The 142,396-nt window shown below is 39.5% G+C and overlaps 2 long non-coding RNA genes across 2 annotated transcripts; both read right to left on the bottom strand.

Annotated features, from left to right (window-relative positions):
* Window positions 1-51,377: 51,377 nt before the first annotated feature.
* LOC109276704 (uncharacterized) lies at window positions 51,378-60,611 on the bottom strand. Its single transcript, XR_002084804.2, has 3 exons — window positions 60,043-60,611; window positions 58,657-58,933; window positions 51,378-52,140 (listed from the first exon to the last, which is right to left on the bottom strand). It is a non-coding gene; the product is annotated as an uncharacterized LOC109276704 (long non-coding RNA).
* A 9,695-nt stretch (window positions 60,612-70,306) lies between these two features.
* Window positions 70,307-123,512, bottom strand: LOC109276588 (uncharacterized). Its single transcript, XR_002084743.2, has 4 exons — window positions 123,394-123,512; window positions 89,406-89,550; window positions 74,856-75,000; window positions 70,307-72,481 (listed from the first exon to the last, which is right to left on the bottom strand). It is a non-coding gene; the product is annotated as an uncharacterized LOC109276588 (long non-coding RNA).
* Between the last annotated feature and the right edge of the window lie 18,884 nt (window positions 123,513-142,396).

Genomic DNA, 142,396 nt, shown 5'->3' with positions numbered 1-142,396 from the left:
AACAAAAAAGGCATCAGCCCTATACATGTCAAGTGTATACATCCCAAATATAGTATAAGGGAAGGAATCCAGATTTTTTTTTTTAAGAATACCTGTCCTGTCACTTAATAATCATGTATTCTGGCATAAGCCTCAGCCTCTGCTATAGTATACTCTTCTGTGAAATTGTTGTCTGAGGATCAAGCATAGAGCATATGTAAAAGTCCTTAATAAAATGTAAAGGTAAACAAATTTAAAGTATTACTAGTATTGGTTAGTATGGTTATACATCCATCTCCACAAATAGATCTATGCGTGGAAATTATATCTAAAATTTTATGTGGATAAGCTCCAGTCTAATTCTGGTCCCCTACCCATTGGGCTGATAGGATATCCATTGTGTTATCATGAGCATATGTTCCCAGGAAGGCCCTCCAGTCTCACTGACCTTGAGATACCTATTGTCCATGTGTGGGTGGTCTCTTAAATCCCGATTTTTGAGCCTGAAAAAATATACTAAGGCTGGAAACACCAGGGTTTAAGGTTTTATCCTCCTAAAGAAACCACTCGGTCATTCCTTCCACATCCCATCCCAAACCCTTCTGTTGCTTTACCCACATAACCATTTCTGAAAGCAAGGGAGAAAAAAAAAAAATGGCAACAAGAACAAAACGTAAATCAGTATCACAATAAATTCTATATGTTCATGTTGGGGAGACTGGAATTTTGCAAGGGAAGAGAGAGAAAGCTAGGATATGAGTGAAGGGAGACTTGTACTTTTTACTCTATTTCTTCTGTTTGAATTTTTATAATGTACTTTATTACTTTTATGATCTTAAATTAAATGTTTATTGATTGTATTTTTTCTCAACTGAAATCTGAATAAGAAAAATCATCATCAACAGTAAGGAACTTAAATGTATTCTTTATAAGAAGCTGAGTATTCCAATTGAAGTGTAACAAAATGAACTGAGAACAAAATATAAAGCAGACTGACAATTCACGGTACTTTGACACATAGGGGAAAAAAAAAAACCGGTCCAGATACCATTTAGCCAGAATATATTTAAGTAAAGTCTTCATCATATAAAATGTATTTCTTGGGGCGCGTGGGTGGCTCAGTTGGGTAAGCATCCAACTCTTGATTTCGGCTCAAGTCATGATCGCACGGTTCTTGAGTTCCATCCCTGCATCCGGCTTTGTACTGGTAGCAGCACAGAGCCTGCTTGGGATTCTGTCTCTCTCCCTCTCACTCTGCACCCTCACTCATTCACATTCTCTCTCTTCCTCTCTCAGAATAAATACTTTCTTTTTTAAAACAGGCATTTTTTGGTATGAGAGGACAGAATTACCGCAGCCATGCAAACATTTCAATACCCAAAGCATGCAAATATCTCAAGAAAATTCAGATTATAAGATACATAAAGACAGTTGGTTCACAAGACTTTGAGTAATCTTAACACACAAAGAGTTGGAATTGTATTTAGAGGGAAGACGTGCTGTTGCTGTTACGTAGATTATAATTTTACTTTCCAGTTTGCCCTTTGGGGGCGCCTGGGTGGCTCAGTTGGTTAAGCTTCCGACTTCGTCTCAGAACATGATCTCATGGTTCATGAGTTCGAGCCCCATGTCAGGCTCTGTGCTGACAGCTCAGAACCTGGAGCCTTCTTTGGATTTTATGTCTTTCTCTCTCTGTCTCTGCTCCTCCCCCACTTGTACTCTCTCTCTCTCTCTCTCTCTCTCTCTCTCTCTCTCTCTCTCAGAAATGAATAAACATTAAAAAAATGTTTTTAATTAAAAAAATTAAAATACGTTTCTGTGGATGTGCACATGCAAACTCCTCTCAAGTAGCCTTAGCATATTCCTACACTGAAGGTAAGGTGCAAACCCATGCATGTGTTATCTCTGTCATATTTGTTAACTTCTGCCATTTAGCTGCAACCAAATCAGTTCAATTTGTTCCATACAACACTGAATTAAGACAACTATGAACAGGATTATAAGCACCAGAATGAGGCCACCCAGTAGCACTGAACTCAAGTGTGCACCCCAAGTTTCTGGTCCCATCTACCTGAACAAATCCCATGGGCCATTAAGGGTTTACCTTAAGAGGCCAGCTGACCGGGGCGCCTGGGTGGCTCAGTCGGTTAAGCGGCCGACTTCAGCTCAGGTCACGATCTCACGGTCTGTGAGTCCATGAGTTCGAGCCCCGCGTCGGGCTCTGGGCTGATGGCTCAGAGCCTGGAGCCTGCTTCCGATTCTGTGTCTCCCTCTCTCTCTGCCCCTCCCCCATTCGTGCTCTGTCTCTCTCTGTCTCAAAAATAAATAAACGTTAAAAAAAAAAAATTAAAAAAAAAAAGAGGCCAGCTGACCTCCTTAAGTTTCTGCATTGACCTTCCCACTTGGTCATTAACATTAATCCAGGCGTCACAGGATGTATGAGCAATTACATTGACTCCGCCTTGGCCTACAAGGACACCACCTAGGACAATGTGTCCTCCACAACCCCATGGCCATGATTTGAGTTGGTACTGTATGTTTCCAGGAAAAGGAGGAATATCATTGATCATTTTCGCTAAAGACAGGCAAAACATTTTACCAGCTTTTCTAATTGGATGATTCCCATTGTAGAGATGATAGCCCTTAGGCTATACATAAATAACAATCAGTTATCCTCTGTAGAAAGCTTTCCCCACCCCCCCCACCCGGAACAAGAATAGCTTGGGGCGTGTGGGTGGCTCAGTCAGTTAAGCTTCCGACTTTGGCTCAGGTCATGATCTCTGGTCCTTTGGGCTCTGTGCTGACAGCTCAGAGCCTGGAGCCTGCTTTGGATTTTGTGTCTCCCTCTCTCTGCTCCCCCCACTCTCAGAAATAAATAAACATTAAAAAAAAATTTTTTTTTTAAAGAATAGTTTAATTTTGGAGAGATCTCTATAGTCATGTGAAATCTATGTGAGCCATTTGTGGTATTTCCTAAAACACTTGAAAATCTTACAAAAGTTTAAGAGTCACCATTTTTTCCAGATAGACAAGTTAACACCTACTTTATAATCATCCGGCCTCCTAAAATGGTACCAATGTTAGTCAAAGGCACAGATGACAGGGTCTCCAGCGTGAACTCCTTGCTCAGCTGGGTAAGCCTTACAGTTTCGAGTGCAGTTCAGTAATTGAGTCTAGTCCTTGTTTTTGCAGAGAAGCCCAGAGGTGGTCACCCTGTGCTATTTGTGCACATCGCCAGCTGGGTGGCATTTGCCCATACCATAGAATGACTAAGTGATAGCTATGGGAATGTGTGTGGGGAATATATCTGAAAAGTGTGTTGATAGGTGGTTTTTGTTTTGTTAAGGGAAGGGTTTGGAACTGGGGCCATCCTCTACTGTTTGCTTAGACTTCTTAGTAATGTTAACAAGAATGGCAACCAAATTTAATCTTCTGTTGAGAGATGGCTGACCCAGCAGTCAATTAAATTTAAGGTGCTTATAACACTTTGGGAAAACGACACCAGGGTATTTTCCATCTTGAGGAAAGCTCCACAGGTGGTTCTGAAAGACAGTGATCATTTCTGTCCTTTTTTTCCCCCAGAAGTTTCTGGGGTCTGAGGAATTCTCAATTTCCAGAATTGCTGCTTTCCCTCCTCTTAACATGTAACTATGTCCTAACCCAGTAACTGTCACTCTACCATTTGCCAGATGTTGCCTCCTCCTACCCATATCTTTTGTCCCAGAAGAGTTGGGTACAAGAGGAACAAGGGTATTTTATAAAACTTACAGAGACCCATTGTGCCCCACAACTTGGGCCCACATAGACCGCAGTAAGGAGACTTGGCAAGCACTTGTACTCAAAGAGTTAGTGATTATCTTTTTGATCTAAGACCATATCAACACAGCAAATAAATCCATATCTGTGAACCAAAAATAAGTTTGAATCCCCTGCCTCCTTTTGGCTGAGCGGTCTCCTAGAATGTGTACCAACAAAGCCCACCTGGGGTTGTCATTAGGAAAAAGAAAAAGAATCATACTCAAGAATGATCGGGGCGTCTGGGTGGCTTGGTCGGTTAAGCGTCCGACTTCGGCTCAGGTCATGATCTCACGGTCCGTGAGTTCGAGCCCCGCGTCGGGCTCTGTGCCGACAGCTCGGAGCCTGGAGCCTGTTTCTGATTCTGTGTCTCCCTCTCTCTCTGACCCTCCCCCGTTCATGCTCTGTCTCTCTCTGTCTCAAAAATAAATGTTAAAAAATTAAAAATTAAAAAAAAATGATCAGGAAGAATCCTTGAATATTCAAAAGAGCTCTATATAATCACCCAACACTTTCTTTCTGACTCTAATCGAGAAAACCTCTGAGAAGAGATGATCCCTTTCTGCGGACAGTTGCATTCATTAACCAAACTGCCTTACTAAGGTGTGTGGATCAGAATAAAGTGAAAGGAGTAGAGCCAGACATTTCTGTGTCCATTTTTGAGGAGAATCCCTCAATGCTCAACAGCACCAGATCCCAGCGAATTGCAGGGAATGTGAAAAGCCCGTTGAATACCTAACTATCAGCCCATTGTTAAATTGTTTTGTGATAAAAGGCACACCATTGTCAGACTGGATGTGGTCCAGAAATATAAGCCAAAAATATAACACAGATTAGTTTCACAAGTCACAATAGTGTGGCCAGTATAAACTTATCAGACTGGAACAACAACACATAACCTGAAAAAGTGTTAATAGCAATGGGCCACCACTTATAAACCCCAAGAAGAGGTCAAAGATCAGGTGTAATTAATGTGTTAGAAACAAGTATGGGCAATGCTCCATGCTGTGTGGTTACCTTCACTGAGAGACAACCGGGTCACATTTTGTTGGGACTCAAAATTTGGCAATGGTCTCCTATGCTTCTCAAACAGGATCTTTTACTGTGTACCCAATATAATGGTTGATGTGTTACCATGTCTGGTATGATGATGGTTCCACTAAGCAACAGTTGCTGTCTGGGTAGTGCAGACTTGATCAGCAGCTTAATTCCAGTCAGTTTCAACAGAAAATGGGTCCATCTACATGAGTGACCCAGAGGGTTCAATTAGCAGTCACTATTTGTTTCCTTAATTAGCAGTGCCAAAGAGGGTGTCTTTAATCTTCCAATCTCTAGTTGTTGTTGTTGGGTTTTTTTTCAAATTTTTTCTTAACGTTTATTTTTGAGAGACAGAGAGAGACAGAGCATGAGTGGGAAAGGGGCAGAGAAAGAGGGAGACACAGAATCCAAAGTAGGCTCCAGGCTTTAAGCAGTCAGAACAGAGCCCAACACGGGGCTCAAACCCACGAACTGTGAGATCAGGACCTGAGCCAAAGTCAGATACTTACCGACGGAGCTATCCAGGCACCCCAGTCTGTAGTTTTCTAAGTAACAATCCAATAATCAGGCCATGGCAATGACCCAAGAATCAGTAAAAATATAATGAGTTTTACCAAGGGTAGTATTTGTCAGAGCTATTAGAACAGCCTTGAGTTCTGCCTACTGAATGAAATGACCATGTCCATTTTCAGTTCTGAACAGTTGGCCCTGAGGCTCAACAGTTGCAGCTTCCCAGTGGACACCATTGGATTTCAGCTTAGCCAAACCATCAGTGAAACAACCCCAAGCATTATAGACAAATTCTGTGAACCAAGGGCCCCACTGAGCCAGCGACTTTGCTGCAGGTGGTGGAATGGAATAGCCGCCATTTTTTTTTTTTTTTTTTTAAATGTAGAGCCAAGATGCCTCTGAGGCCAGACCAGCTGCATTCTTGAATGTACCATTCCCATTACTGGATGCTTTTCACTTTGTTAGTCATTGAGTCTGAGTCGACCCACCCCAAAATAGAAATATCAAGTTATGGTCACAGTTCCCCCAGAGGTCAAGCATTCAGTTTCAACAAGAGCCCCAGTAAACTAATAGCTGCTTTTCAAAAGAGGTAAAACTAGTAGCTATGATGAAGAGGCAATGAGTCCAAACCCCAAGGGGCATCTCCAAGTGGAGGCTACCTCCCTCTGCCAGAGGCTCCAACTGGCAACAAAGTCAGTCATGGAAACGTGTAGCTCAAAGGGACTGTTGACGATGGAGGGCCCCAGAAGTATTAGCACTTGTCTACATCCAGATCTTCCCAGTCAGGCGAAGCCCTTTTTGTTCTTATGAGTATTTGCATACAAGCATGTAAAACGCTAATACCAATTCTATATTCAGCAGTGGAACCCAGAACATCAATACATTAAATAACACGAAGGGTTCCACCCCAGAGTTCGTGTTAACTTCCCTTTCTCACTGTGAACTCTGCCCCAACCCCATTAGTTGAATGTGGGCATACCCTCATCACATGTGCCTGTATCCACAAGAACCACAAAAATTTGAATCCCTTACTTTCCCCATATTCCCCAACACAGTGGATAGATTGTGGCCTTTTATCCTCTTTCAGAACAGGGAGATATCACCCTTGCTCTAATCTCCTTTCTCCTTAAACCAGCTGAGGTCAATGAAAGAAGGGATGGGTCACAGGGGAGCAAAGAGGGAGAGGGCTCCACGTGGTAAGCAAATCACGCCCCAGTTTGGAGAGGGATGGCAGCTGCTGGCAAAACTTTATTTCGATTTTAGTTTCTCACTCTTCATGGAATCAGTCTGCTTGGCATTGTAAACCAAATCAAGAATGAGAAGAGCTTTCATACCAGTCAGTCAATGCCCTCTCTGTGGTTTTCCATGGGAAATTGTTTCAGGAAAATTTTCTGAGGGGCCCAAAGCTTCCATAAAGCAAGTAGATCACTGCCCACTGCAAAACAAAACAAAACAAACAAACAAAAAGCTCTGAGGCCTTTTACCACCATCTTCAAACGGATCTAGGTTGACATGACAGACCACAGGACAGGCTGAGTCATAAGGTGGCCCCAAGATTCTACTTCTCTTTAACAAGCGTCCTGCACAATTCCCCCCAATCTTCCGGGCAAACCAGCAAAGGTTCTAATGATTTGCCTAGGTTCTTCTTGTAGGGAGTGTGATTTTCCCTGCCTTCACACTCAATGTAGGTATGTGCTTCTGTAACTGTGGTCAGAAAGAGGGCAGAACCTTCTGCCTGTTCAGACCGAATGTTAGCACTAGTTCTTCTGAAGGGGTGGGCCTGAGGCTGTCCTCCCACTTGGAGAGTTAGCAACAACCAGGGCACCATTTGGCTAGTTGTTTGGACCCCTTTCCTCAGCCTATAATTGCTTCTCTAAATTCCCATTAAGAAGAAATAAGATAGCAGGCCATTTATTGCCCGGTTGACCATACAATTTGATCAACATGTTTGCAATCATTTCCCATGAACTTCCTGAAAATTCTGTTAACCACCCTGCAAAGCCTTCCTTCCTTTCTAGTACTCCAGTATTCCAGAAAGTGAGTAAAATTTCATTTGAAATATTGAGTGCCCTTTTACAAAAATGTAAAACATTATTTTAAAGTACATTTCCTTTACCCTGCCCTCACATTATGTGCATTACCTTTCTTATTTTATTTAGGCCTTTGTTTTTTGGATTGGTTGTGAAAGCCATATATGATTTTTATACTGAGAATAGAATTAATAATTAATTCTGTAATGAATAGTGCACATCCTGTTTTGAAGAAATAATATTTTGGGCAAAATTTCCATAAGAGATTTTTGGTTTTGCCCATAAGTTAGTTCAGAGCATCTGAGATCTTCCTACCTTCCTTCCTTCCTTCCTTCCTTCCTTCCTTCCTTCCTTCCTTCCATTCTTCCTTCCTTTCTTGTGAAGTGACAGGCAAATTTGATGCCTCGGCATTTTATTTTAAATTCATTTTAGGGGTGACTTCAACATAGCTTGTTACCTCATTTTTGTTACTGTACCTAATAATTGGGGATTTTTGTTTGTTTGTTTGTTTTTTGTTTTTGTTTGGTGTTTCACTACCTAATCTTATAGGCACAGTCTTACTTTAGTCCAAAATCACTCTTTTCATTTTCTATTTCCCTCTTTCTTCCCATCCCAATTTTTTCTAGTCAGTTGTTGGCTTGTCCGATTGTAACTAGAGATACACTTGACATATTAGTTACTTGACATATTAATTTTGGCCACTTCTGGTATGCTTTCTTTTGCCAATGAAATTATTGAAATTGAAAAATTGGGTGGGGGTGTCTATGAGAGACGGAAGTCTTTCCCCTGGGCATTAAGTATTAAGCCAGTTTCTCTATCACATAACAAGAGAGAAGTGTTAAAACCAAAGTTCACGGCATGCAACTGGCAGAAGCAAATAAATGGCTCTCTTTAAAAATTTCACTTCAACAGCAATAAATCTCTAGTTAAATCTAAAAACAGGATTTTAAAATGGCAAATGAAAAATATATCGATTTCAAATAGTAGCTCAAATGCATTTTTTTTTTTTTTTTTTTGGTTTCTTAATTATCCTGTGAAATGTCAAGTGTGTTTCAGGGCAGCTGGTTAACATTGTCTGAGTTCAGCCATGGAATCAAAGAGTTTTTATTGCTGGAGGGGAATTCAGAGATTATCATTTTACACATATGGAAACCGAGATCCAGAGAAATGATGTATGTATAGTCCTGAATAAGCAGAGCTAAAACATAACTCCTCTTTCTTATACTCTTTCCACAATGATGCAATGCTATCGTGGTGATGTTCAGAAAGTAGAGCTGCAAATTCACATAAATTTCAAATATTTTAATTTTTTTGATATTTATTTATTTTTGAGACAGAGAGAGAGAGAGAGAGAGAGAGAGAGACAGAGCATGGGGGGGGGGAGGGGCAGAGAGACAGGGAGACACAGAATCTGAAGCAGGCTCTGAGCTGTCAGCACAGAGCCCCACGCAGGGCTCCAACTCACAAACCATGAGATCATGACCTGAGCCGAAGTCAGATGCTCAACCAACTGAGCCACCCAGGTGCCCCTTCATCCCTTTGCAGAGTGCAAAGGGATGGGGGAGGGGGGAGGGGCAGAGAGTGGGGGAGGGGCAGAGAGAGAGGGAGACAGAGGATCCAAACCAAGCTCTGTGCTAACAGCAGAGAGCCTGATGTGGGCCTCGAACTCACCAACCTGTGAGATCATAACCTGAGCTGAAGTTGGCTGTTTAACCGACTGAGACACCCAGGAGTGCCTCTCTGTCTCTTTCAGTGGCTCCTTTACTGTTAGTCCCTCAGTGTGGAGGCTTCCTGTGGTTCTGTTTTTCTTTTTTTCTCTGAGTAAACTTGATCTTGCATAGCGTCAGACTGCTAGCTTTATCCCTAGCCCTCGATATACTTAGCTCTCATGCTAGCTCCCCACCAATGTTCTGGACATCCTGCTGGAGCCCTCCAGCTCCTCCGTGGTTGTCTAGCAGCCGCTATATCTTTAATATATTCAAAACAACGCAAAATGTTCACATTTACCAAATGCGTGATTTGCGTTAAAAAAGAAAACTAAACTCTCCAAGTTTCTGTTCTCTCTCACCTGCAAAATGGGTTTCTTATGAAACTAAATGCGGAGAACCCAGCAGCTGAGAAGTATTGCTTTGTTGTCCGTTCTCAAACTGCTTCTCCTATTGTGATCGGTTTTAAAGGTTTTTCCTCTACATAATGATATCTTTGGGTTATAGTCGGCTCTTCCCCACTCTCATCTTTGCACCATGTCAATTAACAAATCCTATGATGTTCTATCAAAGAAGCTTCTTTCCATTTTGGCCTTTAAACCATCCTCAAGGTCTCTGTCTTAGTTCTGGTCTCATCATGCCTTTGGATGGATCTCCTTGGCTCTGTTTTCTTCTGTCTCTTCATTCTCCAGCATGGTATCAGAGTTATTGGCCTGCTCCACTACCTAAAAACACCATGCTGGCTTCCCAGTGTCTTCAGAATAAAAGTATAATGTTTACAATTTTCTAGCTAAGCAGTAAATTCCTTCGCAATCTGGGCCCTACCTACTACTTCAGCATTATTTTTTGTCCCTCTTTGCTCTCTTGTCACAGTGCACCAGAATGGACGCACACACACACATACACACATGCACACACAAACTCCCAATGTTTCTACCACACCCAAATCCCCTCGACATACCAAACGTTGTCAAGACTTTGTCTTTAGTATACTATTCCCTCCATCTGGAATGCTGTCTCTCAACTGACAAACTCCTAACATTTAAGACACCAGTTTTAAGCAACCCAGTGCCTCCCTCAATTATCTTGGGCAGAAGTTGCTCTGTTTACATGTTTCTGTATTGATCCTTTACACGACAGTCTTCTACCCACTCCAAATTTTGAGCACAAAGGCAAGGGCTATACATTTGTTTTCCCCTTTAGTACCTAGTACTGTGATTGTCACACAATAGACATGTAATAAACAGGTCACATAATTATCATGTCCTGCTGGCATCTCAACTAAGATTTCTTTGGATGTTCTTTTGAATTTATTTTATAACAATCTAAGGATTTGGTCCTGTCCTCCATGATAGCTTCCCCTGAGGTTAGATTTAATTTTTAGGGAAATAATGTTTTACAGTCAAAATGTGGGGACAAAAATAAAAAAACAACAAAACCCACTCGTATGCATTCTGCCCCCCATCCGACCCACAGCAGATATGGATCACCAAACAAGGCATTCTTCCCCGAGAAGCCAGGTAGATCCTTCCTTCTCAACACAGTGCTCCAAGAACCACTATCAATGAAGGAAGTTGGCAGCTGATGTTTGGGATAACAAGTCATTAGAAAACTCAGGGTGGATATCACATGACCTGAAATTCTGGTCCCACTGTGTGGCTGACAATTCTGAGATGCAGGTGGTGGCACTTTATGTGGTGTCTTGCATGACATAAATATTTAGCAATTAATTGTCTATTAGTGAATGATGATTACTGAACTATTTTTGCCTCATTTTCTCTGCCCAAACAATAGGGCAGGTAATTTCCAAGCTACTTTTGATGGTTGGTGTAAGAATAAATATAACGAGCAATGTGAATTACCTGGGAAAAAGTTTAAAATCATTATAAAAAATAGTTTCATTACATAAAATATTATGTACAATGAAGTATTCAACTTATAAAACTAATTTAGTGTCCTACAGTTGAGTTATAACAACTGGAAACATAGGATATACTAGCATATTTTTTTAAACTTCAAATGTATATAATAAACAGCTGTAAGTAGAGTACAAAGAACTTTTTTTTTCTGAACTGTTTGCAAAGAAATTTGCCAATAGAATGCCTCATCATGCCAGAATACTTTGGTGTATATTTCGTACAAACAGGAACATTCTGTAGTTCCATGGCACAACCATAACCATCAAGAAATTCAAAATAATGCATTACTGCTATTCCTCATGACATTAGATCCCCATTGACACTTGAAGCTTTTAGGCCAGTTATTTTGGTAAATCGGATTTTTCTGATGTTTCATTATGATTATATCTGACTTAATTACTCTCATGCAGAAATACAGAAGTGACAGAATATACTTTCCATCATATCCTATCAAGCAATTCATGGTTTCAATTTATCTCATTACTAAGAATATTCACTTTGATAATTTTATCAATATGGTGACTTCAGGATTGTTCACTATAAAGTTATCCTTTTCCTTTTTGCAATTAATTAATAAGTATTTTGTGATGAGGTACTTTGAGACTATGGCAGTATGTATTTCTTCATGAAAGTTTTAATTTGTTTATTTACTTATGTCGGAATCAACTCCTGGTTTCCTATGTGTTCAATTGGTTGTAGTATGCTGCTGTAATATGTTTTATTTTGTTTTTTTGACACTGGCATTGTCCCAGAATTGGCCATTTGGAGCCTCTCTGAGTTGGCTTTGGTGTCATTTTTACATTTCATTCTTTGAAAACTGTATTATTTTACAGCTAAAATAAATGTATCAGGCTTATCTTGTACTTCTGTTGCCCAACCCCTGAATCAATAATTTCTCCAAGGAATCATGTCTGGTTCCAATTAATGAAGCACTAAGTAGATTTCTTCTATTGGGGAATTGTCATTCCCAGGCCTTCAGTGGAAAAAACTGGGGATGAATGTATGAATACTCATGTACACGTATTTACAAATCTTATATATTATGTACATATTTATATATATTCTATATTATGTAAATATATTTATATTGCATGAAACCATATGTACCATATGTGGAACCATAAAATGTGGAATATATATAGGCTATATATACATAGAGAGAGAATATACACATACACATATATATGTAATAAGTTTATATATGTACCTCCAATTGTAATAATAGTGATTATTCTATTCCTGAGTTGTTTTGGAAACAGCTTTTACAGACCCCCCAATTGCAACATTTTCAGAATTTTTTCAAATTGGTTGTTAAACCACTTGTAGCTTGAAAATGGCCATGATGGGAATCTTTACACCATGGAAATTGTCAAACACTCCTGTCTATGTGTTTGATTTGCATATTTACAACGGATATATCCAATCTTATTTTTGAAGAGACCAAATTTTCCAGTGACTTGCTATATATCTTCTCATTGATGTCATTGATATCATCCCATGATCACCGACACCAGAATAGATAACCTGATCATCATCTCCCATAATTCTGCTTCTATCCCTAATGTTCATCTTATCATAGCTAAGAAGGCAGCTTTCCTCTCAGTTCCACAGACAAGGAATAATAGAATCATTTTTGATTTCCCCTTCATCTTAATCTTCCTAAATCTAACCCCCAGGTTGTGTTGAGTCCATCTCTAACCTGTTTCTTATGACTCTTTTCTTTTATAATCCCAGTTATTCATTGGCTTATTTTAGGCTTTTGCTTTTTTCTTGCCCGGTCAATTGAATGTTTCTCTTTCATAAATTTCTTACCTTGAATGAGAGATAGGTACAATAATCAAATACCTTCTCACTTGTCTGAAATATATTCCAAATGAAATTTATCAGTACAGAACAATATGGCTACACAAAACCTGATCGAGTATGACTTAAACAGTAAAAACAGTTGCTAACCTCACATAAGAAAGTTGGAGAAGTGTTCTCAACTTGGTATAGCTGTCCAATGCTATCATTAAAAACCCAGACTTTTTTTTATCTGTTCCCTCTGCTATTCCCAACTATTGACCTTTTCCCTGACACTTGGCATTCTGTGGTCACAAAATGGCTGCCAGAGCACTAAACAATCCATCCTCACGCCACAGAAAAGGCATGGCATAGAAAGTAGCCTCACTTGTCTGTCTTTCTTCAGGCAACATAGTCTGTCTCAGAAACTCCCCAGCTATCTTTTCCCTACCTCCTACTTTTCATAACTATGTTACATGGCCCCAGATCCCTTAAAAAGAAGTCATAGTCAGCCAAAGTTCTTTGGCTTTCCTAACACTTTTTTTTTTTCAAGTTTGAAGCTTATACCAACTCTACTGTGTTTCTACTGGGTAATGATATGTGGAGAAAAACCACATCTGTTCTTTCTAAACTTGTTCATACCTCTTCACAAGGACCCAATTCCACCAAGATTATAAAATACGCGTTTATTAATTCAATGAGCATTCAATGAGAATTATTTTAAATACTAGGGTAGGGTAGTTAACAAAACCGGCAGAAATTCCTGCCCTAAAAGAGCTTACATTCTAGTGACATATCTGTTCTCCATTAGAGGAAATCTAAATCTAAATCAGCAGTTCAGAAGACTTTCCAGAATTACCTTAACTTACTTCCTGCCACTATGCTTTACTCTTTCAAAAACAGGAGCTGGGTGTTGATTCTGGTGTGTTTTGATTCCGACCTAAATTCTATTTTTCCTGGCTAATATTTCTTAGTTTGTGAAATGAACTTGGGCTTTTTCCTATTTTTAAGTACTAACATTCGCAATGCTATTTTTGCATTTTTGGGTTCATTTTGGTCAATTATAGTGTTGAGACTTTTGTAGTCTTGCACTTTGAACAGCCACTCTTCCTTAAATTTAGTGTGTCCCACTTGAGAAGAAACTTGTACTTTAAATGGAAACTTTTGCCGCACAACATGGATTTGGAAAAGTGCCACAGGAATGTTTTTAGATTGTATAGGACTTGGCAATGAAAATAACTGGTTCAAGAATGACATTAAAAAATAATCTTTGGATTTGGACACCTTATGGAAGAAAAGAGAAAATGTTATTCTATCGCTCTTTCTCCATGATATGGTTTTCTTAAAAAGGAGAACTGTATATGTTTAACTAAACAATAACTTACCCCTTAATGTCTACTTTAAAAGGACATTTTATCAGCTTGGATGCTTTGGAACAGCATGTAATAGAAAACACAGACTCTGTCTTAGTCCACTAGGACTGTAATAACAAAATACCACAGACTGGGTGGCTAATAAACAACAGAAATTTAGTTCTCACAGTTCTGGAGACTGGAAGTCCAAGATCAATGTGCCAGCATGGTCAGGTTCTGGTGAAGAGTCTCTTCTGGGTTGCAGACTGATGACTTCTCTCTGTGTCCTCACACGGTGAGAAGGACGAAGGAATCTCTGTAGAGCTTCTTTTAGAAGAGCACTAATCCCATTCATGAAGGCTCCTCCCTCATGGTTTAATCACCTCCCATGGGGCCCATCTCCTAATATTACCACATGGGGTCTTAGGTTTTCCACGTGTGCATTTGATGGGGGGCTGGGGAGATACAAACACTTAGCCTATAGCAGACTCAAACTGAGTTAAGAAATAAACATGTTACTTCACGTAACAAGAAGTCCACAGTTTGGGCAGGCTGTATGCAAAGTGTCGTCCACCATGCAGCCAGCCTGTTGGGGACCCAGGGGTAGGACCACCTTCCTGTGATGCAGGTGGCTTTGTGGCAAGCCGATACCTCAATAAAACTGTATTCTTCCAGGAAGGAAGAAGTTGGAAAGAAAGAAAATGGTTGCCTATAAGTCAACAAAAAGTCCCAGCACACCTGCAACAGTAGAAAACTTTCTTCTCAATAAGTACCACTACACTTTATCAACTAAGATACATATGATTGCTTTCCCCACATGATGTAATTCAATTTATTATTTCATTTTCTACAGTTACATGAATGTTCCCCAAGCTTCAAGAATAGGACTCATGCCTCATTGGATGTCTGTGATAAGTAGTTATCTGGCAGTATTTTTTTTCTTTTTTTTTTTTTTTTTGGTTTTTTTTTTTCAAGTGCATTTCTAAGCACTTTTTAACTCTTAATCTTGGCAACAACTCTTTGAGATAAGTAGTATTATTATCCCCAGTTTATGTGTAAGTAAACTGAATGAGTAAAATGAATGAGTAATTTGTCCAAGGTCACCCAACTAGAAAATGTATCTTTAACTGTTTGGAATAAAGGAAAACCAGAGGTATCTAAATATTAGTCAGATCATTTGCCCTGAAACAAGTATTGTCAACACACAGCGAGATTTTTGGAGAGCGTAAAATTTCCCTTCGAAAGTTGGAAGAATCTTTTTGAAAAGTGAAATTTAAATTTATCTTTAGGACAAACTGATGCTATTAAGACTTCAATCCCAAAGGCTGTTTAGCTATGTAAATAAAAGATGGAAGATCTTTCTCTGAAACAGAGGCTGTTAAGGTAATTTAGCTTTGAGGAGTGGCAGTATTACGCAGGCATTACATTCCATACCATAAATATTGACTGAGTGAGTCCTCTGGGCCAGAGGCCACACCAGGCACTGGGCTTACAGAGCTGAACAACCAAGATGTGGTTCTTGTCCTCATGGAGCTTACAACCTAGTGGGAGACACAAAAAATAAACTCGTCAATAAATGTTAATATGTTAGATGAGACATTCCTACTATCTAGATATTTTGCCAGAAGTTCCAAGCCTGAGATATTACACACTCTAAAGGTGCTACTTTCTTGTTCAGAGAAGAAAGACAAGGTTTGAATTAGTGGTGAGTACATATAATACAAAACAAACAAATAAGGTAATTGTTAATTCCAAGGATACAAGTTATGTAAGGAAAGAAATGTAGTCGTGGAATATTACATATCTTGGCTCTAAACAGAGTTTACATAATTAAAATATTATAAGCAGCAATCACTGAGAAAATACAAATGTTACTCAAAAATACATAAATACAGTAAGGAAGAGAGACAAAGACACAGAGAGGAGAGATAGAAAGACAAAGAGAACAAAACAGATGAGGGGAAGATGGGAAGGAAATAGATAAATAGACAAGATGGATGATAGGCAGGCAGACAGACAGATGGAAACTGGGGGGTGGAAAGAGGAGAAGTATACTGGGGGGTGGAAAGAGGGTGGGGACAGATAATAAAAAAAAAGCTCAGGTAAAAGAAAAGGATAAATCCACTTTAGATAAAAAGATAAAAAGATAAAAAATCAAAATAACCAAAAGAACTAAGCAGGGACTAATATTTGTGTAATGAGCTTTATAAACTACATTTGAAATGTTAATAAAAATAAAATGAACTATGGGGCACCTGGGTGGCTCAGTTAGTTAAGCATACAACTTTGACTCAGGTCATGATCTCATGGTTTATGGGTTCGAGCCCCGTGTTGGGCTTGTGCTGACAGCTCAGACCCTGGAGCCTGCTTCAGATTGTGTCTCCCTCTCCCTCTGCCGCTCCCCCATTGCGCTCTGTCTCTCTTTCTCAAAAATAAATAAACAGTAAAAAAATTTTTTAAAGTAGCAGGTGCTTTCTTAGCACAGCAGGCAGTGCGTCAGTCCCATAAAAAATTAAAATAAATAAAATAAAAATGAACTAAAGGCAAATAATATATGAAAGTATTTTATAGCTGCTAAGACATTGAATCACATCAGTATTTTAAGTCATTAGAATTTTATGGAGAAGTCATGTTTCATTGTCCAAGAGAATCTTTGTTTTTCCTTTTGGCTAATATCTGAATCTGTGTAACACCTAATTTTCCAAATTTGCTCTTATGAATTGTCATGAACCATCACTTACTAACTGCCAAGTAGGTCCCTTTGGCCATGTGATTGGTTTAGCAATGTCAATCCATGATCAAAGGAAAACTAGGTTAGCTAGAATTGTATTGTCTTAACCATAAATTTTCAATAGTGTCCAAAAACAAAGGGAGTGCTGGGTATATGGGTGGCTCAGTCAGTTGGGCATCTGACTCTTGATTTTGGCTCAGGTCATGATCCCAGGGTTGTGGGATTGAGCCCTGCGTTGGGCTCTGCACTGAGCATGGAGCCTGCTTGGGATTCACTCTCTCCCCCTCTGGCCCTCTCCCCAGCTCATGCTCTCTCTTTCTCTCAAAATAAATAAATAAACTTTAAAAAATAAATAAAAATAAAAGCAAAACTTAAGTAAACTATGTATTAATTTCATATAATTAAAAATCTTGTGTAATTGTAATTAAAGTTTAGTAGGTGGCCTCCAATCCTCAAATGCAGTATCTCTCTGTCTCCTTTAACTTCATTCAGTTACCTCAATTGCCTTTTGATGCCTGAAGTATTATCTAAGTGCTCAGCAGGGATCCACACTGGTTCAGTTTAAATTCCTGTGAACTGGTGCAAAGAAACTTTTTAGGGTGCTAGTGGGAAGTTGCTCTCACTAAGGGCAGTTCTAGGTGGAGAGATGAATTCTGCAGGAGAACAATGCCCAGGCATATTTCAACCCAACATTTATGCCATACTCACAGAATCCCACTTGGCCACCCACCCAGGTGGACAGTATTTTGATTCAGAAGTCATTTTAGAGGTCTTTTTAAGAAATAACTTGTCAAAATTTAGTTATATAAATCCTTGAAAATAGCTAATAAAACTACTAACAATGACAGCTAACTTGTATAGGACATTTCTAAATAAATATAATTCTGTTTTTAAATTAGTCCCTCTTGCCAGTATATTGAAATGCTTGGAATTTTAAGTAAATCATCCTTAGGATCCCTTAACAATTTTGTACAGATGGAGGGCCACGTGGGTGAATATCTTGCATGCATGGGGATAAGATCCAGATGGCGAGAACGTAGAAGGGGTTGTTAGAAACATGTTGGAGGAGAGCATTGAAAACATCAAACACTGTGATTGTAAGCTATGGAAATAACTGTCCTAAACTCTAAAACAATGCAAAAATATGAAGATGTCAAAAACTCATGGCATTTTCATTTAGGCTCTCTGGACTGAAAATATTTGTATTTTCTGTCAAGAAGAGACTTGCTTGAATATATAAATATATTCATACAAACATGCATATTAGTAAACATACATATGTATGTAATCTATATTACATATACAGTATATATTACATATATTACATACATTGTGTATACATATGCATACATATGTTTGTGTGTGTATTTGTAGGTATATAGGCTTTTTAGAGGAAAATGTCATTAGTAAATGATAGAAAATATTCATTATTAAAATTTTATTTACTAATTTTCTTAATACCATCACCAAAGCTAGAAAATATAAAAATAAAAAAGATCATCATTTTTTAAACAGATGGGAAAACACTCTCTGGGGACATCCAACCAGACTGATGTTTTGTCTGCACCAATTTTTTTGCAAACTATTTGGCATTCCTTGACAAGCTTGGCTTGCTTCCCTTACATGTTCAACATCAATATCTATGGGCAACTACATATATGTTCACACAAGGGTAAAGGCTATGTCAAACATCTACCAATATATATCTGTAATTATTTCTATGTGGCATATGCTAGCTGCCTTATTTTCACTAAATACTAAGTTCTTTCAGAAATAGATATTTTTCTTATGTTCCCCATGATACACACATAGAAAATAGCACAGAATTTTTGTGACACTGTAGAATCAAATCTGTGTATATTTGAAATTATTTGTGTTTCCAACCACAGTTATTTCCATAAAACTGGCCATTAGGTTTCAGGAGATAAGTTTTCTCTTGAAATTTTAATTTCTTAGCTGTCATAATGTGTTTATTTCAGAAACATCTTTCCTTTTAAATAAACAAGTATTAGGATATCATCTAAAGTCTGTGAGGTTTCAGGAGGATATTTATTACACAGATTTGGAATAAGGTGGTATTCTTTACATCAGATGACTTCACTCTTCGGTAACCCAACAGTAATGCCCGAGGTCAAATAGCCTCACTGTAGTTCATTTGAATACACACTTTTTCAAAAATATTGTGACATGAGGTTGGACCCTGATATTACATCATATAGAAAATTAACTCAAAATGGGTCAAAGACCTAAACATAAAAGCTAAGCTATAAAATTCTATAAGAAAACATAGGGGAAAGCTTCATGACATTTCATTTGGCAATGAATTCTTGCAAATAACACCAACAAAGCCAAATATAGATAAATTAGACTATATCAAAATTAAAAAAAAAAACTTCTGTATATTAAAGAACACAATCAACAGAGTGATTTCCAAAGGCAACCTATGGAATAGAGAAAATATTTGCAGAGTTATTATCTCCTAAGCAGTTAATATCCAGAATATATAAAGAGCTACAACTCAACAACAACAAAGAATAAAAAAAATGGACAAAGGATTTAAAGTAGACATTTCCCCGAGAAGATTCACAAATGATCAACAAACATATGAAAAGATACATAACATCACTAGTCATTCAGGAAATGCAAGTCAAAACAGTGAGTAATCACCTTACACCCATTAGGACGGCTACTATCAAAAAAGAAAGCGAGTGTTGGCAAGGATGTGAAGAAATTGGACCCTTGCTGCATTGTTGGTTTAAATGTAAAATGGTGCAGCTGCTGTGGAAAACAGCATAACGGGTCTGCAGAAAATTAAAAATAGAATTACTTTATGATCCAGCAATTCTCCTTCTGAGCATATATCCAGAAGAATTGAAGGCAGAGTCTCAGATATTTTTGTACATCTGTGTTCATAGTAACGTTATTCACAGTAGCCAAAAGGTGAAGCAACTCAAATATCTGCTGGTGGATGAATAGGTAAATACGATATGGGATATATTTACAATGGAATTTTAAAAGGAAGAAAATTCTAGCATATGCTACAACATGGATGAACTTTGAGGACATTATACTAAGTAAAATAAGTCAGTCTTAGGGGCACCTGGGTGGCTCAGTGGGTTAACTATCCAACCTCAGCTCAGGTCATGATCTCATGGCTCATGGGTTCAAGCCGACAGCTCAGAGCCTGGAGCCTGCTTTGGATTCTGTGTCTCCCTCTCTCTCTGTTCCTCCCCTGCTCTCACCCTCTCTCTCTCTCTTTCTCTCAAAAATGAATATTTAAAAAAAATTTAAGTAAATTAAGTCAGTCATAAGACAATAAATACTGTAAAATTCCTCTTAAGTGAGGGATCTAGGATAACTAAACTCACAGAAACAGAAAATCGAGTGGAAGAGAAGGTATTGGAGAGTTGTCTAATGGATATATAATTTCATTTTGCAAGGTGAAAAAGTTCTGGAGATGGGTCGCACAACAACATACTTAACACTACTGAACACTACAAATGGTAAATGTTATTTGGCTACATTTTTTTTTTAAAAAAAGATACAATGAACAAGTGCTTTCCAAGGGAGTGATAATTCTTGCCTGTACTGTACTCCCATATACAGGGGGACAGAGGCTGTGATAGGCATTCTGAAGAAGAGACATGACATGGTTTGGGGGAAAGCAAAAAGGAATACAGTGAAAAACTGTCACCTCTGGGATCAGTTAAACTAGGGTTTAACCATATTAAGCATTGTTATGTGGAGCCAAGGTCGCTGAATAGAACATTCTGGTTCCTGGCTATTCTGTGTTAAAGAGAGGCAAAAAGGTAAACGTTATAAGACTGTTTTGAAGATGAATTTATATGAGTTTGCTAATACAGAGCCTAGAATACAGTTCCCAATACAGAGCCTAGAACAAAGAAAGTACTAATATATCGTTGCTGCTATTGCTATAATTATTACCGTTCTTCAAAGTGATCTGCTTCGAATCAAAATTGTTTTGAACTTTGGAAAATAAAGTAATAATATACCAGAGTTTATATTTAATAGATGGAAAAGTATATAAGTTATTGAATCAATAAATTAGTGGTGAGTCTAAAAAAGTATAAATCCATCTCTGTTAGATAACTTTCTTAAATAACAGTTTCTTTCCCTAATCAAATAAACAGTACTCATCGAAGACTAAGTCCCACATTTACTTATGCACAAAGGATAAACTGAAGATAGTCAGAAATGTTATAAATTTTGGGGCGCCTGGGTGGCTCAGTTGGTTAAGTGTCTGACTTTGGCTCAGGTCATGATGTCACGGTGTGTGAATTCAAGCCCCGCGTCGGGCTCTGTGCTAACAGCTCAGAGCCTGGAGCCTGCTTTGGATTCTGTGTCTCCCTCTCTCTCTGCCCTGGCCCCCCTCGTGTTCTGTTTCTCTCTCTCTTTAAAAAATAAAATAAAATAAAATAAAATAAAACAAAACAAAATAATTTCAAAAAAAGAAATGTTACACATTTTAAGTTAGTGAACATTGAAAGTTATTTTAAAAAAATGATCATGAAAACCTGCACATTAAACTAGAAAAAAATGATTTCTCCTCTGTTAGTAACTGTTAATAGCTCAGCTCCGTGGTCTTTCCTACCTGCTGCCATGGAAAAACTGGAGACCTCAGTCATCCTTTTCCCGTAGAATTCTTACTAATTATTGAAATATCTTTTATTAGGTTCCTTTGTAGAACATAACATTTGATTACTGAGCTGGTATTTATATCACTCAGGGACCTGGGTTGGGTGCATATTTGGAGTCTCTGAGAGAAGTTATATTTGCAAGCAGATAATGGATGATGTCATATCCAGCCTCTAGTTGGGAGGTAAAATGACAGTTACATCTTTTCTGTATGGGTTTAAGATTACTCATTTCTTCATCCTTGCACTTGATAAAAATAAGAATGTGATAAAGATCAAAGTCACCCAAAAGGATTTTTTTTTAAGTATTAAGTTTTCACACTAGCTTTCTATAAAGTTCTTATATAATGTAATACAAGATCTCTCATTTGTATACATCACAATTCACTTTTGTTAAGATGTCCTGAGGAAAAGATTAATTTAATTAAAATATTACTGGGGCATGACTGCTAAACATATGGCTTTAGATGGCTGACAAGATACTTTGCAGAAATTGAAACAACTACACCATTAAATCATACATTAACTGATGTATTTGCTCATGGCTACCTCTGTAAGCAAAAATGTAAACATCTGAAAACATAAAGGTGACATTCTTGAAGCACAAAACTTCTTTCACTGAGAATGTACACTTTCTAAAGTTAATACTGAGGCATCTTTGATTACTACCAGACCACACTGAATGAGAAAGTCAAGTTGTCAGGCCAAGCCTTTGTTTACAGAGCATAATCTAATTACCCAAGGATCAGTGTGGGAAAATAGGCCAGGATCTGACTTGACATCAGGGCACTTTTAATATTTCAGACAATCTATTTTACATTCAGCCTCAGAGTGTGAGACTCGACCAAAAATGTTTTTGCAGAGTAACACAGAAATCAAGTTTGCCATCACTCCTGTGTATGTGTACCCACAGGGCCTTCACAAATAAAATTACTTACTTCCTACATGGTTTTCTAAGACATATTCATTATGCGTGTGAGCCTCTGAATTCAAGTAGAGTCTTGGCATCAGGAAGACTTCTCTAAGCCAATATGGAGATTAAGTACACCATGCTTGTTTTATATATGAATTGCCAGCATTTAATAAAGTTCCTGCTTACCTTCTGGACATTTATGTAGGGAGCCAAGAGAATAGGTTGACACTGTGAAGTCCCATCATCAGGGAAAGGACTGAAGGTACGGCTCTAGGGTTCAACATTCGTTTGGAGTTCCACCAATACTGTTTTCATTATAGTGAGCTTAAATAAGCATTAGCGGCCTTTCTATCAAAGAAATTAGTTCTTATGTGAATGGCCTATAAATAAGATTGTTATACAGTGGAATAATAGGAGCATATAATGAAACTTGATTTCCAGCCAAACAAACATATGGACATTAAAAATTAAAAAAAGGAAAATGTGCACTATATGGGTCCCATGTGGGATGATTGAAGTCATCCACTAACGTGTGTCTGGATTCTATCCATTTAGGAGCACAAGATTCTTTCAGGCAGGGGACTGCTCTTACTGTCTAGGGGTGTTGGATGTGAGAAGATGTGGTTTCCTGTGGGGAGAAAGAAGGGTGAGGCAAAGTTTTCAACAGTTACCACGGTTTTGTTCAACACATTTTTTTGGATAATGGGATACTAAGAATCAAGGCAGTATTAACAATTACAGCATTCAATGCTATGTCCAAGCAAGTAATGATGCCTCTATTTTGTATGAAGGGTTATCTAACAAATACCTCCATAGTTTTAGTTATCTACTTCAGGCCTCCTATTAATTTCATATATTCGCTTATAGACATTTATTCATTCAGTCAAAACCTGTATTGAGTATCTACCTAAGACAATTTCTTAATAAATAAAAAAGATCACTTTATGTATCTCTACCAAAATAGTCCATTCATTCATATAATGCTACTAACAATACCTAGAGACATATACCTAATCTTCTGTGATAGCATAAAGGACCAAAGTAACAAACTGAATTATAGTTGAATAATCCACTTGAACTTTTTATGAACTTTAAAATCCGTGAAATGCCAGTTGAATATAAGAGAAAACACTTTATAGGTTGTTTATTTTTTTTCATTTAACACCTAAAACTATATGGGTTCAGAGAAAACGCTATATAGAAAGTGATGCTGCTAATTGAGTATTTTGAGAACAGAGGAAATTAGTGTCTAAAACAAAATAAAGTCAGGTCAGCGCAAATGAATATGCACACCCGCTGGAAATTTTCTACTACAATTGAGGTTGAGAAAATTTTGAGTGAGCTATTATGCTAAATAAATCATCAGTGGAATAAAACACAGATTTTATAAGCCTTCAATTTCACTATTTTATATTTTCTTTCCAGTACAACGGAAAATTCTTTTTATTTTTTTCAGGTAATGTTATTTTGGGGATTATATTGACCAAGCCGTAGCTCTTAACAAAGACTCAGACCTTTGTGTGGGAGAAAAAAGTGGTAGCGAGAAACTGACTACACTTACCAAAGATTTTGTCAACACATTTTATTGGATAATGGAATACCATACATCATGACATTGGCCGTATTAGTAATTACAACCAATGGCGTTATCTCAGAGCTGTAATGATGGCTCCATTTTATACACAGTCATATTAGTTGTCTTACTGATGGGTCCAGTTTGACCATAAACTTTCTACTACTCTTTTCTCCATCTCCCCTCTTCCCTTTGGTCTTTTTATTCTCTAGATTTTTTTCAGCTTAGACTTTCCTTCCTCCAGGAATTTTGGGAGCACCAAGATTGAGTTGGGCTTCCCTGGATTTTCTCAGAGTACCTTGTACTTCCTCCTTCATTTCACCTGTGTTCTAATTTCTTGTTTAATATTTGTTCACCTGTCTAGCCACACACTCCCCGGTGTATGCTGTATGAGGGCAGAACTATCTCATTTACCACTCTCTCCTCAGCATCTATCACAATTCCTGGCACATAAACACTGCTCAGCATATGTTTGCTGAATGGATGAAATAATGAGTGAATGAAAAATGAATGAATCGATGTATGAATGAGAATCTGCTATTAACCATTTGTCTGGCTTTTGGCAGATCACTCACATCTCTCTGCCTTTGTTTCCTCGAGTTCAAAATGAGAGCAGTAGGCAAAATGACTTCTAAAAACTTTACAGACCTCAGTGTATTTGGTCCTGTGATGAACACTCCCTTCAGAATACCGCTTCGCTTGCCTGATGAATGTTTTTCTGGACTTCATATGCCACATCGAGGGAGAATTGCTTCCATAAGCGAATGTGTAGTTAATAGCCCAAGTGCACACCATTTGCTTAGCTTTTGAAGCAAAGTCTTGAACTACCACAGACTCTGTACATAGCATCTGCTGTGCAATGTTGAGATTATCACAGAAAATCAAATCGTAGTTAATAAAATACAGTGGGGTCCTATTTTACCTATCCCAGAACAGATAAATTACAATGTAAACTTCATCTCATGTATATTTTTCATTAGCCATTCAAAAAATAAGTCTACTATAAAACAAGACAATTGGAGTACGAAGATGAACATATAATCTCATTGTCATCATCAGATAAATATGTTTTGGCCACTGTCTCTATGAATTCAAACAGAAAAAAGAATAGAAAGAAAAGAATAATATGGTGGATATTGAGTATAGAGAGAATGACCTTGAGAAGGTGTTCAAATATGCATGGATTATGTACTAATGAGGGTCTGTCCCAGGAAATTAGTACATCAGGAGAATGACTTTATCTTTTGATTTGTGTCTTAACTGGTCTGTTCCTGACTCAGCCAGAAAGACTGTCAGATAATAATAGCTAATCATTCATTCAGAGTTTACTATGTGTCAGGCACCATGACAAGAAATGTATTATTATTTCCAGTTTGCACATTAAGAAATGATAAAATATATGGGAGTACAGTACAGAGAATTGAGAAGAAGTTATCTGAATAAAGCCCAAGCATGTAGTTACTGTGTGTAGTGTCTCTGCTAACTGCTTGCTATGGTTATATTTCCAGCATTCAACATAGTTCCTGGCATATATATATATATATGTATATATATACACATATATACATATATATATATATGATTAATAAGTTAGTAAATAGATGAATATATGGGATTCCGAAGTAGACAGAGAGGCCAGAGAAGGCTTTTATCAGAGAAATCAGAGAAGCACTCTTTTACAGCATAGAGAAAGGATTTTGCGACAGATGTACATTTGTGACTTACAATGTAGAGTGTGTGTGCATGTGTGTGTGTGTGTGTGTGTGTGCGTGTGTGTGTTCTCTTGTGCTAGCACATGTAATAATCTTAAAATGATAAAGTCTAAACTTAAAAGTGAGATTTCGGTATTATATTCCAATTTATAGCCAAACTAAATGTGACAGGATATAAACTCCTGACAAGTTAGGATTGTAATGGAAATCTTGGCAGTTCTTCAAGTATGTTTCTAGAGTATACTGTAATATTTTAACTCTTCATATTTATGCCTGGAATACAGTTAAATTACAGCATTTTCTCCACAGGCATTTAATCCAATAATTATAATTGAATCTATTCAGTTGCTCATTTTGATGTGATCCCTGGGCTTTTCCCTACTCACCAGACAGTATCAATGGATTTGCAAAAGATTCATTAATATAAAATATTTTTAACTAGGGCAAGAAAAGGGTCACAATTTTTCCACTATCATTAAGCACTTGTCAAACAATGACTCCGAATGGGAAAAGACAATTCGATGTACTATGAAATTCAGAGGTCCTAGTTTTAAAACATATGAACAAATATAAACTGGATTCTGTGGCATACCACACTATAGTATAGTTTGTATGGCTTCATAATGCAGTCGTGGAAGAATCACTGACGGTAAACTCTGATATTACTAGCTCCTTTGTATATCTTTCTGGGACTAAGAATTGGCAATGTTAGTAAATTAGTGAAATGTACCATGGAAATAGCCTAGAGGAAGTAGAATTTATAAATGTGTGCATACTGAAATTACATGTTTTTAAAGAAGCATAGAAAAACCCTTAGAATTATCAAGGCATTACTTTAAAATGAAACTACCCATGACATAATGATAGACCTAGGGGTTTACACTATTTTAAAAGATTTTCTATGAAATGGATCAGAGTAAAAATTCCTTGTAAAGTGGCACAACTATGGCCCAAATGCTTAAGCTGGGACATATTCAGATTCTTAAGTGTATTTGCATATAAATAAATTCTCATTTTTATTTAGAGTTTTTGAAAATATTGTTAAAATATAAACAGAACTATACTATCAAGATGGAAATCAAGTGGAAATAACTTTTCCTCTCTATGATTTTTTTATGTTTTTTAATTGTTTTTTAATGACTTTTTAATGTTTATTTATTTATTTTGACAGAGAGAGAGTGCGTGAGCAGGGAAGCGGCAAAAAGAGAAGGAGAGAGAATCCCAAGCAGGTTCCATGCCCATCACGGAAACTGACATGAGGTTTGATCCCACAAACGTGAGACTGTGACCTGAGCCAAAATCAAGGGTTAATGCTTAACTGACTGAGCCACCCAGGTGCCCTTACTCTATGTTTTTAAATTACAAATCCCAAGTTCCCCAAAATGAATATTTCAGAGGTAAGTTCTTATATTGAATTGTATTCAATAGTTCAAATAATATTTATTAGAGAGAGAAAAATGAGTTGACCTCTGAGAACTTAGAAAAATGGGTAGTGTTTTGTGGTAAGACTGCCCAGATGTTTCCAATTCTGTTCTCTCTTCCTGTTCATTAAAGAAGATCACATAACCCTCCTCCAATGGAATGTGGGCACTAACGATGTTTCAACACTTCTAGACCTGACCTTAGAATGTTCCTTAAGATCTTTCATGATGTTTCCCCTGTTGACATGACATGGAGTGCTGATACCCCTGATGGTAAAGCCTCAAATATAGGAGAATCCTGGATTTCTGAGTGTCCACTTGGAAGAAAATCACCATGGAGAACTTATCCAACCTACATAAGACTATGGCACAAGCGATAAGTATGATTTTATTGTATCATCCATTGATATTTGGAACTGACTTATTATAATAGCTAGTTTTAATTATCCTAACATACACAGAAAGGCTTCTATCCAGTGGGGTGGATAGTGAGACAAAGACCTAAATTACAGGGCATTGGTTTAGCACTTGGGCATGAGCTCTGCAGAAACAAAGCAGACTGGATGGCTAGAAATTTTTAGCCTCCTTGAGCTGTAAAATCCAATTACATTTAGAAGCTAAAGAATAAGAGATGGGACCTCTGAGCCACACTGGCTCAGTAAAACTTTCAATTTCATAAGGTGACGAATAGCTGGCAGTGGAAGAGACCACCACTCACTACCTGAAACAAACAAACAAACAAACAAAGCCTTGAATTTATTGCTTACTAAGAAGAGGAGAGCAGTATATAATCCATGAGCAGAGACTTGTCTCATATACACAGAGTTTAGGGCAGCACTGAGTTCAGGAACTGGCAGGCCTTCAGAAACAGAAGTTGGAGATTGATCCCTAGTGGTAAAATGAGTAATACTGTTGTTGACTGGCTATCTTTTAGAAGGGTGTGCATTGGAGTGAGGGTGTTGTAGATTGGCTTTCCAAGTGCGATTACAGAGGCAAAGTTGTCATTTCATTGATTTAAAACCAGTACAAGTTGTTACTCCTTGCTATGGCCATAAAACAATCTTTTCCTAGGGGATTAGGAACTTTTTATTTTCAGTCTAAGATGAAATTTTTAAAATATGTTTTTCTCACTCATGGATTTCCATAGTCCTAAAATAATCACTATTCAGTTGAGAGACAAGGGCATCAGATAGAGGAAGCAAAATAAAGCAATCTAAGGACTATATCTGGAAAAGAACATTAGGTATGCTTATTGACAAGTTTCACTGAAACAGGACCAACTGGATGTAAGTCAAATAGGTTAAAAGCCTACTAAGTTTTTGAAGGAATTGTATTGTGAGAGAAACCATGAGCATGGACTTTCATCAACCCTAGTCCTCCAACTTTCCATGACCACAAGGTTGGCATATACCTCAATGTCCACCTCCAATAAGTCCAAGGAGAGATACAGACCACAAAGAACATACAGGAGAGCAGAGCCAGGGTCCACGGAGAATAATAGACAAAGCACCCCCTTCCAGAGAACAGCCCCTGCTCCATCACTATATATTGGTTGAGGGCATGGGATCCCCACAAAATTGATCCCAAGTGAGTCTCTTCATAAAAACTATTAGAGAATAATACTGTAGAAAAAATATGTATATATCCATGAGGAAGAAGAAGGGTAAAAAAATATGTTAAGGAAGTAAATCAGTAAGAACTTATTGTTACAACTAAGTATTGCTTGGGCATCCTTGGGTGGCTCAGTCAGTTAAGCGTCCAACTCTTGATTTCCGCTCAGGTCATGATCTCACAGTAAATGAAATTGAACCCACTTCCAGCTCTGCACTGATAGCCTGAGCCTGGCTGGGATTCTCTCTCTCCCCTCCCCTGCTCACGCTTATGCACACACTCTCTAACTCTCAAAAAATAAATAAATAGACATAAAAAAAAACTAAGCATTGTTGTAAAAAAAAGTTCTAAAACTAAAATCTCATGATATTCACAAGTTATTTAGAGATGGACAAGTAGCAGTGGAAGTTAAAAGGAAGTTTGTGTAACAATTTGTTGTTGCATTTAGTCTTTCTCCATCAGGTATGCAATTTGGGGCTTTGTACTGTAAAGGCACCCTAGTCCCATGTGAAGTAAGGAGCACCAATGTGTGTCAGACCAGGCATCTGCAGGTTGTGCTAGACCAGCTGTCCCATATTGTAGACCTCTTTACAAAAGCAACGAGGGACAGAGAAGAGAATTGGTGGGAGGGAATGCTGACCTCTTGGATCCACGTGGTTTGACCATCGGTTTTGTGCTCCCTAAACATGTGGTCCCGAGATGGCTCTACATTTATTAATTACATGTGTTCTGATCACGGCTTTAAATTTTCGAGAGGTAAAGATTGGCTTCATCCACTGCTATGAACTGAATGTTTATAATCCACTCCTCAAATTCATATATTGGGGTCCTAATCCCCACTGTGATGGTATTTGGAAGTGAGGCCTTTGGGAGGTAATTAGGTTTAGATGAGGTTATGAGCATGGAGACCCATGATGGGATTAGTGTCTTCATAAGAAGAGAAAGAGACCAGACCTCTCTCTCTTTCTCTGTCCGTCTCTTTGTTTCTCTGTTCCTCTGTCTGTTTCTGTTTGCTTCTCTGTCTCTCTGTTTCCTCCATGTGAGGATAAAGGAAGAAGACAGCCAGCCATCTATAAGTCAGGAAGAGGGTTCTTACCAGAACCTAATGATGCTGGCATCCTGATCTTGAACTTCTAGAAACGTGAGAAATCCACTTTTGTTGCTTAAGCCACCTATGGCTTAAACTATGGGACTTGTTACAACAGATCAAGCTAACTGAACACTCACAAAAAGATAATGAACTTTATTTACAAACAAATTAAAATTAATGGAAATGTTTGTTTTTTAGGATTGAAGCAAAGAAACAACACAGTAAAATTTTTGCAAACCCAAAAGCAACGGAGAAAACTGAAAAGCCTGATGTCTGGAACACCTGTCTCTAGGAATCAATTTTGATCATAAAACTAAATGAAGCGTAGAGTGTTTTAAGACTTATATTTCCATCTTACTATCAGAAAGGAGCAATGGAGCAGTGGAATGAAAGCATAATAAAGGAAGACCAGCTTCATTAAGCTAGAAGAAGAAAGGGATTTCCTTAGGAAGAATGTTGAGATTTTAGGCAGATGAGGCAAATACAACGAAGAAAATGAGATCTGATAGCATGGGCTAGAATTATGGAAAGGGAAAACATACCCAGGTGTAGCTACTTAAAATAATAATAAAAATGTGGGGAGGGAGAAGAAGGATTTTAGTTACTTACATATCAGAAAGAGTGATTAAGGCTCAAAGAAATCTACCAGAGGAAGGGAGGCAAGATCTCATAGATCAGACTAAAAAGAATTCCCTGGAGGAACCATAATCAGGAAACTATTGATATGGATCCTCTTAAAGTTATTGATAGAGCCAATAAGTCCAATTGGAAGACCAGCCCTTGAAGATTAAGCATTATTAAGGGACATTTGGATGACATGGTTATAGTAAGGGGGAAGCAGTTATTGCCTATGCCTCCAAGAACCATGCCCAATAAGAAGGACAAAGGAAGGCGCAGGGAAGTTAAAACACTCAAAGGAAAGCCAGGCAGTGTCATGACTAACAGAGTGGGTCTGTGTTAGAAGTGGGTTTGAGGGAGGGTACCTCCTGAGTAGAATTACTCAACCTCTGCCATTAATGTAGCATAAATTATTTTTAAGCCCTGGAACATTCCAAAGTGGAGGGGGGTTTCTGCCTTGTGGAGGACATGGTGGAGGGATAGGTCCTGATAGGCAAAACCTCAGAAGCATCAAGAGCTCTTTCGGTGAGGAATGTGCAGAAGGGGATTCTCCTGTTGATACACATGGAGAAAATGTCCCTGAGAGTCATGTTTTCCTGTTCCCACAATTTCATACAGAGGCCACTGAAGCATCCATGATTCAGGCCTTAAAAGGTTTATTTGCCATAAATTTATTATTCATTCATTCATTTAGGTATAGACCTTGAGAGAGCTCTTCAGTATTGCATTACAATTTCAGAATTACAGGGCAAAAAGGGGAAATCAAGTTACAACTTAGAAGCATTTGAATGCACTGGGCAGAGAGGATTTAGCATTCCAGGATGGCCCAGACAACTCAACTTCTGGAGTCCTAAAGGCACTTCATCAATGCTCTGCTGTAGTTGCACATGGAATCCCAGTTCCACTCAGGTGCTGGAGTGAGAGGGGTCAACTGGGGGGAGTGGTTTTCAGATTTAATGATTGTGAACTTAACCTTTCCTGCATTTTCACTTAGAGCAAGGAAATTTTTGCTTTATCAATTTTATCAAACCTGCAGGTTTGATAACAAAAGAAATTTCATCATCAAATTTGAAGCATCTCTACATTGACTTACTATGGATGATCAGAGAATCCATTATTGTATCATTTTGTTTTATGCATTTGCTCTGGTAAGCTATATGGACCTACGTGTCTCCACATAATTTGGAATAGGGAATAGAGTAATGGTAGAGTGATCAGATCACTATCTTCGGATAGAACCGGGCTTGCCGTTAGTTCGATTAGTACAAACTCCGGCCCATGTCAGCAACAAAATCTAAACTGCACACTGTAGAATGAGGTAGATACACAAGAGAGGTTAGGGGTCCATGAGGACAGGAGCTGGACTATCATGAGGGAGTGTGTGTGTGTGTGTGTGTGTGTGTGTGTGTGTGAGTGCACATGTGTGTGGCGAGGTGGTGGCTAGTCATACCTCTGGTTTATTTTAAGCTTAATGGTTAAGAAATGAAAGTACCAGAGAATGTTCAAAAGGAACTGCTTTTCCCTTTGCCTTCTGGTTCTCTAAACCCTTTGGCTAGCACACAGTTCTGGCAGCTTGCCAATCTCTTACCTGCTCCTGAAGGAGGACTGAGTTATCTGATTGATGGATGGCATCCATGGTCCGGGTTTGTCAACTGAAGGGAACTGATCCACCGGCGGGGAGCCCCAGATCAATTTGAGACAGGAATTCTGCTCTAATTCTGGATGTTTCCGCAGGCACGCTAGCCCAAGTTCTCAACTTGAAACGGAGGAGCGAGTTCTTTTCATCAAGAGATGTGAAGTCGTGTTACCCAACTGATCTTATTGGGAATAAAGCTGATATTTTCATCTCCATCTGGGTCTGATTTCTCAAGTGCATCTGAATGTGAGAGGGGAAGAAAACAATATTATTAACTGCTTCCCTAAACATCAACCCCCCTCCCTATGCATCCTACGTTATTGCCTCAGCTTGGGGTGACTGACACCAAAACTCTCTCCCTTTAGGACAAATGCCTAACTGACAAGTAGACTTAACCCTAATTTACATTTTCCATAAAAAAGGAAGAACATGCAGTGGAAATGCAGAAACTTACGGTGAGTCACAACTACTTCGGAACGCTGGGTCCATCGCGATGTGAGCATGTGCACAGCAAACCATCTTCTCTGAGCTTTTCTCTAAAAAGCAGCTCGTATTGGGCCCAGTTCAACAATTGATTATTCTTTTTAGTATTAGGAATAACTTCTTAAGCAAAAGCAAATTTTTGAGATAATGTTCCCCAGTTTCTAGGTCATCATATTAATTTCTTTTAGTCCAGCCTTTGCCCCTGAAGAACGAGTAATCGAATCCAAACTAAAGAAGTTTTGCTTTATTTGCTAAATAAAAAAGTGCAATGTAAAAAATCTTATAAAGGAACATCTGTCAAGGGAAAGTCATACGTTCTTTACTTGGTAAAGTTCTAGTTTGTGCTCCGTTATTTATGGGACAGGTTTAAGATCATGTTGGGTGGCCCAGCTGTTCCTCCCGTGCATTAGGAATGTTGGGCCCTGCATACTTCTTAAATCCAAAAGCAATAGCTCTTTCCCTTATGATCCAGCTCAAGATGGAGTTAGAGTTGGTTGGACCAAAAGTTGAGCAGGGCCATAAACCAAAGCTGGGCTTTGCTTCTTCTGGTTTGCATGCTTTCTGTGGTTTATAGCGTGATCGGTAACCAGGAGAGCTCCATACAAGCAGCTCATTGCATCTGGGTAAAAATGTATGCAAAATTATAAACACTGGCAACAGCCTCAGCTGAGAGGAGGCACCATGTTTATTCAAGAATATGGCATGATAGTAATCCAACTTCTGGCATATGATTTATTTTTTAAGGCCAAAAGTCAAATGACCCACGTTAGAAGGCTTTTATTGAAGCCTCAGGCATGTAGTGCTCATTTGATTTTTAGAAGAAATCAACAAGACGCATAGGTGAGTAAAGGGGGAAAGGGTAGAGAGGGTTAAAAAAAAAAAACCTCTTGCTAACATGAAATCCATTTTAGAGATTTTTTTTTTTTAATCTTTGAAAGAGTGATATTACTGGACCAAAGGATAGCCTCTCCATAAAGAAAACACTATACCACTTCTCAAAGTCATTCTTAATATGCATCTAAAGTTTCATTGTTAAAGAGTCAAATTTTCCAAATCAGAGAAAAGTATTACTTCATGGTTCCCAAGTTTCCAATCACTTAACGTATGAAACATTGAAGTTTAAGAGTCAAACGCTCCAAGTGAAAAGCATCTGTTTGATGTCGGCGAGGTCTCTGACAAATTCAGTGTTAAAAGACTCTTTGTGCTGTTCTTTGAAAATATATCACTTTGTAATAAATCTCTGGGCTCTGACACACTCAGTGATGAGGTTTGCTTTATAGACTTATGCAAGAGGATCTGTTCACCGCACCTGGCTCTCCATGAGATGAGAGTGGCAGATTTTAAAATCTAAATTAACATACAGCTTCACATTTAGGTGCTGACCTAAGGATCTGTATTTTCTTTTCATTCAGAACATACATTCCCACAAGAGTCAAAGCTCCTGGCCTTTCCAACTTTATATTTCTTTTCCATTTCTGGAAAAGAAGATACCAAATTGTAAAAGAGGCAAGAGATTAAAGCTGCTGAAATATTACCTATGGAAGGGGCTGACTCCATGTCATCATGGTGCATGGATTGCGAGATTGTTTGTACAATTATTTCAGCCACTGCGGGGGCTGGTGGATTTGCACGGAGAACGAATTCAATGTGAGATATTCTGTTTTGTGGTTGTTTCAAGGCATGGAGGCCATGGTAAAAATGGGTATCTTACTCAACATTGAGGAGTATTGTGATGGTCAATTAGTAACACATTTCATTAGGAAAATTGTATTATATGTTCACTATAGAATCTTCAGATAACACAGATAAGCACAAAGGAAATGAATCCCTCTGCTAGAAATAGTCGCTTTGGCATACACTGATTTCTGTTACACACACACACACACACACACACACACACACATGCTCATGAGCTGGTTCAACATGTGCCTTATTTTTTCCAGTATCTGGCCTTTATAAAAATGGGATCATCTTATTTGTAGTCTTTCTTTTATCACCTAACATCACTAATGTTTTTAAGATTCATCCATATTATTGAGTGTAATTCATTCCTGTGTAATATATTTCATAGTGTTAAAATACTACTATTTATATGCATTCTGCTGATAGCTATACATTTGAGTTGTTAAGAGATGTGTGTGTGTGTGTGTGTGTGTGTGTTTTATGAACACTACTGACATGAACATTCTTGTGTATGTCTCCTGATAAGTGTACAAGAGTCCCTATTGTGATCCATAAAATACTGGATCATAAATTATGCCAACGTTTGGCTATGCAATAAAATATCAATTTATTTCTCGAAGTGGATTATACCCAAGACTCCCACCCAAAGTATATAAAAGAGCATTAAAGTTGTGATTGTTTCATATGGTTACCCATACTGGATTTTTTTCTTTTTTCTTTTTTCTTTTCGTTTTAGCCATTCTTACTTGTGGGGGTGTCATGGTATGGCATTGGGCTTCAATTAGCATTTCTCTCATGACCAGTGAAGCTAAGCACCTATTCATGTGTTTAGTAGACATTTGGATTTTTTTTTTTTTTTTTTTTGCGAAATGTCTGTACATATCTTTTACCCACTTTCTACTGGCTTTGTATTCTACTTAATGAACTGTGGGAATTTAATAACACATTTTGAGCTTGTTGTTGAATAAATTGGTGGCAAATATTTTCTCCCGTCCTCTGATTTTACCATCCCACTCTTTTTATGGTATCTTTTGATGAACAGAAACTCTTACTTTTAATTTAACCAGTTTATTAAATGTTCCTGTTTTAGCTGGCACATTTTGTGTCTCACCAATTGTGTTTAAAAATATATTTGCCTTCTCCAAAGTCACAAAGATATTTTCCTGTGTTCAAGTCTGAAAGTTTAGCTGTATTACCCTTTATAGTTAGATCTACATTTTCTCTGAAGTTGATTTTTGTGTGTGGTGCAGTAGGATTCAAGATTCGCTTTTTTTCCATATAAATATTCAATTTACATAGCATCATCTACTGAAACGACTATGCTTTCCTACCACTCCCCTGTTACTTTTGTCAGAATCTGGTGCCCATACATATGTGAGTCTGTTTCACTCGGCTCCGTTGGCCTATTACATCAGTGGCTCAAAATATTCATATTATTTTATAATAGGTCTCATGCTGGTAGCATAAATCTTCCAACCTTTTAATTATTCTTGTAGTTAGACTTGCCTGTTGCAAGCCCTTTGAATTTCCTTTTAAGTTTTAGAATCAGCACGTCACTATCCACAAAAAAAGTTGACATTTCTGCTGGAATGTATTGAAGTTATAGTTCAATTTGGGGAAAATAAACATCATTACAATAATGACTTTTGCTTTTAATGAACATGGTATATATTCCAATTATTTAGGATTACTTTAGTTTCTCTTGATAATGTTTTGAATTTGTTTAATTATTTTTGGTATTTAATGTAGAGGTATTATATTTACTCACAGATGTATGCTGATTTTTTATTTAAACGTAGTTTTTAAATTTAATTTTGTCTTTGTCTTTGTTGCTAGTATGTAGAAATACAATTTGTTTTATTGATCTGGTATAAGGCAAACTTGCAAATTTCACTCATTAATTGTAAGAGTTTGGTTGTACATCATTTGGGTTTTCTATGTTTAAAATCATTTTGTCTCCAAAATTGCAATTTTATTTCTTCTTCTCCAATTCAGAAGGCCTTTTATTTCTTTTCTTGCCTGTTGCACTAAGTAGGATCTCTAGTTCAATGTTTGAGCTAGAGTAGACAACACTGTCCCATTGCCAATATCAAGGGAGGAATCTTCCAATAAATAACAAATAAAATGATGTAGGGATTTTATAGATACACTTCATCAGATTAAGGAAGTTTTCTTCTATTCCTAGATTCTAAGAGTTTTTAATCATGAATGGATGTTAAATATTATTTTTCTATTAGAAAGATGATAAACATGAAAGAAAATCCACACGATCTTTCTCCCTTTTCTCTGAATGTGACACATAACATCGATTGAATTTTGAATTTTAAAACCCACTTGGTCATGATGTACTATTCCGTTTATGTATTGATAGAATTGGTTTGCTAATATTTTATTTAGGATTTTTTCATCTCTTTTAATCAGATAAATTTGCCTGTAATTTTCCTTTTTATAATGTTCTTATCAGGGTTTTCTATCAAAGTTTAATTGCATCATAAAATGAGTTAGGAAGTGTTCTTTTTTTCCTATTCTCTAGAAAAGTTTTTATAATATTGGTTTTATTACTTCCTTAAATATTTGGGAGAATTCACAAGTGAAACCATCTGGGCTTAGAGTTTTCTTTGTGGGGAGGTTACTTAATAATGAATCCAATTCCTTAATAGGTAAAGAACTATTTTGATATTCTATTAATTTTTGTGTTAGTGTTGGTAGGTGTATTTTTCAGGAAATGTGTACTTTTATCTAAATTTTCAGATTTATTGGTATATAATTGTCTATAATTTTCTCTAATAATATTTTTAATATCTATACAAAGCCTAGTAATGGCCATTTTTATCAGAAGGCTAATTTGAAGCCCCCTGCTTTAATAATCAGTCTTTTTAGTCTTGCTAATTTTCCTTTTGAAAGAACCATCTTTGGCTTTGTTGATCCTTCTGATTGGATGTTTGTTTTCATCCTCTTCTCTATTTGGTTTATTTGTTGTGATTTGTCTATTTGTTTAAGATAGATATTCAACTGTTCCTTTAAGCTTTTTTCTTTTTTCCCAATAAATATATATTTAAGACTACATGCTTCCTTCTCTGTATGGCTTTAACCACATCTACAAGTTGTCATATTTTAACTACCATTTAATTTAAATTGTCTTTCAACTTTCGCTGTGGTTGTTCTTTTTAAACCCCATTTGATCATGATGTACTATTCCTTTTTATGTATTGCTAGATTTGGTTTGCTAATATTTTATGTAGAATGTTTTCATCTATTCCATAAGATAAATTTGCGTGTAATTTTCCTATTTGTCATGTTCTTGTTGGGTTTTTCTATCCAAGTTTAACTGCATCATGAAATGAGTTAGGAAGTGTTTGAGTTAGTCAATGGGTGACAGTTTCTTAACATTTATTAAATTCTTAAATTTGGTTCTTATATTTTCACTTTTGGGGTTTAAATTTGCTTCTTTTATGTATAGATTCCAATTTTCTGCTGATATCCTTGACCTTGTAATTACAACTATTTTGATATCCACATTTGAAAAATCTCATTTTCCAATCTCTTGTGCATCTGTCCCTATTGTCTATTCGTTTTTCTCTTGATTTTCATTTGATCTTGTCCCCTGGAATGCCTGACATTTCATAGGAAAACATGAGAAATCATCTGATGCTTTGGATGCTGTTATCTTTCTCCAGAAGGTTAACTCTATTTTATTAGGCAGCTGGCCTAGGGAAAGATTATCATAATCCAATCATATATTAAGCAGACTTCATTAGTTTTCAGTCTTTGCGAGATTTGGTTTATATACATTTGATTGCTAACACTGGCGTGAATCCCTTCAAGGATCTGAGTGAACATTTTATATGTGTGACAAAGCCTGCCCCTTGGTAGTTTCCGAAGATCATTATTCCCCAACCTAGTAAGATTGAAAGAAACTTTGCTCACCTTAGTGGCTTCTTCATTTCTGGCTTGCAGGTTACCAAACATCATAGGAAGAAAACTGGAGATGGGTGTTGCACTCACCTTTCTGTTCTTCCCTTCAGCATTGTAGCTTGTTCCCACCTGTTCATGCTGCCTTGCCAGTTCTCTAGTGTTTTAGATCTGCTTTTTAAAGGTGTCCAGGGTTTCAGTCATTCTCACTTGGATGGTTGTGCTAGTCTGAAGCTATTGCTAAATTTTAAAATATGAAGGAATGAATAAATACTTCAAAGCAAAGAGCAAAAATATAAAAAAAAAATGATACTATCAGATAAAATGTGCAAGATCTGGAGAGTAGATCAAGGAAACTAGCATGAGAATACATTCCAGCATAAGAAATAAAACCCATGAAAGAGGGAAAATAATTTAACACGGGAAATTTATCAAGGATAAAAATGAGTTTCTTCCATATTGAAGAAAGACCTGAACCTAAAGCTTAGACAGGCTCAATGTGTTCCAATGTGGCACAAGACACATCTTGTCATATTCTGAACTAACTTGCTGAACTCATAGGCTAATAAAGAAAAATCTTCCAGGCTTCCAAGCGACTTACCAGGCATGCAAATTAAAACCACAAAGAGCTATCACTCGCTAGGATGGCTATCATAAAAAACACATAACAGCAAGTGTTGGAGGAGATGTAAAAAAATTAGAAACCTTCAAAGACCGTTGGTGGGAATGTAAAATAGTGCGGCTGCTTTGGAGAAGTTTGGCAGATCCTCAAGAATGAAACATAGAGTTAACTGCTAGCCCAGCATCCACTCCTAGATGTATCCTAAAGAGAAGGAAAAGTTTTGTCCACATAACGACTTACATATGAAAGTTCACATATTTCAATTTGTAAGTGAAAATGATCATTTATGCATATCAGCTACCCATGTTTTTCTTTTCTTTTAAATACTGCTATCCATATCCTCAGGACCAGTGTCTTTCAAGAGCCAGCCCATATCCAAGCCTGCATCACACATTATTGGTAAACGGGTCAATAACAGCTGAATATTAATTACTAGTGATGGTGTCAGAGAAAGAAAGAGAAATTGGTTTTTCACACTGATGGTTGTACACCTATCACTCCCGCTGATCCCTTTATCTCGGAGTCTGTCTCCACGTGACACGTAGACATGAACGTTTGGGCTGGGTGGTGGGCAGTCTGGAGTAGTGTGGGTGGGATTCTGGGCTAACCTGGCCTTTTAGATATTCATTTCTCCTATTTGGTGTTTAAAAGGTCAGTGTGTGAACCACTTCAATGTCTCCCACTGTTTTCCTTTGCATTTTACAATGCCTGTGTGAGCTCCAGGAGGGAGCACATTTATTGTGCATGCCGTTCAGTTTAGATTCCACCGGAGCAAATGATTATAACAACTCAGAGGAAAAAACTGGAAAATAAGTCCCTGATGTCAAACTGGTCACAGGGCCAAAACAGTAGTGCCAATTATGAGTTCAGTGCCTTATGCACACTGCAATGCCAACAACCTTTTAAAATATATATAATTTATTGTTGGTTTGGGCAGGCATATTAATATTTGTTCTCAAGCAGCCAATTGTCCTTGTATTAAAAGTTAATATTGAAAATCTCAATTCACTTCTGCTAATTTTACTTTCTTTTGTTCTTAAATAAAGGGTGTTAATGGCAATAAATTGGCCAAAAGAAAAGGTATGCCCAGAGGGCTGACTCAGCATGCGTGTGAACCTGGGGCACACATAGCACTTTCTATAATTTTCTCGCTGGCGTTCGTTTCCTTGATTACATGTATTAAAACCGGTAAGCCAATCACTCAAACAAAAAAGCTTATTACATTCTTCTTTTGTTGAAGTCAGGGATCCAGGTCTCATGAAAGTCTTAAAAGAAAGAATATGATACCTGCTTCTACATCAAAGAGTTTCCAAAGACATGGATATAAGCAAGGGAACGTTAAGTCACAATACACTACATATTCAACAGTCCACTATAGAATGACCAAAACAATTGCAAAGAAGTACCTCATTGTAAAGCAGATTGCGTGTGCAAGTGTGCAAATAAAACTGAAAGGATGCGAAAGATAAATAATTCTCTAAAAATGGTCCCTGTTATTGGCTATGTCAGAGAAAGATCAAAGGGAACTTAGGGATACATTAGTTAAGCTGGAAAAGACCACTACAATTATTCTTTGAAAACAAACTTCAAAGTTGCAGGAAAACTAGTTTTTGTGTAAGCATTCATAAACCCCTGGCATTTCTTCTTAAGCAGGGCATGAATTCTCTTTTTGTGTTTCCCAAACCCTAAGAGGAATCCTCTGGAGTGACACAATCAGAGTCAAGAGAACACAGGATCATTTCAAACACAATCATTCGTTAATACCCCTGGCAATATACCACTTACTTCTTTATATCAAAATGTACCCATCACATAAACTTAGGACATTTTCCAAAGAGCCAATGACATGGAAGTACTGGCCAAAGTCAATAACAACAACAAAATAATCTGCCAGCTTTAGCCAACCCTTATCTACTTCAAGTACAGAGATTAAATAGTTCGAGTCTGGATGAAGCCCCAGTAAGCTCAGCTTTTGCCAAACCAAGAAAACTGAAATGTGGAAAGAATATGCCTCTGCTTATCTGTGAGATGCAGCTATGCCTAGGGGCGACTCGGACATTAATATCCCTTCAGTGCCTCTTACGGTTCAGCCTTTTGCTACTTCCTTTGCTGATGATATGTCCTCTGAGGACCTCTGATTATTTCATTTGTTTGGTCACTGAATCACTAAATATTTGTTCCTATTTTGCAGATGAAGAAAGCCTTCTAGAGAATAAATGTCAACAGGTAATTTACTCAAGATCACCCAGTCAGCTAGTAAACTGCAGAGAAGAGATTGAAGCCAGATAGATATGACGCCAAAGTCATGTTCTTTCCTTCTCCATTCAGGGGCTCTCAAACAGGGGCTCCATCAGAATCATCTGGGGCTCTCAAATGTATTTCTGAACCTGATTCAAAGTTATTTAAGTTAAGTTTTCTGTGGTGGGGCCCAGGGAATCTATTTCATCAAGGGTTTCATGTGATTTTGATATGTAGCCAGGTTTAGGAACAACTAAAACACAGCATTCTAGTTTTCGAACTCCTAATATAGTTACTGATCCAATAACCAACAATTTATTTGACTACTACTTATTGAACACCCACTGTGTCCCTGGCATTGTTACAGGCATAGCAGTGAGCAAAAATCCTGCCCTCTGTCTAGCTTGGGGGTACAGGTGGGGCACAGGAGACAGACAAAAACGCGATAAACAGGAAAGTTATACATTGTATTAGGAGATGGTTTAAATGCTAAGGAAATTAAAAAACAGAGAAGTGTAACAGGATCCATGAGGGTAGGTATTAGCCAGGTGGTCAGTGTTGTCTTGCCTGTAAAGGTGACATTTAAAGGAGGTAAGGAATGAGCCATGTGCATATCTGGGAAGAATCACCAAGCAGATGGGACAGTAGGCACAGAGGCCCAAAGACAAGTATGTGCCTGATGAATCCAAGAAATATTGAAAGGGCCAACGTGGGTGGAGGAAGGGAGCAAGAGAGAGCAGTGAAAGTTGACACTGGAAAGGCAAGGAAGGGAAGAACCAGGTGGGTTCATGTTGGGTCTTACAGGCTATTGTTAAGTACTTATACTTTTGCTCCAAATGAAAGGAGAAACAACTGTCAGGCTTTGGTTTAAAAACTTATGATGAACTGATACATGAAAAACAAAGAATTCCATTTACAAAGTCCAGAAGAAGATTTTGAAAGAGGTCTGGTCCAGACTCCTAAGAAAAGGCAGGTGTTTTACTATATTATTCCAGGGAAATAGTTACAATTTCACATGAAAGGAGGTTTCATTATTCTTTAGTCACCCATCTACTTTATTCAACTATTCATTAACCAAATATTTATTAAATCCACAACCTACCCTGTGTTAGGTGCTGTACTAAGTGCAGAAGGCTTTATAGGATTTATGACTTGGCCCCCAACGTGCTCCTGGGCCTCAGCAGCAGTGTATGTGGTCCGGGTTGCCTGTGAAGTAATTGTTTATTCCCAACCTAATTACTTCCATTGTAATTAAGCCCCCTTTCCTTTGGCTGATTGCCGATAGGTGATGCGGTCAGTCAACACGGTCACCAGGTTTACGTCTGTGACAAGATATGGCTGGCAGGATCTTCTAAGGGCTTATTGGGAAGGAAAGGCGGCGTATGCACAGGTTTACCTGCATGGGAATGCTGGAGATTATTGACAGAGAAGAAGGAGTATCAGAATGGAGGGCATGAGCAGGAGAAAGGGAAAAATGTCTCGTTTCCTGGGGTTGAGGGCAGGGAAGAGGGGGAGAGTGTTGCTTGCCACTTTTGGGGAGTAGAAGAGAAGCATGAATCAAACTAGCTGCTTTTACTTATACAGCATATATTTTGAACTTATTTTATTACCATCGAATAAGGAAATGCTTTAGAGCAGTAGCAAAACATGGCATGGAGACGGGCCAAAGAAAAAAATCTCAACATAGTGACTAATTCTTTTAAGGTGATTCAGTTTGCAGACTTCACAGGTAGTGGAAACAGTGTAGTAATGCACAACCTGACAGAATAATAGTCACCTCAGTTTTCTTACTCAGAGGGATAAACAACCAGGGACCAAAAATGTGATTAATATCTTAATTATGCTTTAATACAAGGATATTTTAGTGGCCACTTTTAAAAGATCTTTCTTTGTGTTTTACCTTTAGGCCAATAAATCTATACTGACTTTATGACATAATGATTTTGTTTTATAAACATGTCAGCTTAAGGAATGATTCGAGCACATCCTACCTTGCCCATCCAATTTTTTATTCCTAGCGATTTAAACTGATAATCTGAGTTTTTTACTTTGTGTGGGGCATCTTGATTATAAATATATCCTAAATCATAATTATAAACATATCATACCATGAAGAAACAGAAAATCTCTCTGATACAGAGACATCATTTTCTAAATATGCTCTTGCCATTTTATCATTTTAAGAATAAAGGGAAATAGAAACACAATGAAAAAATCATAAAGGCACCTAACCATCCTTGATTTTTAAAAAATCACTTAGATGAGATAGAATGCTTGGCTGATGGTTCAGGTCTGATAGAGTATAAATCTCCAACTTAGATATGGCTGATGAAAAATGGAACATAAAGTCTAAATTCAGACCTCCCCACATCACTAGCAGAGTCCAGATTAAAGCGCAGCAGAGTAAAACCAAAGCCCATACTTCACTCTGCTGGAGAAGTTGAGTGGGACCATGCTAAGGGAAAACGAAAAAGAAAAGAAAGTCTTACCCTGTCTTGTACGTACTTGCAACTGCTCTTTATTCCCTTATTCAGTACTATTATAAAGATTCTGTTTCCCTTTCAAAAACCAGTGGGACGGGAGTAGCTTTTTCTTGGGGCGTAGCCTGTGCTAATCTCCACAGCATGAACGGGGCTGAATGCATGTCCGCTCGTTCATGTTTGCTAAAGTGTTTCTCTTCTGAAGACATTTTTCTTTAGGCATTTTCCATCTTCCTGACCAGGAGGCCAGCTCCACGAGGTTAAAAGCATATCATTTTTTGTTTTGTTTTGTTTGGACTTTTCTGGTTGTGCCCTGAAAAGAATTAGAAAACTATGGTCAGTTAAAAGACCATACAGGTAATTCAGGCATATGGTGAGCTAATGTTTGTGTTTAATATTTTATGAAACTAACTTGCTAGTCCCTTTCTTTCCTTGCTAGACTCTTGTTAGGATCTTACTGCCTTGATATCTGACGACTTTTTCCAGGGCAGTATAAGCGACCTCCCACCAAGGAATGACATCCAGTACCACAGGTAAACCTTTAACATCTCTTGCAAAGAATAGGATTCTAGTATCAGGAATGATGTAGCAGTTCAGGTATAGAGGAATGAAGAGATCAACAAATCCGGATTCTCTAAAACAACTTTAATGCTGGACAAATTTGACAAAAATAATCAATCCAGTGAACTGGAAATACATAGCAAAGCAGTCTGTGAAAACCAGCAGGTTTGCTGTTGAAGGAAGCTACCTTTATTTGGAGTGGAAGGGGGGAAAACCCAGGCCCAGAAGCAACTGAGAAAAGACAAGACTGTAGCTCTAGTAGCCTGAGGTTTTGGTTTCTGTTGGGATGTAGTGGAATACCAGAGGGCTAGACAGGAAGATTCTGGAAATAAGATAGCCATTGAGGGCCTTGATAAGCATTCCATGCATCCTTGGCTGTCTGGAAGCCTGTACTCATGAGGAGGAGACCTCAGAGGGCCCAGCAAAAAGTAAGAATGGAGGCAGATATGAAAAGGGCCCAGACTTGGAATGGATTCCCCAAACCAACACAGATCCACTAACAGAGAGTGGGAGCAGTGTAGCCATGAGGTGTTTGAGCACAATGTGTGCCAATCTCATTGACTGACCACTAAACTGTACAGACACAGGGGTTACTTTAGGAAGGCAGACTCAAAAAGGACAATAATATATATATATTTTTTAAACTCTGAGAAGAGACATCAGTAGCCATACACTGCAGGGATGATAGTTTCTGCAGATTAAGCCTAGATTAGTTGATTTTTAAAAATAAAATAAAAGGGAAAGTAAGCAAAAAACCCCAGCAACAACAGAAAAACCCAGGATAAAAATAAAATTAGAACAAGGGTTGTTATATTATCTAAACTGTCCAAGGGACACCTGGGTGGCTCAGTCAGTTGAGTGCCGACTTCAGCTCAGGTCATGATCTCACAGTTCGTGAGCTTGAGTCCCACGTCAGGCTCTGTGCTGACAGCTCAGAGCCTGGAGCCTCCTTCATATCCTGTGTCTCCCTCTCTCTCTGTCTCTCCTTCGCTCATGCTCTGTCTCTCTGTCTCTCTCTCTCTCTCAAAAATAAAATAAACATAAAAAAATTAAGATGTCCAATTTTCAATAAGAAATAATGAAACATGCAAAAAGCAGAAAAATAAGACTAATACTCAGGGAGAAGAAGAAGCAGTCAATGAAAATGGACTCTGTGAAGCCCTATAAGTTGGATTTAGTAGATAAAGACTTCAAAGCATGTATTATATAATGTTCAAAAAAAATTTAAAGAACAGAAGATATGCTAATAATGATTCAGTATAGAGGGAACACTGATAAGGAAGTCAAATCTATCAAAAAGTACCAGACGAAACTTCTAGAGTTGAAAAATACAACCACCAAAACAAAATATTCACGAGATCGATTCCACAGCAGATTTGCCATGAATGAAGAAAGAGTTAGTGAACTTGGAAATGGATCAAAAAAATTTATCCAAGCTGAAAAACAGAAAGAAAAACAATTGAAGACACATTAAACAAATCCTGAGACCCGTGTGTCACTACCAATCATAATAATCCTGTGTGTAATGGGGAATCCCAGTGGGAGAGAGAAAGAAAAGGACATGACAAATATTTGAAGAAACAACTGGCTGAAAATATTCCAAACTTGATGAAAAACATTTATCAATGGATCTGAGAAACTAAACAAATGCCAAAGAGATTTTTACTTAGACACACCATAGCTGAACTATTGAAAGTCAAAGAAAAAGAGATTATCTTGAAAGATTCCAGAGAAAACTCTAGTATCAGGAACCTAAATGCCTAGTAGGTGCATCAGTGATCCAGGAGGCTGGAATAGATCTCAATCCATGAACCCAGATTCCTAGATCTTACAGTAAATACAAATGAAATCGTGGAGCCCTCTTTCATCCTGATGTTCTGAGGCGTATCTTTGAATAAGGGGTTCTATATGTTTTTGGAAAAGAGATTAGTAAAAAAGATCCATAAATGACTCTATATCCAACTTGACCTTGATCAAGTAATATGGTCAACAAGCCAGTACTGATTATGTTCGCAATGTTCTAAAGAATGAAAATTCTACCAAGAGCAATGATGGAATCCTAGGGAGAATGCCTTGGTGACCACAGGCAACCCATTCTCCCAGGAATGAAAACGAACAGACAAAAATCAATTCTGGATAGTTTAAGCATGTGAAAATAGTATAGCTATGTCTTTTCCCAGGTTGCTAGAGTTTAATGACTGTGGCAGTTGAAAACCTGCTTTTAAATGGGTGGATGGATTATGAGAGCAGAGTGTACAGCTCGTAGCAAATAAAAGAAGAAGCTTTGTAATTAAAAAAATGCTTAAGGTCAAGTCTGTACCTCCTTATTCAATATTAACAAGCAAACAAACAAAGAACAAAAGTTCTCTGAGTTTTAATACCATGTGTTCAGATCATTTAGTGTGTTTTGCTGTCCACATGAGCTCACTTTCTGGATAATTGGAAAGTTAAGTAATTGCCTAGAAAAGGTAAACATTTGTTAAAGTCCTTAAGAGGAGACTTAACTTATTTGCTACAACTGCAATAAAATAGTAGTTTGTGTCAACATAAGATCCTTCTTGTATCTATCCTATGATGTCATGGGGAACTGCCAACACACAGTTTTTGATGTAAGACTTTTTCAATATACTTCATTCATAATCAGAACTTACATTGTGATATCATTTTCCCCCTAAACTCTGAATAAATAAATAAAAGTGTGTTGACTTTGATTTATTTGTGTTTTCCTTAGGCACCTGATGATGATGACAGCTAAGGAAGATTCAATTGGCTGGTGTGATTGATAGATTTAAACGGCTAATGACCAAGGAGGTGGGACATTTTCAGTTCCAAATGAATAAGCTAATTCCTTCAGTATTTATGCTTTTCCTTGGGGCTCATGTTGTGCTGCTTGACACGTGTTCCAAAGTAGTCTTCCCTTTATAAGTTTTTTCACTTCGAACAGAATTGTTTCTCTGTAAGCGAGAGCTATATATTCCCCTCCTCCCTTTCTGTACTTCTTACAGGGCTTTTTGGATGTGTTTTAGAAGTGTTGCTGACTAGCTGGCTGAAAAGGGACGGGGAAGAACTTGGATATCGAATTTGAACGAGATCTCGAAGGATTCTGAATGAAAATGCAATACAGTGCGACAGCAGAGTCAATAACTCCAGGCACGGAAACCAGCAACGCTGTATACATACAGAGGGGAACGGTCACTGCTTATGCAGAGGAACAACAGCCTGACTAATTCATGCAGGAGGTGAGACTGGGGCCCAGGAGGAGACCCCGAAATTACAAATAGAAAATGTGGCCATTTACCTCACCGTTTACCTGAAGAAAACTTGAAGCGTGAAAGACCTACTTTTGCATCTTTTAGGATCTAAGTGGAATTGGCATGTTTTAGGAAGTGAGTTCTATTTCCTATATTTCATTTCAAGGATTCATAGTCTTCAAGAGCCAGCAAAGGGATGTATTTTCCTTAACATTTTCATGTAAGATGATCCATAAAGACTCTTTAAAAGTTCATATGCTCACCTCTTGTTTCAGGCTGACAAATGATTTTATTATTATGAATTTTATATACTATTCTTCAAAGAGTAACTCTTTTCTTCAGTGTTGTTTCATCAATAAAAGTCACTTCTTCTAAATAATTCTCATTGCCCCTTCAATCTCATGAGAACCTGTGCATAAATCTAAAGGAAGATATTGGGATTTTCAGAGATGGTGTTCAGCATATATTCTCAATTTTCCTCTCCTTTCCTACCTCCACCCACTTTTCTCTTCCTTACTTTGGGAAATTTCTTAGGGAATAAATCAAGACTTTCCTGACTGTTCTTAGCCCACAGCAAGTTTTCCTCATTTCACATGTCCTTGACTTCAATGTCTGTAGCTACTACACTGGCCCTGCTCTTCTGTGTGCTGCCTGATAATTATTTTCCACGTGCTTCGGGGACACCCCTCTAGTCTCTCCACCAGGTCCCAAGTTCCTCAAGGACAAGGGCTGTCCTTCACCTCTTAAACATCTCCAGTGTAATCTCATATAATTTAGAAATGATTATCAACTAAATGCACAAACAAGGGAAATGTATCCATAATTTTCTATGTATTTGGAAACATGGACTGCATTGTGCTCACTCTAATCTACATTATTCTCATCAAATTTTAAGTACATTTTCCATTATCCATTTTCCATTATTTCACTAAGTGAAAATAGCAAAGTCAATTTCAGAGAACATTTTCTTCTAACAGCAAATTATAAATCTACATAAATCTTAAGGGTATTTCTATAGAGTAGGTCAAGAATGTACTATCTATTAAGGGAAGCTACAGGTAAACAAAATGTATGTTCCATCTCAAGTTATTAACCATCATAAACATTAAGTTATTCACAGAAAATTGGATATAATATGAAATATAAAATAAAACACAAATTAAAAGTATTAAGCTCATCTTAAAGTTCAAGTTTCCAGACTCTAGCTTTACTCTTTGTCCCCCAAACACCACTCCAACTAAAACAGTCTTGAACCCTTGAACTTCACCTTTCTGCTGTTGTTTTTTCAAAAGAGACATTGAAGTTTTTTCTTCCAGAAAATTGGAGCAAGCAAAATCAAAGATATCATCTGTGATTTTTCATCTTGACTAGTAGAAAAGGGTAATCCTTCTGTAATTTTTTGAAACATTTGTGATGTGGTATATGTAACATTAAATAACGTTTACTGCAACCCCCCCCTCCCCCCCCCCCCCTTTGGAACTGAGAGTAATTTCCTCTCCAATTTTCCTCTCACTCAGTCAATTCATTTTTAGGCCGGGTCCTCTTGAAGAAACAAAACATTAATTGGATTTGCCATTGTGTCTTGGACTGTTTTGGTGACAATTTTCCGTGACAGGGAAAAAGAGTTGCTAATTCATTGCTTCAGGAAATGAAGGGCTAATAGCCTCACATCTGGTAAATTATGGTCTTCCTGCTCATTGAGGTGGCAACAGTACACACAGCATTATTTGGAATTAAGAAAAAGCAGCGAAGGAAATCAATTTTTACCTTTGCAGTGGATTCAAAAAACGAAAAATCCAGTAACATGTTCTTTATAAAAGCATCCATTGTTGAAGACACAGAACTGAGTCAGCCACAGGGCAGTTTGAGCAAAAACCCTTCCAGCATCCTAATGGAAACTTTGACTGGTTGGTGGACTTAGATCACGTGGTTTAGCTTCTTTCTTGCCCCTGAGGGCGGAGCTCTGTCTTGCCACTGGGGGTGGGGCCATGTGCAAATCACCATATTTGCACACACATAATAATACAGTCTTAAAGGCCTCTGGGGAGAATGACAAATAAAGATTGATTTTGCTTTGAGTGGGGATCATGCTGTACATTGGATGGGAAAGTCGGTCAGTCTCACTTCTACATGACACAAGGACTTTGATTTGCAAAAAGGAAGTAAAGAAAGGGTGGGTGAAAGTGGAAATTCCCCAAAGGACGTATACAGGACGTGGCAGCCTTCACTATGAATTACAAGAGTTCAGGAATAGAATTTGAAGTGTCTCACCCTTGTCATTGTCCCAATGGTGGTGTTGGGGGTGAATGGCTTTTATCACATCAATACCACATTGCACCACAAACTTGTGAAATCACCCCGATGACTCTCATATTCGTTCCTGTCCAGGTCCAAGAGAAAATGAACTACGATGACCAAAAAAGTAAACTGGAGGGTTTCAACTGTAGGTATAAGGAGGTGAAAACAAACCTAACATCTGAGAAAGGCACCGGTGCTTGAAAACAGGGCTCTTTCTGTCCTGACAGAGCAGTGACAGCATAGCACAGCGTAGATTTACTCCCTCCTAATCCTCTGTAATCCCCAGTTTGGACAATTAATTTCACAAGGGGTCATGCACTCTTCCTATGTATTTCTACTGAGAGCTTTACAAGGTGGACATGTGTCCATCGTGATGCATTTTGACGGCTCCTTTCCCCTAGAGCTGAGACTATTCCTTGATTATGGTAGGTAATTTTTTGTGTTGTAAATGGAGTGTAGCTAAAGTGTTCCCTTGATCACAGATCACAGAAAACAGCATGTGCTTAGGAGGGAGAGAGAGAGGGAGAACAAGGCTGTGGATTTAGAAATCATTTTGTTTGTCTAAACCTGAGCCTGGTTCCACACAGAGGACACAAACAGGAAGTGAGAGGAGAAGCCGAGTGGGTTCAAGTCAGGATGTTACACTAAGATCCGCCAGCTGCAGTCAGAACTAAGAGATGTAGGGGGAGCACCATATTTTAGGCTCAGAAACTGGAAAACAAAACAACAGAGTCTGCCTAAGGCTTCAAACACCTGCTGTGTCTGATGCTATTTACTCGGTTTGACTGTCACTCACGAAATGCCTCATGTTCAGATGATTGTTCACCTGAAGGTATTTAACTAATTGGCTTAAATAATTGATATGTTATATCTAACCTCATCTCTTAAAATCAGAGAATCATCGCTGCGATTTTTGAAAATATCCTAGCAAAGCTTAGAAAATTATTTCAGTTGATTGGCTTCTGTCCAGAAACAAATTTGGGGACCTCAAATAAGTTAAACTTTTCCAGTTTGATTGTTTTCAAGGAGAGGGATAATTCTTTTTTTTTTTTTTTTAAGTTTTAGAAGAGATGTGGGAATGCAAGAAGATGTAAAATATATAACAATAAACATTATTCTTCAAGTTCAAATCTGGGATAATACATTTTTAAATAGTTTTCACATTTATTATCTCATTTTATCCTTCTGGCAAGCTTGTGATTTTGCAGGTGCTGACATCCCCATTCTGCCATAAGGAAATAGAGGCCAGGACTATGTAAGTCATTTTGCCAAGGCTCTCGACAAGGTCAGAACTAGAACATAACATAACCCTATGATCTTCTCCATTAACCCCATTGCTGCTGAGCTTCATCCCTTTGTAGGGGAACCGGAACTCTTTGTATTTCAGAGACTCCTAATGTGTTCCAGGCACCTTAAGTGGTAGGAAGGCTATGTGTGGGGTGGGGGAGCTTACTATATGGCAGGCCTTTTCAAAGCACTTCTATATATATTATAATTCATTTAAACATTACCACAAGCTTGTAATATCCAAAATATTGTTCAGAGGTATTTAACAGATAAGAAAAATGATGCTCAAAGAGAAATTTGCCAAATTCCACACAATTCATAAGTGATAGAGTCGGAGTTTGAACCCAGGGAGTCTGGTGCCTAAGTCAGGGCTCTTGCCCCACCATTCTTTATTTCTTCTCTAACTTGTGAACTTCCTTTTTGTCTCCTTTGATATTGAGCACAATCTTTGCCACATAAAAAGCACTTAATAAACGATTTGTGGATTGGGACAGAAGATATGACACCTGACATTTTGTCTACTTGCCTCTGAGCCTAGGATTAGGTTTTTAACCTCTGCACTATTGATGTTTGGGGCAAAACAATTCTTTGTTTTTTTTTAATTTTTTTAATATTTATTTATTTTTGAGAGAGAGAGAGACAGAGTGTGAGCAGGGGAGAAGAGAGGGAGACACAGAATCCAAAGCAGGCTCCAGGCCCTGAGCTGTGGGCACAGAGCCCGACGCGGGGCTCAAACTCACGAACCGGGAGATCATGACCTGAGTCAAAGTCAGACGCTCAACCAACTGAGCCACCCAGGCGCCCCCAAAACAATTCTTTGTTATGGAAACTGTTCTGAGTGTCATAGGGTGTTGAACAACATCCCTAGCCTCTACCCACTAGATACCAGTAGTGCCTCTCCTCACGCCTATCCCAGTTATGATTATCGAATGTGTCTCCAGACATTGCCAAATATCTGTGGAAGTGGAGGGGATTGGAAGTCTTCAGGTTAAGTCAAGAGCGCGAGAAGGAGGTACAGTCCTGAAAGGGGGTATGGCTGGTAGGGCCTTTCCAGGAATCCCATGTCAAGAGTATTCTCACTTGACTGCCTTTTCTCAATACAGCCTTGGGAAGGCAATGAAGAGCTCATGTGTCTTTACCTCCCCTCATGGCAGCTGGGAGATACTGCTTGTTGAGATGACATCCTTGAATCTGGGCAATATTCCAACTGTAGTCAGGAGAGGATGGTGAAGGGGGGTGATGGGGGGTGGATCCCTGAAAGGGACAGGATTGCATAGTGTTACTGATGCTCCTATATGACTACGTGCCAGTACATATAGCATATTTCCGAAAAGAAAAGAGAGGAAGGAGGCTTTCTGTGAAGTTAGGGGTCTGATGCCCAGATGAACTGAGAAGTACACGCTGGGGAGTCAGGACCTGACTTGGAGATGATGTTGCTTTGATGTATAGCTGTAAGGGACGCTAGATGGAGAAAATCCAGAACTTGCTTATCTTTCAGCATGGGAGACATTTGTGTGTTTTCTGAGTCATCTGACACACAGAGTGTAGGACTTTCCTGATGGATAAGGAAACCTGATGTACTCATTTGTTATAACAATGAGGTCATTGGAAGACCCATAAAACTGAAGTTTGCTATCCAAGTTCGGATCTAGTTTCTTATTCAGATAGCAGTTCCAAGGTTATTTAACAAGTCAGTTTTGACAAGTTGAATTTCTTTATAGGATGTTGGTTGAATTGCAGCATAGCCATCCTGTCATGAATGGTATTTTCAAATGTGTGGAGAAAACCAAAGTTGAGAGGATTTTTCGCAGTGAGATTTATACTTTTTCAAATGGAGACTTTTCAAATCAGATTTTCATCAGAGATGTATGAAATAACTCCAAAATCTCCCTAGCCATGTCTAAAAATCACACCAGACCCCCCCAAAAAAAATGAGAAAGAAGAAATTGCAGATAAGCTTGCACCTTAAAGAGAGCTCAAGATATTTGAAAATCTGGTTACAAATACACCAAATATCTTAACTTCGTTCCCTGAGGTTAAGTGGCAGAAGAGAATGAATGCTATGGAGACAGATGATTCCTAAGGGAAATCACCAACAATTTTTCAAAAGTTGACGAATGAATGTCCTTTTCATCACTCCCTACTGCAACATGGAGTACGTAGGATTTAGGGAAGTTCAGGCTGTCATCCAAATCCCTTCTGGACCTTCACTGAGCCTCATAACTTTTCTGAGCCTCATTTCCACATGTAAACATGTAGATAATACCTATTACATAAGGCTTTTTGATGCCTAAAAAAGATATTTTTGAAATTTAGCAAAATACTTGAACTGGTCACTCCATAAATAAAAGCTATTATCATAATATTATTACCCCTAATATCTTTATGACAGCATGTTTAGACAAGTGGACATCTTCTTTTCCAAGATTTGAAGCTGCATTTTATTCTTCCTGTGAAACTACGATTTTTCCTATTTTCCTGAGATGTATACAGAAAGAAGATGAAGGGAAAATGACTAATTTTTTACAGTTATTGGAATCATGTTAAGAAGTTGCTAATTACTACATTATACATTCTGAACAATGGATATGTTTAATCTCAGAAGAGCACACATGTTGGTTTCCATAGCATCAAATCACAAATAGTGACTGAACACAATCTACTCTCATATCCATCAATTTCTTGCCAACTTAACAAAATCTCAATTCACCATTTTGAGGACCCTCTGCAAAGGGATTCCAACATTTTAAAAAGTCAAATACTTACAAGGTAAATGAGATTTTATTACTTAATTTTTCAGGAACTACCTAGGGTGGTTGAAGTGATATTCCACTAAAATCCCCTGATCAGGATGGACCTGACCGTTTGACTCATAGGACAAAAAACACACCTAGCATCTTTTCTTTTTGTCATGCAGCCAGATAACTAGTGGATAGACACATGCATTTAACACCATCCTTCTTCCCCCCACCTTGGTCCCCAATGTCAGAAGAAGAAGAAGAAGAAGAAGAAGAAGAAGAAGAAGAAGAAGAAGAAGAAGAAGAAGGAGAAATGGAAGAAGAAGAAGAGGAGGAGGAGGAGGAGGAGGAGGAGGAGCAGAGGAAATTATTAGTTCATAAAGATAAGGAGAACCAGTGGAAAAAGACAGTAATGGATAAAAGATTTTGATACATTTTTGAAAACTGGAAAAGGGTAGATGTAAATGGAAAAACAGAATGGAAAATCTAACCACCTGTCATCCAGAGAAATAAGAAGTGAGCTAATTCACTCTGCAAAACCCCAGAAAGGCTCAGAATTTGAATGATTTAGGTTCAGCAGAGGATGGAATTTAGGGGAAGATATGGATCCCAGTCTCTGCCTGCACCCCATACAAACACGTAGCTACTATTAAACCACTCTCCCAACAACAACAACAACAACAACACACACACACACACACACACACCAGATGGATGAAAGGATGGATGGATGGATGGGACCAGAGGATTATACTCTGGAGAAACCAAACAAGGGAGTTTCTTAATGGGGGGAATCAAGAAAAACAACGCTGGGAATGGCCTTCCCTCAGCTACTCTTTCTCTACCCACTTCTAGGGTTTATAGTTTTCTCAGTAACCCATGCTGCTCCCTCTACACCTACCCTCTTGCTCCATTTCTGGCAGAAGTTGATTTTTTTCCTGGATAACCACAGAAAAAAAGTTTCTAGGTAAGCATTCTGTGCACCTCAATGGAAAGGGTAGGTCATCTACCCACCAAGGACCTACAGTGGTCCCTGTCAATTACCACCCCCCTTATGCATTCAGTACCAGCATTGTTTGAGCAGCTCATTCTTACACATAAATGAACAGACAAGAACCAGAGACATAAAGACCAAAACAAACAAAATACGCAAATAAAGCTCAGATAGGCAAAGAGGACCTAGATGGATCAGAGTCAATACAGAAATCAAAAGTAAACTTAAAAAAAATTATATTAAAGATGTGAAAATAAAATTCAGTCCATAATATAGATACAGGTCACTTTTCAAAAGGATCAGAGAACAAGAAATAATTCTTATTTATTAAATACAAAAACTGAAACTAAAAATTAAATAGAAGTTTGTAAGGGTTAAGGAACTCTCAAAAGTAGAACAAAATTAAAAGAAAAAAAGGAAAAGGGAGGGAAAAGATAAGAAAAAATAAGGAATCTGTCTCCAGAGTTTAACAGCTAATAATTAAGAGCTCTATAAAGAGAAGGGGAAAAAATGAAGGGAAGATATTATCAAAGAAGCAATTTTTTAAATTTCCAGAACTGAAACTTGTGTGTCTCCTTATTGAAAAGGCACAGGGATGTAGTTAGTGCAATGAGTGAAAAAAGACAAAACCTCAGGTAGGTCATGAAAAAATTGAGGACACTTGAAATTGGAAAGAGATTCTAGAAGCTTCCAAAAGCGAGGAGGGAAACAGTCAAATATGCAAGAATGGTCTTTGGTTTCTTAATAGCAACTGAATCTTAGAAGACTGGAACAAAGCCTGAAAAGTTCTGAGTGATAATGTGTTTCAACCTAGAATTCTATTTCCTTCCAAACTATCAATTATAAGGATAAAACATTTGCTTTTTAAAATAATTTTGTCATGCAGGAAATGGTAAAAACACAAAACAAACATCCCACCTTCCTTTGTATTCTTTCTCAGGAAGCTATCAGTGAAAAGGTTTCAGCAAAACCACAGGGTAAACCAAGAAAGAAGATGCCACAATTACTCCTTAGCAGAGGAGAGAGGTGGAGAGGAGCAGCAGGGTGACTGCGGACAGGTCTGGCAAATGACCCACCTGCAAGGGAAGGAAGGAAGTGGGGCTCCAAGAAAGAGGGGAGCAGCGGGGAGATGGGACTGATCTGTTTCAGTAAATGGATTATCAACAGTCTTGTGGCGGAGATATTGGGATGACTAGAAAATTAATATGAGGGGTGTCTGGGTGGCTCTGTCTGTTGGGCGGCTGACTTCAGCTCAAGTCATGATCTCACAGCTTGTGAGTTCCAGCCCCACGTCCGGCTCTGTGCTGACAGCTTGGAGCCTGGAGCCTGCTTTGGATTCTGTCTCCCTCTCTCTCTGCCCCTCCCCCACTCACACTCTGTCTCTCTCTCAAAAATAAACATTAAAAAAATTAATATGTGGTAGCACAAGGTGAGTAATTTGCCCAATGTTACCTGTCTGCCAAATGACAGAGCTGGGATTATAACTGAGCAGTCTAGTTCCAGAGCCTGGTTCCAGGACCTGGTACAACACCACAAGGAAATGGCCATAGTACGTGCTTGTTTGCATGTCATTTGTGAGGGTAACTCTACTGTTGATACGATCATAAATTCTGGCCTAACTTGGTTGGGAGATAGTGTTAAGGAAAGCTAAGAGAGAGAGATCTAAATCCTTGTAATCCATACCTAAAATTATCAATGGAAAAACAGCAGGTCATGCATTATTTTAGAACATGGAATTAAAGGCAAAGAAGAAACAGAGAAATTGAAGATTTGCCTCTAGGAGTAGGACTCAGGTGTAGAAAAGGATGGAAAGTGAAAACATGCATTTTTCATTGTTAGCTGTTTTGTGCTATTTGAATTTTAAATTCTACACTGATTACTCCGGTAAAAATAAAATTAATGATACAATAGTTCAAAATCAAAACAAAGCTTTTTAAGAAGAGGTTTTGTAGTGATTGACAATTGCCTTTTATAAGCCTTTGGGCAGAAGAGAGGCAAAAATATTTGTTGGGAATGGTAGTGTAGTTCAATCTTCAAATTACCTTGTACATCCCAGTATATATTTTTAAAGCGTTTTTTTTAACATTTATTTATTATTGAGAGACAGATTACCTTGTACATCCCAGTATATATTTTTTAAAGCGGTTTTTTTTTTTAACATTTATTTATTATTGAGAGACAGAGTGTGAGCAGGGGAGGGGCAGAGAGAGAGGGAGACACAGAATCCGAAGCAGGCTCTAGGCTCCCGCTGTCAGCACAGAGCCTGACGCGGGGCTTGAACTCACAAACTGCGAGATCGTGACCTGATAGGATGCTCAACCGACTGAGCCACCCAGGCACCCCCATCCCAGTATATTTTTAAGTAAAAGTTTATATTGCTTCATCTGTGATCTGTGGGTAATGATTTACTCATTGAGTACCAGGAGTCAAGATCAAGATCAATTTTATCTCATTATCTCAATCATAATATCAGAAAACATCTTGTCAGAAGGTAATATCTCATTCATAATATCAGAAGAGTAACAATACAGTGGGGAACATACATGCTCTGTGTCTGGGCACTAGTCAGATAATGGAGACTGAGAATAAAATTGCTCTCATGGCTGAATGAGCAGGAGGCCTAGTTATCAGAACCACTAGAGAGCAGATAACCCCAACGAACATGCTGCCATTTTCATCGGGTTCACAAAAATGAATAAGAACAATTATACATGTACTAAATACCTATTCAGCACTGTTCTTAATTTTTTTTTTATATATTTTAACTGATTTAATACCACCACATCCCCGTACATCAGGGGCTACTCTTATCTCCTTTTTACAGATGGGGAAAATTGTTATCAAGGAGACATCAAAGACCTTGCATTGGCCCACAGTTAGTACATAAGTGAGTAGATGTTGGAACCCAGGCAGCTTGGTCTGGATTGGAAACCAGACAGCTTGGTTGCTCAACTTATTCAGCAACAAAAAGGAATGAGGTACTAATACCAGTTGTAACATGGATGAGCCTTGAATGCATGCTAAGCAAAAGAAATCAGACCAAAAAAAAAAAAAAATGCTGTAGATTGTATAATTCCATTTATATGAAATGTCTAGAATACACAAGTCCATATGGACAGAAAGTAGTTTGGTAGTTCCTAGGTGATGGGGAGAGAGTAAAATGGGCAGTGACTACCTATTGGGTCGAGGTTTTCTTTGGGGTGAAAAATTGTTTTGGAGCTAGATAGATCTGGTACTTGCACAACACTGTGAGTGCGTGTACTAAATATCACTGAATTATAAACTTTAAAATGATCCAAAAAATAAAAAAGTAAAAAGTAAAAAATAAAATGGTCAATTTCATGGTATGTGAATATCATCTCTTTAGATAGATAGATAGATAGATGATAGATGATAGATAATAGATAGAGAAGAGAGATAGACAGATAGGCAGATACAGATATACACACACACATACAAACCAACCAGCAGAGTGCATTTGGAAGATTACGGTTCCCACAAATAGCCAGATAGCTGAAGTTCAGGGGCCACGTGTCCACCGGGGGTTTGCCCACTGGGGTGTCTGTACAACTCCCAGAGGTGCTGTCTCCTGCCCCAGGGAACAGGGAAGGGGGCCTGGTGTATGAGACCTGTAGCTAATGGCCTCACCTGAAGTGACAAACTGGGGAATCCTAAGCCCTGGAAATCATTTGAGGAGCTAGAAGCAGGAGCTGTATACCAACAGGCAAGGACATATTCTAATATCTTCACAAGCTAATGCCAGCTGAATCTCAACTCTGATCAGAGCCGAACTCTGGGTAAACTTTCAAAACAAGCGACATACTCTCTTTGTTCATATGACATGTAAACAATCAGTTCCATATCCGTGGCTTATGCTAGGGTCCCTCACGGTGGCTAAGAGAAAACACCAAAGGTGTTTTTGCTTAAAACGCCTTCTGTCTGGACTTTGCAGCTTCCTTCTGCACAATGCTCTGAACCTGAGGAGTTTCTCTCTTCCCTGAGTGAAAACAAAGCCCCCAGACGTCATACTACACAGACCTGGGACACTGGCACCTCAGCTCATTGGTCAGAATCCACCAAGAAGTGAAGCTCCATCATGAATGCAGAAAAGCATCCACTCCTTTGCCTGCTCAGGCACATGCAGCTCCAGGAAAACACCTCCTGTCTTTTGCTCCACAAAGCTTTGCCTGTCCTATGTGTGGTAGTTCTGGCTCTCCATCCACATTTCCACGGCCCTCCTCCCCCTGCTTTGGGATACTTCTCTGTAGGGGGTTCCTTCCGCCTTTCCCACATTCACCTGCTTTGCTGAATGAACCTGCAAAAGAATGGAAGTTAGGAGTTGGTGAGGAGGGACACAAAATGAGAGAAAAACACACTGTATCCACTTGTTCATTTTGCTCTCTGGTGTGTAAGGCTCAGATGTCTGACTTCGGAACTTCTGGAGACGGGCTATTGGCCTCAGTTTTGTACCCGAGAACACCAGTAATCCTCTCTTCTCCTGGACGCAGGGATAAAGATGAGGAGGAATAATAAGCACCCGCTTCTCACGCCTTCCAGTCTCCCCTGTCTGTAAATAATGTAACTGGTTGTGCAGAGAGCTAACTGGTCTACAGAATCGTTTTTCAGAATTATTTACGTTGCTACCCCATGCTAAGCAGATGCCAGTGCAGATGGCAGCCAGATAAAAATTTTAAAATCACATTCACTTTGATTTGTGAGAATTTTAGTAAAATTAAGCTTTGAAATCAACGTACGCTTTTAAAATACTGCATTCGTTATAAAATGCCATTACGCACACCCTCATTTAAATCATTTTGCTTGCGTTGGTGAGAAAATGTTAATGCCTTAAAGAGTCTGGCTGATAAACGTAGGCCGTTTTCCTTGGAGGGAGAGAGGGCGCGAGACCATTGGCACACGCTACTCTTTGTTTTCTTTGGCTGTTTGAACCCTCTTGGGGAGGTACAGGGCCCGGGGGTGTGAAAGTGAGATCCATTTCGGAGGGCACAAAGCTAGAGACAAGAAGGCGGTGACCGAGAAAAATCGATAAGTATCAGAGTCCATGCTTAATGCTGAAACCCGATCATAACTGAATCTGTGCACCGCCCAGTCACCGTGATTTGAGAAGCAAGAAAGGCCACGAGAGGTGTGGCGAGATTAAATAAGGCGATACGCGTGAAATTAATCTGTAAATTGTAAAGCGCAGGGTGTAGTGCTGAGAATTACCAAGTGCCACGTATTTGTATTCTTATCACAGAAGGCAGGCTCTGTGGGGAGAGTTTTTATTAGGTACGTTGGGAAGAGAAAATAAAAGAAGTAGAATGCACAGTCCTTGTGCTTAAGGATTTTGCAGATTAATGGAGAAAACGGGGCAAAGAAGCTAGCTCCAGAAAATAATGCATCAGGTGCAGAAAAAAAAGTCTATACCTATAAGCCAATAGGCCACAGAATGTAGGAGTGGTCAGAGAGAAGGCTTGTGTTGAGTGAAGAGTCTTTAGTTCGAGGAGGAAGCACTCAGTCCTCATTCACATTCTGTTTTAGCTGTTTTTCTTTCTCTCAAGTTCTTGGTGTTGTCAAGATCTTTCAAGGGCATTGTTTTCCTTAATTCCCACAATAGCTCATGTCCCATTCATTTTACAAATGAAGAATCTGTGGTTCAGAAGAGTTAAATAAACTTTCCCAAGATGACACGATTAAGTGACCAAACTTGGGTTTAAAGCCAAGTGAATCTCTCTGATACTGAAATCACTTGGCCACCCGGTTTCACTTTGGAGGAATATGTGTATTCATCAACTCTTCTTTAATGGAATGAGAAATAGCATCTTGGGGCCAACGCTGCTGATCCCAAATCCTCCATGCCCACGGACTCTGAGGTTCAGGGGGAGCTGCTGGTGAGCTTGGCTCTGCTCACTGATGCCAGATGCTTGAGAGACATCTACAAAGGAGAAGTCACAGGTCACTTTGTTTTCTTGCTAGAACTTGTCAAAATACTCAGGTGTGGTGCCTTGGTTCTCATGCCAGAAGAAGAAGAAGAAGAAGAAGAAGAAGAAGAAGAAGAAGAAGAAGAAGGGGAAGAAGAAGGAGGAGGAGGAGGAGGAAGAGAAGAAGGGGAAGAAGAAGGAGGAGGAGGAGGAAGAGGAGAGGAGGAGGAGGAGAAGAAGAAGAAGGAGGAGGAGGAGGAGGGGAGGAGAAGAAGAAGGAGAAGAAGAAGAGGAAGAAGGAGAAGAAGGGGAAGAAGGGGAAGAATAAGGAGGAGGGGGAGGAGGAAGAGGAGAGGAGGAGGAGGAGAAGGAGAAGGAGAAGGAGAAGGAGAAGAAGAAGAAGAAGAAGAAGAAGAAGAAGGAGATGGAGGAGGAGGAGGAGAAGGAGGAGGGGAAGGAGGGGAAGGGGGAAGGAGGGAAAGAAGGGGAAGGAGGGGAAGAAGAAGAAGAAGGAGAAGAAGAGGAAGAAGGGGAAGAAGGAGAAGGAGAAGAAAGAGGAGGAGGAGACGAAGTGGGGAGAGGGAGAGGAGGAGGAGGAGGAAGAAAGGGGAGGAGAAGAATTGAACATTCTGTGGCTCTCTTGTACCATGTGATTTGTACATACATTTTGTTTCTCCTTCTAGAGTGTTTGCTTCTAGAGTTTGCATCTTACCTCTAACCATAGCTGTGTGAGTTGTTTTTGTATTCTTCAAGGCACCTTGCACGTGGTAGGTACTGACAAAGTTTTGTTGGATTGCTCTAGCCACGGGGCAATATGGTACAGGAGTTAAGCACACAGTCTATAGTAGAAAACATGACATCAAATTCCACATCCATTACTTACTGGCTATAAAGTCAAGCTGCTTGATATCCTTTTTTTTTTTTTTTGTTATCTTATCTATAATCTGGGGAATTAATAGCACCTACTTCATGCAGCTGTTGACCAACTAAGTAAACTTGTATAAAATGCCCAAAACAGTACTGGCATATAGTAAGTGTCAGATAATTGTATTTAATATATTATTTAATACAATGATATATGGTATCAAAAAAAGAGAAAGGAAAATACTTAAATAATCTTTACATATTGGATAGATTCTCAGTCCCTTATGTAATACAAGACCAAATGATCTCTAATCCAGATATTGCCATTTAGGATTTGAGTCTTCTGGGTACTCATTTTGGTTTATTTGTTTGTATTATCTGGAGATGAAAGAAGCAAAAAAGCATACAAACATGTGGAGGTAAGTGCCAACTCTCAATATTCTCCACATTGTACTGTGGGGAACATTTAACATCTGACTTCCCTAATGATTCTCCTATCGGAATAGTAAGAATGTTTATTATGTTTTATGGGTTACGCATTAACCCACTCCTTCCCTAATATTCAGGCTTCACCAGGTCTCCTGATCCTTGGTGAGACTGGAGGTAAAGATGATGACGCGATCACTGTACCCCCACTCAAAGATAAGAGTTCTCCCTTAGCCTCTTAGCGCTCCAGTTAGGTTCCAACTGAAGCCAAGTCTTTTTCTTTTATATACTTAGATTATAAATTAAACATACCTGTTGCAGGGTTACAAATCTCCTCCCATTCCATTTATATGTGCCGGGGAAATGCAGCTTCCTGATTTTGTGACAAAATGCTCTCATTGTCATTAAAAATCTCCACCCACTGGTACGGCGTTGGAGAATAAAGCTTTCCCCCAAAACAAGTTTGCTTGATTTTGTTTTCTCAAGACTGGTTGTAGTTAATACGATCACTGAAATAGTTTACACATCCCAGATTCTTATGAACACCTTTCTTGCCACTGTCCTTGCTCCATGTAAGAAGGTGCCTGGGTGTGCGCTGAAGGCCTGCGTGAGCTCCGGAACTGGCCTCTTGCTCCTGTGGTACCATAGCAATGCCCTTGTCTCTCCTGACACCATCTTCTGCTGCTGGTTCCTGATCCCCACATTTGAGCTAATTAGGGTCCAGTTTCCTCCTCGCTGACTTCTTCACCTCTCCTGGCAGTGTTGGCCTCCTGAGGTCTTGGTGTGACTTTATTTTGGTTCCCCCATCCAGGTAGTCTGTCCTAGCCTTCCACCATGGAAGACTTCTCCACTAACCATGGTTTTCCCTTATGGTGGTCCCAGATTCTCAACAGTGACACATGCCCCATTGGGAGCAAGTAGGAATTGCTGAGTCCTCCCCCACACTACTTGAAAACCAGTAAAATGGTTTAGGAAGAGCTGAACTTGAGCATTCTGTCTGTCTGTCTGAGCAACGGGCACTTTGGGCACTGTCTCTACCCTCCCCTGCTGGTGCTCCGGGAGCCTGTAGGGCACTGTTTTCTCATAGTCCCAAGACAGAAATTCAAACCAGGCCCCTCTACACTCTTCAATTCCCCAGCATGCCATTTCTTTCGCACCTTCTCTCTTCTAGCTGTATCCAGATCAATTTAAAAACTACATCTTTAGGAAATTCAGTGAGCCCTTGAAGTGTGCTATATACGGCCAGACACGGTGACTACAATGCTGAATGAGGCACATCCTCTCTCTTCATCTACTGGGGGGTTGGGATTACATAAGGAAGGTATTATAAAAATACTTATTTTATAGTTGCATGCTGACAGAAAAGCTTCCTGGGCACCCGACGTTTGACCTAGACTGGCAGATGGGGTTTCAGAGGAGGCTTCTTGGGGTAAGAGTCATCTGGTTTTCTCTGACTTCACCCAAAAGGCCTGAATTGTTAATGTCTTGTTAATATCCCAGAGGCCCCGGGCATGGAGACTTCTTGAGAGTTCTGCCACTTTGGAGCTCTGGGCCCAAATAATTTTTATGTTATAAATTCACTGATGAGGGTATGTAGGCCCATTGCCTCTGACCATCACTTTGTCAGACTAAAAAAAAAATATCAGTCATCTAGTTTGCATCTAGGGTGGAACAGCCCATAGGAGATGAGCTTTTTTAGGAGATTCTGAGCATTCCCTCAGCAGAAGAGCCAGAAATGAGAACAGCTGTTCTCCACAGAGTTTTGACATTTCTGGTCAAAAGTTGAAAAGGAAAAAAAAAAAAAAAAAAAAAACAAAAAACAGAGGAGGTGGAGGAGAACAAAAATAGGAAGGTATAGGGTCCACCAACAATGGCTTGATTCTGATATTACATAAAAGAGGTTGGAATAAAACAATTCTGTTATCCAAACTCAACAATTTTAATCATTACACTCTGGTTCACAGTTGAAAATATAGTCTCTCCCCACCGCCCCCATCTTTCTCCCTTCCCCAAGTTCTGCAATTTAGTGCGATCATATCATTGGAGTCATTGTTTTCCCCATCAGTCACATGTTTTGTTATTTTATTTAAATATGGAATCAGGAATTCACATTGAAGTGAAACATCTTGTTTCCTATGGCTGAAAGCCAGAAAGAGCTTGTTTTTGGAAGGCTGATCACAAAACACAAAACAGCGTTTTTGTATAAAGTCTGTCCTACTTGATTTCAGCACGTGATTAGTAACTGATCATGACTGAGCCACTAGACTCGTGCATACAGAGAAACTAACAGCTTAGGCACCTTAATACTCTGTATATCAGAATTAGTACCTATTGAAGAAGATTGCATTGCAAATATGGCATCTGCAGTTAAGAAAAACCTAAGGTTAAAGCAGAGATTTCGCCCTCGGACAAAAGGATAAAAACTTGTCTTGCACTATGGAGGTCCAACTTTTCTGTCGTGTCTTCCGAGCTCGTTCAGTCTTCATATATCCCTTGCCCATCACAGAGCAGCGTGCTCTGTGGCACTGATTCTTGGGAAAATATCCAAGCTGCAGATTAACCCCTAAGCAGCTCAACTATTTTCTCAATGTCTTCTTTTTTTCAACCACCATCAAAATGGAGAGTTTGCTGGAGAAGGTTAATGAAGTAACATTTCATGAAAGAGAAGAATTTTGATGAAGTTTGATAAGAGGAAGACATCCTCCAACTCAGCCAGTCACATCCATATTAACTCCACCGTGAAGATGTCCTAAAGAGGGCAAACGTGCAACATTTCTCTAGAAGGAAATCTGCTTTTCTCCCTTTCACCCAGACTCCAAATCTCCATGACTTCTACTCTTTCCTGACTCCCCGTATCCAGTTAGCCAAGAGCCCTTATGGATTTTTAACATAAAATGTCACTCATGTCTGGTTCTCGTTCTGTTGCATCTGTCCACAGATGCCTGGTTCATTTTCTTAAAATAGCATTGCCATCATATCAGTCCCCTGCTCTTCATCAAGAAGAGAACAAGAAAGAAGCTCCTGACTACAGTGTCCGAGAAGCAGCTTGAGCATAGCCCTCCATTACTTACCTCTAATAACAACAGGGACCCCTATTCTTGTCAGACTGATGTAGTCATTGTTTTTCAGGTATGCTTTCTTTTTTCCCATTATTCCTTGTGCCTGAAGCACCTAATTCTTGTCTTTCAAAATCTACCCTTCCTTCACATCTGGTGGAGATTCTTTGTGATAACTCCTCTACTCCGTGGCTTGGTACTTAAGCACACAGGCATTGGAGTCAAGCTTTCTTGCAGTGCAGGTTCTCACAACACAAGGAGGTTTACTGAACTGTTCTTAGGATCAGTACCTTTGAGGGAGGAGAGAAAGTAATACTGTACAGAGGGAGAAGTTGAACTGCAATGCAGTTGCTACAGAGGCTTCAGCCAATCCTTCTGGAAGCTCTGAGTCTGGGATGACTTTTTCAGAGTTTTCCAATTGAGGCAATCGTATACCCCACCCCCACCCCAGCCCAGCTACACCTTAGGTGAGGCAGCTCCTTTCAGCCAAGGACAAGGCCCGGAGATCCCTGCTTTAGGGGAAATGAGTGCCTTCTTTGATCCTGAAAGAAACTCTGGCCAGCACGCCACAGTGTCTGTCACAAAACTGTGTTCACACTGGCCCTTTCATTTACAGCTGTGTGGTTGCAGGTGAGTTGCTTTCTTTTCTTCTTCTTCTTCTTCTTCTTCTTCTTCTTCTTCTTCTTCTTCTTCTCCTTCTTTTTTTTAATTTAGAGAGAGAGAGAGAGAGGGCAGGGGAGACAGGCAGAGGGTGAGGGAGAGAGAGAATCCTAAGCAGGCTCCATGTACAGCACGGGTTCGATCCCACAACCCTGGGATCCTGACCTGAGCTGTAATCACGATTCCAATACTCAGCTGATTGAGCCACCCAGGTGCCCCTGCAAGTAAGTTTCTTAACTTACCCATGCCCTTAGCTTATTTCACAAGAGTGAAGAAAATAGTACATTTTCTTTTTTCCTAAAGATTATATGAGATAATCCATGAAATGAGTGAATCAAAGAAAGAGCTCAAAAAATGTTAATTATCATTATAACATTTATCACCACGACTACTAGACATTTACATATGCTGCCTTACATTGCCCTTTAAAAGTTTTTAATTATGGCTCACTTCACAATTATTCACAGCACGTAACCACTCAGAATCATTGAACTAGTTTATGAAATCTCTGAGGGCAGAGATGGTGTCTTTCTATTTTTACACTCCCTCCTACATCTCCCACACGACAACATCGTTGTGAATTTGTTTGATTTGATACGATCTGGATTTAGCTTTGAGGTCATGCATTAGCAAAGAGAGATACAGTTATAAATTCAGTATTTAAAGGAGAGTTACAACCTCCCAGCTCTGAGATCCTCTGTTTTAATCAACATTCATTATCAGAAAATATGTCTGTCCCCAAAGAGATGTGTCATGTGGTCATTTTAAGTTCCATTCTCTTCACCTTGTCTTCACTGCCTTAACTCAGGGCCTCCCCACTCCCTGCTTCTTTGTCCTAGGTCTATCCCTTAGTTATTTCCCAAACTGCACTATCATTTCACGTTACAAATCTCATCAGGTGATTCTTTTCGTTCTCTTCTGGCTTTCAGAATCAAGTCCAAAACCCATGGTATTTGGAAGATCATTGCAATGGGTCTTCTGAGGACTGCCCCCACAATTCCCCAGCTTTCTAGTCCCCAGTGATACCCTTTTTCTCCAGTGAATGGATGCTGAACTCCAGCCTCACTGACCTATTCATTTTCTGCACCATATCAGGTAGCCTTTCTTGCCTTTAAAATTGCTTTTGCCTCTTTTTTAGTGTGCCCTTGCCCTCATTTCTCCAACTGGCATATAGTTGGTGAAATCAATATAGGATAAATAATGCATACATGCATTTAGAATTTGCCAAATTCTAAAGTAGTTCTGTGTCTTTGAGATACAAGGAGAGTGGCATCTGGCATTCTGAAAATACATGAATAAGTAATCATAAAGAAATAATAATTTTTAAGAACTCAGTCTACTGAGTCTACTGAGCTGTTTGCAGATCAGCTGAGCTTCAGTAGCTTGGGCCAGGAAGATGCCTTTTGTGGCCAGGGAACATGTAGGTTTCTGGCTCACGTCCCAGTCATGATTCTGTGAAGAGCTCCTGGGAGACTACACACCGGTAAAGTCTTCAGTCTTAGCATGACTGGGCACCCAGTTGGCAGTCATAACCCAAGTAAAGGGTAATAAAAGTGACTGCCTTGGTGCACGGTTGGTTACTTAACCAAAGGGTTAAGCACTCAGGATTCTAGAGGCACCTGCAGAGGGAATTATCCATCAACCAGGCACATAAGTGAAAGGGACAAGCTCATGAAAAAAAAAAAAACATCACTCTGAAGATGGGTAGCTTGGAGGAGGTGAGGGACACAAACCAAACACCCTTCCTTTATGAGTCACTTTCGAAGGTTATTTAATTTTTTTTTTTTTGCTTTGTTTTAAAAAATTATGAGTTAAAAGGCTCAAACAGCCTAGGGAAGTAAATCCATGCATACTTCTAACATTAGTTAATATTTACTAAGAAATCATAGGTTACAACAAATTAAACTTTTTGGCATTCTTACTGAGCTTTTCTGGCCAACCATGTTAGTGACTGTTCCTACAGATAGTTTATAACCTTATTTTTTACCCTTCTAGAGCAACCAAAGTGCACAGAGTTAGAAGAACTCTGGGTTCACGTGGTTCTTAAGCCAGGGTCTTAAGAAAATGGATTGGAGGTTAGAGAATGGATCAGGGTGAACAGGCAGACACTAGACATGCCCACTAATAACTGGGAAAAGTGAGTTAAATTTCTCCTTGTTTGAGGTGGAATTCCTTCATATAAACCTGGGCACCCTCAGAGAGAAATGCTTTACAGTCCAAACTGATGTTTATTTTGGACTCTGTTTCTCTTTCAGCTTTCAGTTGTGACCTTAGGAATGAGCTCACAATTGGAAGCAAATCTGTCTTCTGTTTCTACTGTTAAAGAATTACCTACCCACTGAAAAACCACATAGGATTAACAATGGCCTTGTCCCAAATATATGCTTTTTGGAATTGTACAAACTGTATTTACGATGCTAGCAAGTTTCAGTTCAACTGCTGAAATATTTCAATAAGAGTGATTGAATTCTTAGTAAATGGAATGCTTCCTCTGTTCAATTTTGGCCTGTTGAATGCTGGAAGGTGGGTAGGTCTGACCCATTCATTACACATATCTGGGTGATAGGAAAGGCAGGCCTTTGGAGTTTGATGCCATGTATGTTTTTGGAAGTACCTCAGACTGAAATACTATGAATAAAAAAATGGCCTTTAAAAGTTCTTTTCAGCCTCCTAGGCTTGAGACATGGTTAGGGCTTCTGAATGCTTACTCTAGTCATATAATTCATGATTTGGTAGGGGCGCCTGGGTAGCTCAGTCGGTGAATTCATGATTTGGCATATCTCTTTTGTGGATTTTAGTTGGTATTGATTCAAAAATATCTGATGACTTCAATTTCCAGAATCACCAAAGCGAGTGGTAGTGTTTTTGTACTTCATTGATCAGATTGTTGAATAGACTCCAGGTTATCCACATTGGGTTAACATCCCAAACTCTGTGGATGGGGTGGAGAAGGTAGAAGGAACTAATATTCATTTGCTCATTTGTTCTTCCGACAAATTTTTCTTTGGTACTGACCAAATGCCAAGCTGAGTGATTTACATATGACATCTAGTCAATTCCTAAATATTCTATGAATTTTATAGGTATGGAGACTTAGGCTCAGAAAGTTTAAATAACTTGTAAGCGGAGGAGGTAGTAAGTGAAGGACCTGAGGTTTGGATTTAGGTCTGCCATTAAAAAGAGTGAAGGCTTTTCCATTAAGCACGCTCCCTCATGAAACGTGTCATATGTATGAAAACACCAACACAGCTAAAAGAAGGAAGAAGAGTCTGATTGGGAAAAACCAATCCCTCTAGCTACTAAGGGAATGAGAATATACCGCCATGTAAAAAGCACCTCCCTCCTCTTGGTCATGTTGCTGAACGTCTGTCTCCCCCATCTTCCTTCTGTCCTCCCTTTCCCCACCACCCAAGACGTGTCATGAACTCCCACAGCAGGCACATTAGGGAACATCATTTCGAGAGTGCTCCTCGAGCATACCTCTGACAGACTCTTGCTTTGAATCGCCTCAACACATTTCAGAGGAGAGGATTCAAAAGGGAGTTTTAAAAAGAAGCAGACCTGGAGTTGCACAGAGGCAGCAAAGACACCCTTGAGGTCATTCTTCTCTTTTTTCTACACTGATGTATTCTCTCCAGAGTGATAATAATCTTTTTTGAAATGCAGGTCTAAGACGGAAGGAATTTTTATCTGGAAGAGTAATATAAATTAGCTTTGACTGCCAGTTTCCACTGATTATTACTTTCCAGGCGGAATTCCTACAAATTCTTGAGGCATGACCTCCAATGAAAAAATAAAACCCCTTTAAAAACTTGTTGAGAAATTCCAGATAACTTTCACAAGAGATTTAATTTTAGAGCATTAACACAATCTTGGTTGGAAAGATAAAACTACAATGCAGTTATTTGGTAAAAGTCATTACTTCACAATGAAGTCATTGGAGATTATTTTACTGTGCTTATCTGTCCCCTCTCTTTTTTTTTTTTTTCTTTTAAACTTGGTTCCTTTCTCCCCAAACTAATTTTATTATGCATTACTCAGTGCACTCTGGATTCACCCTTATAAAAGCATAAAGTGTTTCAACAGATAGCCAGCTGGAGGCAGCCAACTTGAGATTCAACCTACCGGTATGAGCAAACGTTGTGATTGGTTCTTACATTTAGTAGTATGTTCTAGGCATTATTGCCTACGTATGGTTTGGGCAACTATAAGGGAAGGTTCTGGGGTTTGGTTTTTTCAACATGATATGAAGCAATGGATTCAAAGGGATTTCTGTATATCGTTGAAAGAGATTTAGGGGTGAGGAAGTGAGAGCCTGCATACTAGGATTTACTGCGGGCTTGATAGGCGACACGTGTGAAGATGTGGGCGGGGTCTCATCCGCATCGGACACGTGGCGAGCACGAGAATCGGAAAGGTGAAGTGATTTGTCCAAGGACTCTCGCCCTCTCAGCGGTGGAGCCGGGGCAATTCAAGCCCAGGAACATCTGACTGCAAGGTTGGCTCCCTTCCCACGGCAGGGTGTTGCTCCTTCTTGAGCTGGACTAAACGCGGATGGGAAAACATGAAGACTGGGGCTACATGTGCAAAACGTATCAGTGGTCCCAAGTGGCCAAACGGAAAAAGATGTCATTATTTACCATTTTCCCCAAATTTTTCATTTACTTCAATTCAAAGTGTCATTTAAATTATATAATGTTATTGTATACATAATCAAGATAAATCAGTATCTGGTTAAAAAAAAAAATACATACATATGAAACTATATGTAGATATATGATACCAGATAGACGGATAGACGATATAGTTTTATATACATCTATACCTTTATCCTCTAGTATATATATGAATATAATCACATGTGAATTATCTTTTATCTTTCAGAGTACCTAACATGAAGAAGTATGAATTCACAGTTATCCTGTGAATATAATGATTATTATTAACATAAAATTTCCCTTTCCTGTTTTAACATTTTAAAAACAAAACAGTCACCTGATGCCCATGAGTAGGTGGAAAAGAGATTTCTAAAATAAGAAAGAAAAGGGATATTGTGAACATTTGATACTCTTTATCCTAAAATGTTCTAATTTCCCTGAGAATGAGCCAGCGGTGGAAATTATCTTTTAGATATTTAAATGGTTTTTAATTCCTTTCAAGAACATTCACATTTTACCAGTTGTTATACAAGAAGTCAAAATGAGTGGCCTTTCCAAGAGTAATTCAACATTATTAATTCTCAAGTGATGAAATCTCTCAGCATAATTTATGTTACATAAATCTATTCGCTCATTAACCTCATTGATGGAGCATCTTACTTATTCAAGGCATTAGAGACACAAAAATAAACACACACATTCTCTTCTCTAATCTTTGCAGTATTCTAGGGAAACAGGCATAAAAACACACGATTATGGTACAGAATGGTGAGGATTATGTCCAATGTATAAACAGACGAGTGAGTATAGCTGGCCTTTCTAACCTCCCAGATGTCCAGAAATCAGAACTATATGGAATGAAAATGATGCCAGAATATGTAGGAAAGTTGTGAGGAAAAAACGCAAGCTTGTTTTTATTCCATTTAGACCAGGTTCCTTTCTTTTCAAAGGCGCTTCAATAAATATTTCTACAAAAAGAATCTAAAGCAGTTTTACATGCATTATGTCTCTCAATCTTAAGAGTATTTCAGAGATGTGGGAGAAAGCAGGTGCTTGTATCAGTTCTAATTCCTACATGAATGTCTATCATAACTTCAGTTACTTCCTAGGCAAGATAACAGAACCCTGTTCAGTAGAATTCCTTAAAGTTTTATAACTCTCCAAAAAGTTCTCTGAACCCTTCCTTTTTTATCTGATAGAACTCTCTCTCTTTCTCAGATATACAGTTTAACTCTCTTTCATTTTCTATTCTTAATATCTTGTAAATGCCTCTTCACTTTTTATTACTTGCGAAAAGTGGCCAGTAACTAATTCTCCCTCTTAAATTTTCTTTTTTTGTTATTGAAAAAAACTTTAAGTTTGTTTATTTATTTTGAGAGAGAGAAAGCATGAATTGGGGAGGGGCAGAAGAGGAAAGAGAGAGAATCTCGAGCAGGTTCCGTACTGCCAGAGCAGAGCCTGATGTGGGGCATGAACCCACGAAGCCGTGAGATTATGACCTGAGCCAAAACCAAGAGTCAGACACTTAACTGGTTGAGCCACCCAGGCGCCCTTAAATTTCCTTTTTTATTTCACAATAATTCATATTTGTTTTGGAGAAAAAAAACTACAAAATACAGATTATCAAAAGCAAAGAGAGGACCGTGTGTGTGTGTGTGTGTGTGTGTGTGTGTGTGTGTGTGATGTGAATGTGTGTGTTGAGAATAGGGACTCTAATCAGAAACAGGCACCACAGACACAACAAAAAAGGACATGGGCACACCAGGGGACAATGGACAGCAGTATTAAGGCTGCATCTTCCTCCTGACTTTGCCCTACAATAATCCAATGATTCTCCCATTTTTAAACTACCATTATTCCTGTTCCTTCTTCTTTCATTTCCATTTATCTCAGCTCAGAAATGTTACGATAATTGTTACATGATCTCCTTCTTTCTCTTTTTTCAATCTATTCAGATTCAGTTTCCTAAATGAATACTTTCAAAGAATCACTCCCCTGGGTAAGAATTTTTAATATCTTCACTTGTCTTATGGTACAGAGTACCATCCGAGGTCCTTAACATATTCTAACAACAGATTAACTTCATCTTCATTTTTTACCATTCTCCTACAGATACCTCCCCTTTCCACAGATCAGAGACTTTTCCCCATCAGTGGAGAAGCAGGGTCCTGGAAATCAGACTGATCTGGGCACAAATCCTGGCTCCATCACCAAGGTTTGGGAATCCGGGCAAGCTGATTCATCCATAGAATAGAGATAATAGTCTCCTTTCAGGATTTTGCTGGAAGATAAATGAGAAAGATATCTGAACATATTATTTGATGCCCCTTCTATGCAATCAGATTGTCCCTTGCTCTTTCCCCTCAGGCATCTTTGCCTGGGATACCCCCTGATTCACATCCTTGTATTCTCACTTGTTGTTTTTCTCCTCTTCGAAGATCTTCTAGGTCACTTCAGCTCACAGGAATTTCTGCCCTTCCTCTGAATGCCTAACACATTATGTGGTTTCCTGCTTCACAATCCACCATTTGCTGGTGAGATCTCTGAGATCTTACTCGACATACTATCTTGTTTTGTTATTTTTCTCCTATATGTAGTGTTCCATGCAGTCCTGCTTTGTTTCCCTAAATAGACTGTGAGCTCACCAAAGATAGGTCCTTCCACTCTGTATTCTCAGTGCCTCCCAAATGCCAAAGCATAGATGGTACTCAGCTATACCTTTACTGAATTCACATTATGTTATCTTCCTGAGGCCTGCCCCCTAAATCCTTATCCACAAAAGAGAATTCACTGATCAATTGATTCATTCACTCATTCACTCATTGGTTTTCCACGAAGATGTATCAGATGTTTGCTATGTACCTGACAGTGATTTAGTCACCCCAGATAGGGCCATAAACAAGAGAGTCAAGTTCTTTGTTTTCATGGATCATCTTTCATTCTAGTGGGAAAAGCACACAACTCAAAGGTAAGCAAATAAATAATTTAAGAGTCATAAATACTCTGAGGGAAATAAAATAGGGTGATAGGCGAGATGGTGACAGAGAAGCAGGGCTCTGCCAGGGGTTATGCAGGTTAGCCAGGACTTTTTGGACATGGGACAGATGATTCGCATCTGGCAACTGACTGTCTTCTGTCACCCAATGGCATTGATGGCTTCTCCTCATCTATGTGCAGAGCACAGAATGTGTGAGCTCGAAGGGTACTCAGCAGTTATAAAGTCCAGGAATTCTCAACTATTATTCCATTGCCATGTGTTCATTCAAAGTGAAATCTCACAGGAAGGTCCATAACCTCTGCGTATTTTCATAGTTGCATTGGAAACCTTGGATCTGGTCTATGCTATTTATGGAAATGGAGGTACAGTTGGGGCATAGAGCTGAATGGTCAAGAGTTAGATGCCAGGCAAAAAAACATCTTTTGATAATTGTTTGGCTCATTTGGCCATCATTTTCTTCTGAAGAAAGTGGCCTTTAAGACCATTTCTTATGGGTATGATTTATTGCTCTACTTCCATTTTAGAAGATGGTATTATCCCATGTATTCACTTAGTTTATTCCCCGCGCTTAATCCCAAGTAGCTTTTGGTTGCTTCCTAAGGCCGAACCAGTGATAGAATAAGGGTATACAGCTTTTGGGGAGCCTCAGCTCTAAATGACCTGGTCTTGTCTTTTTGGTCCTCAGTGATCCTTTGTGCCTCATTTATAGGACATGACCCGTTTTGCCTTGCATCATCACCATCTACAGCCTTCTACAGAAGACTTCGTATCTTCTACAGAAGACTGCAAACTGTGAGCAGAAACTGTGTTTTAATCTTCGCGGTGCCCACCGAAAACAGTATCTTGCATTAGAGTAGGTGCTGAATGTCTGACATTAAATGTCGCATTCTGACACACATGCAAACAGAGAGAGGTATTGAAATATTATTTTGAGAATTGATAACATCATCGGCATATGTGGGTAGCCTCCCCAGGTGGCCGACTTGCCAAGGAAAGCACTCATTTGAATGTGTAAGACCTGGTATGTCATCAGAAGCAATTAGTATGACTTCATCATCATGGCACCTATTCAGTGAGTGACTGCTAAGTTATTCAGACAGGATAGTAGGTGCTTTGAGTGAGACTCAAAAGAAGCACAAAACAGAGCCCACATCTTTAGCAAATTAGCAGTTTAGATTGGGAAGCAAGAGTCCAAAAATGTAAAGTCTATGTAATTAAATTCTAAATTATGTAGTGAAAGTAAGTGAGGCAGAAATCCAAGAAGCCATCACTAAGTGACAGCTGCGGAGCGTAGGGAAGGGACCAGACCCTGGATTGCCATGAAGGCACCAGGCACTGCTCTGAGGTGCCAGACCATCTACACAGACCTCTAGGGGAAGTAAAGGCTAGTCCATAGGAGCTCACGACACAATGAACCAGTTAGAAGAAGGAGGAGCCAAACTGACTTTCACTTTTCCCTATCCGGTGCCTGGGTGGCTCAGTCGGTTAAGCATTTTTCCTATCGGGAAGAGCCTTGGCTTGCCACAGTACCTCAGGTTTCAGAAATCCTAGTGTCAGATGTTGTTCCTAAAGGAGAAACGTTCTGAGCACTTGGGAGAATGCAAAATTGTCCTTGAACAGGAGGAAGTCAGCCAAAGAGTTCCCAGACATTACTCACTGGTTCGGCATATCCCACAACCTACAAGGCTGTCTTGTGCCGTGTCACTGAGGGGACCGCAGTTTGTTCTTACATGGACTCTGGCTCAGTAAATTCAGAACGGAGAAGGAGCGGGATTTCTGACATGAAGATGTGAGACACATGCCTTGTAGGGAGAGATTACAAAAGAAAAAATGTTAGAGGACAGGCAATGCCAGGTGATAGATAGACTTTGCCATGTATCACAGGTAAGGAGACAAACCATCCAGAGCTCTAGATACAAATATGCTCCCTCTCTCCTGAGGTATACGATGATCCTTAAAAATTTTTTTTTAACATTTATTTATTTTTGAGAGAGAGAGACAGCCTGAGTGGGGGAAGGGCAAAGGGGGAGGGAGACACATAATCTGAAGCAGGCTCCAGGCTCTGAGCTGTCAGCACAGAGCCCGACGTGGGGCCGGAACCCACGAGCAGTGAGATCATGACCTGAGCCAATGTTGGACGCCCAACCGACTGAGCCACCCAGGAGCCCCGAAGAACAGGCCTCTATACAGTGATTCTTAATTGGGATCAAAAAATTTATAAAGTGCTGTTCTCATAGGCCATTAGCCTGAGGCAAGAAGTTATGCAGAGGTTAGAAAAGGGGCACCTGGGTGGCTCAGTCAGTTAAACGTCCGACTTCAGCTCAGGTCATGATCTCGTGTTTCATGAGTTCAAGCCCCGCATCAGGGTCTGTGCTGACAGCTCAAAGCCTGGAGCCTGTTTCGGATTCTGTATCTCCCTCTCTTTCTCTGCCCCTCCCCTGCTCACTCGCTGTCTCTCACAAAAATAAATAAACGTTAAAAAAAAAAAAAAAGAAAGAAAGAAAAGAGATACCCTGATGAAATAGGATAGTTAAAGATGCCTCTTTCCCAAGCCTCTCCATTTATCTCAAAAAGATGTTTGGCTATGAAAGTGGGTGGTACCTGCAGAGACTTCCCAAAATTATTGTCGAGGCCACAATTGCTGATGCGAAACACTACAGTAACTGTGCTTGTCTTAACCAGCGCACACGGCTCGGTTATGCAGAATAACGGCACAGTGAAGAGTGCGCTCTTCAGTGCATTAGAGATTTGTTGGAAAACCCAAAGTTTAGACATAGAAGTTTATTGACTGTATGTTGGGCTTTGCAACAGATGCCGTCAGGATAGAAAAGAAATACAGGGCTGATTCCTCAGTTGAGAAGAACCCATAGTTGCGGTGACCATATATTCTTGGTAATAATAAGCTCTTACCTTCAACATCACCACCACCACGAAACTACCCTGATTCCACTTTGTTTATACAGTGTTTTTTTTTTACTTAACCCAAGACTGTTGGTGGTATCTTCCTCCCATTTCCAGATTAGGTCCGATGATCTTCATACATGAAGAGTAACTTAATCTTTGGGCACTCTGAGAGTCCCCACTATTACTGGTACTTTCTAGAAGACAATGAGCTCTACACATGGAACTGAATTCACAGAAGTCATACACACATATAGACGCAGACACATGAACATTGCCATCTTCAGCTTAGACCTTGAGAGTACAGGGTTGGAAAACTTGGAAAATCTCTTTGCAAATTGATTTCAGCAAGTGCATTGCATTCTTTGGATTCTTTAGCTCTGGCAAATATTTATCTTGTAAAAAAATAAACTTTGTAAGTAGATAAAAGTTTTGGGACGCTGTAATAGGTAATTCTATGTGTCAACTTGAATAGGCCCCAAGGTACCTGATGGTCAAATATTATTTTGGGTGTGTTTGCCGGGGTGTATCCAGATGAGATTAACATTTGAGTATGTAGACTGAGCAAACCAGATCGAGCAGATTGACTTCTCTAATGTGAATGGGCCTCATCCAATCAGTTGGAAGCCTGCACAGAATAAAGAGTCTGAGTAAAAGAGAATTCCTTTTGCCTGACTGCCTTCAGGCTGGGGCTTGTTTTTGTTTTTTGCTTGTTTGTTTGCTTGTTTGTTTTTCTTTCTTTGGACTTGAATAGAAACGTCAGTTCTTCCTGGATCTTGACTCTGTTGCACTGGGACTAGAACAACATTGACTTTCTTAGTGGTTAAGCCTCTGGACTGGGGCTGAGACCATAGCAGCAATGCCGCTAGGCCTTCAGCTGCCAGCTGCAGATCTTAGGACTGTCAGCTCCTTAATGACATCAGCCAATTCCTTGTAATATATCCCTCTCTCTCTGTGTGTGTGTCTCTCTCTCTCATTTTCTTTGTCTCTACATGTATACACACACACACATATATACACATATACACATTCAAAATCACATATATATATATGATATATATATATATATGATATATATATATTATAAATATCTCTCCATATATATGGAATATAGGAGACAGAGCCTATTGGTTCTGTTTGTCTAGAGAACCCGATGAATATAGAGCCGGAGGAACACATGAGCTGACAAGCTGGAAATGAAATTTTGTTCACATACACCCCAAAAGATGTATATATAATAAAGACCCCTTCTTTTTCTCATAGGCTCAATAACTGGTTTTGAAAATAATTTTAAAGTAGGAATTCCAAATAGGTCTTGAACAATGGGAGTATTTAGCAGACTCCACTGCCTGACCACCAAATCTGTTTCTTCCTCTTTCTGAGAATATAGCTTGACTGCTTTTTCGTGTGACTGAGTTCTGATGTATACTACTTTTAGTTATGGCCCATAAACACCCCCCCCGGCCCCCGCCAAAGCGCACACAAGATTCCTCATGCTCCTTCCTTCCTTCCTTCCTTCCTTCCTTCCTTCCTTCCTTTCCTTTTTTCTTTTTTTATATTTATGTATTTATTTTTGAGAGAGAGAGAGAGCACAAGCAGGGGAGGGGCAGAGACACAGAGAGAGATAGAGAGAGAGAGAGAGGCAGAATCTAAAGTAGGCTCCAGGCTCCAAGCTGTCAGCATGGAGCCCAGCGCAGGGCTTGAACTCACAAACTGTGGGATCATGACCTGAGCGGAAGTCAGGCACCTAACCAACTGAGCCACCAAGGCATCCCCCTCATGCTCTTTTCTGCTCAGTGGTGACTTTAGTCATGTATTGAAGGTGGTAGAACATGAGATGGAAGGAGCCTGAGTCCCTCCTTCCAACTGGAGGACACTTGATCAGGAATATCCATTTTTGATTTTATATGAATGAAAAGTAAATTTCTATTTTGTTAAGCCACTGAGATTTCTGGAGTGCGGTTGTTCTTTCTCTTTTGCCAGTTTTTCATTTTAATTCCAGTACAATTAACATACAGTGTTATATTAGTTTCAGGTTTACCATATGTTGATTCACCTGGAATATGGCGGTTCTATAACGGTAGCTGGTAGCTGGTATAACCTAAGCAATACACAGAACCACTAGGATAAGAGTAGAGGTGATAATGTTGACAGGCAAGATCCCGTGAACTTACAACTTCCGGTATGTCTGTTTAAAATTTTCATCTCAGGAGCGCCTGGGTGGCTCAGTCAGTTAAGCGTCCAACTTCAGCTCAGGTCGAGATCTTGTAGTTTGTGGGTTCAAGCCCCATGTCGGGCTCTCTGTCTCAGTGTGGAGCTCGCTTCTGATCTTCTCTCCCCCACTCTCTCTGCCCCTACCCGGCTCATGTTGTCTCTCCCTCAAAAATACGTAAACTTTAAAAAAAAAATAAAAAATTAAAAAAAAATAAAATAAATTATCCATCTCAAAATACAGGAATTCTACCTTAGCTTGTTAGAATCCAGTTAGTCCCATTCGTTGTGTGCCATGTAGACAAGTAATCAGAAGCCAAACAACAATAACAGCAACAACAACAAATCATCATCATCATAAATGATTTGGTTTGGAAACCTAACCTTAGATTTGATCTGCTTGAGTTGCTCTGCTAACACTAAGCCAATTACATTGCCAGTTTGACTCAAACAAAATTGATTTTTTAAACAGTAGTTACAGTGGGCTCATTGGGGAAAAAATACTATTTGGGGTTAGAACACCAGAATTTGAGCCCCAGCTTTACCGTTTGCTGGTGGGGTAAACTCTGCAAGTCTCTTACCTCATCTCAGAATGGGATAAAAATTGTCCCCCAGTGCACTGTTGAGAAGATCAAAGTGCTACACTTTGGAGGGAGTAATTATTTTTGTCCGTTTTCAAGGCAACTCCTTTGGGGGGGCGGGGGGGGAGGGGCATGCTGAACGGTAAACCCAGCAGTTTTCATTCACTCATTTCCTGCTCGCTACCTGGGGTCTTGACGCGTCCAGGAGGCTGTGAATCTTAACTTAAAAGGGCCCCAATCCATGCTTGAGGGTCCGATAGCTGATTTGAGTTGGAAGACGTGTCACAAGCAAGCACTCATGTGTTTTGGAAGCAGGAGCAAAGAGACCAAAAGACCAAGCCCTCTGAAGAAAGTAAACACAACAGGAATGCTTTGAGGGTGACGGAGTCTGCTCTTATCTCACTTCACACAAGCTTAGACTTCAAAGCACATTTTGTGACTCACATCCACTAATGACTAAAAGCAAAGGCCAAGTTATGAATTATGGAGTGGGGGGTGGGGGGTGGGGGAAGGAAATGATGGCAAAATCTTGAGAAAAAAGTGAAGTTAAAATGAAACTCATCTTCATGATTTTCATATTTCCGTGAGTGGGCATTCCTTGACCCCGCCGGGGAACATAACGACAACACAGGAAAGTGGTTAAGAGAACGGATTTTGGTGTTAGAAAATGCTGAGTCAGACTCCCAGTTCAGCCACCTGTTCTGTATGTTCCCTTGGGAAACTTACCTCTCAGTACTTCATCTCCTCCTTAACGAAAAATAATCGTTCTTATGTCTAAAGATTGCTGAAAAATGAGAAATGCATTGATGCACGTAGAGAATTTAGCACAGTCCCTGGCACACAGTGAGACAGATTCAACATTAGCTCTAATTGTTTTTGGCTTATCCTTTAATATCACTGTGGCTTATACACTATATGTCATTCACACTGCAGGCTTATTCATCAGATCAAATTATTGCAAAGAATATGCCTTCTTAGTTTTCCGATCTAAGAGTTGTCTCTTCCTCCCTGGTCCCGGACGTGGAGTTGCTGCCAAGGCTTTTGTGCTTAACCCCCATCTTTCTCTGTCAGTCAGAGAATGGAAGAGAAGGAGTGGAAACAGCAATATATATTTTTTTAATTGCAAAAATCATGGGAGGCAGCATTGCCTTCATGTGAACACACATGAACTGTGTTTGGTGCTATAATCTGCAGGTCCCCGATGGACCATCAATCTACTCTTCTGGAATCACATGTATCAGTAACTCCAAAGTTCTGGTTTGAAACCAGGAGTCTGGCATATCCCAAATTCAGCTCAGTGTGAACATTCCTGCTCTCCTAGCACACCAGTCTTGATCTTTGGTTCTGTTGAGCCATTTGACTTCCCTGCCCTGTCAGAAGGCCCTTTGACTGTGGGCACCATGCTTCTTTCATCTTTCCATCCATTTCCTTCACTCAGAATCTAGCACAGTTTTTTGGACATGGGAGACACTTAATACAAATTTTAAATAGGATAAAAGGCTTAAATAAATTTGATCTGACTCCCAGTTAAGGAGCTGCATCATCACTATTATACCACCAGATGATTAGATGTTAAAGGTGAGAGTCTGAATAAACACATGACCCAGTAAATGTTTCTTGAGTGTCTGTTTTGTGCCTGGTATTGTGCATTTTTCCTTTCTGATATTTCGTCTAACCTTCAACTAAAAATAGAATTGGTGAGGGGTGCCTGGGTGGCTCCGTTGGTTAAGCATCCAACTCTAGATTTTGGCTCAGGTCATGATTTCACACTTCATGAGATCAAGCCCTGTACTGGGCTCTGTGCTAATAGCTCAGAGCCTGCTTGGGACTCTCTCTCCCTCTCTCTCTGCCCCTCCCCTGCTCTTGTGTGTGTGCTGTCTTTCTCGCTAAATAAATAAATAAATAAATAAACAAACTGAAAAAAATAGAATTGGCTAAATAAATATTTAATACTAGGCAATTTTGCCGTTCAAAAAAATATGCACACAAAGTCCTCCAACAATGTTTTAAACCCCATACAATAAAAATATGTATTTTGTGAACCAGGAAAACTTGGAAGGTTATCATGGACTCATCAGTTGTTCTTACTTTAGTGCAAATTAGTCTTATCATCTTGTTTTCTGAACACTTGTCAAGCTGCTGTAAATAAAGATGGAGGCTTGTGAGGAGAGAGGGGAGGGGAAGAATTGATATTGGTGCTTTGGAAAGTTTGGGACCACACCTGCCCATGTTTGGTGACTTGGGTAGATGAGGAAAAAGACAGTGAAAGAGCCTAGGCTTTGGATCCCTGAAAAGGAATTCCTTTTCTACCTCCTAACTAAGTTGCAAGTCTCCAAGGACAAACTGCTAACATCATTGTGTTAGTTCGGATTGTGTTGGACTTTGTCTTAAACAATGAAGGGGGTTTATTCTTCTCCCCTGACAAAAGCCATCCTTAAAGTAGGCCTCCCATCCTCATGTTGGTTGCCATGTAATCCCAAGATGACAGCTCCACTTCCAAACTCAATCAAGAAGAGGATCAGCTAAGTGAAAGAGGCTAAGACTAAAGAGAAATGATTCCTCTTAATCTGCTTTTCCCGAAGTCTCATCCAGGGTCACCTTGCAGCCACCATCAAGTTGGCAAGAACCCTGTAACAGAGCCATGCTGACCAATGAGGAAGGCTAAGAAATGTCACCATTGTAGAGGGGGTACATGACCACTGCAGAGAAAACTCACGTTCTGTTCATTAAGAAAAGAGAATGGATACCAAGTAGGCCACTGATTCTCTTTGCCACACTTTCCCCATTTGCATAATTGAAAAAATAATACCTACCCTATAATGATTTGGAAATTTAAGTGAGATAATGCATTTGTATAATCCCTGGCTTATAGCAAGCATTTAGTAATGTGCATTTCCTCTACTTTCTCGTTCAAGTTTCCCCTGATATCCAAAAATAGAGTGTTCCTGTGAAACCTTTCCTGCCAAACTGGCATAAAGCAAAAAAGCAATTACCATTTATTTATAAGGAAAGGTTTTTGAGTGTGCCCAGACCTAAAGAACAACCTCTCGTAGGCTGTTCTGATACCTTAGGACACGTCTTGCTAACAGATGCAAAAGTAACTACAGAAAAGACACAGATGCTCACAGACACGATAGAAGCTCTGGAGGCTTGATGCTGAGATGCTGCCTGTGGATCCAGGGAAAGAGCTGGGGAGGGAACCAGGGAAGGAGCAGGGGAAGGAGCCAGGGAAGGAGCAGGGGAAAGAGTGGGTCGGCACCATTCCTGCTGCCCAGAACACGCTGCTTCTGTAACGCTCACTGCAAAACCCATGCTGACGGCTATTTTCTCATCTCTTACCTTTTCTTCAGATATCTTTTGGTTAGCAAAAACAGGTACTAATGTAGGTCTTTTGTAATAGCAAAGTGGTATAATGCAAACTTTTGAAGAGTGGGAGATAACCTGTATGTAGTAGACAATAAATGTTAGGTAACAGGATGAACTTTGTTTTAAGTTTATTTATTTATTTTGAGAGAGACAGAGGCAGCACGAGTGGGGGAGGGACAGAGAGAGAAGGAGAGAGAGAGAGAATCCCAAGCAGGCTCTGTGCTGTCAGTGCAGAGCCCTCCACGGGGCTCAAACTCTCGAAACCATAAGGTCATGACCTGAGCTGAAGCCAAGAGTCAGTCGCTTAACTGACCGAGCTACCCAGGTGCCCCAGGATGAACTTCTAGAGCATCTTATGGTTTTCATATGCTGCATTGTAAACCTTGGCCGAGTATATCTTTATTAATTCATTAAAGCAGAGATCTGAACTCAGTAGACTATGAAAGAAGTCTTGGACTCTTCATTTGTAATAAATACTGTGGGTCATTCTGATGCAGGTGACTCCCTGAAAATTGTTTAAAGCTCAGTGCTTTAAGAGAAGTATCTAAATAGTAGAAAGAATAGTTACTACATTTTTGATCGTGTGTGTGTGTGTGTGTGCGTGTGTGTGTTTTGAGGATGATGGATCCTTTGGACTATATTGGTGGTAACACAAGCAAACCTTAGCATAATGAGAAACATAGAAATGTCGAATATTATTGGGAATCTAAACTCAAGAATGATTTTTCTCTGTTTAAAGAGTGTGGCAATATTATTATAGAAATTAGTACCTTGCGAGTAGTAAAGATGATGCACAAAAACAAACAAAAAAATATTAATGTACCATCACCAGGATTCACAGAAATTTTGACAAGTCAAAATTTTGTATAAAGGTCAGGTCTTTTAGCTGATTAGGCAATCTACAGTTGGCAAAAGGTGCACTGGAGTCAATCTTCACCTGGCAAATTTGACTTCCTGTTTCTAAGAAAAAAAAAAATTTCTCCCTAAAAAAAAAAAAAAAAAACTCATAAAATAACTCCCAAGGCTTTTTGCACATCAAATAGCTCTTACAGAATCAAATTTTGATGAGGTAAGTGTAAGGAATTTAGTAACATATGGATTAAATTTCCCCTAAAATAGACATCATTTTAAAATGAGGAGGAAACAAAGTTCTTGGTAAAATATGAAAATATATTTTGGTTTGCCTTGAACCCCAAACACAATTTGAAAAATAGTTCAAGATGTTCACCAAGCCCCCAATACAGCTGGTTTCACCCATCTCTAGTTCCAAGATATAAACTGTTGGGAGTTCTGGTAATTACAAATATTACAAAAGCATTAGAAAATATTGGAAAATAGTCAGAAATGAAGAAAGAACAAAAATTTAGAAATAAACAAATCCAAACTCAGGGATTCTGTCTCCAAAAGCTTAAGGGTGGGCAATCCTGATCCCAGATAGCTGATGAAATTAATTTCAATTTCTTCTTATGTTTCAGAAGAAAATAATTAATGACAAATATGGATGGATAAATATTTCAAGAACACTTCTGATAATAATAAAATGACAAAGAAAACGTGTTCCATTGCAGAAGACAATTTGTTAACAGGCTACATCCAAAGTACCTACGAGGACAAGACTATCTCAAAGAGCTAATGAGATCATTCTTTAGGGGCAGAGGCTCTTACAAATTTTGATCAAAACCAGTTAGCTCCATTGATGAAGCCTTGTAAGAACAAAATTAAGGTCATGATTTAATTGATTCTTAAATTTTTACAAGCTTGTTCTCTAAAATCAGTCTCACTATAGTAGGGCAACCTTTCTCGAATTCAAATACATCATGTCACCTTTTAAAATTCTTCCTGGGTTCTCCACTGCCCTCAGAAGTAAGTCCAAACTCATGACATCAAGGACCTTCCTGTGTACCTATTATGACTCATTTTTCACTAGCTCGTGTTTTACTATTATCTCCTAGATAACTCTATATTCTAATTATACGAACTATTTATAGCCCTTACAATGTTTCTGTAGAGAAACATCCTGCTGATGATGTAACTTGGATTTTTTTTTCCTTTTTTCTTGCTGAAAGAGGTACTGTTACATCACTTTTATCATCTTTAGAAGAGTAAAGGATCTTGAGGAACTGAATGCAGTGTTCCCAATCCAAAGAGGATTGCTCTGTAGAAGATAGGGTGGCCGTGAACAAGTATGCACCTGTCCTGATTATTCAGGAAAGGACAGATAAAAAGAATCTAGTTCCAGGACTCAAAAAGAAAAGCTGCCTGACCCCTGGTGGTACAAGTCCTTGGGAAGGAAAAGACATCAGAAATTCTACGTCTGCAGGACATGAATGTTTAGTCCAGTCCTGCCATCTTTCTCCTGCAGTAGCTATCATCTCTGAGAATGACTCTGTATGGGACCCAGAGACCCAAGGACTAAGGACTTGGGGACTGGGCACTCTCATTCCGCTGAGCCTGGTTCTGAGGGTGGATCTTCCAGCCTCTAAGATCCAGTCTCTGGTCCATCGCCATCTTTTGTGGACTGTGTAGGTCCAGTTGTGAACAGTGTCACCAAGTGGCAGCAAGAGGCACAAACAACAATGAACTGAGTAAAGCCCAGGCTCTTTACTCTTGGGTGTTAAAAGCAGAGTGATGACCTTCTCTTGGGCTATATAAACCTTTGGAGTTTTAGCAGACTCAGAAAACTGAGGAACTGAGAGGTGGAGAGCTGAAAGTTTGACTGATCCTATGTGTATGGACTGAGCTAGTTTCCTTTCAAGTGTAAAAGAAAAAGTAAATCCCCCCTGCCTTTGCCCAGTTCTGTGGAGTAATCACTATCTGATGTACTTCTCTGACTCCCCATCATCTGGAGGGCTCCTCGTCCCCCTTGTCTTTCTGTCATCTCAAGTGCCCCTTCATTCAAAAGTCCTGCTTGCCTCACTAAGCCTGAAGTGCCCCCCTTAGCACCCCATACAGACATTCATGTTACCTTTCCCCTCCCCCAAACTGTGATACTTCCTTCACGTTGCAACCAGAACTCCCTAAGTCAAAATGCCCAATTTGCTCATTTTTCCTCCATCCTACCCCCTCTCCATTCAGCTGTGAGATTTAATGGAAGAACTGCATGTTATTCACTGATTCATTTTCACCACCCAGCATATCCTAACTGGTAATAAGACATCCAAGTCTTCAGTTAGGAAAGAGAAATGCCCATGCCAAATACAAGGCTCAAAAGCCATGACCAACAATAGCTCTAGTTTTGTTTACTAGCCCTTGAATTGACTGAATAAAATAGATCGAAACTGGACCAAGGTCATCAGGGAATTGTGTGTTTAGAGAAACACAAAGCTAATGAAGAAAGTCCTGGGATTGTTCATTCCCTAATGAAATCATCATGTCCTCAAACACTCACCAAGAGGAAGTGGAGAACTCCCAAAGTATCCCTGGGACACTGGGCAGGGAAATATTCTCGGAGGGCAGATTTGAAGGCTGACAGGTGGACTGGCCAAGGAACTCACTCCACTGCCAGTGTAGGAAGGAAGCCCTGTTTTCCTACAAGGGAAATGACATGTATTTTGGGCCAGTGACCCCTCAAGATTGCTTCCCATAGCGTCCTTTCACAAACGGAACACTTTAAAATAGATCATTTTTTTCAGGCAAGTTCCAATCAGAAAACAGAATCAGCAGAGATAATATAACACAGGGAACTGGCGAAACTGATGTTGGAGAATAAGGGAAAACTGAGGTAACACAGACAGTAACAGGAAAGTGGGGTCTGTGGAAATGAAGGACACAGTTAGTAGTTAACCTCTAGCAGTGCAGAGGAGTTCCCTGTGGGGCTGGGCTCAGACCTCTGAGGAGGGTCTAGACTCTTCAGGAAGCAGACTTTCTTCTACTTTCTTTCTACCTCTGGAAGCTGAGATATAGACCCCTGAAAAGGGAACGCTATGCATCTGCCCTGGGGGAGAACCTCCATGGAACTGGAATCCAGACCTGTGAGATGGAGGGGAGGGGTCTCTTCTCCCTGGTCCTGTCTTCCTGTCTCCTTCTGACATCCCCTACTGGCAGAAGCCAGAGGACAGAAGAGAAATGTGTTTTGCAGAGTCTTAGCCCCAGTATCACGGAGAAGAGCACAGAATGGTGGACCGGAGGGAGAGGCAGGAGCTTAGTAAGCATCATGTTCCAAGCCTTTGTTCACTCACCCTGACATATGCCCTTCTGAATAGGCCTGAACTTTCAGAAAGGAAGAACATCTTTATACCTTTCTCAGTAAGATTCAACTATCTGTTATACAAGTGAAAACTCTGTTGCCATCTCCCCAGAAAGAAGAGACACAAAGTCCCAAGAGTCAATGGTTTCCATCCCTGGGCAAAGAACATGGTACCCATCTCTGAGCAATGTTAACTATTCTTATAATCCAGTCACTGTCACACCAGAATATCTTGCAACACAAACACTAAACTTGAAAATGATCCGACAATATAACGATCCTTGCATGAAATAACAGGAAGGGAAAATAACACATAAGCCGTATAACACAGTAAGGAAGGCAGAAAAATAGACATGACGGCTACAGTCTTTGTTTCTGCAAGTGTCATGAAGCCATTTATAATTTATTCCCTCCACCCCCCCTAGTCTGTGTTTTCTTTTCCCTTAGTTCCTCAGCTAATTTAGTTCTTTACCTGCTATGGTGACACAAAGCTTTTGCCCTCACGGGCTCTGCCTCCTTTTGGTTGTTGCCATTTTCCATTAACTTTTGTTATTGGGTGTGAAAACATGAGAAGGTGCCCAGAGAATCTCCTAAAATTTAGACAGAATCCTTCCTGTCCCCTCGGCACAGAAGTAATCCAATTTCCCCCTGGGTCATCAGAATCAGTCACCCAAGCAAATAGCAAGCTCGTTTTCTGCAGGTGGTTCAGTAGCACGAGGACCCCGACATGACCGGTGGGTACTTTCAAATTGTTGGGGTGATGAGAGCACAAACCAGACTCATTCAAGAAATTTTGGAGATTGGTAATTGGGCTACTCCTTGGAGGAGTAGTTTACCAGGGGTAAAAGTTAGGATCCGTGTAAAGAGGTGTGGAAGAGTGAAAGAGAAATGCATAATGTGAAGTGAGAATGAGAGAATAGCATCACTGGCACCGTTCGTGTACCCCAGACCAAAGCAATGGTTCTCAAAATATTTGAAATGTTGAAAGCGAGAAGCGCCATTTCTTGCCAAGTAGAGTCCCAATGCCTTGGATAAAATTGGACAGATGATATGGCCCCAAGATGACAGAATCTGCCTATAATATATTCATCATTAAAGCACACCTTGCCTGAAACTCGACCTCTTAGCTTCCTCATTAGCTCAGTTGATAAATTTAGCCAGGCTGATTTAAAAACGGCAAGGGGCTGTGGCTGTGATGAATATACTGGGCAGGATAGATACACAGGTGTTTTTAGCAGCAGAAAGCAACTTCATTCTTGAAGACAGTGAGAAAACAATGAAGTGAATCTTAGGTGTCAAAAATCTTAGGCTGTGATTTAAGAATCAGATAACATTAGAATATCAATAATGGGATGTATTTTTCCTTTCTTGGGAATTATTTTTGTCTTTCACACTTTCAAGCATGCTTCCAAAAGTCAAGCAAAACAAGGAAACTGTTTACTTGAATCTTCCAAGAAGTAAAGAAGGTGAGAGCTTACAGAGGACTTCTCCAGGCTTAGATTTTATTGTTCTGAGAGAAAACAAATCAGAAGCCTTTAGGGATCCTATCTGTGAATATCCTCTTCCTCACTTAGCCTGTTTTCTGTCCCAATTAGAGCTCTGTTGTTTCTGATCTTTTTATGAGCATGGATGTGTGCTGAAATTAAAAATCAAATGCATGAATATTGCAGTAAAGGAAAAATAGAAAATCTGAAGTTAGTCTCGGTTTTAGATTTAAGGCTGTGTTCTAAATGCTACTTGTCTAAGTAATCCTTTTCCTTTTGATCCTAGGTGTTAAAACAGGAAAGTTCTGCATGAAATTGGCTTCCTGGTGTGAATAGCAAGACTTGAAGTTCAAAGATACTTGTGAAATCCAGACCTTGTTTTATTCATTAATTCCTATAGGCAAGTGCAGCTATTTAGCTAGACAATCAGAGACCTAGCTTGACTGTTTAATGTATAAGCAGAAGCCCGATTGTCCTATCCTGCAGCAAGATTCAGGGAGAAAGTCACAAACTGTAGGGTCAAAAGTTGCAGGTGAGGGGGTGCCTGGGTGGCTCAGTCACTTAAGCCTCCACTTTGGCTCAGGTCATGATCTCACCGTTTGTGAGTTCGGGCCCCAGGTCGGGCTCTGTGCCGACAGCTCAGAGCCTGGAGCCCGCTTCAGATTCTGTGTCTCCCTCTCTCTCTGCCTCTCCCCCACTTGCACACTCTCTCTCAAGAATAAATAAGGACTAAAAAAAAAGTGCATGTGAAAACACAGGGATTAATGGTAGGTCAGTCATGGAATTGGAGGGGCACTGAAAAAAAAAAACCTAGGGTAGGAGACCTTGTGGAAAGGCAAAAAAAAAAAAAAAAAAAAAAAAAAAAAAAATAGGAGAGGGATGATTGAGATTCAGACCCTTGTACTGATTGCCTGACAATAGTCCTGCTCTGGAGACGCCCTATTCACCTCTACCAATTAGGTGGTTTGGGAGAAGCGGGGAAGGAAGGGACTGAGCCAAACAGGCAAGCAGTGAAGTATCCTCTTGGCATCTGTCCATGTGCCATGAGGCCAGTGATAGTCAAAATGGGCAGAGCCCCACCGTTGACAGGTGCTGTGAAGTCCCTGCTACCTCTCTCGGTAGTGCCCCACCCTTACTCTGGACTTGGTTATACTGCTCCAGACAAAACAGGTACCAGAGCGACCTGCGGACAGGACTGTGGTTGCCACAGGGCTGGCATTCATTCAACAACGTGTAACGTAAGCCTCAATAATAACGGAGGCATTGTAGAAAAATTGAGAGCAAAGACAAAAACACTAATAAGAGCCCCAGAAAAAAGTACTGTAGATTCATTCCTGCAGTTGCACTTGCCTCTCCTCTGTAATAATATTTATGGAAATATGTTTCCTCTTGTGGGAAGAAATATACACACGCATGTGCACACACAAACACACATCCACATACATTCACACAATCGTTTTTCAAAGGCTGTGACTTACGCCTCGTCAGCTTTCTGAACATCAGTCGTGTTTTGACAAATCAGCAGAATTCCCGAGAACACAGTAACTGGCCAGTGAGACCGTGATCTCTTTACCACCAAGTCTAAGTGCATGTTTCTCCGGGAAAACGTGTTCATTCCTTACCCTGCAAGAGAACAGAATGTGGCCATATGGTTGCTACTAGGAAATAATTATCCTGTAAGGGAAATGGGTGCCAGTTTCTGATACTTAATCCTCTCTCTGTAACGTGGGTCAAGGGCCCTGGATTCTAAACTTCTTTCTCTGGGGGGCTGGGGGGGGAGGGGATGAGGTGACACCGCGGTTTCTTCTTCTTCCCTAAGACAAACGTACAATTCTTTGCTGGAATGTTTCGAGATGCCTGTTGAACTGGGTCAGCGCACCAAACAAAATCTTCTACTGTTTTATTCCACAGAAAACTTGCCTTACCTAACGATTCCACATCTACTCAAATAAAAAGAACAAAAGGGTAAACTCAGAGCCCTGTCATCCCCCCACACACCCCTGTTTTCTGCATTTAATAAAGGCAGCAGCTAAAATTTAATAGCATTTGGAAAGCCATGAAGCCATGTCCTGGAGTTACATGGCATATTTTATATTATAGTGGTAGAGTTAGGAAAGGAGTGAGGCTCCAATGTGTCTCTTGATGCAAAACTTGGTGTCTCCACATCAGACTGATATAGATGGTGACTGATATACAGGATGAAGCCAAAAAGAAGTGTGTGTGTGTGTGTGTGTGTGTGTGTGTGTGTGTGTGTACAGGGACACAGGTTGGGGAGTTGCAAAGCAAAGTGTCAGTAAATATAATTTTTTATCATGGCAAAATTATTGGTTTAACTGATATTTCACTGAGGTATCTAAAGGCACATATGGTAACCTTCCTAAACATAAGAGGGTTCATTCCTGCAAAAGTGCTTATAGCCAAGCTCTTTCTTGCGTTTCTCAAATGAAGTATTTTTCGAGCTAAGTTGCTTCGTGTACACAGCAGATCTGTTCCCAAATACACCAACCTTATTAACCAACGCCGGACTCAGGCTATTTCCTATGGGAAACACAATTTTTTTTTTTTTTTGGTTTTCAATAAAAATTTGGGCCAAATTAGAAAGTAAATAAATGAATACTTCTCAAGAATCCATGATAACACTTGCTGAGCAGTGGGTCAGGCCAGATTTAATCTAAAATCGTTCTGCTGCGTGTAAAATGATTATGTCATAGCATTTGTCTTTAATTACTCACCTCTTTCCAAAGGCTTGACTCATAATGTGTTTCTCGGTTAACCACAAACACTTGCACTACAAGACTTGTCATATAGATTCACTCACCCCCCTTCCCCACCCCCTCTGTTTTTGCACTTTGCAACATTGTTAAGTCACAGCTCCTGAAAAAGAAATTTTGAGACATTGTCTAAACCATCTCCCCCTTGATACTTTGAAGACTCCCATGCTAAGAAAAATAACCCTGGCTTCTCTTGACTCATGAAGACCAGTAGAGCGGGCTTAATAGTAATGGAAAGAGCAATACCGTATTATCACGATTTTGTACTATAGGGTGCTGTTCCTGTGAGAATGTCTATGAGTTCAAGAACATATGAAAAGAATTAAAACAAAGGATTGTAGCTCGTAATTGAGTACAAGTCAATTAAGCAACCACATACATATTTTTCCCTCATCGCTTCACTTCTCACCTCACCTTCCCCTATGAGAAACAGAGTGAATTATAATTTAATTCAGAATAAATTAAATCAGCCCACTTAGCACATATTGTTAATCCTCGAAGTTTTAGCAGAGGTGTTGGATCCCAGGAGTGCTTTTTGCCATCTCTCCAGACTAATCCCGTGTGAAGTTTGGGATTATAGAATTTGGGGGAAATGTGGGAAGTGATGCAATCCTAAAGATATGTTCATCCAGGCCTGGGTTGTGTGTGTGTGTGTGTGTGTGTGTGTGTGCGCGCACAGCGCGCGCGCGCGTGTGTGTCTTTTCCCCTTGGGTAAAGTAGGAAGCACCTGAATGATGTAATTTGGGCTCTTCAGGCGTTCTGACTCCCAAATCTCCACCCCACTGACCTGAAATCCCTCCTATGCTAGTTTCGTTTGTTTTGTTTTGTTTTGTTTTGTGTTGGGGAGGAGGGTGGGGTGGAAGTTAGTTAAAATAAAAAAGACTTTGTTAACAACAGAAATAGGCACATGAATTTTTCTTTAGGTAGTGAAAATTCCCCAGTTAAAATGCCAATACTGGCAAGGATTGGCAACACATTAATCTATGCTCCAGGAAGAAGCTAGAGAGATGGCTGGGACCATTTTGGGGGCTGCCTGTTGTCATCCCAGTAGCAGTTACTACTGTAGGGTGTGGTCCCCAACTCCCTTCTGTGACTCTTTTTTTCTTTATCCGTATTCATAGATATAAGTATAGGTATACAGGTATATATAGAGAGAGAGAGACAGAGAGACAGAGACAGAGAGAGAGAGAGAGAGAGAGAGAGAGAGAGAGAGATGTGTATAGATATTGTCAAGACTTTGTAGCTAATCTACCTCTGGTGAAAGATTTTCTATGTAGCTGATGGGCCATCCTTCCACCTGGACCCAGGCCTCCTACACTCTGATTCCAAACTTCGCTAGCCTTCTTTTCTCTTATGCCTGCCATTGTCCTTACCCCCTTGACTCCATGCTACAAGAATGATTATTTTCTCCTCATCAACACTTTGGCTTCCTTTCTCTCTTGCTTGGTAGTCACCATTTAGAACCCAACTGACATCTCAAAAAATCCTCTTTTATATTTGATAAGGAAATAAATGGTGATATAACAAACACACCCTCATAAAATAGAATGAGCTTTAACTTGGGGGTACGATTCCTACACAAACAAGCACATTAAGAAACCTCATTCAGGGGTACCTGGGTAGCTGAGTCAGGTTGAGTGTCGAACTCTTGATTTCAGCTCAGGTCATGATCCCAGAGTACTGGGATCAAGGCCTGCATCAGGTTCCATACTGAGTATGGAGCCTGCTTAAGATTCTCTCTCTCCCTCTGCCCCTCTCCCCTGCTGGAGCAGTCTATAAACAAACAAACAAACAAATAAATAAATAAAAGAGACCTCCATCAAAATTGTACCTGACATGGGCCCCAGTCATTGACGTCATCATTTACCAACCCCGGATGTGTTCTGTTGCTTGTAATTGCTTTCTTCCCACCATCCCACGTTTGAGCACCTGTGACTGGCTGGAATTGCGGAAACATTTCTGTGTCCTATGTTTTTATTCAGCAATAAGCATCTACTCTTCTATCCTTATTTGTAATTGATTTTTTTTCTTTTTTCTAATACATTTATACTATATGCATTTTCCAGTTACCTTAGGTCCTTTTTGGAACAAGGCAGAAGTTAGTTGGTAAACTTACTAATGTAATTTGTTTAATCTTCCTGGTTTTGCTCCTTATCTCTTTCTATGGCTCAACATTACCTTAGCCTTGATTTCTTGATCTGACCATCACGATAACCTATAATTGAAGTAAAAAAAAAAAAAAAAAATCTAGGTACTGGTTCTAATTATACACTTAGCAGCTATAGCACCAGAAAGTTCCTTAACTGAGCTTGCTTTAAAGGAAGACTATCCTTACAACAGGGACAATGTGACAGATAGACAAAAGAGCAAATACGAAAGATCCCCAACATAATGCTTGATAGATACAATATGCTCCATAAATGCTCCTTGATTTATAAATTATAAAATAAAATTGTCACCATCCTGACTTGATTTTGTCAAGCATATAGCAATGACAATGGGTGTCTTACATAGTAGGGTTTCTGAGAAACCTCTTCTCTCTGGTTTAAACATTTTCCCTCGGTCCCACGTGTGATGTCACTAATCAAATAGGTATATAACAAATTTTATTTATTTATTTTTTTAAAGAACTTCTTTTTTTTTAATGTTTATTTATTTTTGAGACAGAGAGAGACAGAGCATGAACAGGGGAGGGTCAGAGAGAGAGGGAGACACAGGATCTGAAACAGGCTCCAGGCTCTGAGCTGTCAGCACAGAGCCCGACAGAGGGCTTGAACTCACAGACCGTGAGACGGTGACCTGGGCTGAAGTCGGACGCTTAACCGACTGAGCCACCCAGGCGCCTCAATATATAACAAATTTTAGATGAGGACAAATGGTGACTTACTTAAAATCCCTTTCTTCTTGACTTAATGAAGCATTCAAAGCAGCCACCTCTATTTTGGCTTTTTGTTACATATTTTCCCAAGGGCATGACTTGGTTTTCTCTGGAATGTTCAGTCAGCTTTCACTGGTGAAGGCAGCATGCCATCCATTTCCCCCCAGCCAACTCTGATACTGCTTAATAGGAGTGGGAGGAAGACATTGGTGTCCCAGGGAAATTCAGTGTCCAGTTTTCTCCCTCTCAGTCAGCTACGATAGCATAAAACAAGCACTTGAGCTTCAACGGTTTTGACTGCCTCAGAAAATCATGGATCCTGTGGCGTTCACGCGGGTTAACTGCCTCCCCCAAAGCATTCCAGTAATCTCCTCTTCACCTCCTCTAATTTATTATCATATCTTTTGACCTTCTTTCTTTCCTTATAAAATTCATTCAGTTGCCTATTTGTAGAGCGGGGACTAGTAGATAACTGTTAAAACTTACTGGAGGCCTTTGCTTGGGAATAGACTTACAGATCTCTCGGGCACAAAATGCCATGAAAGCATGTGGGTTTTGATATCTTTTGGTTGTGTGAGGAGGAATAATAAAAGGACAAAATCCTAAGAGGAAAATTAAACTTTCCAAAGACAGAACATAGCTGCATTTTAAGTAACCACTTTAAAGACAGGACTGCTGTTTTGGCAAAAGCCAGTAAGCCACACAAAATTAATTTCATGTTTCATTGACATTACTTTCAGGAATTTCATGTTGACATAACCTATAGAGTAAGGGTGAGATAGTGCAGACAATATATCTAATGCTGCTACACCAACACAAAATATTTTAAATCTGAACAGAGACCCAAGGTTGTACAATAGTCATGTTCTGTGTAAAAAAAAAAAAAGAACAAAACTGTGATTTTCACATCAGCTGTCCAAATGCTAATTGCTTCTAGTGCAAAAGTTTAAATCAAACTGTGAACTCTCTGTGGCTCCTGTGTGGAATCTGAGAGACATTTCAACCTATTTATGATTTTGCCTTTCGTGTAGATAGTGACCCTTTTGTATGATTGCCATGTTAAAAAATGTCAATGAATGTGTGACTCCAGGTTGTATGTCAAGTTAATGATAAGGTACCTATGAACACTTACTTCTAAATACATTAAATACAAGAGTTGCCTTTCTACAAAACAAAATATTTTGTAGGTCGTTGATTTGGCCACTGAGATGTTTGTATGTCCCGTGACAGCTGTCTGACCTGTTCTTTACATTAGTAAATGTCACCATGAATCCCTGATCCAAGTGCTGAGAAAACCATTGAATGACCAAGGCTCTTTCTGTCTCTGAGGCAATAGGCATTGTTTTCATAATGCAGAGTTTCTAATTCTACCTCTTGACTCCCAAAGTCACATATTAATAATTGGCAGCAGTCAGGCCAGAATTGGGGCTATTGTAAAGGCTTCTCAGCTAGTTTCTATCTTCTAAAGGTATGTATTAGCACATTCATTAAAAGAGTTATTTTAGTGAATGGTTGGCCTGTAATTTGTACCCTTTCAAGTATACCATAAAGGTGGGATTTCATTTAGTCTGGCAGAATCTGGAGACCACTTGGTAATACCAGAATCTCAGTGTCGGCTAGGTGTTTGGATTCCTTGAACTTGATGATTTCCAAATTTCAGAATGACAACCATTGCTTGAAGTCATGGGAAATTTTTTCTCTTGTGATTTAATCTTACCACGTGTGATAGCTAGTTGTTGCCAAAATAATGCTGCATAATATCCCACCCCAAACAGCATGATTACTCTCACTCACACATCTGTTGATCAGCTGGGGATCAGCTGATCTAAGTAGGCCTCCACTAAGCACTACTCAAATTTCCAGGTTGGATATGGGTCTGCTCCACATGTTTCTCTTCATCTTTGGACTGTGGACTAGCTGGGACATGTTTATCTCATGGGAACGGCAGAGGCATAAAGAGGGATAAGTGGAGACATACAACGTCTCTAAAGACCCGTTCCCAGAACTGGCAACTCTCACTTCTGCCCATATTCCAGTGGTTAAATCAAGGCAGTTGGATAAAGCCAAAGTCAAAGACTGGGAAAGTACATACTACCTCTAGTGAGAAGAACTACAAAGTCATATGCCAAAAGGGCAGGACACAGCGAGAGGTTATGCACTGGGGACAACCATTCCTTCTTCCACATTGTCAAATGTCGAGGAAGGCATACAAGTCAGTTGTAGCCATAATTCAAGGAATTGATGATGGAACAGTTGAGAGGTAGAAATCACTCAGCAAGGAGGAAGGTCATGCAACATCTTTCACTTGAATTATACCGTTAGCTTGTTGTCATGCTAAAGTCTCGTAGCCTCTAAGGGTATTTCACAGTTGAATTCTAATTATGCAAGTTACATAGAATGTTGATGGTTACAGTCAATACTATCTCTAGCCCAAGGTTGACTAATACAAAAAGGAAAGAGTTTTATAGAGATTTGTAAATATAGAGATTTGTAGATTTTTTAGGGGTAAGATTTTAAGGCAGAAGTGATGTGTCAGTAAGAAAACTGGCAGCTTCTGCTTTCTCTTTCTCAGAGCCCAGCTGCTCATTAAATAGTCAGGGTACTCTCTGCTGCTCTAGACACCACCTGGAAAGACCATATTGGCCAGGGTGGGGGGTGGAGGTGGGAGATGGGATGAGGGAGAAGCTATATGGAGGATAGTGGAGGAACCTAGCCAACAGCAAGAGCTTAGATCCTAGACCTGTGAACCCAGCTGAGTTGTCTCAGCCAGGTCCCAGGTGTTCAAACTACCTTAGCTAGGTATGAGTATATACATACTCATAGGTATGAGTATATACATATATATATATATATGAGTGTGTGTGTATATATATATATATATATATATGAGTAAAGAGGCCATCTTGGGTAGTACAGCCCCCACAGACATCACATGAAACAGAGAAGAGCCATTCTTGCTGTGCCTCATCTGAATTCCTGATCCGTAGAGTTGCGATAAACAATAAACTTGTTATTGTTTTAATCCACTATGTTTGGGGGCAGTTTTTTAGCCAGGATAAGATCATTGTAACAGTGACTTTTGTGAGAATTTCTCCAAAAGGTGGAATTCTTGTGGTCTGTATCATTTTGCCATTTTTGGCATTTTTTCCAGAGGACATGACATTTTTTATCATGGGGAATGTCAGTGATGATATGCGATATTCTTGTTATTTGATGAGTTTGGAGAGAGAAGAAGTAGTTTATTCTTTTCAACTAAGTATTATTTAATTTTGAGTTCTACAATTTACAACCGGATTATCTAAAGGAGAGGGTCAATAAATTAATATATTAGCTGGTTTTCTGTCAGAAGATTAAGCCAGGTCAAAGGATCACTATCTATTGGAAGCTCTAGGGGAGAATCCATTTGGACTGTTGGGCAGAATTCCATGTTTTGTTGTTGTAAAATCAAGATCCAGATTTTCATGTTGGCTGTAAGCTAAAGGCTATTCTTAGCTTCTAGAGGCCATTTAAATTCCTGGTTCCTGTCCTCTCTCTTGCAGCAATGGCAGGTCATGTCCTTCTTGTAATTCCTGTCTCCCCTTCCACTTCCTGTCTCCCTCTGCTTTTAAGACCTCATGTGATTAGATTGCACCCAACTGGATAATCCAGAAAATTATCCTTTCCTCAACTGCAAAAAGTTCCTTTTACATCATGGTATATACTAATACCACACTCAGGAGTTATGCAAGATGCGTCTTATGCAGCTATATGTGACAGCTCTTCGAAGCATTTTAGAGCAGAGGGGAGGCAGTTTACATGTCCAAGGCTCCATTTGCGTGTCACCAACCCTCCCAACCAAACTGGCAAGTTACCAATTCACTCACGTTTCAGCGCAGGACTTCTCTTTCCATCCTCTCTCTCTATGAACCCAAGAGAAAGATTTTTCCCTCAGACACAAACAAACAAAAGAAATTTTTAAAGGAAATATTTATAATGGTAATATTATTCTTAATTACAGAAAGAAAAATTTTAGGATGGATTATTTTTTTAAGAAAAGGACCTCCGGACATCTGCACAGATCCTTTAGCTCATTCTCAAGCCTAGTTATTCCTCTTTCAGTATCCTAAATGCTTTCTAGTTCCACTCACTAAATTATCCCTCGGTGTCCAGCTGAGTCAGCCTTTCTCATGTGTCACCAGCCACTACCTAGCCAGGACACGGCTACCATTTTGTCCTCCAGTTTATGTTAATATCACTCATGACTAGTAATTACCTCACAATCTAATTACGAAGCAATGAGTTTGACCATGGGACGATTGATAGGGTGCCATGCTTCTCAACTTTATTGATGTAGTGGCGGAACAGTGTTCCAAGATATCTAATGTAAAAAGCCCATTGTTTTAAAAGCTCAAATGAAGCCTTCCTGTTTGTTAAGTGAGATTCCCCTTCCCCTGCCTTTGTAATTTCTGAATCTCTGTGATGTCCTGAGGCTTCTTTGGGCACAGTTTTGAAAACATTAGTATGGTGGAAAGAACTGTAGAGTGGGAGGGAGAATATGCTTCCCAATTTTTTTCTGTCTGTGACTTTGGACAACCCTCTGAGATTCTCTTCTCATCTAAGTGAGAATAATACCTTTTCCTACCAACCCACAGGACTGTGTGGGCACCAGTCTCATATCCCATGATAATTCTCCCCTTTTCCGCCCCAATTTTCTAATGACTCAGGATTGTTTGTGTCTTCCTAATACCCCCCACCATGTTTATGATCTTGAGCCATTGATCAACTTTTCTTCCATATCTACAATAAATTGTCCTTTCTTCTTTTAGCGAACTTTCTACTCTTCTGGCATAAATGACAGCTCCTCTCTGAAGTATTCAAGCCCAGTCATAATGAAGGGATTGTATGTGTGTGTGTTCTTTCTGATCTGTGTTTGCATAGTAATTTGTATAAAAACCTATTATACCATGTCTGAATTTCTATTAAGCTCAAAGGAATATGGAATTTTATTTTTTATGTCTGATATCTAATATAGTCCTTAGCACAAAATAGGTTCCCAGTAACTGTTTTCTGAATGAATGAATGAAAAACTAAACATATGGAGTATTTGTTATTATTATGCTGGCTGTCTCTATATGAAAACTGTATTTTCTCCCCCTAAATACCTTGCCTTCGGCTCCCAAACCTTTTGTCACATTAACCTACCAATACTCCACTATACCCAAAGCATTGGTGGTAATGTAGAAGGCACAGAAAAGTTAATAAGAGAAAAGGAGAAATTGTACATTTCATGGTAAACTTTTTAGAATTTCCACTACACTTGTCTGTTCTTCCAAATCCCCTCTTTTTCCTACTCTTGTAAGTGGTTCTGCTCCTGTATCCAAGTCCACATATCATAATATTTCTTTTGTAAATAGAAAACTCTCTTAAGTCAAGTCCAATTTTCTCTGTCAAATTACATTTTTACATTTATAAAAAACTAATTCACAATAATATTTTTATTAGGTTAGTTCACGCATTTTGTTTCTTTTTCAACTCTGTTGTCAGTTACCACCTATGCCTCTATTTGTGAATCTATACCCTAGAATATTCTGAGTTAGTTCCATTGAAACCATTCCTTTCTGTTCACACTCTTTGGTTCAAGTTACCAGTCCTGTGCCCTTGATAACTCCTCAGGGCTATAAGTACCGAATTACTTCTAAGGTAAATATAAAAGTGAAAGATACAGGGGACATTTCACAAGGACAGCATATCCCACATCTTAGAACATGACTTTTCCCACTTACATATAAGTAACTTTTCTGGGGTATAGCTTTCCTTTTAAAAACCACCAGGATTTAGGGGCGCCTGAGTGGCTCAGTTGATTGAGCATCCCACTTCGGCTCAGGTCATGATCTTGAGGTTCCTGAGGTCGAGCCCAACGTAAGCCTGGAGCCTGCTTTGGATTCTGTATCTCTTTCTATCTCTGCCCCTCCCCCGCTCATGTTCGCTCTCTCTCTCTCTCTCTCTCTCTCTCTCCTGAAAAAAAAATTTAAAAAAACTTTTAAAAACCCCACCAGGATTTATAAGAAATACAAAGTGTGATATTTAATTGGAAGCAGTAATTTGGGGAATAGAAGAAAAGTTATTTGTATAATAGTTCAGTTGAATTTTTTTTTTTGGTATCAAATTACAAATTGATTGTTTCCTTGTTATGCTTTGAAGTGAACTAAGGCATTTAGATATTTGTTCTGCAGTGTAGAATTTTAGAATAAACTACACTAAGAACTGAAAACTTCACTTTTCTCTGGACTGAGAACCCCCCCCTCCACCATGCCAAAATCATTCATTCATTTGTCAGTTACATATTTACTCATCCACTTCTCCTTTTATCACTAAATATCCATTGAACATTTCGATGTGCCCAGAGATGTGCTACCACTGGATATACAATTGCCAATGAACAGGTTTCTTTTTTTATTATTATTAATTTTACTTTTTTAATTTACATCCAAATGAGTTAGCATATAGTACAACAATGATTTCAGGGGTAGATTCCTTAATGCCTCTTACCCATTTAGCCCATCGCCCCTCCCACAACCCCTCCAGTAACCCTCAGTTTGTTCTCCATATTTATGAGTCTCTTATGTTTTGTCCCTCTCCCTGTTTTTATATGATTTTTGTTTCCCTTCCCTTATGTTCATCTGTTCTGTGTCTTAAAGTCCTCATATGAGTGAAGTCGTATGATATCTGTCTTTCTGACTAATTTCGCTCAGCATAATACCCTCTAGTTCCATCCATCCTCTAGTTACATCCTTGACTTAACCACATCTGCAAAGCTCCCTTTATCATATAGGGTAACATAGTCAGAGGTTCTGGGGGTTAGGACGTGAACCTCTTTGGGAGTCCGTTACTCTGTCTACCACAAAGATGGCCAGAAATGATGTTACATTATTCAGGGAGTAAAAATACCTGAAGAAAGCTTGTGGTAAGATGGTGATATAGAAACTATCAACATGATGTAGAATATTCTCTGACTCATAAAATATTCCTCCTGAATGCTTTTGTTTCTTGTATTTATTTGATTAGTGTAGGGACCTATGAGGGATTTTCCATGGAGTGGGTCATAAGCACTTGTGGCTCTCACACTGACCAGCTGTGTGACTGGTGCACCTTCATCTAGGCAATATTTTCACCTACGCACACTGCAGAGGCTGTTCCAGTTCTGTTCTATATGTGTGGACTGCGGCCAATCAAAATCATGAAAAGTGACAAGGCACCTGGGTGACTCAGTTGATTAAGCATTTGACTTCAGCTCAGGTTATGACCTCATGGTTTATGGGTTCAAGCCCTGCACTGGGCTCTGCACTGACAGTGTGGAGCCTGCTTGGGATTCTCTCTCTGCCTCTCCTCAACTCGCACATTCTCTCTCTCTCTCAAAAATAAATAAACTTAAAAAAAAAGATCATGGAAAGTGAGGTGCAGAGATCAGCAAACTATAACATACAGACAAAATCTTCCCCTTCATCTTTTTTTGGAGTATTATGAACATAGCTGTGCCCATTTGTGTCTATGCTGTTTCTGATTGCATTTGCACAACAATGGCCAAGTTGAGTAGTCGCAGCCAACACTGTCCAGCCTGCAAGACCTAAAATATTTATTAGCTCGCTGTTTGCAGAAGGTCACTAAGAGAATGGACTTTGGAATGAAGGAGACACGCATGTGAGTTCAGCTCAGCCACACTCTAGCTCTTTGACCTTAGGAGGCCACTAGCAGTGAGATTCATAGGTATCTGGCCTCCTAGTGTCTTTTTGCGCTTTCTGATATTTTGGTTAGTAGCCCATCCACATTTTCCTGAGAAACCCCTCATTCCTCACACTCATTTGATGTGGTTTGTTTGGAACTTGCACTATCCCCAGTCAAGGATAAGCATGAAACTCAGGCCTAAGCCAGAGGGATCTTTTAGGAATTTGTTCAAGCACAAACACATGATTTGACATGGACCAATATCAGCCAGCGACAAGTATATACTATGGAGGGAAGAAAGGATCTCTCGCTGTTGGTTACCATCTTACCCCCACGTGGGACTTGGGAATAAGACTAACAATAGAGAAAAAAAGAAATAAGAAATAGAGAAAATTACAAGGTTATATGATATTATTTGCAACCCAGAATGAAGCCACACATGAAGCCCACGGAGTTTTCAGTGATATGAACCAAAACATTCTGTCTCTCCTAAGGTCAGTTTAGGTTTGGTTATCTGTTGCTGGTTGCAAACAGACCCCTAACTAATGCAATCCCTAACTTTGTCAAGACCATTTCTTCATCTTTAAACACTAAAAATGTCTACCTCAATATTTTCTGTGACAAATAATTGAGATTGTGTAGCTGGCACATGGCAAAAACCCAGTCAGTGGTAATTACCACCATCATTATTTTTGTCAACATCATCACTGATATTGAAAATTGACCTAAAGTTGCTTCACTCAGTAAATTATGGAAAATGCTACACATGCTGTACTCAGCTCTTAATATGGAAACTTTAGTAACTCTGTATCTTAGATTTTTTACTTGTAAGGTAAGGACAAATAACTTTTGGTCTTTCTTTTAGACAGTGTTTTGAGAACCAAATGATATGTTGGATGCAATCATTTTTAATAGTATGACATGTCATATTTACCTTTGTAATAAATCTTTACAATAATCTTCAGGAATATGTAAATAAATCAATGAGAGCAAATTAGATCCAAATAAGATCAGATCAAATTTCCAGGTGTGTGTAAATGCCTATATATTAAATTCACCCAGCAGTCAGTAAGGTTGACTGACCCCACATGAAGGCTGGAGATATCCCGGAAAAAGAGACAGGGGCACTGTCTGGTCCCGTCACTGGCAGGTCCCTTAGTCAGGCTCATATTGAGTTCTATACACTGGGTTACCCATGCTGCCTTGAATCAAGATATTGTCTGTGTGAACTATGGAGAGATGTAGACACCACTATTTGTCCAAAGAGAATCAGGAGTTTAGAACCAGGAGGATTGGGTTCCAGATTCTCTTGTGCCATAAAATCCTGTGTGCTATAGGGAAGGTTACTTGATTTCTCTGGGCCTCAGTTCCCTCAAGTGTAAAATGAGGATGGAAATAACTACCTTGTTTATCTCATAAGATTTTGTTGAGAAGCAAAGTTGATGATAACTATGACCAAGTTTTAGGAAAAAGCAAAGCACAATGTTGTTCTATTTGCTATCAATAAGAATTTACTCCTTTTCCACAAATTTTTAGAAAACAATGTTTTTGCATCTAAAACTTGCACAAATAACAGCTAATTGTTGTTTCACTCTGAGTCAGCAGCTGAATGGTGTCTCTGGTTTGCCAGGTTTAAAAATAGATGCTAGTCTTCTACTTAACACTGGGTTCAAGAGAATTTAGGTTTGGCAATGGGTACCCTTTGCATCTAATCCCATTTCTGTTTAGGGGCCTTCTTAAGACTGTTTAGAAAAACTTTGGGCAGAGAACACTCTTACAAAACAACATTTGATGAGTTGGAGTAAATGAATTAGAAACATATGGATCAAATTTTCCTGAAAATACATCAGGGCTGAAAAATTAAGGAGAAAAAAAGCACTTAGCTTTATCCAAATATGTAAAGGCTAGCTTGGGAAACTTGACCAACCCAAAACCCCACTGCATTTTTTGCACTGTGTATTGGCAGAGTCTTGGGGTTCCTTTCCTTTGACTTTCTGTTTTACTAACCAGTTTCTCCCTTTCCAGTGCAGGAATTTACAATTATAACATCTCTTTCTCCTGGATTCTCAAAAGCGTACACATGAGAAACCTAACCCACTGATCATGAATATTACGTGTGTTGATGAAAAATATGTAGTGTGTAACCATCATGCAATTAAATTAATATAATTCAGTGAACAAAATGCACAGCTTACAATAATTTATACAGAATATTCTGTAACTAATATCTATAGTTTTGGGTATTAACAAAGTGTTGGAAATAGTTACATGTATAGTGCTCAGGTCTGCCAAGTCTCTCTGTGGCAGCTTGAGTAGGCTTTATTATTTGTTTGAAAGACCCAGAAGTGGATCAATTCAATATTCTCATGCCAGAATGTCTTCTGGATTTAACCTGAGCCTCAAACCACATAAGCTGCCTAAATCTTTCCTCTGTCTTTATTCAGGAATCAATACCAATTTCCCCCCATTGTTTATACCCAATGAGAGTAGTGAACGCAAGCTGCCAATTAAGAGGGTGGGAGATGAGGGGCGTCTGAATGACTCAGTCAGTTGAGCATCTGACTCTATATTTTGACTCAGGTCATGATCTCATGGTTGTAGGATCAAGCCCTGCATCAGGTTCCACACTTGGCAGGGAGCCTGCTTAAGATACTCTCTCTCTCTCTCTCTCTCTCTCTCTCTCTCTCTCTCTCTCTCTCTCTCTGCCTCTTCCCCCACCCCCACTCTTTTTCTAAAAAATAAAAAAATAAAATTGTAAGTACCATTGGGGTGGCTAAGCTGAGATAAGGGAAAAAGGATCGCCATTGATCACTGGTCTGAAAATCATCACTGAAACTGCAACTAAAACTTAGATCTTTCTACTTGCACCTTTATATATATAAATGGGAAACTCTATTGTGTAACAGGATGAGGTAATGAATTCATCTAACATACTACCTGGTAAAGCATTCTCTATCCCCTCCAGCTCCCAAGGCTTCCTCTGAACTGCAGTAGCTCTTGGGTGAACTCATTTAGCATTTATCTTAACCTGCAGGGCACTACTCACTAATGTTCCATATGTAAGTATCTGCCCAATCTGGCCATCCAGTTGGAGAGTCCAAGGACAGAAACTGTATATGAATCACAAAACCCACAAACAATGCACATGGAGTGCATTTGGGATTCAGCTTTTTAAATTATCATTATTCCATTGGTTTTTGGATAGCCAGCTTGTCTGATATATTTTCCACCAAATAGATTTGATACTTCATACAGAGTTTAAAGTTAGTAATTTGAATATATATTCCTAGATTCCACAACTTTTTAAATAATATATGATTGCTTTATACAATTTGTTAATTTTATTACATTATGTTATGTTATATTTTCATCTTTGGATGTTTGAAGAACCTAAGAAGTGCAATTTCCCTCGAATCACTTTGCTATAATTTTTATTCATTTATATAGTCCTTTGTGTTTTTTTTTCTTTTTTATATTTTCTCTTCCTTATGATTTTTTAAAATTTATTTTTAATTGAAGTATAGTTGACATATAGTATTATATTAGCTTCAGGTATACAGCATAGTGATTTGATAATTATATTCTTGCTAAAATGCTCACTACAATAAGTGTGGTGTACATCTGCCTCCATCTGTCGTCATACAAATTTATTACAATATTATTGACTCTAGTCCCTATGTGATCCAGATTCTACTTCTTTTAGCAACATATTATATATGCTAATTCTATAGTGCACATGCCTGAGGTTTGTCCTCAATCAGAAATTCCTTCAACTATGAATTTTTACAAATTTTCTTCTTCCTTAGATTATATTGATGTGGCATGCCCCACAAGTGACATGGCTTTCTTTTCAGAAAGGGTCCAATTTTATTTCATTTTTTTTTTCTGAAAGTAAGGTTTATTATTTTGGGTCAACTTGATAAATTGTCAGATTCAGTATTAGACAGTTGGGTAATGTATGTTTTATTTTGTTTTAATGTGCTGCATTTATTACACCCTTCTCTCCTGAACCAAGTGGCCTTTATATTATTAAAAATCTAATGAAAACAAAGTTCACAAAGAGCCATTGTTAGAGAATACACTTATCATTTCATTTTTTTTCCTATTAGATGGACTTCCAAGAGCCTGTTTTTATAGGTCTGAGCATGAATGACAAGCTGTTGGTTTAGATTTATGCAGAATTTATAATAAAAATGAATAAAATTTATTTTACAGCAAAATCTAAATTAAGTGGATTCATAAACCATTGCAATAAAAAGTTGATTGAATCTGAACCTTGACAATTTCTCTATGAGGTACATTTGACATCTTTCTAGTAGATTTGATTTACTGAAACAAAGTTTTAAATTAAGGTCAGGCAGGGGAAAAATAACAGTGCCATTTCTGATACTTTTTGTTAAAAAATTCTTTATGTCTACATTGTATTTGTTCCCACTTATTCAATGCATTTCTTCTTTTTTTTTTATCAGCACAGGCAACAGTCACAAGCCATCCATACTCTCTTCTACTTCAACGAATTTGGCGATATTTATTAGCTCCCACTCTTCCCTTTGAGTCTGGAAATCAGTAATGAATCATCTTAAACATCACCTCGCTCCTGTTAGAGAGCCTGCTCATTTTCCTTCTGGCTGGCCTTTGCCTCAATATACCTACCCGTTTAGCCATTCTCTCTTCCATCGAGAACAGGAAAAGAACCAATCTCTCTTCTTTTCTAACACTGATAATGCCGCAAGTAATTTTGTTTACAGTCACGTTTGCCTTTCTATGCTTTTTCATTACCAGTGACTCCCTCTCCGAATTCTGCAGTATCTTACATTCTCTCTTTCTGCAGAAAGCTGACCCTCTACTCAAGACTTGTTCCGGTCAGTCTGGAACAAAAGCAGTTTTTTGAGATCTGCTACCCCCTCAAAAATCACACCCATCCATTCCCTTCTCCTAATCACATTTCTAACAGGATGGACTCTCTCTGGCCACTGTACTTCCTTACTTGTGAGTGAAGCCGTTAGTTAGTCTTCTGTTATACTTGCCTGAATCTATTCACTCAAAGGGAACCAGTGGACCCCTATTTTTTTCTCAACCCACATCCAGTTTTACTTTTTTAATAGTATTTGGAACTGTAAGCAGATCTCCCTTTCTAGAAATGTCTCCTCTTTGCCCTCTGTGTAAGAATACTGTTCTGGTCCCTCATGAGTTCTTCCCATTCAGCCTCTCCTTGCCTGGCTGTGTGTCCTCTTCCATTCACTAACTGGGAGTCTAACCCTAGGTTTCGCCTTTTTGTACGTTACATCTCTTTTAATTTTTTTTTTAATTTTTTTAATTAATTAATTAATTTATTTATTTATTATTTTTGAGACAGAGAGAGACAGAACGTGAGCAGGGGAGAGGCAGACAGAGAGGGAGACACAGAATCTGAAGCAGACCCCAGGCTCTGAGCTGTCACCACAGAGCCCAATGCAGGGCTCGAACTTGTCAGCTGTAAGATCATGACCTAAGCCGAAGTCGGATCAACTGACTGAGCCACCCAGGTGCCCCACGTTACATCTCTTTTAAATGCACTTTATTGGAATTCTTTCTCTTAGGGGCTTTAAATAGGCCCATTGCACAGGTGGCTGTCTGCTGAATACGGGCAGCATTAACAGCTTGGTATTAGTCCCAAATTCCATTGTCTTCTGAATATTACTGCCTCAATTCCCCATCCTAATCTTCACCTCTCTGTGAGTAGGACCAAATTTATCATGTTAATCCCCTACACGAGCCAGACTTCCCAATGGTAACATAGCTTCCAGAATAAAATCCTTGGGGTCCTCCTTGACTTCTATTTCACCTCTTCTGATGAATCAATTAATGAACCCAATCAGTCCTTCCTTTGACATGTTTCTGTCTTTTCTTTCCAGACCCCCTGTATCCTTTACAGTGAAATCATTCCCTGTCAGTGTCTTTTATTGCTGGACTCTTTCCTGAGACACCGTCTTCATAACATGCCTTCGCATGGTGCTCCAATCCATGTTCGTTCATCTTGTCCTTGCTTCAAAGCTCTACTCACAGACTATTTTTTCCACAGTATTTTTCTTTTTATCTTTTTAAAACAAGTTTTTAATGTTTATTTATTTTTGAGAGAGAAAGAGAGAGAGCAGAGGGGGAGGCGCAGAGAGAGAGGGAGACAGAGGATCCAAAGCTGGCTCCATGCTGACCCAGGTGCCCCTCCACAGTATTTTCCTTAATCACAATAGTCAGAAGTGACCACCTTCTTTACAACACTTAATCGTAAAATACAACTTCAATTACTGAATAGGAATACAGTAAAACCATGGTTTGCCAGCATAATTCATTCTGGAAACAGGCTTGCAATCCAAAGCACTCGTATATCAAAGTGAATTCCAAGAACCGTTGGCTCAGTTGTGACCATGTGACATTCGCCGTCAGGTACTGCTTGTATTACAAGACATTGCTCGTTTATCAAGTTAGAATTGATTAAAACTGTGTGCTCATCTTGTGGAACACTCATAGAACAAGTTACTCACAATCCAAGGCTTTACTGTATTTCCTTTTATATTTATAGCAGCCTAGATTACCGAGTGTGCTCACATACAATGCATCAGGTACCCCTTCCTCGTTTGTGACCATTAGCTATTTGTATGCATGTTTAGTCGCCTCTAGCGTAAACTCTCACGAGGACTGGTTCCTTCTAATTCTCCCCACAGTACCGCACGGTGTCTTCCACCAGGTAGGTGTCCTAAAGATTAATCTAATGTGTGAATGCGTGAAGAAAATGGCAGTGAGCCATGCACTTAAAAACTGGCAGCCTGAGGCTGGCTCTCTTTTTCCCTCCCCTGTAGCCAGTTTCTGCCAGTTATGACCAGTTGGGTTTTGTTTGTTTGGTTTTGGTTTTAACTCACAAATCGACTTGCACTCTAAAATACAATTGAAGACGGAGCGCCTGCGTGGCTCAGTTAAGCATCTGACTTCGGCTCAGGTGATGATCTCACGGTCCGTGAGTTCGAGCCCGGCGTCAGGCTCTGTGCTGACGCTCAGAGCTTGGAGCCTGCTTCGGATTCTGTGTCTCCCTCTCTCTCTCTCTTCTCCTCCCCTCCCCCTGCTCATGCTCTGTCTCTCTCTGTCTCTCTCTCAAAAATAAGCATTAAATAAATTAAAAGTAAAATAAAATGCAATTGAAGAATTCTAAATTATAATTAAATATCAAGAGAAATTAGGTACATGTGTGCTGCTGAAAATGCATTTCTTATTTTTTAAGGAAAGAAAAACTTATTTTTAATTATTTTACGATTGTATTAATTTTTGATTGAAGTGCAGTTGACCCACAATGCTACATTAGTGTCAGATGTACAACACAATGATTCGACAAGTTTATAGGTTATGTTATGCTTGGCATAAGGGTAACTACCATCTGTTACCACACAACACTATTACAACACCATTGACCATACTCCCTATGCTGTACCTTTCATCTTGCGGTTTCTTCATACCATAACTGGAAGACTGTATCTCCCGCTCCCCACCCCTCACCGACTCCACCCCCCTCTGGAGGCCATCAGTTTATTCTCCGAATTTATGGGTCTGTTTCCGCTAGAAAACACATTCCCAAGGTGAGTTGAGATGAGAACACCAACAGAGATTTCTGCTTGACGTCCTGCACTAGGCGAGCTGGCTTTAGGTTGGGACGCGCACGGGATGGAAAGGAAAAGAGAAAGATCCCATCCATTTCCCTTCGCCTGCCTTCCTCTCTTCCTCCAAACACACTGGTGTTCAGAGGAAGAAAAAAAGGGAAAGCAAAAGAAACACAACATTCAGAGGGCATGGCTCCAGCAGGCCTCGAAGACAAATTTGGACTACTTCACCACCACGCTCTTTTTGGGTCCCCAACCCCTCAAGTGTGTTCTCACACACATGCTATTTGTTCCGCTTCAGCACTGGGAAGGTTCGTGCATCTTGGTCTATCCGTGTCCGTTCTTCCGGCCCACCGGAAGAACCCAGTAGGGGTAGGAAGAAAAGTCTGGAACGCAGGGTTGTGCAAAGCAAGGTTGCCCCCCAGGGAAATCACAGAAGCGGGTCCAGGAAGGGTGTGGCTCTGAGCAGCCACTGGGTAGGAACAGGTACATATGAAATGAGTGACAACGGATGGAACTGGCATCAGGAAGACCTCTTGTTGGACCCCACCCCCTGGAACACCCCCCCCCCCCCAGAAATCCCTGTGACTTGGGGGAGGACCTGTAAAAGCAGGCAAGCAGACAGGGAGAGGATCCCTGAGATTAATGCATGTGACCCTATTGGTATCCCTGGGCCCGTGGTTGGGTAGAGGAAGGCCAGGGAAGAGAAGTTGCAAACTAGACAATAAACGTTGACTACCAGCAGCAGACTCAGGATAGCAATCCAGAAAAGCTTGACGAGCAGGGAAACTGAGAGCACACAGGGCTGAGGAAGCAGAGGGCTGGGACTGGGGAAGACAACCTATTCTAACAAATAAACACCAGGGCTCCTACTTCGTTTCTCTTACTTAGGGTTTGACGAGCTATGTTTATTTCAGCAAAGACGTGTTGGTAAGCCACAGAACACCTCAGATAATCCCTTAACTTTGCTTCTTGTTAGCCACTCTCCCTTTTTTGTCCTCCTTTATGTCATTCATTAACATTTCTCTTAAATTGACATCATTGTTTTCATTTTTATGACTTAAGCTTTTTCAAAAATCTTTCCTGGTGTTTGAACTTGTTGCCACTGTTTCTCTCATCCTTATTTCTGGACACACTCGTATGCCTGGATTTTTGTTTAATCCACTTTTTGGCCATTCCTAAAGCAAAATAAAATCTAATACAGATAGTCTTCAAGTCAGCATCCCTGATACGCACTCTTGGTCACCGACATCTGCAGAGAAATGAGCACGGGTCCTGATGCTTCCACAGTCACCAGGGCCTCCCTGAAACACTGACACAGGTTCAACCCCTGCTTCTCATTGGAGCTGACATAAATACCCACCCCTGGGATTCTGCCAGGGTTTTCCCCCCTCTTTTACTCACAGTAAAAAAGAGAGTCTAGATGCCAATAGATGTGAGCCACAAAATATTTGCAGAACCTAATTTATTTTTTTCTAAGCAAGAGGTGTGGCTAGAATGATCCAAAAACCCCCTTACCTTCTCTCAGATGTCCTGCCACCCCAACCAAGACATTAATGGATTCAATTTTCCCCTGAGGTCTAGTTCACTGGAGGAGACAGGTCAGTAAGGTGCATGAGGCATATTTTCCCTTGCTTCTTTTTCTTTTTTCACGACAGGGTCCAGCTTTCCCTTGATGCATAGTTTTAAAAAAAATCATCAAGCCCTTGAACTTTCCCCCTCCTGGGAGCAGCCAAAAGAAAATCCTGAAATATGTTCTTTGGCAGAGAAGTGCTCTTATTCCCATGGAAAAGAAAAAAATAAAATAAGAAATCTGGATTATTGTACATCTGAGGGCTATATGGGTCTCCCCAAAGACTTTGAGGCAAATATGTGCTTCCTGTGATCCAGGGGTGACTACTGTTAAACTGGCCAAGTCAGCAAAGAGGGGAAAGTCAAATTTCAGACAGGAGGCCTGTCCGTAAAATAAACTTGGCTTTGTTCATATTGGGTGTGCTGTCCAGCTGTTGCCTTTATGTACAAGTTGGGCACATCCCACCTCCATGGCCAGCCACTGCCTCTAGGCCATGGGCCAGGGGTAATTTCCAGCAGCAAAGGAATGGGGGAAGGATGGGTTTGGAAGGAGCTGCCATAGTGAATGGAGTGAGAAGATTGGCCAAAATGGGGAAAAAGCAGTGAGCCAAGGCTAGGTTGGGGTCAATTCTTGTGGATCTGTAAATCTCCTTCATGGATCGTTAGTGCTGAAAGGAGCCTCTGGAGGTCACTCAATATATCCCTCTTCTTCCCCTGGGTCACTTCAACACATGGTTTTCCTTCTGGATGTGATAGATTTTCAAGAAGGAACATGATTTTTGCCTTCTTTTTTTTTTTTATCTCTGAAATTCTCCATTTAATTCTTCTTTTGAGTACTGATATACTCTACTAATCAGGTCAATAAGCCAAAACTTTCAGGGAATGAAGTCATCAGCTTTGGCTACCGTACAGACCATGGTCTTGTGTTAAACATCCATCCAACTGTCTTAGAGATATTCAGAAGAGTGGAAGGGTATGCGCAAAGCATTGCTATCCATTTACCCGTCCTGGGAAAGCAACCTGTATCCACAAATTAATTCAGCAAATATTGATTGAGGTCCTGTGACATGCCACGCCCTTTCTAGGCACTGCCTCTAATGGCTGAGAATGAAAAACAGATAAAAACCTTCACGCTGCCAAATTTACATATCCTGGTGGATGGAGAGAAAACACCATCTCTAAGAATATGACGGTCTTTACTATCAACATGTCAGCTAATGTTGAATGCTACTATATCCGAATCATTTCATTTTAGCCTCACAACAACTTATTTAGGAGGTAACATTTTCTAAATGAAAAAAAAAAACCTGAATGTTTAAAGACTTTAAATAACCTGTCCAAGGTTGTACAAAGGTGAAAAGAGGTCTACCTAGCTCATTACCACTAGACTGAATATACAAACATCATTGATCTAGAGAGTCCCCCAGTTTTGACCCTTAGTTCTCTTGAAAGTGATCCCAAAGAAATCCTTCTTAGAATTATCATAATTTTATAGTTTGTTTAGTGCAGCTCTGACTGAAAACCTACTGTATGTTAGGAGCTAAGCTAGGGGTTGAAAAGGCAGTAAGGTGTGGCCCCTGGCTTCATGAAACTTTTATTACAAGAAGAGATATGGGCAGTATGATGGTATAAATGCTATGAGAGAGGTGTGAACAAAATGCTAACAGAGCATAAAATAGCGAAAACTGAACCCATCTTGTAACATTCAAGGAGAGCTCCTCAAACATGACACTACCAGTGAAGTAGTGTGTGTGTGTGTGTGTGTGTGTGTGTGTGTGTGGTGAGGGAGAGAGTAACATGACAGTCAAGTCGACAGAATAGGAAACACCAGGAATAACCCAGAGATCTGGGACAATATGACATGTCTGAGGAACTTTGAGTAGCATCTTTTTTTTTTCAAGTTTATTTATTTATTTGGAGAAAGAGAGAGAGAGCATGGGAGGGGCAGAGAGAGAGGGAGAGAGAATCCCCAGCAGGCTCCACACTGTCAGTACAGGACCCAATGTGGGGATCAAACTCATGAACTGTGAGATCATGACCTGAGTCGAAATCAAGAGTCAGACACTTAGCCAACTGAGCCACCCAGGTGCCCTGTGAGTGGCATATTTTAAACCTAGACTAGGAAAAGGCCTCCATATATGTTTTTACTCTTATTGTTTTTATTCAAACCTATCACTGTGTAGGTTTGTTTTGTTTTAATCTCTAAAATAAGATGGAAAAAATTGTAACATGATTCTAGAATACCTCCATTTTGTCCAGGCAAAAATTGGAGTTTCACTGGAGAAGACTAAAATTGATTATTTCATTATCCACTGATGCCTTCGATGTCACTGAATGACTCCCAAGGCCAGAGTTAGAGTCAGATTCCATTGTATGTCAAAAATGAATAATTTTCCATAGCAGAATTTTTACATGCAGAATGACATTCCTTCAAGCTAATTTGTGCAGATAGAGACACCTTGGTGCTGCTGTAGAAGAAATAAAGAGATGTCTATTTTTAAGTAATTATTTTGTAGCACCAGATGCCGATGTTTTCTGTTCAAATTCGTGAAGCCACAGGCTGAGATCCACAGGCATGCTCTGCCACACTGTATATGTTTTCAATCAGTTCTACAAGGTTGTTATTTTTTTTTCAATGTCAAAACTTAACCCACACACGGTCTCATGAGGCATGGAGATGCCTAAGCCACAATGCTGGGTTGTAGGACCTAATATCCGTGTAATGATGGGATTGGCTGCAGGGCACATTTGGAAATAATCTTCAGCCTTTGGGATTGAGACTGAGGGCAGGAAATAATAAAACTGTGTGAAGCTACACTGCCTCCTCCTTCTGCTCCCAGCATTCTGCATTTTGAGTAGAGAATATCAACATTCCACCAGACTCAAGAAAACGTTAAGACTTGCCGAAAGATAGCAAAGTACAGAGCTGAGCAGAGAGAGTGAGCACCTTGAAGAATGGAGTAAAGCCAAGAGAAGGGCATTTGGCAGCAGTGGAACAGGGAAAGACAGGCTGCAACTGAAATGCAGATGTTGGAGGTCTCCAAACATCTCATGAAACAAACAGACGAAGGGAAATGCTTTTCTAAGTAGCATGCACTTAACCCAGGCCACTCGATGACACATGATTTTTATTGAGCCAAGGAACTCTGTAACGTTTGTCAAAGGGCTGGACATTGTGATGAATATGAATAACATCTGTAGTTCTGCTAAGTGGGGTGAAAGGGATGAGCCTGACCCATCTTCTGGCATTGGCTTTGGAAACTGACTCCTGGTAGGGCGTTTTCAAGAGCGTGAAGAGCCCAGTGGGTCAAGGGCCATTTTCTGAAGTAATTGGCCACCTTGTTCTGAACTATCACAACAAACCATAGGTAGAAAAGAAAGAGATCAGGAGCCTTGTTCAGATTTTACTGTGTCTACCTAAGGCCTTCACGATCTCCCTTGTATATGTGTTAGTACAGATTCTGAGATATCATAGCCACTGATTTGTACTGTTACCTAGTACTTACTAAATTCTTCTGGTTAGTGCTTTCAGACAGAATATGTTTGATAGCTATTGGTTTAGAGGAGACATATGTAGTAGACAGACTTACACATAGATATTTTCTCTCAAGACCTTTTTATTTGTGGGTCTCCAGATATTGAAAATACTTACCAGTAGCAAACTGTCGGGATGAGAAGGTCCGTTCTTATCCAGCGGTACAAGTGGAATGGAAGAAAGGAAAGGGAATGATGGAGAAGAGAGAGAGCTATAGGGCAACTGAGGGTATAAAGCCAGAGGAAAGTCCCTCTTTACAAAGTATCACTTAGGCACCCAAGTAAGGATCAGTCTAATTACTGGTCCTGTGTTAAAATAGCAGAGTCTATGCCATAAAAGCCCCTGGTTTATGTCTGATAATAACCAATTGCTTTACAGAGAATGCCCGCATTGGTCCCTTTATCCCCAGCCTATCCACATCACTGATGGTTAATGTTCTTACAAAGAATTGCAAACATATCAAAAAGTTGTTGCTGAGTCTAGCAAATTACCAATCATGCCTCTGTTTTCCCTTTTATTCCCAAAGTCATTCTGAGGCATTTAAAACAAATCACAAGATGGTTTTGATGTACTATATAGTGAAGGAGTCTCTCATACAGTTGGCAAAGAGTCACCTCCAAATTCCACCTGGGTGGAGCTTTATAGGAGTTTTTAATTTTTTTTGAAACTCAAAAGAGAATTTATAATTTGAATGTTACAAACACCTAAGAAACCACTTTCTTTACAGTTATTGCCATCACGTATTTAGCTGGTGTACAATTTCACACAACTGAAAAGTTTGTGTTTCTCAGAGATTTGTAATTTTTACTTTTAATTTTACTTGGGTAGAAAACTTTAGGTATTAGTAAATTATAATCCTAATGTTACTAGTATCTCTCTATTAATATAAATATAGCTTCTAAAAGCTACCTCTCTTTCACTTTATAGAGGAAGTATGACTGAGGAAAGAGCTTGAGTTCTGCAGCCAAATCTGAGGCTGAAGACAGGTGCTATCATTTCCAGCTTATTTGACTGACTGCAGTTTCTTAATCTCTTTGATCCCTAGTCTTTTCACCTTTATATTGGGACATATAACACCCACAGGGTTGTTGTGAGAAATAAATAAGATAAAATATGTAAAGCATCTAGAAAAAAAGTAGATACTCCTATTTTTTTTTCTTTACTGCTTATTAATAACTCCCTTCCTTCAGGTGTCCTCCCAGGAACATAACAGGTGTACATCCCCAGTCTAACCCCTGTTGAACAACAACCCTAGAGACAAGTTTTCTTATCTATACCTACAGGTGCACTGCCATCACAATTATCTCAGTTAAAGCTGTATTCATCTTATGTTTGACTTACCACTCTCTAAATGGTTTTCCTGGTCTTAGTTTGTCCACCATATAATTCATCTCTTTATCAATATTGAGCTTTCTCAAACACAATATTTATCATGTCACTCTCTTTCTCAAAGACATTCAATTATTCCTCATTTCATACAGTATAAAAATTAAATGTTGATTTCTTTTTTTAAGTTTTATTTATTTATTTTTGAGAGAAGGAGAGAGAGAGAGCACACAAGCAGGGAGGGGCAGAGAGAGAGAGAGAGAGACAGAAAGACAAAAAGACAGAATTCAAAGCAGACTCCAGGCTCTGAGGTATCAGCACAGAACCCAACACAGGACTCGAACCCACGAATTGTGAGATCATGACCTGAGCCGAGGTCAGACACTCAACCAACTGAACCACTCAGGCATCCCAGTGTTGATTTCTGATTCCAACACTGATGGAGTTGGAGTAACTGGTGCCAACTAACCCTCCTGCTTTCCATAGCTAGAAAACTGGACCAAATATGTGAAACAACAGTTTTAAGAGATAGAGAAGTCATCAGCATAAGCATATATTGTCTAAGAGAAGTGAACAAAGAATATAAGCCTTTCTGTTATCCCAGAGTTTCTTTCCTAGAGACATTTACTAGGTCCTGGCATAAAAGGGGGAACCCAAATAGATCACTGTGAGCCTCCTGAGTTGAGAGGACAAAGATTAGTTCAGAGAAGCTGAAGCCACTAGAGTTTGTGGAGTAGAGTATCAGGAGTTAGCTAAGCAGAGATAGAACCCTTGAAATCCACAGAGGGGCCTTTCAGTGTTTGTTTGAATACCAAGCTAGAATGTCATGCACAGAATGAGACTCCATGAGTCCTGGCAAACATCAACTACTAAAGAAAGAGAAGCTGTTGGGAAACTGGGCAACGTCTAAAAGGAGCATGGTGTTGGGAAATGATTATGTTCTAACAAACCACAGGAGAGGTATTTTGTCAGACACTGACAGCATCTGGTAGGAACTCCAGAAAGATCATGCCTCAGCGTAAGCCAAATTAGCTCTAGAGTAAATGCTCTACTGGACATACCCAAACAAAGCTTGAAAATATCCATTGAAAGCATAAACTGGCCTCCCTCAAGTGACTTAACTGCCTGCCAAAATAAAATTCAATACTCTTTAGAGGAAGAAAATGAAATCCAAACTCTCAACCACACAAAAAATCAGTATATCTAGCACCTAATCAAAGATTACTAGACATTTGAAGAAACAAGAAAATATGACCCATAAACAGGAGAAACATCACCCAATAGAAACAGAACAAGATAAGAGGGAGAAAATAAAAATAGCAAATAAAAGCTTTAAAGCCAGTATTATAAATATGTTCAAGGGTTAAAAGGAAAGCACAAATAAAGAGAAAATAGGAATAAAAAAAGAATCTCTAGCATCAAAATAAACACCATTTGAAATTAAAAAAATTCATTGTGTAGGCCTAAGAATAGATTAGATGCTGAAGAAGAATGACCAGTGAATTTGTAGATATGGCCGAAGAAACCAACTGAACTGAAAAAAGAGAGAAAGAAGACTTAAAAGAAATGAATGGGGCATCAGTGACCCATGGAACAATGTCAAGCAGTCTATCATACAGTTTCAGAAACAGAGGACTGAAGGGAAAGATCTTTGAAAAAAAGAATGGCAAGAAATTTCCAAATTTGATGAAAGCAAGAAACCAGAGATCCAAGAATATCAAGGTACCCAAAGCAGGATAAAAACCAGAGCAAACTATACCAAGGCATATCATAATCAAGTGACAAAAAACAAATATCAAGGAACAATTTATAAGATAGGTAGAGGAAAACGACATGTTATATTCCAGGTCACAGGGAGAAGATAAACACATATTATTTGGACTCACCGAATCTGAGATCATTTGAGGTCAGTAGACACAGACTACAAGAAATGTTAAAGGATGGTTGCAGGCTGAAGGAAACAATTACAGATAGAACTCAGATTTCCACAAAGAAATGAAGAATGCTAGATAAGGCAAATGTAGATGAAATAGAATATTTTTTTTCTCATTTATTAGTTGCCAGAGAAGAGATTTGACCATTTAAAGCCACAATGATAATGTGTTGTTGAGGATTGAGATGTATGCAGAAGTAGAAGCTATAACAAAAACACAAAAGGTGTGGCTCGTGGCTACTGCACTGGACAGCACAGTTTACAATAACCACGAAAACCAAACCAAGACAAACATACAAAAATCTATTAGGTAATAAGCCAAAGGGAGATAAAAGGAATACCAAAAGTAACTCAAGTAGTCCCAAAGGAGAGAAAATACAGAATAAAAAAAGAACAACAAACAGGGTAATAGAAAACACATAAAGCCATCATGCTGACAATTATTTAAATATAAATGGATTAAACACTCCATTAAAAGGCAGAGATTGTTGGACTCTTAAAAAAGTGAGAAATCAAGACCTGACTGAATTGGCTATATTCTTTTGGAAAAAACCAGACATCAGAGAATGGGATATTGCCAGAGATAAGGAAGAACATTAAATAATAATAAAAGGGTCAATAAGGAGGATGTGCACACAAAACAGAAGAACATAACTTCTTATAGAAGCGCATGGAACATTCACCAAAATAGACCATATGGTGTGCCATAAAATATGTCTCAATAAATTTAAAAGGATTGAAACCAGAGTATGTTTTTTGACCACAGTGGTATTAAATTAGAAATCAAAACCAGAAAGATATCTGGAAAATCCCTAGATATTTGGACGTTAAACTGCATACTTCTAAATCAATGTAGGACAAAGAAGAAATCAGAAAACAAACTGAAAATACGTTAAACTGAATGAAAATGAGAATTCAAATATATTAAAATATATGGGATGATATTAAAGTAGTGTTTAGAACAATGATTCTCAAACTTCTCAAGATTCCTTTGCATTCTTAAAAAATTATTGACAGTTATAGCAAGTTTTGTTTGTGTGCATTATATCTATCAATGCTTGCCTCATAAGAAATTAAAACAGAATTTTTTAAAGATATTTATTACTTGTAAAATAAAATAATAAATCTGTTGCCTACTAACATAACTGAAATGCTTTTATAAAAATAACCATATCTTCCAAAAATTAATGAGAATGGCATTATTTTCCTTCTTACAAATTTCTTTAATGTCTTGTTTATTCAAAGACATCGGTTCCCACATCTGCTTCTGCATTCAATCTGTTGCCATAGGCCACCTTAATTGAAGTATGTAAAGAAAATCCAGCCTCACAAAGACTTGCAGTTAGGAAAGGAAGGGCTATTTTAATAGCTTTTACAGATAATTGTGGATATTTTTCTTTGACAGTATGCCAGAACTTGAAAAGTGACAGCTTGAACTTTTCTTACACTAACTGCATTAAAAGCCATTATGTGGATTTTAATCAAAGTGCCGCTTTGCACTTTGAATGGATATTTTACCCCTACATAATTTTCTTAAATTATACATTGGTCAGTTGGAAATTTTTGCTACACTGAATTAAGAAGCTATTCTGAATGTTGATGCGTCATATTATATGCTATCAAAAATTTCATTTGTTAATATCACTACCAATGTCATCACAAGAGAGAAGTTTGGAGCCCTGCATGGCAGATAAAAGTGTCCAAAATTCTAAGTTTCAGTTATAAATTCAAATGTTTCCACTGGCAACAACAACAACAACAAAAATAGCAGTTGACTTTTTTTTAATTTAAATTCAAATTAGTTGACATACAGTGTAGTCTTGACTTCAGGAGTAGAACCCAGTGATTCATCTCTTACATATAACACCCAGTGCTCCTCCCAAAAAGTGCCCTCCTTAATGCCCATCACCCATCTAGCCCACCCCCATCACCTCCCTCCATCAAAACTCAGTTTGTTCTCTGTATTGAAGAGTCTCTTATGGTTTGCCTCCCTCTCTGTTTTTATTTTATTTTTCCTTCCCTTCCCCTATGTTCATCTGTTGTGTTTCTCAAATTCCACATTTGAGTGAAATCATATGATAAATCTGTCTTTCTCTGACTGACTTATTTCATTTAGCATAATACCCTCTAGATCCATCCATATTGTTGCAAATGGCAAGATTTCATTCTTTGTCATCCCTGAGTGGTATTCCATTGTATATATACGCCACATCTTCTTTATCTATTAATCAGTCGGTGGATGTTTGGACTCTTTCCATAATTTAGCTATTGTTCATAGCAGTTCTATGAACATTGGGGTGCATGTGCTCCTTCAAATCAGCATCTTCGTATCCTTTGGATACATACGTAGTAGGGCAATTGTTGAATAGCAGTTGATTTCTTGAAGTTACAGGTCCTCTCCATTAATTTTGAGATAATGACTGCCAATTATGCACATTTTTTTCACAGTCATTTTTCCCCAAGTGAAACTGGTGTTCTCTGAAAAAAAAGCAGCTAGTTCAGCTCACAACTAAAACAATTGCCCAAGTGCTTTGCCTTGAGATGGCCATCCTACCTCAGTATGCAGCAACAGTGTTTTTATGCATGCGTTCTGTCGCACCTCAAAGAATATTAAAAAGATTTGAACTACACACTAAGAGAACAAGCAACCCAGTTTCGAAAGGACAAAAAAAATTGAAATGACATCTCACTTAAGAAGATATACAGATGGCCAATAGAGCCTATTAAACATGTTCAGCATTGTATGTCATCAGAGAAATGCAAACCAAAACAACGTGAGATACCACTGCCCACTACTGGAATGGCTAATTGCCCAAAGTTGGCAAAAATATGGAGCAACAGAAACTGATGTGTGGTTTATTGTTGATGGGGATGAAAATGTTACAGCCACTTCACAGTTTGACAAGTGTCTTACAAAGCTGAACAATTTTATCATGTGATCCAGCAATCACATTTCCAGCTATTTGCCCAACTGATTTAAAAACTTATGTCTACACAAAAACCTGACTATCAGTGTTTATTATAGCCTTATTCGTAATCACTCAAACCTGGAAGGAACCAAAATATCCTTCGATAGGTGAATGAATAAACAAACCTTGGGACATTATATGATCATCTCAGTAGATACAGAAAAAGATGTATGACAAAATACAAAACAAATTCATGTTAAAAATCCCTTACAGCAAATTAGAATAGAGGTAAAACCCACATCTAACATTTACTAGTGAACGACTGAATGTTTCAATCTAAGATCAAGAGCAAGTCAAGGATGTCTGCTGTCACTGACTTCACCTCAACATTGTCCTTGACGATGTAATGGTGCAAGTAAAAAGGAGTAACGAGTATCCATATTGAAAAAGGATAAGTAAAACTGTCTTCATTTTAAGAAGGCATGGATGTACGCATAGAAAATCTGCAGGTATTCACAAAAAAACTACTGAAATTCATACTGTCACAGAATACAAGGTGCGTATGCAAAAATCCCGAGTATTCCTGTTTTCATTCTTTTCCTCAGTAACTGAATTTCTACAAAACTTCGAGTACACATGAGCCACAGCCAAAACCACTTCCGTGTACCGTGCTGGTTGCCATTATTCTCTGCGTGTGATTTGTACTCATGCATGTCCCGCCTCCCTCCTCCAGGATCTGAGCCCTCATTCGCCCAGCCGGTGGGTCTCTCTCTCTCTCTCTCTCTCTCTCTCTCTCTTATTTATTCATTTATTTACTTTTCTGGTGGGTCTCTTAACTCTCAGCCAGTTTCCCTCTGGGACTTCTTTTGGCTGAAGAAGCTTGCCTTGCCCAAGGTCAGGTCCCTCTCTGGAGACAACCTGGCCCAGAGAGTGGGTTGATTTGCAAGCATAAAGCTCTGGTACTGTCTCTCATCCCCAGTATGAGACAACCTCGCATGGCTATCCCAGCTCCAGAGCTCCCCACGCTGCTACTAATTGGCTGAAACCTGTATTGCAACTCATGTCAATTCATCCTCTCCCTCTGTCCCGTTCAGATCCTGCTTTCTACTCTTCTGCAAAGGTGGTATTCTCCAGGGCTCTCTCTGGTAAACTTCCTGCCCACATCTCAGATTCTGCCTTCCAGGTAATCCAATCTAGACTGCAAGCCAGCTGAAGGCAAAGAATACTAATTATTTCGCTTCCAGACCCCTTAAAATTCACAATAAGCCCCCCAACGGACACTTAGTATCGCTGAGAGTCCTGAGCAGAGTGTGTGTCCACTGGGTGTGCCCTGGGTCAGGAGTTATGCCAAAGGCAGTGCTTGAGGAGATACCATAAAGCTGGTTCCCCCTGATCCCTGCCCCCGCCCACAGGATGTAATGCCCTAGACAAACGCATGTGCTGCACTTCTGGCTAAGTTGTTCGTGACCTGAGTTTATTTTTATGGGTCTTCCCCTACCTTTACAACCAGTGCAAACCAAGGGAGAGTGGGGAGGATGGGAATTTTCAGCCGCAATCATAAGACAGTTCGCTCTTGCCAGTTCATTGTTTTCTCTCCCACTACACTATTAAACTAGTTTGCTTTCTTCATGTTTTCATTGTACTGACACTTATATGTCTTTCACTTTTATGGAGACTTTGTGGCATCAAATAGACTGTAAGAGTTTTGTGGGATTTTTAGCATTCTTTCATACACACACGTGCTCATGTTTGGTTTCACACACAGGGGGCACTTCCCGAAGTGCTGTATTTCAATACGTATTTTCCAAGTTGGCGCGTGAATCATGAATGTCACGGGAGTTTGGGGATTCCACAGGGCCTCTTCAGGAGTGAACCTCACTCTGTCCAACCAGAAAGATGTGCTTGTTTCTTCACTGGGTATAGCGTGCTGTTTCTCCCCTACTGAAAATTGGGACTATGGCCTCCCAAAGCAAACGGTAGCAACCTGCTTAATGTCCCAAAGAAAAGCATATTCCTACAGATGAGAAAGACTTGCCCTGGATGTGAAGAGACCAGAAAGTGCAACTGTTATCCATAGATTTGATCGGTTATGATAGTTTTTGATTTTTAAAATGGCCTCCTACTAATTCCACCTGTATATGTGGACAGAGAGAATGAAAGAATCTACTAGAAGGGGTAAAATGCATACCATTAAAGCCTGACGGTGAAATAGCAGCTATTGTATTAACATCCTCGGTTGCTCAAGAGAACAGCAGAGAACACAATCATCAGCAACCAGATCCTTCACGTCCTGTGAGATGTTGACAGTCATCCGGGTGACCTTACTTCAGCTGTACCGAGAGGAACCACGAGTGACCTTACTTCAGCTATACCAAGAAGGACCACACTGGATCTTCTCAGTAGGTCAAAATGAGGACTTTATTGATCAAGGTCATTTATCGGTGGCACTAAACTAAACTAGGAAACAAGGCTAAAGTTCAGGCAACATTAATTCCATATAAATCAGCAAATAAGGGATTTTCCAACTAGAGAAATCTTACATCACACTTAAGAAAGGAAAAAAAAAAAAAAAAAAAAAAAAAAGCAAACTCCTGGCAAGTAAACTCACTTTTAATGTAATAAAGAGATTTGCTGGCTACCATTTACATTTGTGACTAATTAGTAATCACGCCATGGTGTCACAAGATCATCGTGCTTACCTCAGCAGTGTGGCAATACCTCTGAGCATCACCATGGTCTTAACCTCTTAAAGGATATACAAAGTAAACTGTGTTTTCTTACATTGGGATTTATCCCCTTTTAACTATCCCCGGAGTTACATCAGCCTCATTATTTGGAGGACTGGGCTCTTGCAGAGCATAAAACAACCATTGCTTTGGAGATTCGACAAGCAGTATTATTCTCGTGAACAATGGAAAGAGCAGCAGCAGATACCCAGTGTGAGCTTTCACAAAGCTTTCCTTTCTTCTTGAAAATAACACCCCTCACCTCATTTTATGCTTGAAGGTCATTTGCTAAATCATGGGATGTGGATTTAATGATCCGGTTTCTTAAAATAAACATGGAGTGCATAACAAATAACATCCCGTGTACTTATGGAGAGGGGGAAAAAAAACCTACAAACAGACACACAAAAGTAATGAAAATGTCACCGTAGGGATATAAACTGATTGTAAAGAAAAAATGCGAGTCCAAATGTTCTATTACCTGACTCACCTGGAATCAAAACCATCGTTTCTGTAGCGTGGTGGTCAAAGACGGCTTTATTTCAAACTTCACACATAACACATGAAAGGGCTGGTTATGAAACGGCCACAAGCCTGGAGCTGGCATGCTATCCGGTTGTATAATGCAAGGAAAGGTAAGTGTGTGGGCACCTCCCCAGAGCGACTGCATAAAGAGTTCCTCCCCTGAGACTAGACATCCCCATTGGCCCAGGGCCTTGCGAGACTCAATCAGAACTTTCGTGGCATCCCAAACAACGCAAGACAATCTCTTTGGAAAAGCCAGTCGGGGTTGTCAACCTGTCTCTCCACACATACGAAATTCCAAGAGGGCATTGTTGATAATGGGCTGTTGCCAGCAGGAGCTTTGCATAGCGACAGGGAAACCGCAAACCATACCAGCTTCAAGTTCAGAATCTCGAAAGCTTATCTAAAGCCCTTCCCCACTTAGTGAACTTTCAGAATCGAGCTGGAAAACCTGCATGACGAGACTTTCTTGGTGACAAATTTTAGTTCTCCCTGCTTCTTCTTTGTGCTAAATGTCTTCATTAGACCATCTCTCCTTAGAGCTTCTCATTTTTCTCTTTAGATTCATGGCACCGTGAGGCTTGCCTTCAAAACAGTTATTGCATTTTGTATGGATGGACATGGGTGTAGTCCTCCGACAAACCCTGCCTGCATGTAAAAACATAAGCTCCACGAGAGACAAGATCATAATTATTCGCATTCTTCCCCGTAGTCCAGCTCCCAGAAAAGTCCCAGGCAGAGAATGAACTCTCTAATATGTTTGTGAAATAAATGGAAGTGATAAGAAAAGGATCTGCGTATGCACATTCATACATGCGTATATGCTCACGCAACATATATTTCAGAATCGGAAAGGGAAACCCAAGAAGACATTTTCCTCACAGATTCATATCACATCTAATAGAACAAGATCCACAGACTTCTTATTTCCACATAAGGGCACGATAAGCCTGTTTTCAAGAGCAGGCTCCATGGTAGCCAGAGGAGAGGGCTTTCATAGAAAAAGAACACACCATCGCCGTGTCTGGGCAGACCTCTCCACTGGGGATCAGCCACTGTTCTTTCTGCCCTGTGAGTGGAAAAGAAGCAAAAGGTGATGAAATTAGAAAATGCGAAGTTTTGATAAAAGAAAATGTTCTAATAACTCCTGAAGACTCCTGAAAAACTAAAATCCCAATTTCTTCCCTTTCTGCCTAGTCAGCAGAGTCCTCAAACAAGAACCTTTCTCTCATAACAGCTGAACTTGGGCAAGTTCAAAGTGTGCAAAGTGTGCGTGTCTGCGTGCATGTGCACAGGGGTCATAGCAATCCTCATTCCCTGATACGGATGTCAGCCAGCAAAAGGTCCACTTTGCACTGGTTTACAGCCATCAACCCTCCAGTCTCTAAGTTGGAGAACCAGCTGTTAGGCTGCCGATGCCCTCTCCTTTCACACGAGGACTGAGGAGGTTTGAGCCATGTGGGGAGAACAGACTGCCTGAACTTCACCTCGTCCAGGTCTCTAGGAGTATGACTTATTTCTTCTTTCACTGCAAGAGCCTAACTGGGAAGAAATGTTAAAACTGACTTTTTTTTTTTTTTCAAACCACCTCACCAAATGGCTTTATTTGTTAGGGAGTATGTGCATCTTCGTGTTTCCAGTTGCTATACATGTCAAGCCCTTTCTCGGGGTTGAGAGCTCAGAGAAGGCAGGAATGTGCTTTACCACGCACTTCTCTTCAACTCTTAAATCCGGGCGTGGGTGTCCTTCACACTCAACTTAGCAGCAAACTTGTAAAATACATGCGCAAAAAGGGTTGGTTTGACATCTCAGAAGTCCAAGGAGCTTTCTCAGTAAAGCCTCATTTCTTAGAAATAGGAAAAGTTGCTCTTCCAATAGTAACATGCAATGGCTCCAGAAAGAAAAAGGTGTTATTACAAGAAAATTGTTATTCACATTATTTACGACAACGGTGAGGGGAAACAAGAAACTCGAATCTTAGAGGGATTGAGCTTGGCGAGCATCTTCGATTTTAAAAACATTCTGTTTTGGCAAATGTGATCTTTCCGTGTCCATTTTTATATTTCTGAGAAGTAAATCATATCTTCCTAAAACAGTTAATCTCTCCTTCATTTAGAGAGATGAGCATTCAGGCTTTGTCCCCCCATTTTGGCCAGTTTTCTCAAACCAGTAACATACTGAAGGATACGAAAATGGAATGCTAATCCCTTTGAAACCTCTCCACTTCTCAGTTTTGACAGACGAATAGAATCGTACGGTGAGAGGAGGACTTTGATCTGTTACTTCAGTCTCCTCATTCTGATACCCAGAGATGTGATTTGTCCAAGATCACACAGCAAGGAAATAGTGTGTATATTTCTAATCCAAGTCCCTTGCTTCTTCTATTAAGTCACTCTCCCCACCCCACATGCACTTAATAGCCAATTGTTACATGATAAATCAAACTGGACACGCAGACACCCAAAAATAGGTACAACTGTTAAAGTATTTGGTGATCCAAAGGGAAAGTTCCAGTGGCTGAAAGATGAACATGTATAGAGAATTGATCTCCCAACAGTGCAGAATACATCTTATTTAAATGTTTTTAATGCTTATGCATTTAATACTTATGCATTTAATACTTGTGTTAGATATGTGTATTTTGTTAGCCTGTGTAGCCTTTAACTTTTGAGAACAGTGAAGAACTTGGTGTTACATAAACAGGTTGGAATTCTACAAAGAAGTTTGGACAAAGGAATGAAACACAACGTAGCAATAAAATGTTTATCTGCCATACTTTTTGCATTCAGCTCTCCACCCCATTCTGGTAGTGGCTCAGGCCTGGACAATCACAGCAGCATCTTGGTTAGTTCTTCCGTGTCTGCTGTTTCCTTTCTGGAACATCTCCTGGCCACAGCTGAACTTGATGATGTTATTAAAATGCCATTCTGATGTCACTCCTCTGATTGAATCAGAACAAAGCTCACTACTGGTAAACTAAAATTTAACTTCTTGCCTGAGATTCCAAATATTCTATACCATATCACACTCCAACCATATCTTCCACTGTTCCCTTTGTACCCAACCTTCATTTGGTCCAAATCTTACTACCTGCCATTTCCTACGTGTACCTTGAGATTTGCTACTTCCGTACCTCCTTCTAGGGCACCTACTTCTATGACGTCTCCCTGGCTCAAGTCTACTTATTCCTCATGGATCTGTTTAAAAGTGACTTTCTTTGTTCTGGATTCATAAATACATACTGGTGGTTGCCAAGATGCCGGGGGGGACGGGGGGGCGTGGGCAAAATAGGCAAAGTGACTCAAAAGGTATAAACTAAATTTTTAAAAAGTGAATGTTGAGAAGGAAAATGGAGAAAAAAGATGACTTGCATGTACTAAAAGAAAAGTGACTTTCACTGGTTACTACCTTCAGAAATACTCTCTGCCTCCTCTGAGGTCTTACAGTTCTTCATTTACACCACTTGTGTGTCTTAAGGAGCTGAATCTGTTCCAGGAACTGTGATAAGAGCTTTCCATGGATTATGTCATCCCATTCCCTCAACTGTAGGGGAAGGGTACTATATTATTCTTACTTGACAAAAGAGCAAACTGGTGTTCGAGGGGTTATTTGTCTAAGATTGCACAGCTAGGAAATGGCAGGAATCGGAGCAAGCCTAATTGCCTTTGTGTCCAAATGTATATACATCAAAGTCATAGACTCCATATTCATCGGTGCTGTCACAGTCCAAGACTCCACTGTCTCTGCCTGGGAATATTGCCAGGATTATCTCCTCCCTGCTTCCTCTCTTGCCTCTTCATATTTCATTGTCTACACCTGTGCCTTCCAATACAGTAGCCACTGGTCACATGTAGCTATTAAGCATTTGAAATGTAGCCAGTGCGCACTACATTTTGAAGACTTAACACCAAAAAAAGTCTGTGAAATATTTAATTGATAATTTTTTTCTGCATCGTTTAGTCTTTTAGTTTTATTGAATTCTAATTAACAAATATAATTATAAGATATTTAAAGGGTACCTTGTGGTGATTTGATACGTGAATAACATATCTGTCACTTCACAGATTTGTTTGTTTATTATTATTTCTTGGTGATAACATTTAAGCTCTGCTCTCTTAGCAAGTTGCAATGATAAAATACAGTGTACCAGCCATGGTCACCATTACATCCTGGGACCTTACTCATCTTATAACTGAAGTTTATACTCTTTTTTTTTTTTTTTTTTTTTTTTTTTTTTGAGAGAGAGAGAGAAAGTACGAGCAGGGGAGGGACAAAGGGAGAGGGAGAGAAAAAATCTTAAGCAAGCTCCACACCCAATGCAGAGCCCAACCTGGGACTCAATCTTACAACTAGGAGATCATGACTTGAGCTGAAATCAAGAAAGAGTTGGGCGCTCAACTGACTGAGCCATCCAGCAGCCCCAGAATGGTTATACTCTTTCCCAATCTCATCTAATTTCCTTCATCCCCAAGTCCCTGGGAACCACTTTTCTACTCTTTGTTTCTAAGAGTTTGACTTTTTATATTTTATTTTTTAGATTCCACATTTAAGTGATAGCTATGAATTATTTGTCTTTATCTTGCAAGCTTATTTCACTTGGCCCACAAAGGGGCCTTGCTGAAGAACACAGATAGCAGACTGACCGAGGTTCTTGATCGTGTCATTGAACAACTGAATAACTCAACTCTAATTCTATCTTCTCCGGGGTGATAATAAATACTCCTTAGGGTTTGAATTGAGTGTTATTACTTGCAGCCAAGACACCTCAGCTCCCGTAATAACGCCTACTCTCTATTCCATAATACATTCTCATTCCCACTTTTTGATCTTTGCACCCTGGCCTCTGGTCTTGGCTTTCTGTAGCTAGCTCCTTTGTATCGTTCTAGGATCAACTATGCCTTCCCTGATCAGTCTCTCTAAAGTAGCCACAGTTTCCCAGGCTGTCTTTACCTCCTCTTGCTCTTTGCATTGTTTTCAGAGATATTAGTAGCATCTGATCTTGATTTTGTGATTACTTTTTAGTTTGTTTTCCCTCAATAAAATGTAAGCCCAATAACTTGCCAGGCACAGAGAAGAGATTCATTAATATTTGCTTAACAAACAAACAAACTGAAATTTAAACATAAGAAAGCACTTTTGCAGAAGAATCATTCTTACCTTTCATGAGCGAACATAATCAAATAGTCTCTATTTGGATTTATTCATATACAAATTTGTACTGGAACCACATAGAATATGTTGAGTTTTTAAATTTAGGTTTCTGGGCTAATTGGGATATCATTTTTGCAAATTCCACGAAGAGTCAAGTTGCCTATTTAAGCTACATCTATACGAAACCAGCACAACCAATTGACAAGAAGTTGGAAAATTCAGTTAAACTGTGTGATTCTGTACTCAAAGTGTGTTTAAAAACAAATTTAGGGGCGCCTGGGTGGCTCAGTAGGTTAAGCATCTGACTTCGGCTCAGGTCACGATCTCACAGCTCGTGAGTTCGAGCCCCACGTCGGGCTCTGTGCTGACAGCTCAGAGCCTGGAGCCGGCTTCAGATTCTGTGTCTCCCTCTCTCTCTGCCCCTCCCCCGTTCATGCTCTGTCTCTCTCTATCTCAAAAATAAATAAACATTAAAAAAATAAAATAAAATAAAAAACAAATTTAGGGGAGGGTGCACCTGGGTGGCTCAGTCAGTTAAGCGGCCAACTTCCGCTCAGGTCACGAACTCATGGTTTGTGGGTTCGAGCCCTGCGTTGGGCTCTGTGCTGACAGCTCAAAGCCCGGAGCCTGTTTTGGATTCTGTGTGTGTCTCTCTCTCTGCCCCTCCCATGCTCCTGCTCTGTCTCTTTCTGTCTTCCCAAAATAAATAAGTGTTTAAAAAATTTTTTAAAAAATTGAGTTCTTTTCCATGTGAAAAATCTAATAGTTTGGTGAAAAATCGAATAGTTGCGTCAGATATCAGATTTATTTTTATCATTTTGCCACAGTACTGTTATAGCCTATATTTGAACACAAACAGCACAATACAACAGTGCTGTAGTAAGAGTATGATGAAGGTACGTACAAAGCTCCAAAACAACCCAAAAGAAAGATCCATCAGTTCACTAAGAATTTGGAAAGAATTCACAGAAAGGTGATCTTGGAATCTTGTCTTGAAGGATGAGTAAGGAGGCCAGTTGGGTCTCTATATAAGTGATTGCCAGTCAGTCCTTAACGATCAGCACACTTTCATGCATGAAATTATGTGATTAATTTATACCTTTCAGATCTCAGTGATTTATGCTCCATTATGCTAATTTGTTGCCTGAGTTATTTGGCAACTGGTCATACACTTTCTGCTTTTCTAGTAGACGTGCTAATAAAGAGCAAATGACGCAAGGGAGCATTGAACAAGAGGAGGAAAAGAACCTGAGTTGCCTGGGACTTGAAGAAACCACCTTGGATCACCAGGAGCTGACCTGTTTCATTTGACTGTCAATGTCAATTAATAACAACTCTTCCCTGGATGCCTCCACAAAGTTTAGACCTGGGAACGGTGCCCAAACAGGCCCTCTCTTCTCTTTTCTTGACGGCACTCCACAAAACCAAAATTCTTTCCATGTTTAGTCATAAAAGAAGGGTTATCAAATAAGTGAGAAGCACAAATGTGGCCATGGTAAATGGGAAACACAGCCAGCACCCTCCGGGACAGCAGTGAAATCTTGACTTAAATTTTTCTCCCTATTCTTAAAAAATTGTTATCTTTGTTTTGATAGCATCTCTGGAAGCCTCGGCTTTGATCTAGTGAAACTGCAAGCTTTCAACCGATGTGGCTGAGACCATCCATGACGATAACTTTAGACTTCAATACCTGGAGGTTGGGTGGGTTGACAATAATAGAAAAGAAAATTAGGATGATTGACTACATTTTAAATTTTAATCCAGATTTTTAAGTCTATGCATATGGCTTTCTCTCAATTCTGTTAGTCTTTCCTCCAACTGAAAAGGCCTCATCTAGACATTTTGGCCTCAGGCTGAGTCCATATTAGGTTGCTGTAGTGGGAGTGATCTAACAGTATAACTTACTCACTCATATCCTATCTAATAACGGCAATACCTGCACAACTCGCTAACCTGACAGCAAGAAGAAAAGAAATCTTACCCAAAAAATTTGCAAATGATAATGAATGTATAAATGTTTGCCATGTGTTGTAGTTTGATGAACAATAAATCTGATATTAAAAAGGAGTTATAAATATGACAAAGTTCCAAATATAATAAAAAAAAGAGGACAACTGTAAAGAAATCAGAAAGACTCCCCGTAAACATCAACTTGTATTAATTACTTTTCATGAAGTTTTGTTTCGGCAATAACTCTGAAATCTAAGTGACTTACAACCACAAAAGTGTATTTCTTGCTCATGTGACCTTTCATCCTTGGACCAGTTTCTGTTTTATGTGTTTTCATCATTCTAGGACCCAGGCTAAAGGAGTGATGCCATCTGGTACACCACAGTCTCACAACAGAGGAAAAAAATAATGGTGTAACCATGATACTCTAAAGCATCAGCTGGGAGATGGGAGACATCAGTTCTGCTCATGTTCTGTTGGCCAAATCAAGTCATCTGACCAAGCTTGATATCACCGGGCAGGAAGTACAACCTCACCACAGAAAGGGGACCAGGGAAGGAACCCGCATGGATGGGTCTCATGAATAGAGGAGGACAGATAGCATATACTTGGAACCAATAATGCACACTATACCCAGCTCTTCAAGTTAAAGTGGAGGATAGAACCCTTCCTTTGTGAATGTTATATCCACAAAAATTGGAAAATAAAATAACTTTGTGTCACTTAGTGATGACTTTGGTAATGTGTGTATAGGAAAACAACTTCTTTAAATTCAGTTCATTTTTTTTTTAAGTTTTTTTTTTTTTTGAGAGAGAGAGAAAGTCTGAGTACGGGAGGGGCAGAGAGCGAGGGAGAAAGAGAATCTCAAGCAGGCTCTGTGCTGTCAGAGTGGAGCCTGTCACGGGACTCAAACCCACGAACCATGAGATCATGACCTGAGCCAAAGTCGGACACTTAACCAACTGAGCCACCCAGGAGCCCCACAGTTCATTTTTTTTAAGTTAAATTTATTATAAGGTTGAAATACAAGATCATTGGTTTGACTGAACTTTTCATTTGTATCCGTTGAACTAGTTGGCACTGGGGTTGAGTACATAAGACATGCTGATTCTGAGAGCCTAATTCCATGGAAAAGAATGCTAATTCCATGGAAAAAAATTCCACGGAAAAGAAAGTGTCGTACCCTTCAAGGGTTCTGAATCTGAAGAACTTTTAAGATATAATATTTTGGGGGGCCTATTATTTTATTTAAAAGTATTCGTCTGAAAAGGACATAAACTTCACCAGACGGACAAAGATGGACAAAAATAGCTAAGATCTTCTACTTGATCTATGACTTCATGTTTTTTCTTCTTTCATTTCCTTTTTGGATTTACTCTCTCTTATTACGTTACAAGCTGAAATATGAACTATATCTTTCTTCTTCTTCTATATCCTTCTTTTTCTAGGTCAGTTAACGTACCTTGGGCAGTAAATAATAGAAACATAAGAAGACTATCTGCCTTAGATAATAAAGTACGTTCTTCATTCCACCTAGCAGTGAGTGCTAAGGTGGGACAACCCTAGGACTGCATAATTTGGTGATCAAAGACAATACCAAGGATGCAAGTTCTTTCCATATTTTTGTTCTGAAATCCTCAGCATATCAGCTTTATTCTTTGGCTATTCCCCGTGTCAAAAACAGGCACTATAATGTGTAGAGATAGATTCTTCCCTTTCTTCCCTTTAACGTGGAGGTAAGGGAAACCCTTCCCAAATGCCCTCCAGAACACCATCCCCGTGTCCCCTTGACCAGAGTTTTATCTCTGACCCATACTCATATTGAGGTCAATTATTATCGGCATATCCAATTTAGCTTCACCCCTTAATTTGGAGAGAGCTGCTCATTGTAAGTCTAGTGGGAAAGGGGTAGATTGCCAAGTAAAAACATGGGGTGGGGATGGGGGGTTGGAGGGCTTTGTCAGCAAGAAAAAGTGGGATTAAGGTTGTTGGCTAAACCACCGTGTTTGCTGTCATCCGAAAGACAAGATTTTCAATCATTCCAGATAAAGAGTAGAATGGAAGCAATCATGTGTATAATTCAAACTGTAACAATCCTGAAGTATTTGCATCATTAAAGGAAAAGCAGAGTTTGGATAGCAGTAACTATAATGATCTGGTGAATCACTTCAGTTTACTATCACAAACCTGGTACCACACAAATATTTTTCCAAGCAAGAACAGAGAGTGTGCTCTTTCTTTCTTTATTTATATTCCACTTAAGCCCCAAAAGAATTTGAGCAGGCTCATTTAACTTTGAACAAGAGTGGGCAGACAAATCTCCTTAATAATGAAACCAAATAAAATGGGACAATATTGACAATATTTTTTAAACATTCTTTTTTGTTTCTTTTACATAACCTTCCCAAATGACAGACAGACTCAGACACGTATGAAACAGAGAAAATAAAAAGACTGCTTCGGACTTATAAATTGTCACATCAGCATTCTATCTGCTTGTGTATAGAATGAAAAAATCAATAAAAGTAGAATTCTACTAACGCTTTTTATTCTAGTTGTGTAAAATGTCTTAAACCTTGTATATGAATGTTAGTACATCAAAACCAGTGTACAGGACAAACTTGAATATCTGCATTGATTGGAACCAGACTGAATGCAGATTTATTTAATTTGGTGAAGTATATCCCGGTCACATGCAAAATTAACAGCCCCTTGCGAAGTATTAGGGACATAAACCTGATCAAACCAAGGCATAAGAAGAAGACAAATATATCCCCCACATATAACCAAACTGCAGTAAATACTTTAGAAAGTACTTTTTGGTGCACCTCGGTGGCCCAGTTGGTTAAGCATCCAACTTCGGCTCAAGTCATGATCTTGGGGGTTTGGGAGTTCAGCCCCCCCATCTGGCTCTCCGCTCTCAACACAAAGCCATTGGGATCCTGTCTCCCTCTCTTTCTGCCCCTCCCCCACTGGTGCGTGTGCAGAAGTGCACACACGACCTCTCCGTCAAAAAAAAAACATTTAAAAAAGTGCTTCTAGAGTGCTCAGGAAAGAGGGATCGCTTGGACTGAGGAAGAACAATGCATAATGTGAACTACGCCATGAAGATAATGAACATTTGAACATTTTCATGAAGGGAAAGCAAACTATTGTGTGGGGAAAAAAAGGTATTTCATGCCAAGCAAAGGCATAAGCAATGGCAAGTGTGGTTCTATTGCAGCTATGACTCAGTGGCCCGGTCCCGGGAGGAGTCACATTCAGAAGAGCATGCTAGGAGTAGCAATTTTCATCTTGACTTGCAGTTCTAAATGAACCTTAAAGGAGATCGAAGTGCTTGTCCACAGCAACCATCGCTGGGTTGCCCCATTGTCCAGCTCCTTACACTTGAAGAAGCTCCCATTCTCCTCCTGAGAAGCATTCTGTCTCTCTCATCCATTCCACCCCACCCTCACTATTTCATTTTCTTCACTCCACCTCACTCGAAGACCTGTGAATGTGGACTCTCTTTAGCTCTGGTTCCTTTTCTCCTCAGACCTGACTCGGGTGACTTGGACCTTTCTCTCCACCCTCCTTTCTTCCAACCACTTTGATGCAATTGTTTATTGCCCTATGTCCCAATTCTGCATGCCACAAATTCAGAAACAGAATAATCCTCCAAAATTGGGGGAAAGAAGTGGTATTAAGTCTGCTCTCTGCAGGAAGGCTGTGGACTCCCACAAATTAAACCTTTTTGTCCCATCACATAAGGGAGCTTGAAAATACCAAGCACCATCAAGAAGTACCGTCAGAGGGAAACCTGGAAATGAGATTTGGAAATTGCTTTGGGGTCAAATTGTGAAGAGTCTTGAGTCTAAAGTCAGTAACTCACTTCTGTGAAAGTGACCAGCCTCTTAGATCTGTGCTTTAAAGAAATAATGCCGTGGCTATATGGAGTTCGGGGAAGCAATAATTTCCAACACCCATCTTTCTGAGCTTCTCCATAGGGATTAACTCCCAGCAGACGGACTTCTTCACTAATGAAGGATGTCCTTGCTAACTTTTCCAAGCACTTAAAATAAAGGGCCAATAAATTAGGTTTCAACTAAGACAGGTGTCCACTCTAACGTCCTGGCCTCTCTCTCTCTCAGGCTTCTAGTAATGAGAAGTATAGAATACAATTCCTTCCCATACAATCTAACTTTCATATGCGTAAGTAATAACATGGTCAATTAATGATTCTATCAGCTCCTGGCTCTATCATCCTAGACAGATTACTTAATTTTTCTGGACCTTAAAAACATACTGCAAAACACCTAGAACAGTTCTGGGCAGAAAAGCGTTGGTCACCTAAAAGGTGTAACATGTGTTCCCTTACCTCTGCCTTTTTTTGCAGGACTGAACTGCAGATATGCGTTACCTGGAGCCACAACTCAAGGGCACCAAAAAGAGGCAGGATTCGTGGACCCTCTCTGTCTCCCTACCAGTTTTTGGTCTCCACCAAGCACTTGCCTTTGGCACCCCTTAGGAAAGAATAGCCTTCCTCAGATAGTACAGAAATCATCACATAGAAGGAAGGACTGCCGTCTTCAAGGTCTGAGGGATGTAAATTTCTACTGCTATTCCTGAGAGCAAAACAAAGTCACTGACTAGTGAAAAACATTCTATCAGTAATTTTTTGTGTGTCTTTGGATGGGTACTATTTAATTCACAACAAATTTCTCAACAACAATAATAATAATAAATTTTAATGTACTCCCACTTTCCCAGGCTCCTCCCACCCCTCTCTCTGAAGCTAACTATCTGGTCTTCCCATCAATATCCCTGTTCTTTGAATATCCCTACACATGGTTCCTAAGTTCCAGTCTCTGAAGATCCAGTTCCATATTAACATTTTAGTAGGAGATAATGATTCTGCTACCCTACCTGCATAGCACAATTGCATTTTCAATCAAAACTTCTGAAGACACAATACCTATTTTATTCCAAAGAACTACTCTCCTGACCAAATTTCAAGCAGCACAACAGGTGAAATGGTAAGAGCATAAATGTTCTGGGACAGGGAAACTTTGTAATCATATTTATAAAAGAAACACTTCTTATACAGAAAGTCTGTCCTGATTGGAGGATTTCAGAAACATAAAATATTAGATGAGAACCTAGAAACCTTGTCCAACTGCTTCACTTTCCGAATAAGGAAACCTAGATCCCCAGGTGAAGTCACTAGGATCTCAACAGAAATCTCTCAGCTCAGAAGGCCACCTTCTTTGGCCATTAGTAGAAGTTGTATTCTTTAGTTTCCCGCATGAGCTCTCGATTCTGAGATATCCAAAGGAATTTCACATGCAGTGGTTGCATAGTAAATGTCCTTTGATGATGCCTGAAAATATAAAATAACCAAAATGATTCCTATCCATATTTGCTCAGAAAAGTAATCAGCTCTACCCTTCATGGACTGATCACCAAGAATTGGCAAGCTGTGCCCCGAACATTGTCCTAAATGCAAAAATAATTAGGCAATTTGTGCCATGCAAACATTTACATTGGCTATACTTCGGGTTCACCTATTGTTTAACCATCAGGCATTCTGATGGCTGAAAAGTGAGTCACTCATTCTGACATGACAGTTGGGTGCTGTTGAACATTGGCGTGTGTGCACAGACATCACCGAACATGGGTATGAAGCCGGGGCATGCACAAGCGTATCAAGGATAAATTAAATGGTAGGGTGCGAGACTTTGAGAGCTCCTCTGCACACCATGTAGGACATGTGAGAAAAAATAGGAAACCTCCCTCATCACTCCACTGGGAAGTAAAGATAAGTTACAGTAGCTGACAGCGTCTTGAGTTGTGGGGACTCAGTTTCACCTCATAATGGGAATTAGTTGAATTCCATGAAGAAGAAATCTGGCTCCCGCTTGCTCAGTTATTCTAGCTCTCTCAGAAGGAGTCTCTGGTCTCTCTTGCTGTTAGTTATATACATTGTGCAGCCTTTAATCTAATTATGACTCTCCAGTGATCGCATGATAAGACATCCCTGGACCCACTTTTTTAGTACCCTTTTTCCTAGGCTTCTCTGCCTCAACTCTCCTTCAGAGGTTGCACTCAAAAAGCTTAGTAACAATTGGAATCTAACTACATTCTAACATAACACTTACATTCATGCTTCTGTTCACACTGTAAAAGGTAATCTTTGAATGGTTTAAGCATCTGGATTCTATTACGCCAAAGTATAGCACTTAAAATGGAAGAGACTTTTTACATTTGCGTGGAATTCAGGCAGCTGCCTCAGCCACCCTTGGGCCTAGTTGTTTCAAAGAGATTTGCAACAGGCTTAAGTCAGAAATGATAAAATTGTCAAAAAAAAAAAAAAAAAAAAAAACCTCTGGAATTCCTTTTGGAAGGCAGCTAAAAAAATAAAACCAAACCAAACCTCCAAAAGGAAAAAGGAAGAGATTTCTGCCTGCAAATTTTTAATAATGCAGTTTATTGGGTCAAATGCTGAAACTCCAAATAGTGGCTGCTGTGCATATCCAAGAAAAGTTTCCACTTTTTTCCTCTCAAATATAACACTGGTTTTACAGTCCTGCAGATTACACATCACGTGGGGGTTTTTTTTGTTGTTGTTTGGTGGTTTTTTTTGTAGGGATATTAGATTTTTCTTCCATTTGTCCTATTTTATTTAAATGGTCCAAACCTCTGTGGTTTGGTCATTAAAATCCAGTTGGCAGAGAAAGGCTGAATCTTTATGTTTTCCAGCTGTGTTCCTACCAGCCACACATAAGCATTATTAGCCATATGACCATGTTTATATGAGCCATGAGTGAGAATTTCTCATGACCCATCCAGCAGCACACAGAAATGTGGGGTGCTCAGGCTTATGGTCTCTCTGCACAGAAAGAAGGCAAAAGCTTCCAAAAAGTAATACTGACCCCACTAAGTAGCTGCCCAAGGTAAGTGATGCCAACCTTATTTCTTGTGTTCACCCTTCTAATTTAGACAAGGTAAGGCACAGGGAATACACCGTATGCAAATAAAAAGATCTTTACTCTGATAGGGCAAGAAAGAAGCAGAGCAAAAGAAAACATTCAAGTTACAACAGCAGGCAAGAAAAGAGGAAAGATTTTGGTTTATGTAGTAGATGATCTCTCAGAAAAGTACATTGGATCCAAAGCCATTTTTTTTACAGAAATAGAAAAATCCATCCTAAAATTCATAGGGAATCTCAAGAGACCCCAAACACCCAAAACCATCTTTAAGAAGAAGACCCAAATTGGAGGTCTCACAACTTCCTGATTTGAAAACTTACTATAAACTAAAGTAAGAAAAAACAGTGTCATACTGGTGTAAAGACAGCCATAAGGACCAATGGAATTGAACACAGGACCCAGAAATAAACTCTCACGTATATGGTTAAATGATTTTTGATAAGGGTGCCAAGAGAGTCTTGACATACAATGGGGAAAGGATGGTCTTTTCAACAAATTGTGCTGGGAAAAATAGGTATCCATTTGGCAAAAGAATGAAGTTGGACCCTTACCTTGTATCATATACAAAAATTAACTCAAACTGGATCAAAGTCCTAAATGCAAGAGCAAAAACTATAAAACTCTTACAAAGAAACAGAGAGAGAAAGCTTTATGATGTTGGATTTGGCGATTATTTCTTGGGAATGACACCAAAAAGATGAAAGAAAATTGATAAACTGAACTACATCAAAATTAAGAGATTTTGGAGACTATTAACAGAATGAAAAGGCAGCCCTCAGCATAGGAGAGAAGATTTGCAAGTCATATATCTGATAAGGGGGTATTATCCAAAATATATAAAGAACTTCACAACTCAACAACAACAACCCAGGTAAAAATTGGGCAAAGAGCGTGAATAAACATTTCCCCCAAAAAAGATAAACAAATGGCCAATGAGCACATGAAAAGATGTTCAACATTACTGATCTTTGGGAAAATGCATTTCAAAACCACAATAACATACCACTTCATACCCATTAGGGTGACTATTATGAAAAAAAAAGAAAGAAAGAAAGAAAGTTAGTACTGGCAAGGATGTGGAGAGATTGGAAAACTTATGCACTGTTGGTGGGAATGTAAACTCATATAGCCATTATGGAAAATCGTATGGAAATTCTTTAAGAAATTAATAATAGAATTACCATATGTATCGGCAATTCTGCTTCTAGGTAACTACTCAAAACAATCAGACAGACATAGACATTTGTACACCCATTTTCATAGCCGCATCATTCACAATTGCCTGAAGGTGTAAGTAGCCAAAGTATTAATTGGTGGATTAATGGATAAGAAATGTGGTATTTACAGATGGTGGAATATTGGTCAGCCTAAAAAAGGAAGGAATTCTGTCATATTCTATGACATGAGTGAACCCTGAGGTTTAGCACTATGCTAAATGAAAAGTTCGTCACAGAGGGAAAACTGTTATATGATTTTACTTGTATGAAGTATATAAAATAGTCAAACTCATAAACATAGCAGAACAATAGTTGCCAGGGTTAATGAGTAAGGGGTTTCAATTTTAAGAAAGGAGAACATTCTGAATATTGATGGTAGTGATAGCTGCACAAATATGTGAAAATACTTAATGTCACGGAACTGTACGTTCAAAAATAGTTAAAATGCCAAATTTTATATTATGTTATATAATTATTATCACAATAAGAATGTATAGATTCATATTTTTGCATGTTTCCAACTCAAAGACACCTAGCTTCCAAAAGGTATGAACCACAGATTGGCAACCATTTTCTGTAAAGGGCCAGAGAATGAATATTTCAGCTTTGCTAACCATATGGTCTCTGTCTTAACTAGTCAACTCTGTCACTGTAGCAAAAAAGCAGAAATAAACAATACATAAACTAATGGTGATAGTTGTGTTCTAATAAAACTCTCTTTACAAAAACAAGTGGCAAATGGGATTTAGCCAGAGTTTGCTGACCAAGTAAACTCTGATTCATTGCAGAGGGTTGGAAAAAGCTGTTCAAAGGAAGTGATAACTGAATGGAGTCAGGAAGGACAAGGAAATAAGGCAATGTTATTCAGCCAGAGGTGGTGGGGGGTGTGGGGATAAGAGTGAAAAAGAATGGGAGAGACAAAGGGTTCTCCAGCAGAGAAAGCTTCACATGTGAGCCCCAGAAGTAAATAGTTCCTGGCATGTTCGATGAAGCATACTGCTGCTCCTGGAACTCATGGAGGCCATGGTGAGAGATGAGATGATGGAGTTGGAACATTTAGGAGTATATGCAAGGAACTTTCAGCCAACTGAGATAGATCCAAAGGGTTATAAGGGCTAAGGGAGGCTGGGGGAGGTAAAGCTGGACAATCTGTTTTAAATCAGAACTTTAAAAGAGCTTTTGAATTTTAAACAAATGTAACAAGCAGTTCTGACAAACAAATGCCTGGTGAACCACCTTACCAAAAATAAGGTCTACCATGAGATACTGATCTGTTGAAGGGAAACAGACACAAATTCTTAATTATGACCATTTCTATTTTTGCTTAGAGGTCAGCTAGGAACATAGAATACATTTTAACATCTCAGTATATATACTATGTATTATACAGTTGGTATGTCTGTTCTATACTATAAGCCTGACTATAACATTTACCAGTTAATGACACAAGTTCTTCTGTAAAAAAAATGTCATGAGGCATATTCTGGTGACTTCCTTTAACCTCTAGGTCACATTCTTCCAATTTTTTATCAATTCTCAGCAATGCTACTGCCCCTACTTGATTGCTGAGTTGCCTTTGGCAAAGGATAGGGTAGTAAGGCACAATCCTTGGGTTCTATTCCAACCTGAGTGTGAAGAAGGGAAAATAGGGGAGGGCAGAGACTCCTGGAGCAGGCTACCTCTCCAGTACGCTGTCCTGGTGTGGAGAAAAGCAAATTTTCCCTTCATTTACCTGGGATATTCAACCACCCTTTGTCAAGGCTTCAAACATTTTTTTTTTTTTTTTTTTTTTGCTACGATTAACTGTAAAGGGGGCATGGGATTTCACGGTTTAAAACTACAAGCTTAAGGATGTTCTTGGTAGGCCCAAGAGTGTCGCTGTTGGGTCTCAGGAAATGTGTCATCAAAGTTACTATCAGGAGTTAGTTCCAGGACAGGACTGCTTTTTCAGTCCTAAATTACTCCACCCTCCATGTTGATAGTTCTACTGCTTAAAAAAGAAAAAGTAATTAAATAACAACAATATATATATACATATATATATACATACATACATATATGTATATATATGTATACACACACACACACACACACATATATATAGGGGGTGAGATGAGAAGTTTCCTTGAATTCCTATTTATTGTTTGTTTAGACACACAAGTTATCTGCGACCAGATTAATGGAAGTGTGTGCCATGTAAGTCAGAAAACATTTCATGCATGTCAGTTGTGTCAGGGTGCTGTGCTCACTGAAAAGACTCATTGTTAATTTTGAAAGGACTTTGAGAGAGAAGAAAGAATGTCCATGCCCACAAGGTTCAGAGAGCAGTCACCACATGGTGGAAAAGAGGCAAGGAGGGGCCAAGGAGTCGGAACTGGCCAGTGGCCATCCCCAAGCCCATGGTTGTAGAAGGTATACATGCATGGGTGCCAAGAACTGCACCCAACCTGTGCCCAAAATGTTGCTTACATTATTTACTTAATCGTTATGAAAATTCTGTGATGTAGTTATCATTTTTAGCCTTCATTAATAAATGAGGAAATTAAAGCTCTGGGTGGGGTGGGGGGGTGGGGGTCATGTTTCTGTTTGGGTTCTCCAAGAAGCAGAAGCCGAGACAGGCTTAGATGTGCAAATGATTTATTGAGGAAATGCCTGTGAAAAACAACAAGAAGGAAGAGCCAGAGCGGCCATGGAGAATCTTCAGTTCACAACGTGGGCTGGACAGTGAGAAAGAAGAGAAGAAGGGGGAGACTGAGTAGGAAGAACCCAAGCTACAGCAGAGTTTGGAAAGCTACCAGACCAGCGGGGCACCCCCAAGTAAACATGTTCACTGGAAGATTCCTGGGTCAGGCACCGTTAACCCTGTCATGTACCGTTGTTGGCTGGGAGCCACCTGAGGGAAGTGCCCCCTCGGTACCAGTGTGGTGCTAGATCCAAAGGTACAGTATGTGGAGGCCGCCAGCCAGCAATGCTGCCTGCGGCGGGTTCCCTCAGAAGAGGGCTGAGCAGACATTGCTGTCTGTGTGAGGTCATAAAGATTACAAGAAGTGGGATTAAGATTTGATCATGGGCTGGGGCGCCTGGGTGGCCCGGTGGGTCAAGCGTCGGACTTCCGGCCTAGGTCAGGGTCTCGAGATTCGTGAGTTAGAGCCCCGCGTTGGGCTTGGCGCTGACAGCTCGGAGCCTGGGGTCTGCTTCCATATTCTAAGTGTCTCCCTCTCTCTCTGTCCCTCCCCTGCTCATGCTCTGTCTCTCTGTGTCTCTCAAAAATAAATAAATGTTAAAAAAAAAATTTTTTTTTTAAAGATTTGATCATGGGCTACCTGAGCCTTCACTCAATAAACATTTCACTTCGGTGTGAAACCTTCCTTGAAAAGATCAAAGACGATATCAACAATAGCCAAATTGTGGAAAGAGCCCAAATGTCCATCAACTGATGAATGGATAAAGAACATGGGGTTGATATATACAAAGGAATACTATTTGGCAATGAGAAAGAATGCAATCCTGCCATGGGCAACAACGTGGATGGAACTGGAGGGTATTATGCTAAGTGAAATAAGCCAGTCAGAGAAAGACAGATATCATATGTTTTCACTCATATGTGGAACTTGAGAAACTTAACAGAAGACCATGGGGGAAGGGAAGGGGAAAAAATAGTTTCAAACAGAGAGGGAGGCAA

This window comes from Panthera pardus, unplaced genomic scaffold (genome assembly GCF_024362965.1).
Source record: "Panthera pardus isolate Hobbes unplaced genomic scaffold, ASM2436296v1 HiC_scaffold_21, whole genome shotgun sequence".
Lineage (NCBI taxonomy): Eukaryota > Metazoa > Chordata > Mammalia > Carnivora > Felidae > Panthera > Panthera pardus.
The sequence above is the reverse complement of the archived record's forward strand: the minus strand, read 5'-3'. Positions and strand labels throughout refer to the sequence as shown.